At 38.9% G+C, this 126999-nt stretch overlaps 1 protein-coding gene and 1 long non-coding RNA gene across 3 annotated transcripts; one reads left to right on the forward strand and one right to left on the reverse strand.

Annotated features, from left to right (window-relative positions):
• Window positions 1-7135: 7135 nt before the first annotated feature.
• Window positions 7136-76590, reverse strand: gli2a (GLI family zinc finger 2a). 2 transcript variants are annotated; one of them, XM_077728403.1, is made up of 14 exons: window positions 76179-76590; window positions 55638-55767; window positions 38666-38771; window positions 32703-32908; window positions 32176-32388; window positions 23766-23967; window positions 22020-22218; window positions 20056-20166; window positions 18696-18836; window positions 16004-16153; window positions 15561-15725; window positions 15043-15324; window positions 12233-12599; window positions 7136-12148 (listed from the first exon to the last, which is right to left on the reverse strand). In XM_077728403.1, exons 2-14 carry the CDS (start codon window positions 55744-55746, stop codon window positions 9885-9887), a joined length of 4515 nt encoding a protein of 1504 aa, XP_077584529.1. In that variant the 5' UTR covers window positions 55747-55767; window positions 76179-76590; the 3' UTR covers window positions 7136-9884. The 2 variants fall into 2 exon arrangements, with proteins under 2 accessions (XP_077584529.1, XP_077584530.1); XM_077728404.1 differs by lacking the exons at window positions 55638-55767; window positions 76179-76590 and adding an exon at window positions 44762-44798.
• Window positions 14241-27556, forward strand: LOC144204414 (uncharacterized). Its single transcript, XR_013327884.1, has 3 exons — window positions 14241-14382; window positions 15079-15236; window positions 27465-27556. It is a non-coding gene; the product is annotated as an uncharacterized LOC144204414 (long non-coding RNA).
• Window positions 76591-126999: the final 50409 nt, after the last annotated feature.

Here is a 126999-nt window from a genome sequence, read left to right on the forward strand (position 1 = left end):
GATTGCTAAAAGGTTGCTAAAGGTTGGCCAACATTGTAGTCCGGGCAGGCAGCGTCGCATGGGTTACGTGAGGATTTGGAAGGAATTGTTGATGCCAAGCCTAACATACACTAGCAGCTAGCATAACATACGCTAGCGGATAACATAACATATGCTAGCGACTGTGCCTTATCACATGGTGCATTTTATAGGTGTGAAAATATGGTATACATATATATTTTTCTTCTTCAATGCTGAGTCCTAGTAGCAAAAGTAGCTGCCGATTATGAGTTTCAGTGTAGATTTTCACATTTATGAACTTTAATTTTTTTGTTTTTTTTAAATAATTAATAGAAAAAAACGCAAAGTAGTGAATTCACAATGATTGAAGATACGATAATTGAGGGATTACTGTACGTAGGTTCAATTACTATTCAGTGAGAGCGAAAATGGTTGTCCTCCAAATGACTGGTGGCCAGTTGAGGGTGTAGCCTGCTTTTCCCTCCATTGTAAACCCGTAATTTAAAAACCAATTGGATACATGTTGCTCTTGGTCCATAAATCTAAATATTTTATTAAACAATAAGGAGTGTCACAGGAATAAAATTATACAAATGTGTAACTACTCTGTGGCCCATTTGGCTCAGATTGCAGGATGTAGGAATGTTGAGAAAATTAGGGAGAGGTTATTTGTCCATTGTAATGTTTTTTTTTTTAAAAGTGTACACTGATGGGATGAAAATTGCAATATTGCAAAGAAAACAAATAGTAGCACTTCCTTGCTTGTAATAACCGAGTACCACTCACAAAATAAAAGCATCAGATATTTTACTGATGGGTCAAATGTATTTTGCAGGTCTCCTAACTCCCAGACGTAGGTTCAAATTTAAGCCTTTCTATGGCCTGCAAGTATTGCTAATTGCCAAACATAATCGAATTAAGTCACTTTTAGGTCAAAGTAGCTCAGGGCATAGGTAAATACTGAGTTATCACACATTTTTTCATCCACTCCACAGTAATAACTTCATGCAAAATCTATTATCTCATCTCATTTTCTGAACCGCTTTATCCTCATTAGGGTTGTAGAGGGTGCTGGAGCCTATCCCAGCTGACTCCGGGCCAGAGGCGGGGGACACCCTGAATCGGTGGCCAGCCGATCGCAGGGCACAAGGAGACAAACCTAGGGGCAATTTTGAGTGTCCAACCAGCCTACCATGCATGTTTTTGGAATGTGGGAGAAAACCGGAGTACCTGGGGGAAAACCACGCAGGCAAACTTCACACAGGTGGACCAACCTCGATTTGAACCCGGGACCCTAGAACCATGAAGTCGACACGCTAACCACTTGTACCACTGGGCCGCCATCCCTCCAAAAAAACGTTCAAATGTTCATAGTACCCAGTAAGATTGACCCTTTTAACGAAGCAGTCTAAAAACATTGTTCATGCATTCAATGCTGTGAGAAGATGGGATGAGTGTTTGTCAATTCTTCATGTTAGTTACAACAGGAAAAGGAAAAAATATATAAAAAATCTGAAGTAGAAGTTGCCCAAGAACCAAAACAAGGTCATAGACTCCCACCATTCCCCTTTAACACTTAAGCTTTAAATCAAAATGTCCCCTGACTTCAATGAAATGGCAGCATTCCATCTCATGACAGGGTGTTCAGTTCAGACCGCTGCCAATGTGGTTGCCAATAGAGGAAAATCCTACTCCCGGTCACGACCCGGGTTTGGGTCTGACCCTGCACTCTTACCAAGAAGGACCACAATGCTAGCTTTCATGGCCAACATCTCATAGTCAGGATGACCAATGAGACACAGGCACTCATCAAATGCTGTAACACCGCCTTCATATCAGGGGACAAGATGAAATATAGAGCTGCCAGAGCAGAGCTGAAAAGAGACATTAAAAAGGCCAAGGCAGCATATACTAAGAAAATTGAGGATCACTTCAAAGAAAATAACCAAAAGAAGATGTGGCAGAGAATACGACATATTACCAACTACAATAACAATAATATGTCTGTTAACGCAGATGCCTCACTAGCGGAGGAACTAAACCATTTATTTGCCCGCTTTGAGACTGACAAATCAGACCCAGTCTCAACACCTCCACCACCACCTTGCAGCAATACACTGAAGTTCCGGTAACAGCAAGTGAGACTGGTCTGTGAACACCAGAAAGGCTGCTGGCCCAGATGGACTACCTGGGAAGGTCCTCAACCCCTGTGCTGACCAGTTGGCGGGAGTCTTCACAAAAAAAATCAATTGTTCCCTGCAACAATCCATCATAACATGCTGCCTGAAATCTGCCAACATTATTCCTGTCCCCAAAAAGCCAACCATTGACAGCATGAACGACTATAGGCCTGTTGCACTCACGCCTGTGATCATGCAATGCTTTGAAAAGTTGGTAGCCTGCCATATCAGGAATACAATCCCTCCCTCAGTTGACCCTCACCAGTTTGCTTATAGAGCAAACAGGTCCACTGAGGATGCTATTGCCATTGCTCTACATACAGCACTTAGCTACCTGTAACACTGTGGGAATTACGTGAAGATGCTTTTCATTTACTATAGCTCAGCCTTTAACACCATAAAACCAGACATTCTGACTGACACTCTCCCACCTTGGACTATCCTCTTCCATATGCTGCTGGGTAAAGAACTTCTTGACCAACAGACCACAAACTGTTAGACTTGGTCCCCACCTGTCTTTCTCCGTTACACTGAGTCAAGGCTTTGTACAGAGTCCTCTTCTGTACTCCCTGTACACATACAACTGTACACCAATCCACCAGTCTCTAACCATCATTACATTTGTGATAAACACTGCCCAGAGTATCGTTGGCTGCTTTTTGCCCTCACTCGAAGACATTGCCAGCCCTCATTACCTCAGCAGAGCCAGGAACATCATATGGGACCCATACCACCCTGGTCACAATCTGTTCCAGCTGCTGCCCTCTGGCAGACGCTATAGGTCCCACAAAGCAAATAGGCTTAAGGACAGTTTTTTTCCCCCCACATCCATCAGAACTCTAGATTTGTGGTAACACAACACACATTCCCTTCTGAGGTCATATGAATAGATGTTTGGGTGGCGATCTGCCTCCTATTGGCTGACTGGAGGTAAGTGAAAGACAGTGAGAGGTAAGTGACTTGCTCGCGGGGTTGGGTGGGGGTTTATGTGACGCGAAGATTTTGAATGCTAAATTACGAGTCTGTAACTATCACTTATTTAGGTCTTTTGCCGAGTAAACGCACCTAATGGGGAAGCACTACCAATTTCGTCATGCGCAGTTTCTGGGTGTAATGACAAGTAGGCTTTTGTTGTTGATGATGACGACAGGGTCTATGACTGATTATTATTATTATTATTATAATCCTTCTCTCATAGTATGAGCTGTTCCTCTGCAACAGAATGGCCCAAAAGTTAATGGGAGATTTAGAGAAGCCTACACTGGCCCACTTCCCTCTCATTTTAACAGGCATAAAGCTCAGTGCAGGAAGTCTTTGATGAGAAAAAATGGAAGGCCTCAGGAGAAAGTAACAAAAACCTCTATGTCTGATTCTCTTCATTTTGATGACCTGCACTCTTAGGTCAAAGATCAAGACATGACACACTCCATTCTTTTTGGACGGTACAAAGTGGATCTGTGTCTGGAACTTAATCAGGGGTTTCAAGCTGGTCCCCAAAGTGCCACAGTGGAAGCAGGTTTTCTTTCCAACTGCACAAGATGACACCTTTTCACCAGTCTGGGGTCTTACGAGCGTAATTGCAGTCATGTGCTGCTTGTTTCAGCAGGAAGCTTATGGGTTAAGCTTTCTTTGCTGAATCAGTTAGATAAAGATCAGGACCCAATGCAGCTGCTTGGGGAATCAGTTTCAGAACCCTGATCTTAACTGTCCATATGTAAATCCTGCTACGCTGGAGTAATGAAATAACTTGCATCCACACATTTTCAAAAACGCTTATGCTTTGTTAGGGTTAACAGGGTTCAGAAGTCTTTCCTAGATGACCCCATACAAATGGCGGACAACACACACTCACCAACAGAACGATTTGCACTTGCAATCACACCGCCATTGAATGGGAATTGAACCTATTCACCTTCTCTCCAAAGTCAGGTGAATGCACCAACCACTACACCATTGGTTTCCGAACTATTCCACACAGGGCCGCAGTGGATGCAGGTTTTCATTCCAACCCAGAAAGAGGACATCTTTTCACCAATCTGGTGCCCTTCAAGTGCAATCAGTGGATTGCATTCAGCTGCTTCTTGTCTTCTGTAGAAATCTCATTGGTACACTTTGACCAAAGTGCTGGATTGGTTGGAACAAAAGACCTGCACCTACAACGATCATCTTGAATATTACTGCCCCATTATTGAGAAGATTCAGTAGCCAATCAACATTTCATTAGCAAAAATCTAAGGAACTCTCTGGCTAACTTCAAAATAAAAGCTTAATGAATCACGGGTAACATGAAGCAGTACTTAGTCCGATTTTTCCTTTCATTTTTTTCCCCCTTCTATAGTGACCATTTGCTCCCTGTGATTTGCTAGTAATAGAATAAAGGTCTTGCAATGTTTAAAACTCACACACACACACACACACACACACAGCCCTCACATACATTTTTGCTCTCCAAGAAATTTGTAATTTGCACACAGTGGTACCTCTACTTACAAATGGGCTTTTATTTGTGATTTACTGTTCCAATAAATAAAAACAAGATCCAAGTTATGAAATCTCCAAAAATGTCAATACATATCATGTATCTGTTATACATATTCTGAAATTGTCGCGGCTCCGTTGTGTCCTGCTTGACAATTTCCCTACACTCCACTGGCCTCCCAACAACAGCTTTCCATTTTTTTCTTAGCTTTAGTTTTTTTGGGCATTGTAATGTAACTTTGTCCTTTATTTAAAATTGGTCTGAATGAAATGAAGAAGCAGGTGGCCCGGCGGCTTAAGGGTTGGCGCATCAGCCTCGCAGTTATGGAGTCCTGGGTTCAAATCCACGTCGGTCCACCTGTGTGGAGTTTGCATGTACTCCCTGGGCCTGCGTGGGTTTCCCCCAGGTACTCTGGCTTCCTTCCACATCCAAAAAAATGCATGGTTGGCTGATTGAACACTCTAAATTGTCACTAGGTGAAGCTCAGGAGTTATGTATGCTGAAGACACACCTCATGCCGCACGACCCAAAATAGTGTAGGCATGTAGTAATCATGCTCAGACTTGCTATGGCGCTGTTTCCCAGCTCAGGTCCAACATATATATATATAAATTTTTGTTCCTGATTCAAATCTTATTGTCATACGATCTACCAATCGTACCTTAGTGATCGACCGGTAGCTCACGTTCCACGTATTGAGCAGCCCTGCCTTACATTATATTCATACATTCATTTCCTATCCCTAAAAGGGTTGCTGTACTCTAACCAAGCTGTCTTTGGGCAAAAGACAGATTACACTTTAGACCGGTCGCCAGTCAGTCGTAGGGTACACAGAGACAAACAACTATTCGCACTCACAACCATACCGCCACAAACCTGTAAAGTAAATCTCTACATCACGAGGCAGCCCTTACCTTATACAGTTGTGGTCAAAAGCAGCATCAGGGCTTCGGAGGTCATCTGTCCAGTTTGAACAGATGTGACCTCTGTCCATGGTGCTGACTGACCAGTAAAACAATGATTTAGGGAAGCAATAATTCAGTCTATTTCTTATGTAATGCTCATTAATGAATGTTGTTTACCGTCGGCTTTTCTCCAATGAACGTAGTTTCCTATTCAAAAAACAATGAATGAACAAACTAATGGTGATAAATACATGGCCTTCATGTTGTAGTAGCACCTCTGGTCAGTTTGCTGTGCTGTCCATTAAAGAATCTGCCAGTATTGAATAGACAAAATTCCACAGAAAAGCTTAGACAAGTCAGTGTGTGAGTTTAACTCGTATTCTGCCATTGAAGGCAATAGGCATCCAATCCATTTTCATTAGGCAATTGGCAGTTAAAGAGCCCATTCATTCACTGCGCTTGTCAACAGTACATTTCAACCAGATGTTCCACTTTACATGACAAATGTCCGTTCGACAAAACGTCCCGGGACGAAGTGTCCGTCGACGAAACTTCCGGTCACGTTTCACAGCCATTGCCTGATGGACGAGTGTTTTAACGCATCGGTGCCACAGTTCTGATATCCCAGGTAGAATCCTCAGTGTAGAGTTTGTATGTTCACCCTGGGATTGCATTGGTTTTCTGCGGGCACTCCAAAGTCCCACAAACATGCAAAGTAGTCTGGTTCAACACTTTAAATTGTCCCCAGAGTAAGTGTATGCCATGACTGCTTGTCCGTCTCCTTCTGCCCTGAGATTGATTGGCCACTGATTTAGGATTTTCCCCGCCTAGTGCCCGGAGTTAGCTGGGATAGGCTCCAGCACCCCCCGTGATTCTAGTGAGGGTAAAAAAAAGAATGCTCTATTAAGATAAAAGTGATGAAACAAGTTCTGGGACCAATGAATTAAGTAGCGGTACTACTGCATTTTTATTCCTTGAGCAACCATCGTTAACAAGAATGTTATTTATACAGTAATCCTTCGAATATTGCGGCTTCACTACATCACACATTTATGGGGGGGGGGACGATTTTTTAAAACTTTTTTTGTAAGTTCAAAAAAATGTGAAATTCTATGTTGAAACTCGCAAGAGGAAGCCACTCTCCTGTCCTCCACATGCTACTAGGCCCGTTAAAAAATAGGGGTGACGCTTCTCTGCGTTTTTTCGTTTATCGCGGCCATGCCTGGTATACATTAACTGCAATAATTGAGGGATAGGCCCTTTTCCCGATTACAATGTTTGAAAATGTTTTGACATTTTATTGGCACAGTACTCTCTTTTAGTCATTTTATTATACTGTCTCATTTTTCCACTGTTTCTCCAAATGTTTGTCGATTTCTGCTTTCAAATGTTGTATTTATTAATAATTTAACCCTCAATATCTTGTGTATCAAATGTTCGCTATTAATGACGCTACGTTGCCATGGCCGAAGTGTAATGTGAGTGACGATGTGCCCTGTAGCCATTGTGCGACCCCACTTGGGAAACTATGTGAATGGATAAATCAAAGGAATTTGAAACACAGAAAAAAGGGACATGGTTTATTTGAAATGTACAAATGCTATATACACTGTCACACAAAGCCAAACAAACATGTAAAAGTATACACCGTTGTTGCAAATAATCACACTTAAAAACTACTAAGAAATACAGAGTATCTAACAAAATTGAAATTTTGCTGGGTGATGTCAGAACAGGATTTTGAATATCAAAGTCTGTCCCTTCTACAGTTCATCCAATGTCTAGGGAGAGAAGTGGGCTGTAGCAAAAAGGTGGTGGGGGTGATGTTATGAATGTGTTAATTAGAGTTGGATCCCATTAGGAACACACAGAGGTACTTGTATATTCTTTTAGAGAATGTTCTTCCTCACACATAGGGGTCCAAATTCCTTGATAGACCAAAGCACGGCCTTGTCCATTTCAATCATTTACCCTTGTGGATTTGACACCCCCGAGAGTTCATGCCTGTGATCCAAAGGGGCATCCTCAAAAGTTCAGACCATGATCAAAAAGCAAGTTTGTGGACCCATATGTAAATGTAAAACATTTCACCATGATTCAGTAACTCAAGTCAGTCATTATGTCAAATGGTTGGCAGACATACTGGTTATCTTTGTGGCATCATGAATGCATGTAGAACTTTTTTTCAAATTACAATGACATCTATGGCATGCAACACATGAAGATTTTCCAGGGGGAAAGATTGGAAGGCGCGACACCTTCCAGATCCATTTGTTTCAAGCTGCATTGACTTGTGTAAATGATATTGTCAATAGTTTGTTACTGGTCAAAAGTATTTGTTAACAACAAAGGTTTAGCTCACATAGCCAATAATTGGTTGTAATGCTGAACAATGTATTGCTTATAAATTGAAATTGAGATTTGTAAACAGGATGTTGAAAACTGCCAAAGCCATAATATTTTCCATTTGCACCTGAGTGACCCAGAATTACAACCCGTATGTTTATTTCATTCATACAGTACATCAAATACCTAACTACAGTAAATCATAACTTATTAGGTCAAAAAATTTACTGGGTCTGTCCTACATGAGTTTGCCCTGAATGTGGCCCACGAACAAAAATGAGTTTGACAACAATGCTTCACAAGAACCTGCTGGGTGATTAGGGAAATGAGTGAGACAGCAATTAAAGTAATTGTTTTGAGATAAGTCTTTGTTTCTGCTGAGCCATTCAAATTTAATCTGCAAAATCCTGAAAGGCGATGCGACACAACAAAAGTGCAGCCAGGACTGAGTTATACAGCGATTATTGATGAGAAATAAGTTTCCTTACTTGCTGTTTAAATACATACACATATTAATAGATGGGTAGGTATGACAAAGTGTATTTATTATTTAAGTATATTTGAATGTTTGATTTGAAAACATTTAACAGTGAACCATCTTTAGCAAAAGGAAGATGAAAACTCAACATTCATTGTTATTGTCATTTCTATGCGTTAGCCTGGCAACAAGAAAGTGGTACCCGGATGTTTCGTCGGCGGACACATGGTCGACGGACACTTCGTCCCCAGACCTTTCGTCGAACGGACGTTTGGTTGCCAGACAGTTCGTCAAACAGACATTTGGTCGCCGGACATTTCATCGACTGACAATTTGTCTCCGGATTTCCTCGCTTTCAAAATTATAATCATGAGAGAGAGAGTTTACTGTTGAAAGCGATCAACCAGGTAATCTCTTGCTCTCAAAATTATAATCATGCGACAGATGGAGTTTGTCATTGCATTGACGATGTCAGAGCATTAATATCTAAATATCTAATATCAAAATTATCAATAAATTGCGTATTATTGGCATGTGTGTACATGTTTTTCAACGTGTTTTCCTGGGTAACAGGAACGAAACGTCCTGTTCTCGTGTGTATATTCAAACTTGCCTCGCCTGTGCCCATCCCACATTATATACTATTATTGTCATGTTGGATCAGAACTTCCAAGTAAGCCTCTGATACACTGAATTAGATTATTTTTAACCGTTATAGAGCACTCATTTTACCCATCGGCTCCCATTGTTGGCAATTGTCAAACTCGATGTCTCTCATGATTATAATTTTCAGAGTGAGATTACCTGGTTGATCGCTTTCAAGAGTAAACTCTCTCTCATGATTATAATTTTGAGAGCGACCGAATCCGGCGACGAATTGCCCGTCGATGAAATGTCCGGGTACAAAATGTCTGTTCAACGAACTGTCCAGCGACCAAATGCCCGTTCGACGAAACGTCCGAGGACGAAGTGTCCCTCGACCAAGTGTCCGTCGTCCAAGTGTCCATCGACGAAACATCCGGTCACGCAAGAAAGTAGCTCGCCTCCCAAAACAGACATGTGCATGCATAGTCCATTGCAAAAGCCATGATTTTAAGGAAGTACCATTTGTTAAATACAAAAAATGTGGACTCCATTGAAAAATATAGCGCAATGGATACAAAACATTCCTTTTTCTAGAGCTGCATTAGATTCTTCTAATCAGTTATCCTTAGGAAGACAATTTGAAATGTCAGTGCAACACTATACAGTACTATACAATGTGTGTGTGTGTTTGTGTGTGTGTGTATGTGTCTCAGAACGCGTGAGCATGAATGACTTTTCTACTATCTACTTAATTCTTGAGGTAATATATAGTCTGGTACAAATATAATATACTGATATAGACAGTGTCAACAAAACATAAAATGGCCGCTCCTTTCTCATTAAATCAGTGCTTTACCTAGTTCCTGATGCGTGAATTATTGTGTTAAAATCTCTTACATCTGTCTTCGTCTCTAACTAATCATGCTGAGGAACTTACTCTCTTCAGCCAGTGCTGTCAGCATTGAGCTCATATCACCAATGGCCATATTGCCAATTCCTGCTGGTACTGATGCAAGTGTAACAGAATTGCGAGGAGTAGTGAGGCGAGATGAATTCTGGGAAAGGCTCTGCAAAAGGCCAGGACTCAAGGTGCCTGACATCAGGCTAGAATGATCCCCATCATCTAACATGGACTCAAAATCTATTTGGGTGTGTTCGGCACCACCGTTCCCATTTGTGGAGGAATCCACCGTACTGCTGGAGACCTGGTTGACTCCTGGTGAGGCCATGCTACCCGCAGCAATGTTGTTAGTGGCAACGGTCTGGCTCCCACTCGGAGACATTGGGGAATCAAAGTTGGCAGGAGTTGGTTCAATCATATGAATCTCACCTGCATAAAACATTGGAGGGTGGGGATTCTCAGAGTTGTTTTGTTGGGCTGTTGACCCATTGGTCCTTTTTGGACTTGCCTCTGATGTATTATTACACAAGCCGGGACTCATGTCATTTAATTTGGGTAATCGGTTTAATTGCATCACGCCGGTCCCAGGATGCTGCCTGCTACCTGGCTTGGGCTCTACTGGAGGTCTTGGTGGAAACATTCCACTCATACCATTACGTACATTGTTGTGTTGGGGTGAAATATTGTGCTGCTGTTGGTAAAGCATGTGAGTCACATGAGAATAATCATCAGGTTGTGGTTTTTCTCTGTAATTTTGCAGTCCTTGATCTGTCACTACATTCCGTGTTGGTCTCATATTGTTATTTTGAGAAATAAAACTTTGAATTGTGTCTTGGCTAAACCCTCGCAATGAATTTTGATCACTGAATTTCAAATTTCCGCTAAGTCGTTGCCGATGGTGAGGGTTGATCAACTTCTTATTGTTGTTTGCGTAGCCCTGCTTACAAATGTTTGGATTTGTAAGTAAGACCTGCTGGTTGCTGCCAATGCTTTGACCTTGTGCCTGAAAGGACCCAAAATTGCTTCGCTGTGGAACAACAGCTAGGTTATCCCTAAGAGAATTTTGCTGTTTGGGGTTCTTTGTTACAGTGTCCACAGTTCCTGAACTCACCTCATTCCACTGCACTGGCATATTGTTCTTATTTAAGTGTGGCGAAGCTGGAAAGTGGTGTTGCGCGTCACTATGATCCATATTCTGACCAGATTGTATTATGCCGGCATCAACCACGGCTAATCTTCTTTGGGAATAAAGTGAGGCTCGTGGGGCGATGCTTGTTTGATAACCTTGAGACTGGTTATTCAACTGGTTGTTCCCATGTCCAAAATTGTGACCTTGGGTGCTACTGTTTTGGGACCTCAGGTATTGCACCATGTCATCTGGAAGAACTAAATCATCCACTGCACCTTGGTCACCCCCATTTCCCATTCCATCTATTGCCATGTTCTCCATAACTACATTCTCTGAAATGCTTGGTGGTCTGGGGTTAAACGGGTAGCGTTGCAGGTTACCATCAGAACGAGTGTACCCATGCATTGCCAATGCTTGTTGGTATTCTGCTGAACTATTCATACTGTTCATACTGTTGTAGCGCTGAACTGCTGAAAGGGCCAGGTGGTCAAGGCTGGGTCGACGCACTGGGTCACTGGCTCGGCGTGGAAGGTTGGTGGGTGCCTCATGGGGCATCATGCTGCGATTGCTGTATCCAATATCACTACATCGCCTGGCCACTGTTCCTGAGGGTGGCTCGTGGTACTGGTGTGATGAACATTCCTGAGAGTCACTATAGAGGGCCATTCGGGTTCTTAGGCTCATTCTTTCCAGGTTAGGTAGGGGGGTAGGTGGGGCTCCACCAATGGCAGCTGCATACTTTGCTTTAAGACGATAATGCTGAGCTGGAGTCAAACTGAGGAGGCTCGGGAGATTTCCCCCACCTGCTACGCCGACAGGGCCACCTCCACATTGGCTAGCCTCACTGGAGCGTCGGGATAAATCAGTAGAGATTGGGTCATAAGAATCAGCTGAACTGATATTGTTGTGACGATTAACCCCAAATTGCGATGCTTCACTGGAGCGTCGGCTGGAATAGCAAGGTGAGATGCCGGAGGAGCGCCGACTCGTGGTGTATGTTGAACTGATCGTGCTGGTTGTGCTATTACGTCGATCATTTAGCTGGTTGAGCAGAGTCACTTCACAAAAAGGCTGGTCTCCAAAACGCTGGCCATTGTGCATATTGTTAAGATTATTGATTAAATTTGAATTCTCCAGCAGTGAACCTGTAGATGGAGTAGACAAGATAAATGTTTTTCATAATTTTGTCTTGAATCTATCTTACTCAAGATGTCATAAATCATACTTACCAATTGCAGGTATCGGGGGCAGTTTTGTGTTGCAGCATTGGCCATGCGGGGGCTGTGGTGCTGAATTAACCCATGGGCAGGGATTTCTAACTGTCATCAGTCTTTCTTTCTTGATATTCTCAATTTTGATGGTATCTGTCCCACAATGACCCACTGCTTTCCTCAGGTGGACACCCAACCCTACCTGATGGCCCCCGGCAGAAACGGTAGAGTCAACCATGGGGCACTCATCCTGTGCACTCAGGTCCCCGAAGCTGCCCCCACTGTGCATGGCCATTTCTACCCCACTGTCGTTGTTGTTGGTGCTGCTGAGAGGTGATGGTTGACTGCTACATGACGAGTGACCACCAGGACTGGACTGATACATCTAGTGAGGGAAAGCAAGAAAGAAATGAATGCAAGGAAACTATATGAACCATAATTTAACGACTACAGGAAAAGCAATGTGACTTGTTGGTCAAAATTAACTGGGAACAACATTGTCCTTAGATCAATGGTACATAACAAGCACGGCATGTCATGAAGTGTAGTCTATTTGTTACAATCCAGCCAAATCATAGTTGGTAGATAGATGTCGTGGCTTTCCTACTATATCAAAGTTGTGTATGAGTACCAATAACAACGTAAAACCACATTTAATTTTTAAGTGATGCTCCTAGAACATTTAAATACAAACATCGCCATTGCCGAAGAATTGTAACTGTAAATTCTTCATGCATGTGAACAGGAATTTGACACGCACGCACACGCATACACATAGACATATACATGTTTAAAAATAGGCAATTGATGAATGAAGGGGCAATTAACTCTTGCAAACTATATCACAAGACAAAAAAACGGGTGTAGTGCTCACCTCATTGAAGACTATCCATGACGATGGTTTTGAAGGAAAGAGAAAATCGTTCAAGCCAAAATGTGACGTAATGATGCAAACAATTGTCACTTAAACATTTAAGTGTCATGTTAGTAAAATGGAAAATAAAATTCGAAGAATTGTAAGAACCCTGGTAATGTTCTGGTGTTTACTTGAGTTGCGCTTGTGAGTGAACACAATGACCCTACCCTGTTCAGCAGATCAGGACAACTTTTCCAAAATGTATTGCCTCTCAACCTGGTAACAACTCAGGATCATTCACGGGTTGCATAGTGTCTAAAAGATGGAGATAATTCTATACTTTGGAGCGTGGAGCTTGATGACTAAGCTATAATGTGACTATAGCGCGCTGCATTACTTTACTCATTTTACCATAATATTAAATAATATCCTATATACATACAATGGTATCGTGGAAATAATGTATTACTCCATACCTTACATTGTAAACTAGATCTAAGAACTTTGAGAACAAAGATTGGCCTTAGGGTTTCGGAAGAGACGCTTAACTTTTGGGCCTACATGTGGGCTGAAGAAAGGGGTTAACCTTTGATTAATTTTGGTGTCTTCTTTTATATTTTTATGTAAATTCTGTGATTGACAATGTGCCATTGTTTAATCGATGTCTCAAAGTAGCTGTAAAACTTCAACATTTTTGTGTGATGTGACTCCTGTTCAAATCAACATAACCTCTGAGTAAATTTTTCAGTCAGTATTCTGTCGCCCTGCACACATTAGCTCCCCGCTGCTGCACCATATTGATAACCCCGCCACTGCCATGTAGTTAGTGCTTTGCTGGCACTTGCTTGACCAACAAAGAGTTGGTTGCTAAGTCCTTGTTTCCAGCCCTCGAACCTAGTCCTTGCTTGGTCAAAAGAAAAGAACCGGTGCTAATCTAAGTACAAGCATGGAATGAGCACAAGCCAAGTGAAAATTGGTATGACCTGGATCAATTGTGTATGCTGACACTTCTGTTATAGTGAGGTCATTCAATGAGATTTACAAACTAACTCAGGCATGGGCAAACTACGGCCCGCGTTAGGCTTTTTAATCCGGCCCGCTGACGTTGTCCAAATAATGTTTTTTTTAAATTTCTTTAAAAAACAATTCCCAAGATGGCGCCATCACGTGTAAGCCAGTGGCAGTAGCTCTGTCCACTCTTATTTGTTTGTCGTGTTTTACAACCCCTCTATCTTTTTTTAAATTACATTTTAATATTTCCTAATACATTCCTTTTTACGTTACTTTGTACTTTATACTTTTTACTTTAATGGTGAGTGACAAGTATGTTAATACTTTAGTCCTTTTTTTTCTGTTTATGTTTCATATGTGCTGTCACCGGATGTAATTCTTCATATGTATCGTATCTTGTTCTGAGCCGGCCCATCTGTCAAATTTTTAAAGTCAATGTGGACCCCGGGCCGAAAGGTTTGCCCAACCCTGAGCTAACCTCTCCACATCCCTGGTTTCCAATTCGGCGGGGTGTATGTTTCTGAGGGCTAACAGACCCTTTCAAAACCTTAAAATTGAAGAACAATTGTGATTCTAGTTTGGTATCTCTAAATATTTTTGCATACTGTTTGTCAAATGTTGCTATTCTTTCTTGGTGAAAAAGAATGACAAAATTACAATCTTTAAGCGCAGAGGCGCTGTAGTCACATGATAGCTATAGCATCAACCACTGTGTTCTAAAGCCCTACATTACCAACTCTAAGAAGGCATAACACACCACAAATTATCCGGAATTGTGAGTACCTCCCCATGGGACGAGTTTCTGGGTTTCAGTCAAAAGAACTGGTGTAGTCACATTCAAGTTGAACCAGCTAAAATCGTTCCATTATTGAACTTCACATCATGTCTCAAAGGGCTCATAGAAACAATTCCACTTAAATTATAAGAGTAATGACAAATGTAAGTAAGTAATCCAACTCACAATGGAATTCTCAGTCTTGATTGATTTGACTTGTAGACAGTCATCCATGGTTCGAGTGGTGCCTTTGGCATCAGTCCTCTCATCTGCACTTCCTGTGCCATTCTTGGAAAGGAAGTCATTCTCTCCATTGTCTTTGGGTGGCTGCAGTCCTCGAGGAGCATCACTCCGCTGTTTCTTCGTCACATGAGCTTCAGGTCCGTGAACAGTTTTAACATGCTTCCTTAGCGAGCTGGGGTCCGTGTAACGTTTGGTGCAACCAGCGATTTTACATACGTAAGGTTTCTGTAAAGATATTTAACATATTTTGTTTTAGTAGACCTGTGATTGGCAGGCTACCAATCCAGGGTGTCTGCTGCCTGGTGCCCACGGCTGGCTGGGATAGGCTCTAGCACACCCCTTTTGAGGTTAAGTGGTATGGAAAATAAATAAATGAATGTTTTAGTAAAATTGCAATTCTGTATAACACAGGCAGGTAAAGGTATTTGGATAATAAAATACATTAATGCTGATTGACATACCTCATTAGAATGTGTGCGGTTCTGGTGCTTGGCACGGTCTGAAGCATTTGAGAAAGCCTTGTTGCAACCTTCATGCTCACAAACATATGGCTTTTCCCCTGTGTGGGACCGAAGGTGGGTCTTAAGATTCTCTAAACGGGAGTAAGCTTTTGCGCAGCCCTCAAACTGAAAGTAGAGAAAAAAATCAAGAATATAACACACTTTGTTGTGACACCTTATTCAGGTCAAATTACTTAACAATAAATAATTAATAATTGTAGCAAGGCTTTTCAGAGTTAGGGTACGACAGCAGTACAGGGTATTGTCATCAGTAAGTATAACAGATTGCAGCTTTCAATAATATGACAGTAATATGAATGTATATCATAATAATATTTTTTAGGAATACAGAAAACCCTTAGTTGGCTCATGTATCCCTGTGTGTGGTGCTCCTTTCTACTTACGGTGCATTTATGTGGCTTCTCGCCTGTGTGTCTCCTCATGTGCACCACCAGCATATATTGGGCCTTGAAGGGTTTTTGCTCCCGTGAACACTCCATCCACCGACACACAAATTCCTTCTTTTCGCCATGGATATGGTCATTGTTAATGTGCTGAAAATACAATACATGTTACAATGAAGCGCAGTTGTACAATAGGGTTTCAGTCCCATTGCTTGATGACAAAAAATGAGTCAGCAAATTCTTGGGTTTTACAAGTACTCACACACAATAATTAGACACATTGTGATTGACACTGCCATAAATAATCTCTGGCAGTCATTGTGCCTTTGTCAACAGTAGTTAAAAAAACAACAACTACAAAAACAGCATATGTTTGTTCAGGCTGTCTGCAAGCTTGTGTTCGTAAAGAACTGGGGAGTCCCTTGAAAAAGGATTTGCTGCTAATTTGGATCTTTTCTCCTTGTATCCTACTCAAATTTATTAGGCTCTTAAACAAAGATGGAGTTTATTGAATTTATGTAACTTGAATAGTTTTGTTCAAAGTGACAAGGGACACTTAAAAACGCCCATGCACTGCATATAAACAGTATCTACATCCATTTACAAAGGAAACACCCAAAGTGCTCCCCATTTCATTGCTTTTTCACAAGCTAAAACCATTTAGTTGCACAGAATTCAGCTGAAATCTATTTTGAGTGAAGGAAAAGGAATGGAAACAAATGTGTGGATCAGCACAGACTACTATTTTCAGGTTGCGTACACCACAGATCTTTTATTTGTGGCAGTTTGAGAAAAGGTTATTTCGCTTAATCAGAAGCCAAAATTCACAGCTGCAAAAAACACCAACGTGAGTTACTGTCAGGACTTCCTGTGCGGATAGAAAAAAAACCCACACACACACCATCAAACTTCACCTCACCCAGTTTGCAATCTCTCACAGATTGTGTCAGGAGTTGGGCCAATGGTTTTTAAAAGTAACATTGATCTTGGCTTGTCAATTGAAAAATAAGATCCCTTCCCACTCACCCAATCTCAATCATATAACTGACCAAGTTCTGAGGCATAGTCAGTCAGTCATGAAGTAGAAAGCACACATTTTCGAAACCCCAGAACTGCTGGCATGGAGTTGGATTTATGAGTTGGCCGCTGGGCTTCAGGAGTAGGGGGTGTTACTAAGAAAGAGGTTGGGGGTTTCGGCCCAAGGGGCTGTGGCTCAGTGGCGGAAACCCGCAAGGTGGAATTTGGCGAGAGCAGGAAGCCTCATGAACGTGAATGTGTGTCAACTCAAAAACGCATTCATTCATTCGTATCACTTATCCTCAAAAGGGTTGCGGGGGGTGTTGGAACCTAACTCAGCCAACTATTATGGGCACCAGGCGCGGTTGCAAGGCACAAGGAGATGGACAACCATTCACAGTCCTATTCATACATAGGAGCAATTTACAATGTTGAACAAGCCCACTGTGCATGGTTTTGGGAGAATCTGGAGAAAACCCACACAAACCCAGGGTCAACATGAGAATTCCACGGCGCACGGTCTACATGCTGAAAGACATTTAGCCGACTGGCATCTAGCCCCCAGCCAACTCGCCGAAAGACCATCTGGCCGAACGTAGAATTAGCCGAACGACTATTTGGCCGACCGACTATCTAGCCGAAGAACATTTAGCCGATGCGCTCGCCCCGCCCCCGGTTGTGTGTGTGTACAAGTTTTTCAACCTCGGTCCGCGAGCCATATACAGCCCGTTACTGATCACAACATTCATTTAGAATAACAAGTTACGGATAACAACAAAGGAGTTATAACAGCAGATACTGTAATTTACACCATAATAGAAGACATTGAGATTAATCTTGAATTAAGGTTCTCAGCAAATCATTTTGAATATATATTTCCTAAAATATTGGGAAGTTATTTAAAATTAAAATATATTTAACAGTTATATATTTCTGCGTATCTCGAACTCCAAAGAGTTATCGATTAAACAACTACTACAAGTTCAAATATGGTGCTGCTGCTTAATAAAAATATTCCTGAATACTCTTCCCATGACAAGAGTATTCAGGAATATTTTGTATATTTATTATGTGCTAAAATCATGCGGAAAATGACATTTAAAGATTAAATACAGATACTGATTTTTGGAAGTTTAAACCGAGTCCAAGGTAGTGATTTCCCTAGTAAAAGACAGCCATGGACGTCAATGGCGAAAACGCCCAAAATGCACAATAATGACTTTGAATACAGCCGAAAACAGCATTGAATTAATAAATACGAATACCGAAGCATAAATAAAAGTACTGGTGATTTTTAGAGACTATAACCGAGCCCAAGGTGCTTGATTTCCCGGTAAAAAGTGCACCTTTAACCCGTTACCGGACCCAATTGCAGTACAATGATTTGAGAAATGATTCTATGAGTGTACATGGTTTTCCATTTCCTCGTGCCCTGCGATTGGCTGGCCACTGTTTCAGGGTGACCCCCACCTATGGCCTGGAGTCAGCTGGGAAAGGCTCCAGCACCCCCGCGACCCTAATGAAGATAAAGCGGTTCAGTAAATGAAATGAGAACTTAAGTTCCTAATGCTATACACTGATGAGGCTAATGGAATTGGTTTAGATGAATAAGGAAAAGAAAACTGATTGTCTAGATATGAAGTAATGACTGGTAGGTCTTTTATCAGGTACTTACGTGTACAAGTTGTTCTTGGGTATCATACTCCTTGCTACAACCCTCCCAGTGGCAGTTGGTCTCATATACGGCTTCAGGCTCCTGTTTGCATTCATCTTTATCAAGCTCTTCACTCAGGTCTAATATCCCTTCACTGTGGTCCTATAGAAAAGAGAAATATATTTTTTCATCCAATTCCATTGCAACCATTCATATTAGACAATTTATAACCAACTACAGAGCATCCACAACCACTACAGTTCGTACACTTTGTTTGGCTTTTGTTGTTCCTGGGGAGTTCGTTGTCGTCAGTTCTGCTAGTTCAAAAAGTAAAATACAAAGCCAACTTACATTTCCAAGCCTGTAAACTGACCAAAAGCAATTAAATCAATTTAAAATGAGCACGCATTACGGGTTCTTAAGTTTTAAGACCGCTTTAGATGATAGCCAATTCCAATACACTAATACCTTGAGATACGGGCTTAATGCATTCCTGGACCGAGCTTTTTTTCAACATTTTCTCTGCAGATGAATTAATGAATACTTTAGGAAAACCAAACAGTTGTGGGCTCGGGTTTTCGTTCCAAGTGATTCAGGAAAGACAGTTTAACCAATGAGGTTTCCGCCAAAACAAGCATCACCCGGGTGCTATCGACTGGCCGCACTTGTAAAACTTTAGATAGGTGAAAATGTGCTGCTTAAGTGTAATGGTGATCTTTTAAACAGCTCACTATATATTTATTTGTTACTGCTATCATTATTGAACATTCATTCATTCATTTTTGTAATTGCTTTTCCTCACTGTCATGTTCTACTGCCAAGATGACGTGTCTTTTCAGCAGCTTAATACAACGAGACGGGCGGGTATGTAATAACTCTGATTGTTGGAGTGTTGCGTTCTTTGTCCTTGCTTACCGTCATGCCTGCCCAACATTTTGTTGTGATTTTCCCCATGATTTTGACGTTTGTATTTTGTACTTTGAAAACCTTAGCTTCTTTACCTACTCGCCCGTGCTGTTTTGTTGTACTTTTGATCTTTAGGCCAGCCAATCGCAGGGCACAAGAGACAGACAACCATGCACACACATCCACACCTAGGGATAATTTAGAGTATCCAATCAGCTTACAATGCATGTTTTTGGAATGTGTGAGTAAACCGGAGTACCCAGGGCAAACCCACACAGGCCCAGGGAGAACATGCAAACTCCACACAGATGGACATGACCCTGATTTGAACACAGGACCCAGAGCTGTGATGCTGACGTGCTGACCACTGGCTTCACTGGGCCGCCCCCCCAATGGATAATGCTATCAAATAAATATTTTTTTTGTATATTGATATTGTTGAAAAATATTTAGAATGTATAGTGGCTTCCCTCACCAGAGAAGAGGGTGAGATGGGCAGAAGTCCTTCTACTTCCATCTTAACCTTTGTCCTTTTGGAGTTTAGTGGGTTGACAGTGCTGCTCACTGCGGGGTCTCCACTAGCATTCTGAAGGAGAGATATGACAGACACTTTCAAACAGTCATCGACATTGTTCAATCTATTTCAAGAGGAAGTCATGAATCAGACTAGGGCTGGCTGTGGAGACTAAACAATTTAGAGTGGTTTATGATAGTCCAAGCCATTGGAAAATATGAAAGCAGTGGCGTTATTAGCCTTGTTAGCAAGGGCAATGGTGGGTTTGTTATACTACCGTATTTTCATGACTATAAGGCAAACTGAAAAGTCTTAAATTTTCTCCAAAATAGACAGGGCGCCTTATAATCCAATGCGCTTTATATATGGACCATTACTAAAATGGTTATCACGATAAAATAAATCAGTCGATAGGGTACACCATAGCCCCAGACTCTACTATTTTCCCCGTACAAAAAGTGCTGTGCAGTGACTGCTGGGATATATGGTTCTTTTGTCAATACACCCAGTAAGACGGCGAGCACACTAATTTGGTGCTCTGGCTGCGTCTTTAAAACTGGTGCGTCCTGTGTGTGGGTGTGTGTGAAATACAGAAATAGCACTCGTTACTGACACTGCGCCTTTAAATGCGATGCGCCATATCAGAATTCAAAATCACGCTTTCGGAAATGATAAAGCAGACGCTGAACTTTCAATATGTGTAATGCGAAATCATTCACTACGTCAATGTTTACAGAAGGAGTTACAGTAATCCATCGAATATCACGGTTATTGTAGCCACGACAAACGAAAAACAGCAGAGTAAGATTACCCCATTCTAAATACCACAATACATGTTTTCACGCCCATAGAGAAATACAATTACACCAGTACAATTATCAAAGTGTATATTTATTGAATATTATAGCTATAAGCATGTCAAAAGACTGTAATGCATTAATATCTAAATATAATATATATTCAAAAATGTAATTACTTTATATACTGTACTCAGTGAAAATAGTTCCTCTCCGCTTCATTTAAATAAAAAAACAAAACCCAAAAAACAGGTAAATTAAAATTTTATTACCAAGTCCTTTGTCTTCTTGGACCATGGTTTCATTGTCCGCAATATTTGGGGGATTATTGTACTCGCCTGACTAAACATGTTAGGCTACAAAACACCATTGTGTGTTATAAAAAAATCTTGGCTTTGTTGTTATTTTTTAAACCAAGAGGACGGTCGAGCTTGTGGATCCAGGCTGTTTTTTCCATGAAACCAGCCGGAAATATCCCCACACATATGATGCGTGTGAAGCCAGGCATTTTCAGTTCGTTATTTAAAATAGAAATGTCCGGCATCCTCTTACAAATAACGTATCGCTGCCTGTTCCGGGGCAAACCTCGCCGCAGGCATGGGTAGTCGAATCGTCGACTCATTGGCCAGAAAATTAAACTTCCACTGTAGTGTCCACTGTAATATCGCATTTCTAAAAAAAAAAAATCTCACTTCGCTGACGCTCTCTGCCATCCAATTCAAGGAGCAAGTTTTATTTTCAAATAAGCACCATGGCAAAAGGATACTCAGAGCTCGCATTTCTGATAAAAATCTACCCGCACAGCAGCTACCGGCCGCTAAGAATGCTCTGTTTTTTTTATAAAAATGTCCTCTGCCTTCCCCCATTTTCCTAGTGGCAAATGGGTGAGGGGGGAGTGGCTTCCGCTTGTGAGTTTCAGCGTGGCTTTTCACATTTATAAACTTTTTTTCCAGAAAAAAAATCTGCGAAGTAGTGAATCCGCGAAAGTTGAAGCTGCAATATTCGACACCCTCTGTGTTCTATGATACACCGGCATTATCAATCAAAAATTGAACTATTTCACAAACAGTGCTGCTTCATCAATATCATAAATCGTAGATTTAGTTTCATTTGTGAATCTAATCTCACCTGATTAGCTTCTGAGTTGGTGCTGTTATGGGAGGTAGACATAGGCGAAGTGGCCAGGGACTGTTGGCGAGCAGAGAATGAGGACGGTGGTGGTTGAATCAGAGGGGGAGTGTGGCCAAAGGCATTCAGACCCCTCTGCTGAGACAACAACTGTTGATATGCCACCGGGTTAATGGGATGAGGGAAGCTGAATGAAGGGCTGGGTAGAGAGCAGAAGAAATGTTATTACTTCACAGGAAAAGAGAAACACAATTTGGTGCTTACACAACATTTTAATTGCCAAAATTAAGGATGTTCTTGGTACATGAGCATCACTGTCCATGATCCAAAATTGTTTGCGTACATTTTGGGGCTTCTGTGATTTGGGCTACCTCACAGATCAATTTCAGTGTTCCTTTTAGTCTACACCAACACATTCTTCATATTGTACAGGCACTCGAGGTAATATTGGTATGATGTGGCAAAGTGATGCTACTATTAACCCCTAACACTGGGGCATGATTGTAAATAGCAGTGCATGAAGTTACCTTTGCTGTATTGCCAAATTAGAGTGTGTCAAAAATGAGCCATGAGACTGTAAGGAAAAAAACAACTTAATTTTGGCTCAATGCTTCCAAGTCCAAATTAGTATTTTGTTTGGAAATGTCTCAAAGTCTAGGTAAAGTAAGAGATGAAGTAAAAGGCTGAGAATTTACAGTATGCTGCATTACGCTGAAAGTAATCTGTCCACAGTAAGTGATAATTTACATGGCATCTGTTTTCTGAAGTCCAGATGCATTTGACTACCAAGCATAGCACTTCCCTCAGTCAAAGCTGAATGGGGCTGCGGAATATTTTTTCCAGTAGGACGTGATACTTATCCACAATTCTAAAGTTACCCAAAAATAGTTCAGTGACCATGGCGTGACTGTGCTTTATTGGTCAGCAAATTTGCCTGGCCAGCACCCCAAAGAAAATTTGTGTGTTATTGTCGTGGAGAGGATGAGAGAAATCAGAGCCAACAATGGCGATCGCTTCAGGGATTTTTTTTAAAAGCAACCTGATCTACCATTACGCTTTCGCAGGGCCACAGGTTGATCACAACCATGTCAATGTACAATGATGCAGCAATTCATCCAAAAGTAGGCCCGAGAAATTATTGAAAGCATACAATTAACGTCATTATTATTAATCCTTAGCTCTTAGAAAAAAGATTAAAGAATATGAATCTGTGTAATTAATTTTCAAGATTAACAGTTTCCTATTCTGAAACTACCCACAAATTTAAAAAATGTGAAAAATGGTTATATTACTCTTTTTTTTTATAGATATGGCTGTTCATGATACCGAGCTGTCAACCACTCTGGAATTTCAGGAGTTTACCCGAAAATGCAAGGCAAACTCCGGGACTCCGGACAACCTCCCTAAACTCTGTAAATCCCCAAAAATTGTCACTTAAATGTTTTTGGAAGCAACCATTTCAGAAAAGTACTAAATTTCCAATCTAAATGCCTCAATATTCACACCATTGCTATGGCTTCAGCCATCTTGATTCAACTGCACTGTAAACCAGAAGAATTGGGTAACAAGAGCGCATTGTCAATCATCCGAGTTATAAGTTCTGAGGAATGATTCGTCTTCAGCGCATATCGATTTTGCATGAATCGCATTCACTCCGGACAAATTACAGAAATGGGACAAGGGTACTCTTGAAATGGGGTCGACGGAGGTTGACAGTTCTGATGATATATAATTGCTCATTTCTACCTGATTCCTCCAACTGAAAGATGCCCATATGAGCTGCTGGCAGCTGAACTAGAACGGGAGTTGTTGATGTAGGCAACCAGGGAGTTGGGCGAGGTACGGATCATGGTCTGCAGGTCAATGCTGGCATCTGATAGTGGAGAGATGGATAGCGCTCTCTTCCTGCTCATTCTGGGTGTCATTCGAGGACTGGAGAAACGTGAAACTGCATGTAAAACAGAAAAGGCAAAACATTACGAGATTTTCATTGTTACATGCATGCTTGTAGATAAGATGCAGTCCAAGGCGATCGAAATTTTCAATGAAAATATTAGCACAGTTCCATATACTAATTCTTGTTTTAAACTAAAGATTGTAGAACCCAACGTTTACCTTGGATGAAAAAAATCCTTAGACACTCTCATGGAGGTCACATCAATGCTAGACTACACTATCGCTGGGATCTCTTACTTGCACAAACAGCTCTTCTGTTTAACATTTGCCTTCTTTTATGCATAATGAGCACCCACTAATCATTTCCAGTAATTACCATGATAACAATCTCTAAAGTTACATGGAGACAATTTAAACAAATTGATCTCAGAATACCATTATAAAGTGCAAGCCTGACTCAGAAAGATTATTTACGTATGTAAAGTAGTAAACTGGTTGTATGCAACTAGAATCTCAAAAATGGGACAGAAAAAGTTTGGTTTTCTCCCGTATAGTAATCCCTCGATTATCGCGGTTAAAGTAGACTAGACATGGCCACAATAAACTAAAAACTGCAAAGAAGGGTCACCCCTATTTAAAAAAAAAATATATATATTTTTTTTTTACTTCAGTCCTGAGTCCGGGTAGCAAGCTACAGACGGGGAGTGGCTTCTGCTTGCGAGTTTCACCTTAGATTTTACTTTGAAAAATTATTCTTCTTTTTATAATTCAGTGCTGATTTCTAATAGCAAGCAGAGGACAGGGGAATGGCTTTTTCGCATGCGAGTTTCAGCGTGGATTTTGACATTTTTATGAACTTAAAAAAATAAAAATACTTTACTAAAAATCCTCGATGTAGTGAAGCCACAATATTCGAGGGATTACTGTACATATTAAGAGTATATCACCTTTGCTAATCTATGCAGTTTACATGATCAATACCTGCCAACCAACCCCTTTCTTCTAGACAAGTCCCTAGTTTGGATCAACAGCTGTACATTCATAGTGTGAGAGGATAGAAAGCAGAACTAGTTGTTTGCAAGCACATGTAATTAGGTCTTGCAGCACATTATTAGAGGTGCGAGAGGAGGAAGTTCTTAATGGGCATATCACAACTCACCTAAGCGTATGCGGTGACCTGACAAACACAGTTTCCACACCTCAACTCCTGTCAATATATACCAATGACTGAGAGTAGCCGGTGGCTCTCACAGCACTTTCAGCCAAATGAATTCTGGCACCATAATTACTATGCCAGACCCTTGGCCATAAACCTGGGTCTTACTCCCAAAACTATTATGTTTGGATGTGGTTGTCATAAACTAAAGACATATGTACGATGTTTTAAAGGCCTGTGGAATACAAAAGCAGATTTGAGGATAAATGCTAAAATGTCAACGTTAAATATGGCTAGTAGAGCCTATCCTTCTTACAAGTAGTGTTTCTTTCTAATGCCAAGTATTATAGCATTGCCAAGAATTTTAATGGTTACATATGTGTATTACAGTTTTACATACCTGCTGAAACACTAAATCCCATTCTGTAAACTAAATTAATTAAAACACTCTTTTGGCCAAAACTTTAACACTATTCAGGTGCTTTCAATCAAATTGCAAACCTAATTACTCATTTCATTTTTTTGTAAGACCCTAAACACATTTTTATTCCCAGTTATGTAGCACACTGTAATGAACGTGTGATTAAAATATTACGGATACTCCAAAAAATTGGGCAATTCTGTCTCCATGATGCCATATAGAGTAACATTTGTTTATGGGGAAAATAATGATTTTGATGCAAAAAAATCACAATGTACTATTAAGAAGCAACAATTTCACCATAAAGACCAAATTCAAAGTTCATACAAGGCTGTTTTCTAACGAGGAAGTTGGGAACATTAAAATTAAGTGAAGGTCTCTAAAAAAATGTTGTTTTGAAACAATCAAGGCAGCACAATTCACTTTACTGAGCGAGTATACATATATCATTTTGTTACTGTATAACTATCACACAGTGGCGGGCTGTCGGGGGCTTCAAGGTTTTCTTTGCTGGCCCAAGAAATATCTGAATAATATATTATATTTTGTCCATCAATACTTATTAAATAATTCCAAATTGTCTGTTAGCTTCCTTTCATTGCTTTTCCCCCTTGTTGCACTGCTTCCAGATGTGTGTTTTCATATTGATACATTTAACCAATTACATTTCAGCCATTATTTGTTGCCAGGATCAGAAATCTGCCTCAAGGCCTTCACAATCCGTTCTGTGGGCTCTGTTGTGCTGCATTAAACAAGCGTTGATAAGACTGTTGCTTTAACCAATCAGATTTCGAGTTGGCAACACCACAATGCCTTGTTGCAAGCGTAGGGATACGTCAGTGCCTTTTCGCTGGCGTAGGAATACGTCATCGCTTTGAGCAACTTTGATTGGCTGGTGATAGAGTAGACGGGCCAAAGCTACCAAACTGTATCTGGAGCAAGCTGCACAAGCAAATATATTGTTGTGTTGATTTAAAGCCATTTTAAAGACGGACTTTTCAAGACAAAAAAGCTGGACATCTTTAAGAAATGTCGGACAACTCTAAAGCAAGCAAATCTGTCAGAACCGGCAACAAAACATTTTCAGCACTCAATCAAATAAAAACGTACGCCAAAAATACAACAGGACAGGCTCGACTTTCCGCATTAACTTCGATGGCGATAGAAAAGAAGGAAGAAAGAAAGGAGGATGGATATTGTGTACAGTTAAAAAGGATTTTTGGTGAGTACAATATGGTGGCTTTATTCCTAAATAATATTTTAATTGTTTGAGGTTATTATTGATTATTTTTTTCTGTGTCGCAGCTGTAGATGCAGTAGAGATTTTATAGCCATAAAATAGTTTGAGGGTTGGATTGAAGGCGTCGCCAGAAAATGCACAGACCTCCGCTGCTATCTACATCTTTTTTGCCTCAAATTTCAAACTTCTGTGAATTAGTGACTAAATTACTCTCTTTGTTGTTCAATTATGGAATGAACTTTGTGACCCTACTTTATAAGAAAAGAGAATATAAAATATGATGATTTGAAAAAGTTTTTTTTCTCACAAATTTGCCTTCAAATCAAAAGTTGCTGTGCAATATGAAATAATCAATCGAAGACATCATCACCATTGGCAAGCAGACTATTTTCAACTTCACAAAAAGAAATGATGTAACTTTACCTCACATGGCCATTTAAAAAAATGTATTTCAGAAAGTTGCATGAATTTAATCCATTTTAACGCAACCTAACAAGTTTTAGAATTTTGCAATGCTTTCCATAACATTTGCATAAAATGGCAAAACTCAGGTGGTATAATTGCAACTTAAATATATAGAAAATGTATTAAAAGTTTTTATTATTATTATTGTTGACAAAACTTCTTTGACTAAAATTAACATTATTGTTTTATTATCCAGGTCTAGGTGCAAGTTTCATGAAATGTGTCTTAGCAATTTGAAAAAAAATGGTCATAATTTTTATCACGCAGGAAATGGGTTTTGCAGTCTAGTGAACGGAGTACCTGGCGCCTGCCTCGCCCCTTTGGGCCCTTGCCTATATCAAAGCAATCTTCTCCATCTTCTAACAATTTCTTCAAACTATGCCCCAACCCTTCTGGGGGCTTTCTGGCTCTAGCAATCAAGCCACATGCTATTCTTTACGCTGAATAAATGAAGATTAGTTTCCAACTGAGGTGTTGTGCCATCGGATGTTATTGTTCAAAACTAACATGGAATAAATTGTCACTCTTTAGGAATGAGTGTTTTAGAAGTGGTGACTATACTTGAAAGGGTGAATGGGTTCCGGCATGGAGTGGGAAAACAGATGTGCAGGCCATGTTTGTTAAGATATGTGGACTCATACTAAATTGCGTTTCGCGTGTGTGTCTTTGTGCGTGCGCGCACGTGTGTGTGCGTGCGTGTGTGTGTGTGTGTGTGTGTGTGTGTGTGTGTGTGTGTGTGTGTGTGTGTGTGTGTGTGTGTGTGTGTGACAATCCACCGTCTGGTGGAGATACTGATCCCAAATTTACAGCGAGTGCTCACTTGTGTGCACTGATTCATTCAAGAAAAACAAAAGTCGTAGATATGCCAATACGGTTAGTTTATCAGAAACAAGGAATTAAAAAAGAATAGCCATATTACATTGAGCATAGAAGTAACTTAACGATAAATATTTCTACAGGTAAGTGGATCAAAAACCTTTACTGTAAAATCTGTAAAATTGGTGTTTTAAGTCGACTTGCTCAAGTTAAGTCTGAGAAAATGTTTTGCTGTTCCATCATCAAATTTCACATTAGGTACAACAATTAAATGAGACAATATGATTTAGAGTTACTTAGAAACAAAATAAATTTAAAAACATAAAAATAATTACAAATAAACAGCACATTAAAATTTTCATCTTGCGTTTTAAATCAAGTAGTTAGCAAATGTACTTTTTTTTAAATCAAGTACAGTAATACCTCGACATACGAGGAATTTGGAATAAGGGTAAAATTCCAAGCAAATATTTACCTTAAGATATGAGACACATTTTGAGATACGAGCATTTGAGACAGCTAGTTGGCCAGGCCGCGAGAGGCTGCTTTATGATTTCACCGCATTGTCTCTCTTGCCGCATTTCTCTCGTACAAAGATCTCTACGAGCATTGGGCGGAACATTGCATTTTTTCCGTTTCCTTGAGTGTAAGCATGAATTGTTATCATCTCCTTGTACCCTGCAATTAGTAGGCCACCAATCCAGAGTGTCTCGAGCACGTAGTTGGTTTGGATAGGCTCCAGCTCACCCCAAGACCCTTGTGAGGCTAACCAGTACGGAAAATGAATAAATGATTACGTGAAAATGACAAACAAACTTCTATGCTCATAATAATATCCTACCCCATTTTAGGTGATCCAAATAGTGTTTTATGACTGAAATGTAGGATTAATGATTCTTTTACAATATAGTGGTCAAGATTGTTCTTTGCTGCAGAGCTGGTAAGTATTTGGCCTTAAACAGTGCGTAGTCTTTGGCTTGTCCCCCTTGACCTTGACATAAATAAATAAAACCTCATCACACTCCCCCTCTGGGGTGAACAGAACCTGCTCTACATTAGAGCAACACCCCTCCCAGACTTCTTGAATTGATGCCAGCAGGACTCAAGGCCTCCACATCTACCACCAGCCAACCCCCAGAGAGAGGAAAATACATGTTTTCTTTCTTAAATTTTACTAATACTAACACTGTGATTTTCTAATAGAAAAGGAACTTGTATCAGGTCCTATATGAGCCTATATAAAAAGCTGTTGTTGTGATTAACATTTTACGCATAAACTCACACTCATGCATATAGTCAAGTGTTTGTGTATATGTAGTCTTAAGTAAAAGTCCCACCTCTCAATCATCTCACCACCACTTGGTTACACACAACTATCTTGCTCACCCGAACTGATGCATCAACAGAGAAATCCCTCTTTCCGACATTTACCTTGGCAGCTGCTTTTGTCCTGGGAACCTCAACACTTTTCAAAATGCCAACCTGATATTTTTCTGCCCAACCTTCTCCTTACAGCCGCTTATTAGAACTTTGATTCTGAATGTCTCTCATTGTAGAATAAGTGGAGTAATCCCTCGATTATCGCGGTTAATGTAGACCAGACATGGCCGCAGTAAACGAAAAACCACAAATTAGGGTCACCCCTAATTAAGAAAAAAAAAAAAAATATATATATATATATATATATATATATATATATATATATATACATACATACATATATATATATATATATATATATATATATATATATATATATATATATATATATATATATATATATATATATATATCTATCTATCTATATCTATATATATATATATATATATATATATATATATATATATATATATATATATATATATATATATATATATATATATATATATATATATATATATATATATATATATATATATATATATATATATATATATACACACACACACACACACACACACACACAACTTTATGAACTTTGAATTTAAAAAAGAAATTACCCAGAAAAAAAACGCAATGTAGTGAAACCGCGATAGTTGAAGCCGCGGTATTCGAGGGATTACAGTAAATATCCTTGTATTTGTTTTGTTTTGGCTATGGCTGCATTTGTATTATAGTTTCTGTACCTGTTTAATCCATTGCTACTCACCACGAGATGTTGGCAAATTAACATTTACTATTTGTTGGTTATTATGTACCACTGAGGCTAAACAATATGGTGAACTGAAACTCTAGCTAAATCAGTGTACAAAAAAATGACTATTGAAATGATGGCTTGCATATAATCAGTGTTAAGGTTTTATATTGGTAAAATTGGGTATGACTGACATCGGTCGGAAAACCAATTTGGAATACTAACATAAAACTGTATTGTCATTTAAACTACCGTATTTTCTCGCATATAAGCCGTAATTGTCACAAAAAAAACTGATGACTGAATCAAGGTTTGCTACATTCACCAGTAGGTGTAGGCAAATTAACATTTAATATTTTTTGGTTATTTTCTGTTTTGCAGTAAGAAAATAATCATTACTGGATGAAAATAGTTTTTTCTTCTATATGTAGCCAGATTTGTGTTTTGTACCTGTAATTTTGCTCTGAAAATCCACATTTGAATGAATATATTGCTTTTCCATGTTCCTTTTTGATAATAACTTCCTTTTTGAATTTGTCAATTTGCAGGCAACATCCTTTTGGAATTTGCAATCCAGCAGACAATCCTTTGGATTCATACATCATCTCAGAAATTCCATGTGCGATGATTTTTCTTAACATTTTCCTTTCAAAGTAACACATTTGTACTCCCTGTTAAATCCATGAATATCAAGGTGTAAATTGTGAATCAGGGAGCGGCTTATATGCGAGAAATTGTCAAATTCAACGTTTTTAAGGCAATTTTAAGGGGATGGTATGTACGTGAGGGCAGTTTTATGCGAGAAAATACAGTATATCTGACCCCACTAATGATGATCACTTGGAGAGAAATACTGGCTTTAATGTATATTTTATTACACCTAAAAAGATAATAAAATGTAATAATTCTGTATTTATCAAATGAGATTATTTTTGTTGGGATGCGCATGATAAGGGTGTTGTCTTTTTTCAATGAAATTGTAAACAGGTTTTCATTTATGCATTTTTTCAACAGAGAATGAAAAAAGACATTTAAAAGCAGCATTTTTCTCACACTACATATTCTATACTATATATCCAAGCGAGCATCCTTCTATATCTTTTAGGATAAAGAGATCAGATGGATGGCTGCATTATAATATATTCAATGGAGTAAAAAAGTCTATAGCCAGCCTGTTTGTTTGTAAAAGTCCAATCAAAGGTCTTGAAATTCACTCTTTTAACAGTGTGAATAGAAACAGTTTGATAAGCCAATTTTGGGGTCACTGAGGCCTCCTACCTTGTGCAGTGGGTCTACCAAATGTAACTGTCTATATGAAGTAATTTCTTTGCTGTGGTTTAATCTAGGTTGCCATCCAAAGCAAGCAAACTAAGTGATGAAGCACATATTTACCACCTTAGCCACTACTCGTCTTCTCTTACACCAGCAGTAAAATAAGGTCTTTGATTCAGGCTAAGGCTGCCAGCACAGGCCGTTAGATGGCTGCCTGGGTCTATGTGGGCCCTGTGTACTGTCAAGGCTGCAACGCACGCACTTTCATGCAAGTACAAGGCCAAATATTGACCACATTGTGAACACAAAATACAAGTTGCTGGGTTGGTGACAGTCAGAATATAGTGGGGTAAGGGGTGTTCAATTTAATAGTTTTTCAAAAGAATTACACTGTTGTGGTTGATTGAACACTTTTTTGTGCTCTTTGTTTTAACAATCAATTGATGGTCTGTGTGCATCAATGTTTGTTCATTGGAGCTCGCACAAAAACGTTGCATTTACCATGAACTATTGGCAGTTTAATTGACAGAATTATTTTGTTAAAGAAAAGAAAATTGGAAAATCATAGATGGTTTACTGTCAAATTGCCAGCAAGCTCCTATAAAAGAAAAACTAAATTTTAAATGTTGTCGTTTTACCGTCGGGTAGCCCTACCTCACAGTTCCGAGATCGAGGTTCCAACTTTACTGTGTGGAATTTGTATGCTATATCTGTGCTTACATTGGTTTTAGTAGTAGTGTGTTGACTTGTTCTTACCATCCACTGGATTGATGTAATCTGGTAAATGAGCCGCTGCCGCCGCTGCTGCTGCTGCGGCAGCTGCAACACCACCCTGCATTAAAAGGTCGCCATAAGGGTTCCGCTGGCTGGCACTGGCCATCAAATGGTAGTATTCTGTGGGGTTCGCCCCTGGTGGTGGTGGTGGAAGAGTGAAGAGACCTCGTTCTTTTAAGTGTTCATGGGTAACAACTAAAGAAATAGGAAACAGAAAATCAATATAAGGGCTGCTGGATTGGGTTTGAGTTTGGGATAGATAGTTAATGTTATAAATCTACAGTTCAAAATCGTGATAACACTGTTGCTTCATAATGTAACTAAGAACGTACAACATCAAAAATTGTGCTTCCCATTGTAATTATGTGTGACATAAGATGTCCTGCGAATGTGCAATGGGGTCCTACTGAAGGCAGAGTGAGTGTTGGTTTTGATTTAAATCAATTTCTGCAAAATATTTTTGTAATATTATATTACAGAAATATCAAAGAGGAATCAACTTATCTCACCTTCGGCAGGGCTCAGTCCTCGTGCTGCAGAGATCATGGAGAGTGTGGGGCTTCCATGCACTGATCTCAGGTAATGTTCCATGTGGGGGCTGACGTAGGGATGTGGAGGACTGAAAGGAGACTCACCCGGCCCAGTCTGTGCATGAGGTGATAGACGAATCAAGGAGATATCTGAGATTACTGGACTGCCACTAAGGCCTGGAGCCCTGTGGGGAGATGAATCACACAGCCTATTTTGGTTACGATTTTCACAGCTTTTTAACTTTAGTTTTTGCATTTCAACAGCTTTTTTTTCCTACGCTCTGCCATAAAAACAAATTTAGTTCTCATTAAAAGTTATCAACAATAGGAATAAAAGGGTTCAAACTGAGATTTTATGCAGTCTTACAGTAACAGTAACGAATGATTTTCATCATTAAGCACCGTAGAAAGAGGAGCCTGACTTGGTACGCTACATTGATTGTTCTATATTGGTGCAACGAGTATATTACTTACAGTTGTGGTCAAAGGTTTACATACACTTGTGAAGAACATAATGTCATGGCTCTCTTGAGTTTCCAGTTATTTCTACAACTCAGATGTTTCTCTGATAGAATGATTGGAACATATGCTTTGTCACAAAAAAAGACATTCATGAAGCTTGGTTCTTTTATGACTTTATTATTGGTGAACAGAAAAAAAGCGATCAGATCTGCTGGGTCAAAAATATACATACAGCAGCGCTAATATTTGGTAGCATGTCCTTTAGCCATTTTCACTTCAATTAGATGCTTTTGGTAGCCATCCTCAAACTTCTGTTTGAATCTTTGACCACTCCTCTTGACAGAATTGGTGCACTTCAGTTAAATTTGATAGCTTTCTGATGGCCATTCGAAAACCTTAATTCTAGCCTGATTTAGCCATTCCATTGCCTTTTTTAGTGTCATTGTCCTGTTGGAACACCGAACTGCGCCCAAGACCCAATCTTCGGGCTAATGACTTTAGGTTATCTTGAAGAATTTGAAGGTAATCCTCCTTCATTATCCCATTTACTCTCTGTAAAGCAGTTCCATTGACAGCAGAAACAGCCCCACAGCCTAATACTACCACCACCGGTTGACTGTAGGCATGGTGTACTTGGGGTTAAAGGCCTCACATTTTCTCCTTCAAATATATTGCTGGGCATTGTGGCCAAACAGCTCAAATTTTTGTTTCGTCTTACCACAAAACTTTCCTCCAGAAGGTCTTATCATTAGTCATGTGATCAGCAGCAAACTTCAGTCGAGCCTTAAGGTTCTGCTTTTGGAGCAAGGGCTTCCTTCTTGAACGGCGGAGATGCAAAACACGCTTGACTCTAGACACTGACACCTGCAGCTTATAATTCTTACGAGATCTGCTTTTTTGTGATTCTCGGTTGAATCTTCACCCCCCAGACCAATTTTCTCTCAGCAGCTGATGATAGCTTGCATTTTCTTTCTGATTGTGGCAGTGACAATAGTGTCATGCACTTTATACTTACAAACAATTGTTTGCACAGTTGCTCTTGGGAACTGCGGCTGCTTTCAAATGGCTCCAAGTGACTATCCTGACTTGTTTAGGTCAAGGATTCGCTTTTTCAGATCCATGTCTATACACAGCACCAACGTCCTGAATCTCTTCAGGAATTGGAGCTTGGTATATCTACATTTTTTCTTGAAATACATATATGGCTTTTGGACATTGGCTTTTCTTTCTCATCGTAGCCATTGTTAAAACATGCGCATCAAGGGAGAGGAAAAAATGTGAAAATGCTGTATACCAAGCAAAAATGCTTTGGAAATTAGATTGTAAAAAAAAAAGAAAAGTACAATTACAGTAAAATACTGGATCCTAAATGTGCTATAATCTTAAAAAGAATATAGAAGGCAAAACCGTAAAATACAAGTGAAAATAGCCACCATGTTTTTGATTCCAACTGAGTGGCAGTGTAATTGTGAGTGCAAATTGTTGTGTGTTCCCATGCATTTCCTTTGACTGAGTAGTAACCACTCTAGGGCAGTGTATCCCAACCTTTTTTGAGCCGAGGCACACTTTTTGCATTGAAAAAAATCTCAAGGGACACCACCATCTGAAAATCTTTGTCGCCTATATTTAAAATAGTTATTCTCATCGAAGTTTTATCAGCAGAAATCGCATCCAAAATTATTCCAAAATCAAATTTTTCACAATGACCTAATGTCACGGAAATTTGGCCTGTGGACCCTGAACAACTTCCGGTTTGAGTGATGCAAATAACCAAGTAAAGTTATTGATCGCATCATTTTATGATTTTTCTCTAAATATTACTTAAATCTCCTAATATTCCGCCAAAAAAAAATTGTTCTCACACAGACTTTACGTCGGCAAAAGTTGATGTCCTAGAAACCAGACAACTTCCGTTTCGACTTAGAGAAAGAGCAAACAAATTACTGTTTGACAACTTGAATCAAATAATAGTATAATCTACAATTTAACGTCCATTATATTTTGATTTGATTCTTGTAATAGTTGCTTTATAATCTCCTTATATTCATATAAATTTTTCTCTCTCAATATCACATTGTATGACTTCTTGCAATTTCCCACGGCACACCTGACCATTGCTCACGGCACACCAGTGTGCCGCGGCACAGTGGTTGGGAAACACTGCTCTAGGGTATAGTCCAACTTTTGACAAAAGTCAGCTCCAGCACAGGGAGAGTAAGTGGGGTTAAAGATGAATGAATAAACACGTGAAAAAGGTTGTTAACTGTAGATTTTATGGTATATATTTGTAGATTTTTTCTTTAAATCATGGTAGTATAAATTTAATGCAGATGTTTTTTTTATCCTGTATTGAAGATGTGAGCTTTCTCAATGTTGGTAACATTATGTCTCAAGTCTGGATTACAACTCATAATGTTATCTCAGCAGTCAAACATTATAACCAATCTACAAACCTAACCCTACCCCAGACCAGTTGGTAGAAGCACTGTATTTTTAGGTTAGAAAAACGTGATTTCCTGAGAGGTTAAAAATGCATTGACAGCTGAAGCTAGACTGTGGTGTTTGCACAGCAATCAGCACACCTGACTCCCATAGTGACAACGTGGGTTCATTCTCTAGTATTAAAAAAGTGGGAACGCACAAAAGGTGGCACTGTGACGTCACTACCAATAAACGTAATTATTCTCTCCAAGTCACTCAACTCAGCTGCTGTACTCAGACTCTCATTGACCCATCCCTGGTCAGACACCAACCAGCATCAACAAAGCCCTCCCCACTTCAGGCTGAGCAATGAACCAAGAGTCTTGGCTCTTGTTCCATTTCCTGTAAACGTCTGCAGACTGCCGGCCTTGTCTAAGAGCCAACTTTCTGCCATCGGTCCCAGTCTTCCACTACAAACAACTATAAGGAGCCTTCTGTCTTGAATGAGAGGGTAGAGGTGAGAAGAAACTTTCACCCCATAAACAAAAACACACGTCCTTTGGTCCAAATCAAAGCTGTATATATATGCTGAAATTTCGACACGAGCTTGGTTGTTTCACTTAAGCGTTAAAGACTTTCTGTTTCAAGGCAATGTTTTATAATACCTAGTCAGCCGTAAGGCACACAGAGATAGACAACGATTCGCGCTTACAATCATACCACCACTAAGTGGGAATCGATCTCATACTTGCCAGCACCGAATTCAGATGAGTGAACGACTAAACAATCAGGTGGCCTTAGCAATACATGATAAATGTATCTTTCTATGAACAATGTTATTCTATGACATGGTCAAGTAAGGGCCACTGACACCGAGATCTGAGAGCGACAATGTTGTACTAGTCCACACAGCAAAGCAATGTTGCTTCTTAAACAAAAGCATCCTCCAAATTTGGAAACAACTTTCCTGAACCAAACTTGAGTTTATCACTCATAAGACATAAATTGAGTAGTAGACATTTACAACTGCCTGTTAGAGGGTTTTAAATAATAGTCCTGTCTGGTATGAGCCATTATTGAAGCTTTGTTGATCCACCCTTCCTGACAAGATGTTACTTGAAGACTGTGAAAATTCCTGAGGCTTCCTGTGAATGAATGGGCAGCAGTTTGAGGAACTCAGAGGCCTAGCAAAGCAGGATTCTCTAAATCAGTAGCTGCCATTTTTAGGAACATCCACCATACCGCCAAACAATTACACACACAAACACACACACACACACACACATACATACATACATACACACACAAATAACTTAACAATGGACACGAATATGCCATTTAAAATTCTAAATTGTGAGGGAAGCATCTGACAGTGAGAGAGTCCATCACCGCGAGTGAGAGTCATCTTGTTTGTCATGCTTTGGACACGATAATTGCTATTGGTCTTTGACATTCATTTAATCCCATGCTCAGGTGTTCCATTGTTAAAATTTAACTGAGTAAAATTTCATTTGGACATGGCACAGCTTGTTGGGCCAATAAATAATGAGTAAGAGCATACCAGTATGCATTCCTGGGGAGTTTGATTCGGTGGCATTTGTTGCAGGCAGGCGCGGGCTGGATTTCCGATGGTGGTGGTATGATTAGGAGAGCGGGTTGTCATTTGTCTCTCTGTGTGCCCTATGGCTGACTGGCGACCAGTCTAGGGTAGTCAACTGGGTTAGGCTCCAGCAAGCCCTGCAACCCTTTCGAGTATGCGCAGTATGGAAGATGAATGAATGGAATGAGTTTACTCGTAAATCTCCTCATTTTGCTTGTTATACCCAATCCTTATTCATCTATATTATAGGATAGTTTACGTCTACTACTGAATGCCTTCACTGTGATGTGGATATGGGTATTCATGAAAAATCTAATAATTAGTCAGATGTTTCTGAATTTAAGTTCAAAGCTGTGAAATTTGAAAGGATACAAAGTGTTGGAGAGGAAATCTGGCTTTAGGAGGAATGTTGAAATATTTAGTCCCTACATGATGGCCTCAAATCTGTGTTTAGCCAAGCGGCAACTTCGGTAACAAAACAGCGGGTAACGGAGTCATCTTGCTTAACCACAACTCGGAAACAGTCGCCTAAGGCCCTCATTATGATGGATGCCAATGTAATGTTTTTGATGTCTGATAGGAACAAGAACCTATTAACCTCAAAGCAGCCGACAGCTGTTGAAGTCTATGACCAAGAGCCATGCACCTCTTGCCCTTTTTAGCACGTTATAGTCATATTTGACACTTAGAAGAACAGCTGGATTAAGGTGATAATAGGGTGTTTTCTGTATAAAAGGCATTACATTGGCAAAACAAAATAAGGACATTTAGTTTTGTTTTAATGCATAACGTAAGAAGGCCCAAACAATAGAAGGGCTCAGAAAATAACTATAGACTCAATTTAGATGATACAAAAGACTTGAGTTAAAAATTGCTAAGCATCAGTGACAGGGAGTTTAGCATAAATATTATTCTTACAATATACCACAAAGTTTGACATTAGCCTGCGGAATCGGAAAAGTTAATACATTTTACCTCCTGATTTAAAGACAAGAAATTCATTTGAATAAACAGTCCACAAAATTCCCCAAAATAAATGTACAATAATTTCATTACTGGTTTAGTGACTGCTGGAACATCAGATTTGTTTAAATTGCATTTGCATATTTTGATTTTATATAAAGATCTGGCCACATGGAGAAACACAGAAAAAAACTGTCAAATGTTATCTCAAAGAGGGGTTTAAACAATGAGTTAAGTTGTCATCATTACATATTCAATTGGCTGTCCATGAATTAATTAATTGTTATACTTCTCGTAAAAAAACCCCCAAAACAGACAGGCAGATGCTCTGTTTTTAAAACGGCTTCCCAACCCACCTTTTCAGGTCTATCTATTCTGCTTCAGGAACAGTTTTACTATAAAACGCTGCAATTCTCCGGTTTTACTACTTCCTATTGCATATAGAATATAGCTTTCACATCTAATAGGGAATATTGATACTGTTGAATAAACTTACCCATGCATAGCGTGCAACGGGTGAGGCTCATAATGGTACCGTCCCTCATGGTGTCTCATGTCGATTGGGATGGGTGTGTGAAATGTCGGGAAGATATGGTGAACACCTGTGAATTAACACAAAATACATCAATATGAAAGAAAAAAAAACATCGCTAATAGCAAACTGTAATAAGATCCTCATAATTTTAGCAAGAGTTCCAAGGGAATGAGTTCACCACAGTATGAGATCTGACTACTGTTTTACGGTTCCTGTAACTGGTAAGTAATGTGTACCCTCAGACCTCTGGTGCCTTAGGCCTGAAAAACTCTAGTTAATTAATGCCTTTTTGTATCCAATAATACCAACACATATTTTACACAGCAATGAAAGTGTTTTTATGCGTGAGACAACAACTGCACAAACACCATTTCCTGCTATAAAATGATCTGTTGGATTATGGGAATGCTCATTACAACAGCACACAGCTGACGCTCATTAATGCGCATTATAACAGCTGCAGCGAAATAAATTCTATTCTTTAAACTTCACTTGAAATAGATAGCTAGTAAAAAAACATACATTGAAATAATTTTATGTTTTTCTTTTCTTATCTTGTGTACATAGTACAACCATCCTTTTAATATGAAGAATGTATCAGTCATAAAAGAAGCATTTTATACCATAAGGCAAAACTAAAAGATACAATTTTCTGTGCGATTCTGTGTTTTCGTGGCTATACAAAAATACAAGTACACAAGCACAATTCTCATGAAGTGTATTTATCAAATACTACTGTTATAGGCAGCTCCTGCCACACACCGCATCGCAAATCCATGGCCATGGGAACCTAGGTAAGATTTCTTAGCACTTTAGATTGGCCATACGGTGTGTGGCTGGGGTGGCATGCATTGATGTTGAAATTTCTCAAAAAAGAGCCTGCTTTTGGCATTTAAAGGGCACAAGCATGGGACCCTGCAAAGCTTGTTTAGAACCAAAAGACAATTTACAAACAAAAATCTCTTTTAAAAAATGGGTGTTTAAAAAATAAAAGGTCGAGTTTACACACTTAGGGAATGTGAAGATATACCTCATCTATTAGGATCCCACAGCCGTTTCTGGTCACCATTATAAATTTCAACTCTCTACATTGCACGGTTTTGGACAAACGTAGCGAGAGAATCTTAACATACACACACACACCCATCCATAAATCACGCTTTATAAGGATTATAGACAACAGCAGATTGATTGTCAGCTCACTCACAAAGGTTAGTGTTTTGAATGGGACACACTCTTGTCTGTCATTATTCAGAAAAAAAGAGAAAAAGTTGTTTGAGGCTACAGAGGTTGACCCATTGGCTAGAGATAGAGCCAAGCGGCCACGCCCTATTATCCGGGGTCATTTTTTTGTGTTTAGAAACTGGGTAGATGAAGCCAGAGACCGCAGGGGACAGAGGTTCAATTGTAACAAACAGTGTTTCGTTATTTCAAGTCGTTGCGTGCCAAGTCCAAGCGGTTGTGACCTCCAATCGTGCAAGGAGGCAACGAACTACAAAGCAACGACTACGCCTATTAATAAACGTGACATTGTGACCTATGAGAACAGGGTCCGGTGGAGTGGCCCTAACACATGACATGCAGTTTTATGAGAAGCGGACAAAATAATTTATGGGAATAATAATGCATAACTGAACTAGATAAGCAGAGGAGTAAAGTGTTAAATTAATAAGTTTTACTGACTGATTAAAAGAGCACTAAACTGTGTTGGTAGAGAGAGTGAGAGAGGTTCTTATTGTTTGAAGGTGAGGAATAAGATAGAGAAAAGAGAAAGTTGCTAATTCTTTGAAGGCCAAGAGTGAGTGTGTGATATAGAGAAAATAGAAAGTCGCTGTTTGTTTGAAGAGAAAGTATGAGTGAGAAAGGACGTTAAAACTGAGTTTGTTTTTGTCAGTGGAGTTGAACGCTGTCTGCGCCGAGCAAAGTAAATATCATGAAGTATTTTGCAAAATAAAAAGGACAAATATCAGTGTCTTCATCAAAATGCTGGAAGACACCATCCAGCTGTCCCACCCGCCCAGATTGCTCTATTTTCAGATAAGAGTGACATTTTCCACACTTAGAGGAAAATGCAGCTTGCACTCTGCTCCTCCGCGACGTCCTGCCATCTTATCCAACCAGAGTGCTCTATTTTCAGTGACGGCATCTCGGCAGTGCCCATCATTTTTCTTCTTCGGCGCTGAGTTGAGTGGCGGCCCCTTGTCTTCTGCGTGTCAGTGTGAATTTTGACATTTTTAAAAACATTTTTGATTTAGATACTTAACATAAAATAATACACTGAAGCTGCGGAATGGTGAAGGGTGAAATAAAACTATGATTGCTATGGTACATCTATCGCTTCTAAGTGGTTTGCCTTACATATGCGGAAGCTCCGCGTTGTCTTTATTACTTGTCAAAGTTTATTTTCCAGCTCCTTTTTGTTTTCCATGTTCTTCCGCGCAGCAGATCACAGTTTGAACTGTGTCTCATAAGCTAATGTCTTTGCAGGTGCCATTTTTGGGGGTCAAACTAATATTGTTTTCCAAAATGCATCTCGAAATACGTTCCTATTGGTACATGCTCTTTTCTTGCATCTTTCATGTCAGGTCTTTTCCTTTTTATACAAGTAGCTTCTCGGCAAGAAATACACCCAGACAATAAGCGATTAGGGTCATATAGTGACATCTACAGAATTTTTAATTTAGTGCATAGACAGGTCCACTGTAGAAAATCTCAGACTTTTAAGTGCGCCTATAAGCGTGAAAATACGGTACATGAAAATATTGACCAGTCAGCTGGCCTTTGTATCTCTGAATGTTTGCAAATCGGATTATTGTGAATTGGGGACCTATGTATATGAAATCAATTTTAAGATTTTAATGAATGTGCGCCACTCGTGTGCCTTATAGTGTATGGACACTAAACTCCAGTAATTACTGAGATTTCGACATTATTATATGTGCTTAAAGTGTAAAACATCACCTTATGTGTATATACCCTGAACTTACATTTCACACCCTCAATCACACATGAAGAATTTGGATTGTCCAATCAGCCTATGGTTGTCTTTTCCCTATAAATTATTGTTTATAATAGGTTTACACTTCAATTAAATAAAACAAAAACCTCGTAATGTAAATCCCCTCTCTTACACTTGGTTTTGGGCTCATAACGTCAAAGACCCTGTGTTTCTATCTTTGATCTTTCTCACTAGATGACAGCCAGAGGTTCTTGTATGTGAGACACTCAACCAATGCCGAGTCAACAAGTGTACAGAGCCAAGAGAGGCAACCAATAAATGAATGCATGCAAATAGGAGCAAAGAAAAGGGGAGTGAGCTTAGTTTGGGACCAGACGTTTGGACACTCTGAACAACAGTGCATAATTTGCATGGTCTGTCACATCTTTAGTGGAGAGTGTATGACAAGAGGTTACACTATTTCAACACACTTGAAGTCGTATGGGACGTACTAGAGCTGACTTTGTATTCGACAATAAGTGTAGTTGGTGTAGTTTTTATAGTTACTACTTCAATTACACTAGGAAATGAAATTAGGCCAATGAGAATGGGAGACTCAGTGGCAAATCGTGAGTGAATGTATGAGACTGCACATTTACAAGAAACCACAAGGTCTACAACCGGGTTTTAGACCTTGCGGCCTCGATACGCAACGCTGTACCGCGTACAGTTGTTGATGGGTCGCCTAGACTATTTGTGGGCAGCCTGCCTGGGAGCTTAGCTAAGCGGTTACAGCACATGGATGTAGGATCCACCCTCAACTATTGGTGCAGGCTAGCAATAAAATTGTTAGCCAGTAGTAACACAGATGAAGTCTATGACTTTGTATTGCCTTACATCCAACACTGGTTAAGACGTACTATGTTTTTTTGTTTTTACATTAATATAACACAATCGTTTTGTGAAAAAAAACATTATACTTTGTATTATACTTATGTTGGTCTTGTCAGAAAAAACTACTGTAGTATTATTCCACCTTAATGGTTGGTGTATTTTCACATACTTGATGTTCCTCCACCCACCACCCACTGCATGTAGTTTATAATATAAATACAACACAACGTGACCAAAATTTTCAGGATACACAAGACATGGTGGCAATTTGCGTGGTCAAAATGAGGTGCTCTATGTGGGCATGTCATAGCAGCAGCAGAATTCGCGGAGGTTTCTGTTTAAACGGCTGTGGTATAAACCCCGCAATAGAATCCTACTTTAGATCCAGCAGTTGAAAGAAGGACTTTTACTTTCCGATCTGACTGTGGTTGTCAAAACATGAGTCTTATTCGCAACACAATCGTTGTGGATTGGTTTTGTAGCATCTTCTATGGAATTTTTTCTCCAAACAAAGTTGGTGAACAGGATTTTTCTGAGGCAAAGCATGGAGTCTGCTCATGTATTTAAGGACATTCTTAACAATAATAATAATTTACCTCAGGGAGAAAGCCAGGGGGGAAAAAGTCTTTGTTATGCCATAAAAGAAAGGGGGAGCGAGAGAAAGACTACAAGAGGCCTTGAGAGAAAAAGAAGCAAACAGTAAAAGAGATGTGAAGAGCAGAAGAGTAGCTCTAGAGGTGGGGGTGCTCCATTCAGACAGGAAATTCCATCAGAAAATGTTGGCTAGGTTCCTAACTACAAAGCAGAGTGCCAATGGCCATACACAAATTCTCATAAGCGTCCATGCCCCTGCACGTACATGCATGCCAGCACACACAAACATTTGTTCTAATTAGTTCTACAGTTCAATCTTAGTAGACAGTCCAAAGGCACAAATGCAGGTATCTAACTTAAATGAAATCAGACGTGGAGATCTGAAAACACATGCTGTTCCCAACAACAATACAAACTTATGTTAGCCTATTACATGCTGCAAAACTTTGTGAATCCTGTTGATTTAGTTTGCCAAGACATTGCTTCCTCCAGGGCAGCACATGCAGGTGAGTAATGGCGACACAGGGATTAAGGGGTTTATAGCAGTGCATGTAGCAACTACTATCCAAGCAGAAATCTTAACAGAAAAACCCTAGACTTTTAAAAGCCTCGGAGCAAGTAAAACGATATGTTTTTTATTGATAGAAGGATAAGGATAGAAGATAAGTGGATTACTTCAATTGTCTCCACAAAGGTTTGAACGGAAATTCATTTGTCCCCTGGGAACATTCCTCGAGTTCTTATGTAAACATGAAATACTCAGTGCCAGGGATAACCTACTAGCCATTGTATTCTACAATAAAATGGCCGGTATTAACTAATGCATCAGGAAAGTATTTAAAAATACGTGTGTATTTTGTTTTTTTACTTGATATGTAATTTCTAACCATTCTAAACTACAACTAATGATAAAGTCCCACAATGCCTTGTTTACAATGTGATATTATCGGAGATGCCACAGGAAATAATCCATATTCATTCAGTTAGAGAATGATTATTCATAATTTACAAATAGAATTAGTTATCTAAGTGATGGGCTGAACAATAAAATGTTCACAGATGATAGATGTTGGAGGATAAAAAGCTGCTGGAATTCAAAAAATAGTTTTTTGCATATAGATTGCATTAGCTTTATGTGAATTTAAAATGCAATGACATTTCATACAAACTAAAAGAGATAACCTTATCATTTTCTGATAGTATTCACACTTTATTTGATGGTGTGCTGGTAAGATTTGTCTTTTCAATGGGTGCCTTGGCAAGAAAAAAAAATCACCAGTTATCATAGACTCAATTAATTATGGTCACCAATTATGTTCTCTGGTCATGCATGGATCAATGCGAAATTGTCACTGTATTCTTGGGACATTTGAAAGGAATAAAAGGATAAAGTTTATTGGCTCCGTAAGGAATCAGCATATTTATACCAATGGTGCTGGAAACCACAGCTACAAATGAGGGAGATTACTAATACCCATAATTGTTATATTTGCAGAGTGTGAAGTGTGGTAGGACCCAAATGCAGGCAAGTAGGCAGAGACAGGGAGTGAGGGTGCACTAACAAAACTTCAATAACTGAGGAAGGTTCTCAAAAATAACAAAGGCACGAAAATCAAAGAACAAAACCCCACCTTGCGGTGAAACGAGGCGGACCGAACATTGTGAGAGCACGTGAATACAAAACAATCCAACGACGGACAAATACACAAGGTTTAAATAGACAGACATAGGTTGACGAGACAATCAGAAACACCTGGATCACGCAAGAAGCAGCAAGCAGGAGATAGACCAGGGGTGGAGAAATGACAGGTGAACTCAATGGGCGTCCTTCTGCTTAAGGATAGTGGAAATGGTTGACGTATTCCTCTCGTATTGCCTAGCGAGCTCAGTAACACGTACCCCACTCATATTTTTCAATTATTTCGCCTTTCGTGTCCATTGTCCATTGTTCTTTGCATAACTCTGCCAATCCATAGTAAAATTGTTCACCTGTAAATGTCCCAACGCAGGCGAAAAAGCGGGCGGGTGGGGAAATGCAAAGTCCGCCCAGTGGTAGTAGAAATATTTTATACACGAACAAGATGCAAAAAAGACAGTGCCATGGCCACCTGGCTTGGTCAAATCACGAAACTTTGATCGTATCTCGGGCGAATTATTCGATCGAAATTTTCGTCGTAAGACAAGAATGTCGTATGGCAGAGCAGTCGTTTCACAAGGTTCGACTGTATATATATCTAAATATCTATCTATATATGTATATCTATATAATATATATATATATATATATATATATATATATATATATATATATATATATATATATATATATATATATATATATATATATATATATATATATATATATATATATATATATATATATATATATATATATATATATATATATATTATTTAATGTGTGGTAACTACTTACAAAATATATTTACGGATGAGCTTTAATAAATACTGCCTGTTCTAACATCCTTTGTATAAAATAAAAGAAAAACACAAAAAAAGAGAAAAAAATAGAATCAAAGACGTTTTTCCAAGGCCTACGTTGCTAAGCTGAGCTGTACGAAAATGCGTGAACGCAATAAAAACATAGCATGCTTCTTCTTTTCACCTTCTTGAGGGTTATTATCCCAGGCAAAGAATAAAGATGCATTAAGACTGGAAAGGGGGCTTTTGGTTGGTCACCGTCATAGTCATAGTCTATCTGTCGTTTTCGAGTGGAGCTTCATTGAAATGCAACCCCTCTGCGCTTTACAACTTTTACAAATTTCTTTTGTTTCAAGAGACAAAAAGTTTTCGTTGAGGGATTTTGTAACCTGAATCCTTAGAACATAGAAATATTTGTTAGTAGAGTCAGCACTATGTTCGTATAAAAAAAATCCTGAATGTTTATGGCTAAACCATTACTCAAGCCAACTCACTTCAAATGGCGGGAACTCAGGGGCCAGAGTTTTTCGATCTTCCATGAGCCTTTTAACCTCAAAGACACAGCTGACTGAGAAGCTGCCAGTTCACACAATGAGTGTCCTCATTGCCTTATGGCGACATTCTTGGTGCAAGCTTGGCACACCCCTCCCCCTTGCCTCGTAAATAAGGCATTTTTTTAAAATGGAAAGATAGAGAGAAAGCAGGGGAAATACCCAAAAGAGAATACAATGTGTGTGAAAAGCAGGCAGAGCACATCAATCTGGATTGTCTCAGACGGGGGTCACTCTGAGGTGAGGGAAACTGTTCTCCAACCCGGGGTGGGAGTCTAGGAAGTATACACTAGATCTGGTCTGGGCTTCATCAAACTGCTACATGAAGTTTGTTCCTGAAGAACGGTTATATCCTTTGTTGGCTGTTTATTTTAAATGACAACTATATTGTGGTGGCTTGAAAAGGGAACATCTTTGGAAGTGGGCTCTGAGGTGGAACCTTTGCTACCTACATGTTGACAGGCACTATAAACATAGCAAAGCATTTTGTTTCCTGGCACTTCAGAGTCAGCAGATTAATTTGAAAAAATGTTAAAAAATACTAAGTTCATTTGAAGTGACATAATTCAAATTGAAGAAAATAGTTAATAATATTTTATATATTTGGACAATAGAGCAACACTTTTGGGAAGAAAACCATAGTTAAGACTACTTTATCAGACTTTAGGCAGTTTTCAGAGTAGATCAGATGCAATTTTAAGACATGAGTGCATCTTATGTTATGGGATAATGGACACACAAAGATATTTCCACATGAGAGTTGGGTCATATGAATTCTTTTTTTCCAGTCTTCAGGACAAATTTCAATATGAAAAGCAAGTCATTAAGGGAATTTGTTGTTTGGAACTGGCAAGAAACAGCTGCAAAACAGGTCAGCTTTTCTCAGAACTACATTTAAAAGTGTTGATGAGCAGAAAGGGAAGGCCATTACCTGAAGAACTAAGACAACAACCTGTAACTTGCTCTTCCACGTATTCCAGTTTTAGATAAGGATAATAATTATCACATTAACCTTTCAACACAATATAAGGTTAGAAAAGTAAATGCCAGAGCATATTATTGCGACAGGCTAACAAATAAAAAATAAAAACGGTATTTTCACAACTATAGAGCACACTTAAAAGTAGAACATTTTCTCTAAAATGGGCTGTGCCCAATCAGTCGCTGTGTGCCTTGTGTTTCCACTAAATTAAAAATGTTGTATGACCCTGACTGCTTAACTTTCATTTCTTGCCGATACACTACTTACTGGGGTCAACCTAGGAGATGTTCATGGTCTCGGGGTCAAATGAGCTGACCCCAAAAATAACCAGCCCGCGTACTCCAAGTATTACGGTAAATCCTTTCAAAACATCTGAAATGAGTGGTGGGGCAGTTGACTTCCGTGTGCTCATAGCACTGTCATTTGAGCTTTCATCAAAGCTATAATCACTGTTATGAAACCCCCGGAGACAATTCTAACCCCAGAGCTGCCAACTACTCTGGAATTTCAGGAGTTTAGCCGGAAATGCAACGCAAACTCCCGGACTCCCGACAATCTCCCTAAACTCCGTAAATCCCCGAAAATTATCACTTAAATGTTTTTTGAAGCAACCATTTCACAAAAGTACCAAATTTCCGATTCAAATGCCTCGAAATTTATACCACTGCTAAGGCTTCCATCATCTTGATCCAACCTCACTGTAAACCGGAAGAATTCGGTAACAAGAGTGCATTGTTAATCATCCAAGTAACAAGTTCTGACGAACAATTCGTCTTGTGTGACTTCAGCGTATTTCGATTTAGGGAGAATGGCATTCACTCCTGATAAACTGCGGAAATTGGACAAGGGTTCTCCTGAAATGGGGTCGATGGAGGTTGGCCCTTACAGTGAGATGGAACCCAGTATGATGTGCGGCATGTTCCCATAGCTCCATTAGCTGCATAAACTAAGGTAAAAGTACATGCATATATCTTGTGCACTTGCACTAGAACTCTCTATACTTGTAATATTACGAGCATGTATACAAGAACGTGTATGTGTAGTTGTGAGAAGTACTTGTGCTCCAAATACAGTCATACCTCTACTTACGAATGCCTCTAGGTATGAAAGTTTCAGGTTACGATTTTATTTATCTGAAAATTATATAAGTATATTGAAGGTTTATATAGGTGCATTTGTATATTTAAGGCTTGTATACGTAACCAGCATTGGTTTTGTACTGAAAAAAAAAACATTTAACAAAATGGAGAGAATACATACAGTACTGTATACATACATTAGAGAGATGGAGAGAGAGATTTACTAGAATTTACTAAATCTAATGACGATTGCACAGTTTTCTTCTCTTTTTTTCTCATCAAAAATCATGAGGTAGCACTGCATGGCATCATTCAATTGATTTGTGCAACTTTCGATATTTGGGTCCTGCTGCTCGATCTTTCTGTTTATAAATGGTACTGACGGTCGAACAATTCAAGTTGTATTCCCGTGCAACGCTCACCACTTCCTCACGCGCATAAAGCTTTTTTATTATTGCCACTTTCGTTTCAAATGAAATGGCTTGCCTCTTCATTGCATCTCCCTCACTACAAGCCTTTTGCTTTTCACCAACCCTATTGAATAATGGATGCACGAGATATTTGATGATAGAAATGAAAAATGTTCTTTGCGCACTGAAGTTTCGTCATGCACTTCCCCACTGCAATGAACTGGGCAGAAGAGGGTGGATGCTGGGTGAGCTGAGTTCTCACAGCGACAGGCGTCTGTATTAGCGGCGGAAAGAAGCTCTACTCAGAAAAAGGCGCGCAATACAAAATCGAACTTACGAACATTTTTCGACATAAACGCAATTTGCAGACATGTTCGTATGTACCGTTGTTTGTGAGTTGAATGTTCGTAAGTGGGGGAGCGTCTGTAATTACATTTTCAAAAGTGCTCTGCTAAGATTATGCATAACATCCTAAATATCAGATCAAGATCAAATACTAAAAAATATTTCCTCACCTTGGCCATAGTGATTGACATAGCAACAGCTGAAGGTAGCACAAACTTTTTCTTTCTTTTAAAAGAGTTAGGTAGCCTACATTACTTTTCGGAATATAGGTCACACAATGAAAAGGACTAAACAATTTTTGTCAGGGTATTTTTTTTGTTTGATCAGAAACCAAGAACAAACAAACGTTGAAGCAACAATAGTCAAATACAGAACAACAAGCTAAATAGGAATATATTAACATAATATTTTTCCGATAACAAGAGTCTAAATAAAAACAAGATAAGTCGGACTTTATTATTAGTCACAGGCCCAGCCAAACTGTGAAAAAAGTGTGACTCTATTCCGACAAAGTAAAAATACAGTAATTACATTTTTAACATTTTCAACTTCAGTCTGCTCATAAACGATCTCTGAGTAAGATCACACTTGCAAGTCTAAGCATGTAAGTAAGATCCTTTGCAGAGTTCGGCACTGTGGTTTATTCTTTTCCCCAGCAATGTTTTTATAAGAGTGAACCATAGATGTGTCTTCAGGTGAGTGTGGGTTGGAAGGGTTTAGAGCCTGACCAAATACTGTCCGTCTCTAGATCAGCTAACTCCTGCAGTCAGTTTACACAAGCAACTCCGGCCCGTGTTTAGAGTTAGTACACATTTTTGTTTTACTATGTCTAAGCTATTTCAATGTTTATTTTGTCTCTCTCATACTGTGAGGTTTACAAGACCTAATCAAATTATCCCACACCAAAGGTTAGGCTGGTTCAGAGGCAAGCACATGACACAAGTTCACATGAAATAACTTTCACATGTTTGCGTCAAATACTTTGATGACCTGAGGCGACACCTCGAGAGAGGAGGAAAAAGCTGAGTACCTTATTGCACCAATTCCTAACAGTTCTCCGAGAAAGAGTATGTATGAGCATCTGGTGCATATATTTTGATTTGAGAACATTTTCCAATAGCATTATTAAAAACCAACAAGGTGGAAAAAGGAATTGTGACAATTTTTTTAAGCTCGGTAACATAAATTTGAGGAGGCAAACATCAAATAGAAACAATCTGAATCTTCTTTGCACTAGATCAACATAAAATATTATCAACCCGGAGGACAAAAACTATAATTATTATTAAATATTAATATTGTATGCGCTAATACCAGATTTTTTCTTAGGCTTGTAAATACACATAGGTAAAAATCATAACAGGTGTGGTGACATCTGATGCCAAATTGTTAATGTACAGACATTGTGTTGTTAAAAATGAACTTTTTCAGTGGTCTTAGCCAAAAACAACTCGCTCACTCAAACGTTGTGAAAATTAAATGTCTTTGATTATTCCCCCCACTGAGAAGAGGAATTTGCTGATTCTTTCAACTAAGGTGGAGGGCCAAGAAGTTAAAACCAAAGGGGGCAAAAGGATCTGGCATGCATGCGGTCATCTCTGGATAATGCTGACCTCTGTGCCCCCACCTCATTCCTCTACCTCTCACCCAGTCTGTGAAAACCACAGCAGCATAAGAGCCTCATTTAGGGACACAGAAAGAAAGGCAGAATTCCCTTTCTCAGGAAGATTAGTGGCTGTCCCTTTGGAGTAGGCCTTTGGATAGAGCAAAAAGTGGGGAGGAGTGCGTTTTTTGTTGTTGTTTTTTTTCCTTTTTTTTAATTCACCAGGACATTTTTCTCTGCCAAAGGGGCCATGACCTGCTCCAGAGCGCCCTCCAGAGAGACACAGTTAAGCGCCTGACCTGCATCTGAAATTGAGCCACGATAGCCATGATTAACACCCCAATTTTTTTTATCTTGATAGCCACATTCTACTTTGAACAGTGGTCGTTATTCAAGTTGTTATTTACGGAGCAACGTAGGCACAGGGTTCTCTACTTATGAAAAATGTTTAGAGTGAGACTGTATGCATTGTGTTTTTATTTATTTATTTATTTTAATTCATTTAAAAAAGATTTTATCTATTCAATCATTCATCTTCCATATCACGAACCCTCGGAAGGGTTGCGGAGGTTGCTGGAGCCTAACCCAGCTCACTTTGAGCCAAAGGCAGACTAGACCCTAGACTGGTCGCCAGTCAGGCGTAGGGCACACAGAGAGACAATCGACCATACACACTCACAATCAGACCGCCACCATTGGGAATAGAGCCCTTGCCTGCCCGGATCAAGTTAGGCGAGTGAACCACTACACCATGAGGTGGCATGCGACAGAAATATAATCATTATAAAAATCACACAAAAAAATTGAGGGAAGAAAGGGTTTAAAAAACAACCTTATTATTAGTTTGGTTGAGCCATATGTCAGTAAACAGCTATTAGCCGTAGCAGACTACCCTCATCTTTGTCTTCTGAGAGAAATATTTCCATAAACTCATTGGAAAAACGCAATAATCAAATATATGATAGTGTGTAGGAATTAACAGCATATTGCTCTCAGCAGTTTACTCAAGTTCGTAATACTGGCCAAATAAACTTTGCTACGTAATGTTAGTTGGTCATCAATATATTGTAAAGGTCTTTTTAACTTCCACGGCGTGCAAATGAAAATGGCCAAGGATTTATACGTTGTCATTAAACAACACTATAGTCAATAGTGTTTTCTTTGTAAATTACAGATTATTCAATTTTTAACTGAATTTGGAATGTCTTGGTTCATTAAAAAGGTAAGAGATGCAGCAATTTTATTGCTATTTGAAAATTCTTTAATACATTTTATCAAAATGTTAGCATTCGAAAACATTTTTTTTTGGGAGGGGGGGGCTTGTGCACTGTCAAATGTCATATTAATTTGCTGGCTTGTCGTGGAAAATCAATAAAATAACTAAAAGCATATCCACTTTGCTAGTGATAATCAACAGGGTCAGTGATTTTCAGACGCGTAACCAACTTATGTTATCTTATTTGAAGGATTATTTTTGTGTGACCATAATGCCGTAAACAACGGGCGGCACTACTTTTAATAACCCAATCACTACTTGAGTAGGAAGCATGGGATCAGTTTCTTCCAGGAGGCCTTGAACAAACTGAGAATACTTTTAATAAGCTTGTAAAGCAAGTTGTAGCAGTTCCAATTAAAACGACCTAAAGAGTTGCAAACACAAAAGACAAGAACATATGCAGTATGTTGTCAAAAATGGAAGTGAGGGCATGTTTTTCATAGTTTTTCTTTAAGAAAGGGTTTGATGTTTTACTGCTTTGGAAGCAGGCACCTTACCTGAACACGTTACACTGACATAATTAAGGCTCAGGTTAATGTAGGCTCGTAAATCCTGGGAAAATGGAGTCCGGTTGCAAAGACAAGCTTGTGGAAGCATGAGAAAGATGCAGGTTGTCTCACTAAAGGCGGGTGTCCATTTAGAACCATTAACTAGAAAGCAGTTTGATCCTTATCTTACATAGACTTTAGAAAACCTGCACTTCTTTTACACACATCTCAAATGTTTTGTTCTTCCTCCAAGATGTCTTCACACTCCAAAACCGAACAGCTCAAAAAAGTAGGCATACCTCCATTAAAACAAACTTCTTGATTATAAATAAAGAACCCAAACACATTTTAGTGTGTTTCTAAGTTGTTGTCTTTTTTTAACCTTGTAAAGTTATTGAGGTTCCTGGTTGTGATCTGAAATTCTTAAATACAACCCAGCCAAATGAATAATGCCCCTTTAGAATTATGTTCACCAAACTAAAAAGGGATTTAAACCTTGATGTACTATATACACATTTGCTCTATTTTTTTTTTGCACATGTATGCTTAAAAACTGGATCACCGAATGAATAAAGGAAATGACAACAAAAGCAGAGCAAATGTCAACAGACAACCAAATGTTCTACTTTTGCATTCCTCCTAAGTGTTTTAATCAGTTTTATGGTGGTATTAATGATTTGATCCTGCAGTTGCCCTAAGATAATGCCTTTGTGTCTTTCTAAAGGGCTTCAAAGTCTTCAAGCTGGGTCCACCACCAGCATTAAGTAATTTATAATGTCGGTGCCTTAGAGGCATGAACAGGGTCCCGCGACCTCATTAAACCCCATTTTCATCACATTTTCGCAAATTAAAACAAAAGCTCTAATTTAATGGTTATTTTTGTTTTGTGACTTTGACCCAGGTTGAACTCTCAAATGTTATATTACTTATATCGCCCCAGATCAGTGAGAATTATTTTTGTCAATGAGAAAAGGTAATTAATTGTCAAGCCTTATTGATTGACATGACATGTAATGGCCATAACTATAAATAATTCATCTCCAAGCTAGTTAGATATTTCCTTTGCTGACTTGAAAATACTTGCAGACCCTTTGTGGAGATGCCAGGGAGGGTGCGCTGAAACGTCCTAGTTTCAACCCCGCATCCCTAAACAATTAATGCTCACGGCTCATCTTATGGCAGGCCACCAAGATCATTATTACGAAGAAAAAAAATCAGAGACACCACAATATCGTATGACATCTTGTTTGCATTTCAAAGGACAGCCTTTATCCGAGGCCTCTGATTCACCATGTCGTCCACTCCTATGGCAGGCTTTTTCTTTTTTTAAGTAATTCATGAAATTTACACGCGGGAGGTGAGAACAAGGTCTTTTGACCTCATTATAGCATTTTTTTTATCAGCTCTCTGACACCCCCAAATGATGTAGCCCCTATCTGTGTTTTCATGTTGCTTTGACAGATCGTGTTGTACAATATTTTCATACCAATCTTGAAGATTGTCCAAAAGGAAATACAAACTACACTAATCCCTCAAATTGTGTCATTATAGACCAGATATGGCCACGATATTACAAAAAACACAAAGTAGGATCACCCTTATTATTACTACCATACTATTAGTACACAAGTACAATTATCAAGAAGTGTATTTATTAAATTTCACAGCTATAGCCATATGAGAAGACTACAAAGTAGTATCTAAATATAATCCATTTATTAATACAATTGTCAATAATTTCAGTACTGTACTCACAGTGAAAATACTTCCTCTCCGCTTGATTTAAATGAAAAAAACTGGTGATTAGGAGCTTTAGTCCAAGTCCTCTGAGAGGCATTGGATCATCGATGGAATCTTTAGGAGGCGCGCACAAGGAACATAGTGATGGGGAATTGTGACCGCTGCTGACATGACACTGTCAAGACGACTGCCATATTCAATAGATATGACCAACTTGTCATCAATTTCTGGCACAGTTTGTTTCAAAGTCTGAGCCAGATTTAAACGTTCTCAAAGTACTAAGACCACGTTTTTTGTTTTTATTGCAGCCTTTGTTTGGGGGGGAAATTAAACTGCCACTTCACTTGCTTGCACATTCAAACATTTCTGGGAAATTCCACCATCATCTTTGCTAGCCGAGGCTCTGGGTCGTCCTGTCCACTCATAGATTTCTATTTTTTGGATAAGGGAGATAGAGTCTACTGTAAGATCACCCGTGGCTTGCATTTCTGAAAAAAAATCCACCTTCACAAAGGCTCCCGGCCATCCAGGCCGCTGAGAGATCTTTATTTACAGATAAAAGCAACGGATTCTGCCTGGTCCCTGCCGTTTTTCTTTTTTGGACCTGAGTTGAGTGTCTTCTGCCATTTTTCTGTGTTTGAGCGTAAATTTTGACATTTTTATGAACATTTCTGATTTGAATACTTTCTATAAAAAAACTACCATGTACTGAAGCCACAAATGTTGTATTCGGTCGGTATTTGCATTAAGGAATACAGTCGTTCATCTAATTAAAAATATATTTCGTAAGAAAACAACCATTACTGGATGAAAATACCTTATGATGTTGACCCTAATAATGTGCTTTTGATTCATACAGTCTCTCAGAAATACCATGTTTGATGTTTTTTCTTAAGATTTTCCCTTCAGAGTAACACTCCCTATCAAAACCATGAATATTGAAGTGAAATTTGTAAATCAGGGGGCGGCTTACACGCAAGAAATTGTAAAATTCAACGATTTTAAGGCAATTTTAAGGGTGTGGCTTATACACGGGGCACCGCATATGCAAGTAAATACGGTATACAAAACCGCATGAGTATGTGGAGAGCCATCTGAGCATAGAAAAATGGCAACCGCTACTAGCAGTACAGCTACAACTAGAGAAAAAAATATTTATTTCGTTACAGTCGTCCACCATACACTGCATATTAAAATGTCATCGACATGGGGTAAAAAAGAATACAACAGTAGAATCCAGATTTTATTTACTCTAAAGAAGTCCTCATCTCCCGCTATAATGAAATTTTCAATAACTTAGTAGTATTGTAACAGCTAAATTAGAATGTCACAATACTGTAATGGAAGAGTTCAGGCCTGCTTTGAATGTAAATTTAAAGAATTGGAACAGCTTTGAAAAGATTTAGTTACTCTGATTTTGTATAAACGACGTTCACAATCAATTAGAACACATGAATAGAGATTGTGTCCTTTCAGATTTTAATTTAGCGACATACACCAAATGATATTAGCTCTTTTCTTTCCCTTCCAACCACAACATTCAATAATCAGATGAGACATTTAACATGAATAAAGTAATGGAAAAATGTTCTACCTCTGGAGGTGGGAGATGGCTTCTTTGGAACTTCTGAAAAGCTGCTTCCATCCATACTCGGAACCTTGCATTCCTTTTTCTCATTCGGAGTTGGAGCTGAGGTCTCCATACTCTTGGAGTGTCCGTCAACCTGGAAAGAAACATGGACAATAGTAAGGTTTGGTTGTTAACATACGAGGAATCGTACAATTCATTTTCCTTTCATGCAGATACCACGTTATACTTCATATTCTTTTAGTTCTTTTTTTCCCACGCAAATCACATGATTTCTAATTCAACATTTATAAAAAATAAAAAACATATAGGTCCATTTAAAAAAAAAATCAAAACAATCCATTTTTTTACCAAAACTTGCCAAAGAAATTATACTGATCCAACCAAATACCTGGTTCACTTGCATTAAAATGTATACACTTTATTTGAAATAAGATTAAAAAACATTTTTACCCCAAAAAAGTGACTATCAGCATATTAGCATTTCCATCTCCATTTTCGAGAAGGTACAATTTAGTAAAGTGAGTAACATTGTTATGTAGTAAAGGCGTCTTGATGTTTGTTTAGTCAGTAGAATTAATTCTTGGTTTGTTGTCCTTTTTCTGCTAAATTAGTAAGTGTTTAAGGTTTGGAGTTTTTCCAGAAAAGGTAAGAGCAAATATAATTCAATATTTACATGGTTATTTCATTATGGTTGTCGACATATTTATTCTGTCAGTGTAAATAATGTCAGGTCAAACCCTAAACACACATGGGTTTTTCTCAGTTTGATGTAATGAGTTCACAGTGCTCACTCTGTTCCAATTGTAAATGTGAGAGGCTCTTAGTGGTGAGGTTTTAGTCACACACTGTGTCAATACACCCTCGTGTGTTTGAATGGATTGGTGACGTGGCAACGTGCCACTTGTTTGACTTGAGCGGATGATTCTCTTCTGCTAACAAACATGATTTGGTCAAGTTTTGTGAGTAAAACATTCCACGTTCTCATGCAAGTTGGTTTTCATTCATTTTCAGACTTTTGTGAGAAAATGTCTACAGACGTTTACATAATGTTGTGAGGAAAGGGAACACTTTAATGTGAATAAATAGAGTCATTCACCCAAAGTCAACTGGAGTAAGCTACATAAACCCGCGCGGGACCCTGATGAGTAAAAGCAGCATGTATGATTGTTAGGTCAAGGGTTCAATATGCTGATCTTTTAGTAATATTACTAGTATGTAGTGGCTGGCCTTGAATTTCAATCCGACGCCTTCATTGCTATGCCTGAATCAATCCAACCCTCAAATTCTATTTTATGGCTATAAAACGTTTACTGAGGTACAGCTGCGACACGTAAAAAAGCATCAATAATAACCTCATAAAATTGAAAGTTGAGCAAATCGAGCCTGTCCTGACATATTCCTGGCACAGGTTTTTATTTAGGACTGAAAATGTTCGTTCCCGGTTGAGACAGGTTTGCTTGCTTCGGAGTTGTCCGACCTTTCCTAATCATGTCCAGCTTTTCTTGAAAAGTCCGTCTTGACAATGGCTTTGACAGTAAGTCTGCAAACAAATCAATTTCTTCTCCTAGCAGAAAACTGCTATTATATCAACACAACAATATGTTTGCTTGCACAGCTCGCTCCAGTTTGGTAGCTCTGGCTAGTCCACCCTATCACTAGCCAATCATAGTTGGTGAAAGAGATGTCGTATGCCTAAGCCTGTGAGAAGGCCTTGGTGTCGCCAACTCGAAATTTGATTGGTTAAAGCAACAGTTTTATCGACGCTTGTTTTATGCAGCACAGCAAAACTACAGATTCTCATCACAAAAAAAAAGTTGATATGTCGTAAACAATTTTTGGAACCAACATCCATTTCAGCAATGCAATGGTAGTTTAAGAAAAGCTAATTATTGAGATTATGTTGAATATACATTGATATGGACCAACCTGGAATTGAACCCAGGACCCCAGAGATGTGAGGTCAACATGCGAATCACTCACCCGCCATCGCCACAAAAAGCATTACTTAATTAATTTCGTGTAGCACATCCACCCAAAAAAAATTCTACAACAAAATAATAAATTTCCAAGATTACTATCTGCACAAATAAAATTGCCAACAGTTTTTCTTTTATATATTTATTTATTTTAACCATGCTTGGCTAAGGAGGCCCTTTTCTTTTTCATACGGATCAGGTTGAAACAAAAACAGGCTTCAGGTTAGAAAGTAAAATGCAGCTTCAGAATTTGATTGAATGTGTGATGAGCTGCTGACGGTTTCATGTGGCGGTGCAAACATGTCATCTTCTATTATGACATGAATGTGAACAAGCAAACATGTCTGTGAGTCTTCAGAGGTGCCAGCCGCCTGTCACGGAGCCAATGTAAGCCAATTAGACGTGAACAACAAACAGGGTTTTCCTGCACCTGTTTCTTTTTTTTTCCCCGCTGGAACTATCAGCAAGCTAATTTGTCTCAACTCAGGTACATCATATTTTTTTTGTTCATTATTCAGTTTCCTGTCACACTTTGAATTGATTAGATTGGGGAAATACAGAATCTTCAATTAAGAATATTCAAATATCTTCTTATGAAGACTCACTTGCAAACAATGTTCCTATGAGATTTGTGCCAGAAATACAACGGGTATCTTCATATCCATAACAAATTGGGGTAGATTTGCCTAATGGAACTTGTGCACACTGCTGATTTGGTCCAAGTCTACAGTACATATTATATGACAAAATTGTATGTGGGGTTCTCCAAACTCTGTGAAGCACTATACATAGTTCCCATATTCACTATGCCCCTCAACAGGCTCGTGCCATGACACTACCGGTGATTGGATAGCCCCCCTCTGATGGCCTAGCATGCAGTCGTCAGAAAGCAACTGGCAGAGGACGAAAGAGAATAAAAGGGTCCACTTTTTCCCATTTTCTGGTTGACTAGCCAACCCAGAGCAACATGAACAAGATTTACATGAGAAAGTTCATTCATTCATTTTCTGTACCGCTCATTCTTGCAAGGGTGGCTGGAGCCTATCCCAGCGGACTTCGGGCAAAAGGTAGACTACACTCTAGACCAGGAGTCGGCAACGCGAAATGTTGAACGAGCCATATTGGATTAAAAAAACACAAAACAAATATAATAGTATATTTAAAAGACATTTGGATATAGTACTTTTTCTCCCACTTAATACATTTCCTGGGTATCGGTTCGGGAACTCGGTATCAGCAAATTCTGCAAACCGATCACTCAGAGTCACATGCTAAAATATATGATTGGGACAGCCCTAATTTGTAAAGGCTCTTTTATAGGTACCCTAGACTTAGACATAGATATAAAAAAGTCAGGCTCACTGTCATGGATGTGCGATTACAGAAAGTACATTTTAACAATTAGAGAGCCTCCCTTTTTCCCTCTCGATACTTTGTCTTCTCTTTATCTTCTACCCCCTTTCCCTGAGACGTGCAGATTTGTGTTCAAACATGCAGTGTTTTTCTTACAGCCTTGTTCAGTTTCAAGTGTTCCTCTCCTCTACTACCAATCAACAGCTCCCCTTTCACCAACACTGAAAGGAATGAAAACACAGATCAAACAAGACCATTTCATTTTGAAGATACCCAGGCTTCTAACTTTCTTCCTGCCTATCTTTCTGTCAATGTGATCCGCATGCTGGTAGCCTCACGTTCCACAAAGGATATTGTGCACATACTTGCTAACTACTGCGACTGACTCCGTCCGATTCACAGATACTGGAGATGAGTAGCTAAGGTCTGGCACCTGTAGACCTTCAAACTCAGGTTTCTGAAGGTGACAAGTATGCAGGTTATCAAAACAACATCTAAAAGCCAAAATACAGCTTTGTTTGACATATTTTTGTGTCCTTATCATATTGGATTCTTTCCGACCTGGAGAAAAACAGTCGTTATCTGTTGGGCTCTAGATACTTCAATGTTTTTATTTTTATTTGAAGGAATTAGTAATTGATATTTTACAAGCTAATTAATTTGGAGTAATAATAATTAAAATAATTGACTGCTTTCTAAAACAGCCCAATGAATATCCAAGCCTTTTTAGACGCGCCAAACATTCCAAACTCCCTAGCAGCCTTTTGGAAAGAATTAGTCACGACAACCATTATAATTTACCTTTAAAGAAGATTCACCACATCCAAGGTTAAAATTTGATTAACCTTCTGCTTGGTTAAGGACAGATTTGGTCATGGACCAAAGAGCCCAATGACAACCGTCGGTATGTGACAACCCCTGAAATGGATGACAGAATGGTCTTTTTTCAGACTGTGCTCTTCACAGGGGGGTTGCTAAAAGCGAATAACTGTTTTGGACAGCTTTTAAATAGTCCTTTCACTTGTGGTAAACTTTACGGCCTATGGACACAGGTTTCCGGATTACGCTGAAATGTGAAAAAATTAAAAGGAATGCCTGTGCCAACTCACCAAATTTACAGGTCGACAGGTGTCATGACTATAAATAAGAGGCATGAATAATTGTATTTTTCGAGATCCAGTTCCGAACAGATGCTTTGCCATTCAATACTGTGTCCACCAGGAACTTGACCCATCTTAGAAAAGATCCACTCTCTACAAAAAAATCATCAAGATTTTAGTAGTTCCTTAGGGGATAAGCTGAAATGTCACTCTTCTTAGTAATGCCAGAACCCTGCAACCCTAAATGGGATAAAAGGTGTTGAAAATCTATGGCTAGACAAAACCAACCAAATTCATTAAATAGTCTGTAAATACTACTGCAAACATCCACTCAAGTATTCCTATTGGTAAGAAAAATTACTATTACTCAGTTACTTTAAGCTGCATTTATCTTGCTATATCAATATAATTGCAGTAGCAGTACTTGTGACATTAATACGATCCGTTATCTGGACGTCTTACATATTTGCATTAAATTATTGTCTGTCTCTTTTTCCGTTGAGAAAATACAGTATTTACTAAAGAAGTTCTTTCAAGGTCCTATTTTCAAAATTAGGCAATTGGAATAAAAAACTGTACAGTGTTCCCCCGCTACTTCGCGGTTCAGCTATTGCGGACTCAGAGCTTTGCGGATTTTTTTTGGAAAAAAAATACAAATATTACATTGAAACAACATATTTTACAGTTTTTTTGTTATAACATGAATTTCACTCTAACCGTATTCTATATGGTGTACTGTATACAGGGGGGTATTTTTTTTAATAAAAAATTATATATATATATATATATATATATATATATATATATATATATAGATTTTTGGAATTAAATTCTAATTAAGAATTTTTGAAGGGGAATCCCTACTTCGCGGAAATTCACTTATCGCGGGTGGTCCCGGTTCCCATTAACCGCGATAAGTGAGGGAACACTGTACGACATTTTACAATTCTAACATTTAACATTATGAATTGTTGACTTCTGCATGGGGTTTGATCGCTGGGAGAATAATCAACAAATTCTCATATTCTTATTCAAATGTACTGTGTCTCAATCCAAAATGCTCCAAAAATAATTCTGACAAAAAACAGCTATAAATGAAAATGAACTCAAATTACCAAACTCTGACCAGCACATGAGACGTGCCCTAGATTTGTGAAGCAATTTAATTAGAGCCCTTTAATTTACACTTCTATTTGTTCTCCCTAATGTGAGCTCTCCTCTCTAACCAAACACTTCCTTCTTTAGCTCATATTTAGTCCTTCCATTGGCGGTTTCAAGCAGGCAACTAATTTGAAAACCACAGTCTAAAACTTTGTTGTATGGTTTACCACATTGTAAACTGTATTTCTACCACCAACAAGATGATTTAACAGCAACTATTTTGAGCTGGAATTAGTTATCCAAGCAGTTAGTAATTTGGTGTCTCTGTCGTGCGAGCCCTTCATTACGCCCATTGTCCTTCTCAGTATTTCACGGAAAGTGTATTATAATAAACAAGTATATCGATAGATGTAAAGTTAAAAAAAATAATTTAAAAAATTCTAAAACAGGACGGAATACTCCCTAAGGATGAATGCTTACCCCACTTCTAAGTCTAACCCTTCTTACAAAGCAATATCCTGTAGTTGATCTGTCTCCTTGAACCAATTGAAAACACATGTGAAGCTGATGGTATGCAACCTCAAAAGAAAAGAATGAAAGAAAAGATGCATGTTTGAGTTTTTATTTGGGAACCTTTGATGCTAAGTGATGCAGATGTAGTACTGTATTTTCTCGCACATTGACCGCCTCCACGTATAAGCCACACCCTTAAAATTGACTTAAAATCGTTGAATTCTTTGTTGTCTCTTAAATAAGACACCCCCGATTTACAATTTTCACCTCCATATTCATGGTTTTAATGGGGAGTACAAATGTGTTACTTTAAGGGGAAAAGTCATCGTTTGCGGTATTTCTGAAATACAGTATTGATCGAAAGGATCGTCTATTGGATTTCCGAAAGGGTGTTTCCTGCATGCGTACAAATTAAAAAAGGCAGTCACATGAGCAGTACAACCAGGAAGTGTGTCTGTAGCGGTCTAGGCTTTTCACGTCTGGCCAGTCAGAGCACGTTTAACTACCGGCAAAAGGTAAGATGGCAGCGCCCAGAGCGAGCAATGCCAGGCACAAGTAATTTTCTTCCACGTTTTATGCAAGATACATTTTTCTTCTTGAATTTAATTCAAAGATGTCTAAATAATTGTTTAGCCTTTTATCTGTTTATCTTTTCTCTGTTTTGAAATAAATGACCATTTCGGCCGCATTGTCTTGCGTTATGACATTTTGTCTTTGCATTTTTGTGCATGTCAAATCTAATTTGTGTACATTTAGCCATACCGCTTATATTCGAGAAAATACTGTAATTGATTCTAAAAGAATTGACAGTCTAACAAAGAGGTGGGAATATTGCAGTTTCTACATACGTATATCACATACTCTCTGCTGACCTCATTGGACTACTTATTCATTCATTTCTTATTTATTGATTATTTATTTGTCTGTTTGTTGTTATTTGTTTATTTATTACTTGAGTAATGACAATAAAAGCATTCAATATAATTCAATTTAATTCCCCCCCCAAAAAATTTAAAGGTACGCATAAGAAGTTCATATGATAAGAGTGTGGATTTGTTTTGACTTGTACATAATTCAAATATTTAGGCCATAAACCATCAGAAAGAAGAACACTATCACGTTGTTGATGATTCTGTACGGAAAGGGGCATTGATTTATTAACTTCTGTTCATTCTCAGAGTTTGTAAAAGGTCTTGAAAAACTAAATGCTTGACAGTACCATTACATAACGACTGCATGACTAAGACTCCTCTCATACATAAAAAAACAACTGCAAATCACAGCAAGTATGAATTTCTTCAACACCAAAATGTTACAATAATAACTTTATGGGCAGTTCTGTGGGGACGAAGAATTAGGGGAAAAAATGGGTTTCCCAAAACTGTTCCCACAAATTTGAAACCATATAATTGTCTAAACTTAATTCGTAATAGGAACCCAGATGAGGGAATAACTCTATTTCACATTAGCATAGAGGAATAAAGATTTAATATGAAATGCGAATGTCACTTAAAACAGTCAAATCGATCAGCCAGGCCTTTAATGAATTAACAATTTATTAGATGAATATCTTAAAATGCATTGAGGACTTCGGGATGTGGAACAAAGTCAACGTGTAACGGAATGTAACAGCTGACTTAACACTTAAATAACCCTTTGGCTGTGTGTTAAAAGATACATCTGTCATTGGTACCAAATTGCACATTGCTGAGTCAAGCTGGCAGAAACATTTGGCTCTGGTCATTAGACCTAAATGTGTTGTCAACTCTCAATCTTCTTTCCTCTCACCTGTTAAAAGCAACAGCAAAATCTTCTTTGTGTTTGAGTATGCTCTAAATGACTGGTATCAAAGTGGCGGCCCGAGAGCCAAATCTGGCCCGCCACATCATTTTGTGCGGCTCAAGAAAGTAAATCTTGAGTCCGGACTTTCTCTTTTAGGATCAAATTAAAAATAAAGAATGTGTATTATATTTCCTGATTTTCCCTTTTTAAATCAATAATTGCAATTTTTGAATCCAAGTTCAAAAAAACATTTAATCTAAAAATAAATATCTAAAAACATTTTATGTTTTCTACTTAAATATTGAACATAACTTTAAAAAAAGACGTTTTCCCCATTTAAGGAAAAAAAACCTCAAATATCAAATATTTTTTTCTAGATCTATGAAAAAACTGAAGATTTAGGGTTTTTGATCCAGTTCTTTTAATCCGATTAAAAAAAAATATTATATCTAAAATGGTCTGGCCCACATGAAATCGAGTTGAGTTTAATGCGGCCTACAAACCAACCCGAGTTTGACACCCTTGCTCTAAAATAGTAGAAAGCTAACTTGTGATTGGTGGATATGCCAATTTTTTTCGTCACATTTGACTTTAGTACATATTGTTCCAATAAATTTACCACACTATTTCAAATCCCAATGAGCACTGTGGCTTAACTATTTCAAATTCCAATAAAGATCTAAGACTTTCACAAACAAGAGATGCCCTGAAGTTCATGATGTGATTGTGTGCATCTGTGGCAGTGAGGACACCAGGTGACTGCTACAGCACGCCCTGTATCTCATTTTAACAAGGTTCGGACTGGGATGGTTTCACTAAAGAGTTCAGATGGAGTGCCTACTTTCAACAAAAATTAATAGAATAAAAAGTATAACAAATAATTCCATTGCAAAAATGTGTAATGTTTGTATTATGACTGTTTGTAAGGAATCCATGGCAGACAGTCAATCTTATCTAACTTAATGTAATCTTGATTGTCAGTGCAAAGATGAGTAAATACCGTATTTTCTGGACTATAAATTGCATTTTTTATGTAGTTCCTTCTATATAGTTTAGCAACCGATGCAAAATTATTCACACATTATTGTATCATTTCATATTAGAGCCCAGTAGAGGGTAGCAATGTTCTAAAGGGAGAATCAATGCATTCGCGACAATATTTTCAAAATAATATAACGGATAAGGAAATGCATTTACTTTTGGGGGGATATCCTAACTTGGATCTTTTTCGTACCTCGAGTCACTCATTTGCATGTAAAAAATTCGTAACCAGAAAATTTTGTACCTAGAGGCATTTGTAACTAGAGGCTTTCGTAACTAGAGGCATTCGTAACTAGAGGCATTCGTAACTAGAGGCATTCATAACTAGAGGTATGATTGTACTAAGACTATATGAACTAAATTATCATGATTAAGCTCATTTATACAATGGGCCATGTTTTTGTCAGAAACTACATTACCGTAATGTGCTTGTGCATTGCAATTAGGGGTAAAGGATCTTAATGGAGACCAGGCCACCAGCTAGGGGGTGCTAATGATTCCTGGGATTGACAGTGGTTACAGGTAGAGGGAGGTGACAGAGTTTCTCATACTTGTCATTTCTACCATACAATCTTACATATGAAACATCTGAAATGTTTCTGTTCACAACACTGATCTGAGTACCAGTGAAAATTCTAAACAAACATGAGCAAATCTCATTTGCTTTGAGCTGGGGTGAGAGGGTTAAAGTCTATCATGTATTTAGAGTGGAAGAGAAGTAGCGGGAACTTGAGTCATAAAGACAACCACATTTCTACTGTACCGTATATCTGAGTGAGACCATGGCTCTCATCTCATGTCTGAAGTGTTTATACCAGAGGAGTCTGTGGCCTGGCACTTCATCAGTACAAATTAGAATATAGTCTCTTCCAACCTATAGATATACTGGGGGAAAACATCTGCACAGCTTTTGGATTCTGGCAATTTACGTGTTAAGGCCTCAATATACGATAAATCATGACATACATATGGTTGCAGTTGGTTGTTAAGCATTTACATTGGATTAGGCGTGTATTAAAGATTGGACGCAGCATACCATTCTTGTAGCCTGGGAAGACAGCCTGACTTTCACCATGTACACAATCCATTGCAAGTCAGTCTACTATTCTGTGGTTTCAATTGGATTTCAACTCCAGTCTAATATTGACTAACGAATCAGCCTTGCGATGCATAACTAAGGTGGCGAAAGCAAATCTAATTTACAGTCTTGGAAGGCATTGTGCATTCTCATCTTTTTTCCTGTGTATCCGATCATGAGGCTACTCAGGCGAATCAATAGGACTTTTTTCAGTTTCGTTCAACTGGTTGTACAAGGTTAAATCTTGCTTGAAACGCGAGAAAACTCCAATTTTTGGTACTCTTTCAACCCTTCCGCCAAAAAAATCCCTGTACAACAGTACATCATGTACATTTTTTACACAAAAATGGCAGTTATCGTGCTTAAGAACTACGAATTGACTACAACCGACAGTGCAATTCATACTTTCACAGCAGCGCGTCTGAGATTGTTTTTTAGATTCACTCTGCGCTCATTAGCACTGACTGAAGTCAGGGTGGCATATCAGGCTACACACACACATACATTTTTTACCCAATTTGTAAATTGTAGGTTGATTGAACACTATATTTTTTATACGTGTGATTGTGAATGACAGGTTGTTAAGGTTGTCAAACCAAATCCACAAAAGTGGAAGAGGTTACTGGATTTTATTCCAACCAATACACGGCAGACATTCACCAATGAATTTTCTGCTGAAACAAGCAGCAGCACCTGACTGAAATCAAGTCCATTTGGTGAAAAGGTGTCCTCTCTAATAGTTGTAAGGAAAGTTTACATCCACTTGACTTATGGAATTGATTTAAAAATGGTCGTTTCTTTGAACACTGATTCACTGCCAACCAGTTTAGGATGTCCCCTGCAAAGCTATGTTGGATATGCTTTAGCACAGTGGTCTCAAACCGTTTTCACAAAGGGCCGCAGTGGGTCCTGGTTTTTGTTCCAACCGATCCAGTGCCGACATTTTAACCAATCAGGTGTCTTTAAAATAAGTAGCACCTGACTCTAATTAACTGATTGCACTTGCAAAAGGTATCCTTATTGAGTTGGAATGAAAACCTGCACCCACTGCGGCCCTTTGAGGATCGGTTTGAGACCACTGCTTTAGCACATCCATGACTTTCATGAGGATGATCAATACTGAAGATGAATGAAGGAATTTACTATATGTAGAGTTTTGAAACTCTCCTTTATGGACCTTTGTAGTATGTGCAACTATCCTACAATGTGCCCTTCCAAAACTGTTACCAGTAATTTGAAAGTATATACGAAATGTAATGGTTTGATGAATAATTGAATGAATAATGAGTCTGGTTAAATGTTAAATTGCATGCAATTATGTTTTCCATTTAGTATTTAGTAGACCCCCATATTTGTTTAGTTTTGCATTTGAAAATTTACTTTTTTACCCTAGTGGTCTCCAAACTATTCAAAAAGGCCACAGTGGGTGCCGGATTTCATTCCAACAGAGCAAGAAAACACCTTTTCACCAATCTGGTTGCATTTGATTGCAGTCAGGTGGTGCTTGTTTTAGCAGAAACATCTTTGGTTAAACTGCTTGTCCTGGATTGATTGAAACAAATCCAGGACCCACCATGGCTTTGGGAAACGGTTTGAGGACCACTGTTTTTAAAGGTAACCTTCTACATTTTTGACTGAAACAGGTTCAAAAACATTTTTTAAATGTATTTTTTAATGTCTTTTAAAATTTGAACATCCTAAGCTAGCCACAGAAAGTACTTTCATGCATTTTCTTAGGATTAATTAGTAAGGGAGTGTTCATAGCAACACTCAAAGAGAGAACAGATAATAACAGATTTATTCATTCATTTCCTGAACTGCTTTATCCTCATCAGGGTCGCATGGGGTGCTGGAGCCTATCCCAGCTGACTTTAGGGCACGAGGCAGGGGACACCCTGAATCAGTGGCCAACCAATCACAAGACACAAGGAGACAGACAACCATTCATGCTCACACTCATACATAGGGGCAATTTAGAGTGTCCAACCAGCCTACCATTCATGCCTTTGGAATGTAGGAGGAAACCGGAGTACTCAAAGAAAACCCAAGCAAGCCCAGGGAGAACATGCAGACTCCACAGAGGAAGACCGACCTGGGATCGAACTCACGACCCTGGAACTATGAGGCCGACACGCTAACAACTCACCTGCCGGCCCGCCCACTAAGATAGGCATCATTTTATAAACCATCTACTATTTTAACACTTTTTTTTAAATTTGAGAAACACAAAATCTTTGAAAGTTTTTGTTCTACTGATTTTTAAATAACAAAAAAGGATGGAAACATACATTACAGAGTATTCTTTCATTTGAATGTCAGTGTGCCAAATGTACGTATTGTGGACCTTGAAAGATCAGTTATTGTTATTCACAGATTATAAATACTGTAAACTGAAAAAGAGCTAAAGCAACGCACTATACAGAGAATGTGAGATAAACAAAACCAACAATTGGTTTTAATAGTTATGATTCTGCACTCTACAATACTGCAATGGTTTTAAGTGTGTAATGTTAAGTAATTTGGGACCATAGTTTGTGGTAGATTAGAGCATACATTCTACTATAAACCATTATAATTACTCTTAAGGGAGTGTTATTTTTGTGGTAATTACCTATTTGTGGTTAGGCTTAGTCAAAATTTCCTACAATTGGTGAAGCTGCACTGTAATCCAAATCCAGAAAATCTACAGTCTAAAAATAATGCATTAAATATGAACTGTCAGTGAAATTCAAAATCTATGTACAGCATATGCTCCTAGTTCAATATCAACATTAGCTAAATGGTGCCACATTGACCAACCAATGAGAATGTCTGAACAACGCTAAAAAAGATATGTAACTTCGCAGAAGATCATGACCAACGATTTCACCTAATAAGTAGATGCAAAAATATCAATTCACATCCATTTTTTTATCACTGTCTGAACAACAGAAGTCAACACATTGTGATCTTATGTAAAAGGATTGGATAACTCTATTCATCCCGTTATCAGGAAATTCCTATGTTATATGGACTGTAAATTGCTTGTTTCTTTCTTTTGGGTAAAAGCTTCTTTTTGGTTATTGTAGGGATTTTTTGAAATGCAGCATAAATGATACTAAAATGACTGCAGGAGGAAAAAAGATTTTCGACATGTTAAAAAAGTCCTTTCAAAAGCTTTAGATTTACCACCAATTTTTAAAGAGGAGTGAGAAAGAAGAATCTGACTCTTCCATTGTCTATTGTCAAGAGAGTTAATCTTGTGTTGAGATAATGAAATGTGTCTTGCCATCCCCCTTTTACAAACTTTCTAACCTCCCATGACCTGGGCTGGGTTTCCCCAAAAGACTTTTGAATTGCATCATCATTGTTCCTTTGTAAGTCAATAGACAAAGATAATATTACTCATGAAATGGATTTCTTTGAGATACAAGTTCATGAAAAGTGTGGTCATCTTTATTTTACTTTTGATATCCATATAGATCAAAAACATTTCCTGAAATGAATGACTATGCTTTACATTTTTTTCTGAATTAACCTAGTCACTGTGAAAACTCGACAAAAAATAATCTAGGTGTCATATTTTATCATAGAAACGGAAATCTGCTACATCACTATTATTTATGAAGATTTGTTTGTGTGAGCTGAACATATATAAAAGATTCAAGTGAAGTATTTATATTCATGTCAATCCAGAGAGTTGATGGTCTAAAATAGAATGACTTTAATATTCTCAAGGACTTCTAACTTTAAATAGAAATGATAGTTTTGCTCTTACTGTTTTGAATGCCAACTATTTAAATTACGACTGTAAGGCTATATTTTTTCTCAGTGGTATTATACTGTAAAATTATCCTGCTTACTTGGTACTAGCAGGATAACGACAAAAGATGAGTGGTGATCTATAATTAGGTGGTGATCTTTAGTGGTTAGTAGCCCCTTATGTTTAACCTAACCACCATGTTTGCTGTAAATTACAGTTACCAGTGAATTCGAACTTGTTAGGGCGTTATACCTGACGGCACCATGTTCTTTAGTAAGGTACCGTATTTTCTCACATATAAGCAGTCTCCGCGTATAAGCCGTACCCTTAAAATCACCTTAAAATCGTTGAATTTTACAATTTCTCTCGTATGAGACGCCCCATGATTCACAATTTTCACCTACATATTAATCGTTTTAATAGGAAGTACAAATGTGTTACTTTGAAGGAAAAATCTTAAGACAAAACATCGCACGTTACATTTCTGAAATACTAAGGATATCGAAAGGATCGTCTGCTGGATTACATTATTTGGGTCAATATCATAAGGAAGTTAATATGATTTTGACATAAATTACAATTTTCTTACCAGAAGTTTAAGTTGTTATGGGGGCCATATTACTTCTAATGCGGAAATATCTCGATTCTTTCGGTGGTTCGTATTAGTGCAATAGTTGTCACTTTTGAACAAGTTTAAAAAGAAAAAAAATCTAAGAAGAATTTTGTTCTTTTTCTTTGTTGCAAAAATGTGTTGTCTGCACTTAGACAAAAACATTCTAAAAGGAAGTTGTGTGAGCAGTACAGCCAGGAAGTGTGTTCGTAGTGGTCTAGTGTTCACCAAGCCTGTGCCAGCCCATAGCATGAGATACACATTATACAGGTATTAAAGCTAGTATTTTAATGATCGACCGCAAGACCTTGGATCAGCCTTAATAACTATTGGAATTTTCTCACTACGAATATACGTGGCAAGGCTACTCGCGTCGGGCCACTCAGAGCTTGTTTAACTACGATAAGATGGCGGCGCCATGAGCAAGCAATAGCAGGCACAAGTACGAACACATGTATCAAGGCTACTCGCGTCTGGCCAGTCAGAGCACGTTTAACTATGGTAAGATGGCGGTGAGTTTTTTCACATTATGTGCAATATACAGTTTTTTTCTTTTTGAATTTCATTCATTTATCTGTTTATCTTTTCTCTATTGTGAAATCAATGACAGTATCAGCTGCATTGTCTAGCGTTATGGCGTTTGATCTTTGAAGTTTCGTGCGTGGCAAGTCGAATTGGTGCTCATATAAGCCATACCTTGGATTCAGTCATTTTTTGCGACAAATACGGCTTATATGCGAGAAAATATGGTACATTTTATCTACTACGTAGTGTAGTTATTCATTCAGACATGATGTTTAGTGACTGCAATTTTTGTTGATGTTTCCTATTGTTAAGTTTAAAAACTGCTGCACTGTGAAACTGTAAATGGGTAAACTCTTGTTGTCTTTCAGACTGACAGGGATTTGCTTAAACGGCAGAATGCTATTACCCGCAAGTAACCCAAGCAGATGTAGATAAATGAGGAGCGTACTGTCTCAGGTTTCAAAGGTTGAGGGTTTGAACCCCAGCTCAGTTAACCCTGTGTGTAGTTTGACTCTTTCGAACATTATGTCAAACTGAATATCTTTGGCTGTAAAAGATAAATATGAACATTGCACCAATATGTGACTTGCAGTAGAAAAATGGTTGCAAGTTGCAGATTAATTCTGAGAAAAAAGGCATCACAATCTCAGTCAAAATATTCTACATTAACATTTCCTCATTTAACATTCAATAAACAGCTTTTATCGACTTCAAAGTTCCACTATCATTCTTCTGTGCCAAGTCACATACATGAAGGTGTAGGTATATCATATCTGTTTTAAAAAACATGATGGAAATACTTTTTTAATTTACTTTTTTATTTTAGACACTCAAACAATTATCTTCATCTAATTATTACTTGATCGGTAATGTTAAGGATAATGTTTATAGAAAAACTATTTTGTGGTAAATGTCATCCTGTTTTCCTGGCAGAAGCACAAAAGCTGTATGATCTCATAGTTTCTCTTCAGGGGATTGAGTGCTCTCTCATTCCTGCTCTTGTATAAAGAGGTGGTAGTAAGAGAGGGTTAAATGTGCTCACCCTGATTTCCTTCACCTCATTCTTCCCTTCCAGGATATGATGGGTGTCTATTTAACTTCACACTTGAAGAAGAATTAGTAGGATTTTCAAGTGGTGTGAAACAATGCGCCTTGAAACAAGCAAGGCTTGCTGCTGTCCTCATGCCAAAAGCAAAGAGGACAGAATTCATTGAAGTGCCCTACAAATGAATGTAAGCAACCATCTCCGGCTCACTCTTTCACTACACCCTCTATTTTAAGCCCAGACTCAAGATTGTAATGGATTCTTTACATCACCCTCACCATTGCCATTCCAGTTTCATTAATTCACTTCTTCAAAAGTGTACATACAGTAAATTATGTGCTACTCTCCTTGTGCATACTGTATATTAAACTGGTGTACACAAAAGGAGACTATTACTACTACCGTATTTTCACGACTATAAGGCGCACCCTCAACGAATGACATTTTTCCACATATAAGGCGCACTGTATTATAAGGTGCACTGTCTAGTTTGGAGAATATTTAAGACTTTTAAGTGTGCCTTATAGTCGCGAAAATACGGTAATTGCTATTGACTTCCAGGTGTGAAGCACTCACTACACAGTCACCTCTGGAGCCAGCCATTGTTTATGTTTTGGATTTTTTTGTATAAAATCTTGCAGTGGGGGATGAGCTATATGATGGAAGATTTTGTAAACTAAGATGGCATCTGCATATTTAACAGTATTGTTTCAGTTCAGGCGTTTGTGTTTTTTTAATATCCGACAGTGGTGGTTTTTCGTTTTTGGTTTTCTGTTTTTTCTATATATAAGGCGCACTGGATTAAAAGGCACACTGCCTAATTTGGAGAAAATGTAAGACTTTTAAGTGCGCCTTATAGTCGTGAAAATATGTTCTATATTTTCCAGTACTTGTGTAATGCATATTTTTTTGATTGATAAACCATATCATCACTTTTTATAGTGGCGATACATATGCACATGCAGAATTCTGAGGTTACTTATTCTGGAGTCTGGATTGATCGCTGACTCTTCAGTTACTAAATACCTTGCCCTACCTGCAGCACAGAAAAAATGGAGGAACTCATTGCATAATATGTGACCACTCATTATTTAAATTAATGTTTTAATATTCATATTGTTACTTTTCTTTGTTCATTTTTTTAACAGTCTAAGCATAATTCACTGTTTCTAAGTCTAAATTGTACTTGATTTTTTAGAACATTTTATGCTAGCAAGCTAGAAGTGCTGGGCTGGGGGACTACTATACACTAAAGCAACGGTTGGGAACCAATGGCTCGGGAGCCACATGTGGGGCTCTTTTGGTGGGTGCATGAGGCTCTCCGCTAACCCCTGAGCTAAAATATGGAAACAGCTGAGTCCCAAACCAACCAATATCTAGCGTCTTTTTAGTCATATTTTTAAAAATTACTTCTCCATGCAAATTGTCGTTGATACTAATTGATTAGCAATGGCATAACAATGTTGTCAAAAGGATTCAAAGGATTTTTGTACTTAAAAAGTGGTGAAATGAGAAAACAAAATTCACACATTTTCATGTATATTTTGACTTTTAAAGTATGACTCTCAAGGAAGAACATTTAAAAATATGAATTTTTTTATGGATCTCCCTGTCAAAAAGGTTCCTGACCCCTGCACTATGGCGTATTATGCTAATTATGTTTTGTCTTTTTGTCATGTTAATGATGTTGAAATATTTGCAAGGAATGTTTCATGTGTAATACAGAATGTATATATTATGTATGTAAATATATTTCAACCAAACCACATAGGCCTCAATAACCCTGCACAAGCTGTATTTTCTTACAGTGGCTCCTAAATGGCTTCATTGGAACAGCACAGTAACTTAGCTGAATGAAGCAAGTGCTGGCTAGGCATGGGTTTGGTTTGAGCGCCTTCTCCTTCCTTCTCTTTTGAGGTCACTCAGCAGGAGTGGGTGGTTGTAGTAAAAGAGGGTACTCCTCCCCCACCTTGGAGTCACTGTGTTCACCCGCTCCTCTAACACTCCTTTCTGTCCCTGTACGCTAGACTTCATCGGTATTTGCTTTCAAAAAAGCTGTTCCGCCTCCTCTCACTTGCTGTCTTCTCGGGCTCTCCAACACACACACACACACACATACACACACACAACACACACACACTGACACATACACACAACCCAAGCAACCCACTATAGTTTTCTCCAGAAATATAGACAAAAAGGATCGGATCAATAAAGCAGGATATGTGTGGAGCAGCGATGTGTGAAAATAGGGGCTACAACAGAATACAGTACATACACATTGACCCCCTTGCCCCATTACACACACACACACACACACACACACACACACACACACCGGGTTGCAAAGATGAAAGTGACATGACCACTATAGGTCTCTGAACGCTGCAGAGCGAAGCCCCCGAATTGAGACTGAATGAGTTGAATAGGCTCAGCCTTTCTTTACTCCTTTCACTCTCTATAGGCTTTAACTGTTGGAACTCTTCATTTCTGACAATGGACAAATGCACTAAAACTCTTTTTTTCCCCAACCATGCAAATCAGCTCAACTCTGGCTAAGGTTGTTAACTTGTGGAGAGAAATACATACACTCTAAATAAAAATTGTTTAGCAAATATGAGATGTTATACGTTTGGTTAACCTTTTTGAAATTTATTATTTTGGGTCTAACCTTTATTTAACCAGATAAAACCCGTTGAGATCTCTTTTGCAAGCGTGCCCTGGCCACGTCCACGCTCACACTCAGACCTAGGGGCAATTTAGAGTAATCAAACAGCGTAATATGCATGTTTTTTTTTTGGAAAGTGGGAGGCAGCCGGAGTGCCCAGAGAAAACCCACGCAAACCCATGCAAACTCCATACAGGAGGACTGACCTGGATTCGAACCCAAGACCCCAAAAGTGTGAGTCCGATGTGCTAAACTTATTCTTTTCCTTAAATTATTTGTTTGTATTAAGTGAAAAGGTTGTGAACACATTGCATTTCTTGAGCTTAATTGAATTTTAGTTTTCAGCTTTGTTCACAATAGTAGGACACCAAACTTTTTGGGATAATTAAGAAATAAAATCTATCCACTAGATAGTTATTAGTTACTTTGTTTGTAAACGACGAATTAGAACAAATAAAAGCATGTTTTTCCATTCCAATATTCTGTTTTTTGGTGTTTTTTAAATTAAAAAATGCATTTCACAAAAATAAAATATATATAAAAATAAACTATATAAATATATATATATATATATATATATATATATATATATATATATATATATATATATATATATATATATATATATATATATATATATATATATATATATTTTTTTTTTTAATATTTTTTTTTTTGTGAAATGCATTTTTTTTATTACCCAAAAAAGTTTGGCTTCCTGCTATTGAGAACAAAGCTGTTGTGTAAAATGCATTGGGAACACAAAAGTATTCCCAGAACGTTGCAGTTGTGAAAGTAAAGCTGCTCCATATGGCAAGTGCATTTCCATAACTTGTGTTTAATTAACTTGACATTTACACAAGATGAAGTGAAACGCATAAGTCCAAAGATGAGTTTGAAGATCATTAGCAGTGTCTAAGAGATAATAGTGAAAGCTAACAGCAAATATCGCTGCTAAAGGGGCTCACAAAGACGACATCAAGTGTTTGTTGACTGCTCAGGCTGAAGAGCAAACACAAAACTTTGAATCTTTCAACAATAATTACACTCATCCCATAGCTCTGCGATGCTGTATCTGTTCTCGCAGCTACTGCATTCCCCACACGCTGATGTTTATTTATTTGTGGCTTAGTGGTATTAGGAAACCAGGAGATGGGCTTGTGTTACTGTATTTACTCACATCCAAGCAGACAACTAAAATAAATAGATAAATAAATAAAATAAAATAAAGGGCAGCCCGGTGCAGCGAGTGGTTAGCCCGTCGGCCTCACAGCTCTCGGGTCCTGGGTTCAAATCCAGTTTGGTCCACCTGTGTGGAGTTTGCATATTCTCTCCGGGCCTGCGTGGGTTTCCTCCGGGTATTCCGGCTTCCTCCCAAATTCCAAAAACATGCATTTTAGGCTGATTGGATAGTCTATATTGCATCTGGGTATGAGTGGGAGTGTGAAATGGTTGTTTGTCTCCTTGTACCATGCGATTGGCTGGCCACAGATTCAATGTGTCCCCCACCTCTGGCCCAGAGTCAGCTGGGATAGGCTCCAGCACCCCCTGTGACCCCAATGAGGATAAAGTGGTTCAGAAAATGAGAGTGGAAAATAAAATAACAAGGAGTTTGTATTACACGTATTATCACGTTATCATACAGTTTAAATTTAAAATTGTATGACTTAACAGAGAACGCAAAGAGAGAGAAAAACAAGTCATGAAGATTTTTTTGCCATTCGAGTTTCACGGGCAAATGAGCTTAGTTTTTTTCGCATAATGGATCAAGTTGCAAAAGGAAAAAATGTTTGGATTCCGATGTCGGATAAGTTCAAAGATCAAATATGAGGAGAACTGTCTTGTCCACGCGATGCAAAACCAAGTGGAGGAGGATGGCAGTAAAACACTTCCAGCGGGTTTGAATTTGGAATAGAAATGCGTGAAAGACGTATAAAACCGTGACAAAAGAAAAGTAAAGGAATGTGAAAGTCACTTTAGTTGATGTCAACATCACCACAAACTTCTTACCTCTTTTCACTGTGTCGCTGCTGCTTTCCCCACTCTTCTTTTTGTCCAATTTTAACTTTGACTCTCCGATTCCTCCGGGAATGCCGAAGCACAATTGGTGAAAAAAAAGAACACGGCTTTAACTCGCGTCTCCGAAAGTAACGCAAAACACCATGTACGAAGTTCACCAAAGTTTTTCAAACAAGGCAAAGTTTTTCAACACTCCTCAAAAGGGAGCCGAAAAAGTCACGTCCGACTTTTTCAGCCAGCCCATCGTCTCCCCACGCAGAAAAGGTGCGCTCCGTGGTTCTCACTTTGTGCGCCTTTCTTTCAGCCACCAGTCGTGAGAGTTTGGGTCAAAGTTAGCAGGAGCAAAATGTGTTTAGAATCGGATTGGCGGACAGTTGCTGAGAAGACATGCGGTGGTGTTGAGATCATCAGGGCTGCTGATCTGTTTTCAATCCGACCCCCGTCTCCCCCTCTTCCTCCTTCACCTCCTCCTCCTCCTCCTCCTCCTCCTCCTCCTCCTCCTCTTCTCTCCCTCCCCATGCTCCCTGGTGAGTTGGGACATTTGCTGCACCAGATGGGCCGGGCTAACTCAATCCAGAAGTTTTAGGCCTGTCATTGACTTAGATAATGTTACATTTATTTTTCAGTTGTTGTGGTACTTAATGGTAGTGTCTTACTTACTTAGTTGACTTATAAGGAATAAGACAGTAAAAGGTCAAACCTACCATAGACATTAAACATGCGTTTTCAGTGAATTCCATTCCGATGACCACATCGCAAAACATCCCACTGAGATGGGTGTAGTTCATGTTCTACAAAAATAGTTACAGTTTTGGATGGAAAAGTGTATTACTTAATAAACTACTTGCCTGGAAAGTTACCGTATTTTCACACCTATAAAATGCACCGTCTAATAGGACGCAGTCTCAGTTGCGGGCATATTTTCTGTTTTTTTTTTTTCTATACATTGGGCGCTTCCTCTGAAAAGGTGCTAGCATGACACTAGGCTAACGTTTGTTATGCTAGCCGCTAGTTTATGTTATGCTAGCCTCTAGCATGTGTTATGCTATCTGATAGCATATGTTATGCTATCTGATAGCATATGTTATGCTATCTGATAGCATATGTTATGCTCTCTGATAGCATATGTTATGCTATCTGCTAGCATATGTTATCCTATCTGCTAGCATATGTTATGCTATCTGCTAGCATATGTTATCCAATCTGCTAGCATATGTTATGCTGGCTGCTAGCGTATGTTAGGCTTCCTGCTAGTTTTTTTAGACGGCACGTTCAGAACTAAGTTTGAAAATGCTTCATTGAGGTAAAGCTCTAATTAGCTGTTTCTTTGAGTATTGAGAGTGTTTTTGTGGGTTAAAAGCGCTGCGCGCATGCGGAAGTCAAATGCCTTGCCTCACCCCTGAGATGTTTTGAGTGGATTTACCGTAATGCTTGGAATGCACATTGAGGTTAGTTTTGGGATAAACGTCCACTGGGTTACTCGCAATAAGTAGCGTGTCGGCAAGAAATAAAACCAGTTACTAAAGTGGTCAGGGCCATACAAAAATGTAATTTAGTGCACAGACAAGGCGACCGATTGGGCACAATGACCATTTTAGAGAAAATGTAGACTTTTAAGTGAGCCTTATAAGTGTGAAAATACGGCATCTCATGGTAGAGATAAGATCGAGCTGAAATAGTCCAGAGTCGGGACGAGGAGGGGAGTTTTATGATAAATTAAAGCCTGTCTTTTGTAACAAAATCAAAGTTAAACTAGACTCAATTAACATTTATATATTTATAAATGAATAATTTGAGATACGGGTAAAATTCCAAGTTGGCGCCGTTCACACGGCAGCCAGTGGCAGTAGCTCTGTCCACTCTAATGTTTTTCGTGTTTTACAGCCCTTCTATCTTTTTTTAAATTACATTAATATTTCGTAATACATTCATTTTTACCTTACTTTGTACTTTATACTTTTTATTTAATGTTTTTACAACTTTCTTTCTTATGTTAGCATGTTTTGCTACTTCTTTTTTTGGAACCATTCAGCCATGCCTACACTGTCATACACATGAGACTAGCTTTTACAATACGCAGCAGAATGAGCAACACCACAATGTCGCTGGAAAATCTGAGCTGGACAAAAGTGCCGGGAGAAGAAGAGACGCTTCAGACCAACCATTCCATCATGGGATAACATAGAAGAGCTGTCGGCGCTTACCAGACCGGAAACAGAGTCGAGGAGTTCTACTCTGGTACTGTTGTCTTCAGCTCCAGACTATTGAGGAACTGTGCGGATAAGCTTGGAAGAGTGACTCTGCATATTCTCTACCTCAGTCACAGTCTGCAGAAGTTCCATATCTTGTGGAAGACTTCCTGTGCGTTGTTCCAGTTTTTGTCCAACTTTACAAGGCCTTTTTGAGCCTGTATCCATTTTAGCTACCACAACCAAGATGGTGCCGTTCAGTGGCAGCCGGTGGCGGTAGCTCCGTCCACTCTTGCTCGTTTTGTGTTTTTGCTGCTTTTCTGTCTTAATGATTTGGTGATTCTTAATGATCCCATTTACTTTTATTTGCTTTGTACTTTGTGCTTTTGTTTTGTTGTTCTGTCTACTCACCCTCTTGCTACTGTCACAATGACATTTCCTGATTACGGGATGAATAAAGTTATCCAATCCAATACAATACGAGAAAGTCAGGTGGCCGAGACGGGAGAGGCCGCTTATGATTTCAGACGCTTATGATTTCTCACCGCAACTCCCTCGTTTAAAGATCTCTATGAGCACTGGGCGGAGCATTGCATCCCCCCCCCCCCCCCCCCCCATTAGTCCGTAAAGAATTAAGGGAAAACAATGGGTCCGAACCAAGCAGGTGTATTGAAGAGTTGTGCAAAGAAAAGGTGTATGATGAGAGTAATCATTAAGCATGAAATAATGAAAAAATATGAGTGTTGTACGCGTGATGGGGCTTGCTCGCCAGTACGAGAGGAGTACTTCCCGGACAAGTTGGCAAGTGGTCGTGTGTTATCCTATTGTGAGGACATTTGTGTGCGTCATTTTCTGAATATTCTGAAGGGAAGACAAAAGCAAACAACACTAGATAGGTTCCTTTTAAAAATTCCAGCTGAAAGTAAGGGTGGAGGCGGGGCAAAAACAGCTCACCAGGATATATAAAATTTTTAAAAAATTAGAATGAACTTTAGTGTAAGGTTAGATTACATTTCTTTTGAGTGTGTCTGTATCATAATCCAAGTTCATTTAAATTAGTTTATGTTATGTTACGAGCGCATTGCTGTGCAAAAAGTCTCTCTCTCTCTCTCTCTCTCTCTCTCTCTCTCTCTCTCTCTCTCTCTCTCTCTCTCTCTCTCTCTCTCTTTTCCTCTCTCCCCCCCTCCAGTAGGAGTCATTGTAGTGAATAAAGTCTCTTTTTAATATTCCTATCCACTAGATAGTTATTAGTTACTTTGTTTGTAAATGGCGAATTAGAACAAATAAAAGCATGTTTTTCCATTCCAATATCCTGCTTTTTGGTGTTTGTTTCAGAAGGTAAGAACAAATTAATTTGTATTTAGTTTATTTCTATGAGTAAAGTTGATTTGAAATATGAGTAAATCGACATACGAGCTCGGTCCCGGAATGTATTAAGCTGGTATCTCTCAAGGTCTTACTGTATAAATATTTGACAAGCACTGTGAGGAGTTTGCATGTTCTCCTTGTGCTTGCGTGGGTTTTCTCCGGGTACTCCAGTTTCCAACCATGTAACAAAAAAACATGCAGGGTAGGCTGGTTGAACACTCTAAATTTCCCCAAGGTATGAGTGTGAGAGAGAATGGTTATCCGTCTCCTTGTACCCTGCCATTGGCTGGCTACTGATTCAGGGTGTCTCCTGTCTTGTGCCCGAAGTCAGCTGGGGTAGGCTTTGAACCCCCTGCGACCTTATTGAAGATAAAGCGGTTCAGAAAATGAAATGAGATGATATACATATGTGAAGCAGCACCACCCAATTGTGTAAACAATATACAAAAAAAAACAGGAATGCAAAGGCAACAAGATGAATGAAGAATGCTTAATATGTATATAAAGATACCAAATGAGGTACACCCTAAACCAAAATAATGTAGAAATAATATCTGTCAGAGAAATATCACATTTCAATCATTTATTTGGCCATTTCTTGATTGACAATTAAGAAATAAATCATCAGTCGTAAAATGTGTCATTCTTAATGTCAAGTTGTTGCCCCCACGAGTATAGTTTATTTAATAAGAGGCAGTACATAATAATGAACATATTCATGTTAATGAACATGTATATGTATATATCTAAGATTGTAGTGAAGTGTTAATTTCCATCTTTAGTCCCTTGTGTAGCTTGAAGATACTATATATATTCCACGGTCTGGCAGAATAAGCATGTCACCACAATGATCTCAGAAACAAGATGGCCAAATGTCAAAATAAGAGCCGAATAAATCATTCATTACATCAAAGAAATGCTTAAAACAGCATATAATTTGAAGTTGGTCCATGAGTGGAGTTGTGCTGCTACTCCCTCCCTACTACTTGCTAGGACCTGTTGCACAAGTGCTCTCTGTGTTTTAAAAAAGAAAACAATGTGACTCGGCGGCCCGGTGGAACAAGTGGTTAGTGAGTCGGCCTCAAAGCTCTGGGGTCCTGGGTTCAAATCCAAGTCACATTCACCTGTGTGGAGTTTGCATGTTTTGGGGTCTGCGTGGCTTTCCTCCGGACCAGTTTCCTCCCATATTCCAAAAACATGCATGGTAGGCTGATTCAACACTCCAAATTGCCCTTAGGTATGCCACCGATACAAGGTGCCCCCTGCCTCTGGCCCAGAGTCAGCTGGGATAGGCTCCAGCACCCCCACGACCCCAATGAGGATTAAGCGGTTCAGAAAATGAGATGAAACAATGTGACTTATTGGATGACTCCTACTTTCGAGATAGCCGGTGCACACCTCGACAATCGTGGTTTGGATTACTCATGGGTTTTGTATCGATTGGGGATCTTGCCATAGATACACACTTACCTCTTGGATCTACGAATGGATATCTGGTAAAATTGTTTTTATCTTTTCAGCGCTAATAAAAGTTATATACATTCTGTATGCAGGAGAGTGGTGGAGTGTGTAGAGTTTGGGTGTTCTCCTCAGCCTTGTGTGGGTTTTCTCCAGGTATTCCAGTTTCCTTCCACATTTCAAATCAAGCATGGTCGGCTAGTTGAACACTCTAAATTGTTCTTACCTAAGCGGAGTGTAGGTGTAAATGGTTGTTTGTTTCATTGTGCCCATCAATTGGTTGGCAACCAAGTGAGGGTGCCTCCACCTTTTGCCTGTAGTTGGCTGGGATGGGTTCCAGCACCCTCCGTGACTCATTTGAGGATAAACGGATGGGAAATGAATTCATGAATACATATGCACACACACAGGCAAACACACCCCAATATAACATTCAGCGGTCCCAATATAAGGCACAAAATAAAAGGATTTTAGGCATTTAAACATGCGGCTGCTGTTCAAAGCGAGCACCTAAATTTGGAAGAAAGGTGATTCACACATAACCATCCATGGGGTTTACTGAAAATTGTCCAAAAAAGAGAAAACACTGTTGTTAGTGGCAGTTCTGTGTCCAGAAATGCCTTGTTGATTCAAAAAATCAGAGGAGGTGGGCCAGACTGGTTAGAGCTGACAGGATTGCTACCTGGTGTTGTCTTATGGTGCTCTGGCCACTTTCATCAAGGTTTGACGTGGATTTTGTTCATTGATGACTTTCTCGATGACTCCATTGGAATGAGCGGTTACTCCACTTACTGCTACTGACTAATACCATAGTCAAACTACCTATCAATTGAAATCATTGAAGTTTGAAATATTGTGTTGCCAAACTTTGGATTCAAAAGCAGACTTCACAATGAATGAGCAATAAAACTGAATTAAAATATCAATGTGCACGCACAATGTTAAAACATGAAGAAATATTGAAATGAAAGACAATGATTACAGGTGGCAAATGAGAAGATATATTGTTTTTCGCATAATGTTGGGAGATTAAAATAATATGGAGAATACAATCAGTCGTAATGTTACGAAATTTAAGTTGTTTTCTTGTTTTTACGAACCCAACAACATTGCTTTTCACGTAATATTAGAAGATTTAAGCAATATTGGACGGGAACGGATAACTTTATTCATCTTGTATTCGGGAAATTTCATTGTGACAGTAGCAAGAAGAAAAAAAAGAAGAAAAAATACATAGTTACAAGTTAGACAGTACGGACACAGAGGCCACAGAATGCATGACGGCGCCATCTTGGAGCAAAAGTAAAACAATTATGATATCTAAAACGTTACGTCACTTAGTTCTGTGTCACTCAAACTGAAAGTTGTTTGGGGTCAGCAGACATTAACTTTTGGTTGAATTGGGTCTTTGTGAAACATTAGATTTTGGAATAATTTGTGGAGTTTATTTGATTCCTGGTGATAAAACCTTGATGAGAATGAATTTATATTTTAAATATTGAGCTAATAGTGTGCTTTGAGATTTTTTCAAAACCTGGTTTTCGTCTTTCTTTCCCGAACATAAAATAAGTAAAAACCTACAAAATCATGTTCTATTTGGTCCCCTTTGCTCATCATGTAAAGAGATAACACTGTAGATAAGCAGTGTTTAAAATTGATGGGTGTTATTTTTGTTCGATTTTCTTGGGATGATATTTGATCAAATAAAAATGGCTGCCTCGTGGTGTAGAGTTTCACTCACCTGATTTCAGTGTGGGCAGGCGTGGGCTCAATTCCTGCTGGGGCAATATGATTGTGAGTTCAGATTAACGTTTGTCCCTCTGTGTGCCATATGGCTGGGTGGCGACCAGTCTAGAAAAAAAAAAATTAAATTCATAATTTGAATATACTGAGAGACCCCTTTATATTAATAACTTTCAGTTTTTTTGGCGATACCATATTTTTTTGGAATATATTTAGGTTGCACCAGCCAAAAAATGCACAATGTTGAGGCAAAGAATATATATAATTCATACTGGAGTATGAATCGCTTTTTGTCTGAAGGAAATTTTTATTTATTTAGAAGCCAAGGACAAATATACGTCGAAGTAACAATAATAAAATAGAGAACAACAGGCCAAATAGGCATGTGTTAAAATAACAGTTTTTCAAAAAACTATAAATTGAAAGGTTGAGTAAGAAATAAAAACACTCACAAAAATATGCATGTCGCATTTGAGATTTTAAGTGACTGGACAAGCCAACCTAAGAAAAAAAGTCAGATTCATAGTCTGGAAAATATGGTAATAACATCAAACAACCGTTTCCCTGTAATCCAGGTTTGCACAACCATAAGGATACATTTTGTATGCTTCCTCTTTAAAAACGGTTGCACCTTAGCAAAATTCCTGGTTAAAAAAACACAGTCAACTGTTTAAAGTATACAAGGACCTTCCATTATTGGCAATTTTCTGTCATATTGAAGGAGTCACTTAACTTTCAACATGACCTTCATAGTCTAAAGATGACCAAAACTAAAGAGATGATTAGTGGGTCTTGTCAGTGAGTCACAGACAGGACAATTCATTGATAATTTCCAATTTGTCTCCAATACTTAGGTTATGGCACTTCTTTTTTTCATCTCTTTAGTTTGGTTGAAAAAGTGAAGTGGTTGGAAAATAACTATATCTCTATTTGTAAAACCAGCTAAGAATTAACGAATGCATGTTACAGATGTTGCTGTGTCTGGATGTTACGTTGTGTCCTATTAAAGAGAATTGGCATCAGATGTGTGTTTGTCGAGAACAAAAAGCGGAATAGTATTGAATAGTTTGGGTGCTAGACAAAATGATCTCAAGTTTGCATTCGTATAAAGTATTACATTATACTGAATGTCTCATCTCTCTCTTTCATTTTCTGAACCGCTTTATCCTCATGAGGGTCGCAGGGGGTGCTGGAGCCTATACCAGCAGGCCAGGGACGGGGGATACCCTGAATCGGTGGCCAGCCAACCGCTTGGCACAAGGAGATGGACAACCATACACACCACCCATACCTAGGAGCAATTTAGAGTGTCCAATCAGCCTACCATGCATGTTTTTGGAATGTGGGAGGACCGGGGAGAACATGCAAACTCTACACAGGTGGACGTGAGCTGGATTTGAACCCAAGACCTCAGAGCTGTGAGCTGAAATATGCCATTAAATTATGCCTTTTGCCATTAAATATGGCATCAACCCCTGTTTGTCTACTTAAATCCTTTCTCAGCATTTGCCCTTGCCGGATCGTCTTTTTATTCCCTGTTTATGTCCTCTTGATGTGCTGGTCTATCACACATTCAGGTATGTATGTTCATTAGGTTTTCACTTTAATACAATACGTTGTGGTCGAGGGTTCGATCCCCGATCGATCTGTGTGAAGTTTGCATGTTCTCCCTGGGCTTGAGTGGGTTTTCTCTGGTTTTCCCCACATCCCTAAGACATGGAAGGTAGGCTCGAAATTACCTCTAGGTTTGAGTGTGTATGAATGGTTATCTGTCTCCTTGTGCCCTGCAATTGGCTGACCACCAATTCAGGGTGTCCCCTGCCTCTGGCCCGAAGTCAGCTAGCAGCTCGTGTGAGGATAAGCGGTTCCGGTAATGAATGAATGAATTGCACTTTGGAATTTTCCCTGAGTTTTGTCTTAAGGTTTAGTTTGGAGAACTGCTTAGGTTGATTAAAGTACTTGTCACATACCAACTCTTTTCTTGAACCTGGCTTCCTTGTTCCACTACCACAGACTTAAACTTAACAGTTAGCATTCCTTTCCACACAAACATGCAAGGCTTTGCCACTCTGTGTAAACATTCGGGAAATGGAAAGGGGTAATAGAATGTTACGGCAATTAGTAACACCACCATATTGATGACCGTGTAACTGGAACAGTTAAAATGGCAAAGCAGCTCATTGGAAGACCAATGGATGTTGACACAGCTTCGTCATGGAATTCTGGATTTCTATAGTTGGGACATTACCACAGCTGATGCCTTTTGATGAATCCAAGTGTTTTATTACATATTACACCAATTGCAACTAACAATAATCCTCTTTTAAACATTAAGTAATCGTTTTAACCAAGGTAACTGTCTCATTTAATTAGATAAGGTTATGTACTATGCAGTTATTCGTTCGGAGAAAGGTAAGTGACAGTGTTGTATTAAAACAGGTGTTCAGTATTGATCAAGTAGAAAAATTTTGACCACCTGACCCCAAATAAACTGATTAAATTTTTACAACACCAATTTGGGAAAAATATTTTCTCTACATCTGTTAGAATGAAAACCTAGACGCAATGCCGCCCTTTAGGAACAGGTTGAACATTGATGCGTTAAAAGGTTTCAAGTGACAACAATTCTAAATGAAGTTGTGCTACTTTTGCAGGCTGTGAATTCCTTTCAAAGAATGGAATAGAGGCTCCTATTATTTAGACAAGGCCACTAAAAATCACTACATTTTGTTGAAAGCCTTTATTTATTGGGTATTTCAATTTGTTACATTATTATTCATTTGCAAAATTGATTCATTTGAGACATTTTTTTCCATTTGTCAAATTTCATGTACACTGTATCTGATTAAGACAGTCTTTTCAAACCACAACCCTGTGGTCCTGGGTTCAAATCCAGGTCGGTCCACCTGTGGGGAGTTTGCATGTTCTCCTCGGGCCTGCGTGGGTTTCCTCCGAGTACTCCGATTTCCTCCCACATTCCAAAAACATGCATGGTAGGCTGATTGGACACTCTAAATTGCCCATCGGTATGGGTGTGAGTGTCCATGATTGCCCATCTCTTTGTGCCCTGAGTTTCAGGGTGTTGTCCCCCGCCTCTGGCCCGGAGACAGCTGGGATAGACTCCAGCACCCCCTGCGACCAATGTTCCCTCTAAGCTGTGCGCAATTGCGCACTACTCTCGTCTTCTTTGCACAGCAGCAATCATATGGCGCCGCAGTAAATAAAATCCAAACTTTTTTTTAACCTTTTCCCAATGATGGCGCTGTTTACGCGGCAGACCGTGGCAGTAGTTCTGTCCACTCTTATGTTTTTTTGTGTTTTACAGCATGTTTTACATGAAAAATTAGAGGGAACATTGACATGCACCTGCTTATGGCCTGCTTATGATATTGCTAACATTGGTACTCAATGCTCTCAGGGAGGTTGTCTTTCTGCCCAGACCAACCAAAAATTAGAGGGAACATTGCCTCCGACCCTAATGGAGATAAAGCGGTTCAGAAAATGAGATGAGATACATATGCAGCACTTTCCCACCCATTTGTGTAAACAATATACAGCTGAAAACAGGAATGCGGGTAAAATGAGAGGATAGCTACGCCGCCCCTACTAGTCCTTATTGAAGTGAAAGCGCTTGAAAGTGTTTTAAGTACACGTACACTCGGTATTGACAAAAAAGTGGAGAAAAATGAAGAGTCTACATGGGGACTCGCAACACTGGTTGGTGTCAGGACGAGAGGTGCTGCCACCTATTGTCTCTCAACTTGGTTGCATCATGCTTGAGTGCACATTTTCAAAACAAGCTTGTGCACATGAATGGCCTCCATTGCCCCCTATGTCTATGTGCATGTGCATGTCCTCAAAAGAGGGTGAATGGCAGTGTCAGCCCCACTGGCCCTCTCACCCATGCTACCACACACTCACGAGAAGGAATTTTAATGAGTTTGTGGGAGCATTCTGATTTAAAAAAGAGAGGTTTTTTTTATGTGAAATTATACAACAGAGGAATTTTGGATAAAATCAAATGTAGTTACTTTATATGACAGGTTGTCGTCTGTTTGGCCCTTGTTAGGTATTTATTATGCCCCTCTTAAGTGGCATGAGTAGGATTTAGTCAAGGAGTTACAGAGCTCTGTACACTTTGTCTTTTTCTCATTATTTGGTCTTGGTGGTGCTTGTAAAATGTCATCAATGTGCTGTTCAGTCCCCGGATGTCGTTCTCATCCCATCCTCGTCATCGAGTCTGCTTCAAAGCAGATTCCTTTGTGACAAAACATGCAAGCATTAGGCAAGTGACTAACAAGCATGCGTGCTTGCGTTCTTACTAAGTCTGTACATTTAGTGTTTTACACAATTCCCCAAAATATGAGCACATATACTTGTGTCCTTGACGATTGAGAAAGAGCCCCCTTGTCACCTCGTAGCCATTCTCCTAGTCTTTCCTATGAAACTTTTTTTTTCCTCAATTTTTTTTCTCTATGTTTTTCAAACTTATTGGTTTTGACTATTTGTTAAAAATGATGTGTATATATATATATATATATATATATATATATATATATATATATATATATATATATATATATATATATATATATATATATATATATATATATATATATATATATATATATATATATATATATATATATATATATATATATATATATATATATATATATATATATATATATATATATATATATATATATATATATATATATATATATATATATATATATATATATATATATATATATATATATATATATATATATATATATATATATATATATATATATATATATATATATATATATATATATATATATATATATATATATATATATTTGTATAATATGAGATTTAAAGCTTAAGGAACTCAATATCAATTACCATACATGAACTCCAATAAAAAACATTCAATTCAATGAGGCATGACCAGAGAAGGTGGTTTGGCTAAATGCACTCACTGAACCAGCTTTTGATGATCTGATGGATATTTCTTTTACAATTTCTTTAAATTTTGGTGATGGAATATTTTGTTAACAAAGATGTCATCAGCATTTTTAACAGTATTGTCCCAGTTCAGGCGTTTGTGTGTGTGTGTTTTGTAATATCTGACAGTAATGGTACGTTTTCTTTTTTTAATTTTTAGTAGTACATGTACTTGTAGAACAATGAATACAGTCATTCGTAGTGCAAGTAACAGTGTTTGAGTACAATTAAGTGTATGTTCGTGACGTTTGAGTAATCCTACCTGTAGTACAAGTGCACACCGTGCTATATGCGTATATGTACATATTTTATTTCTGCAAATTTAATTTACTAGTTCATGCAACCTGGACAAAGACAAATAACTGGCTGATTGGTCCGAGTAGGAGATCCGTTGTGAACACAATCAAAAGGCTAACAATTTTCTAGGCTCTCAGTTGAATCTTAAAATGAGGATATCATAGTTTAACAATGTAACAGTTTTAGAAGTATTTCCTTAAAATGTGTTCCTTTAATGCCCATTGAAATATTTTGTGCTGTGGTTGTTGGTCCTGCATAGTCTAGTCCAGACATGGGCTAACTACGGCTTGCGAGCCACATCCAGCCCGCTAGGCCTTTTAATCCAGCCCACCGACGTTGTCCAAATAATGTTTTTCTTTACTTTTTTTCCCCAAGATGGCGCCGTCACGCAGAAGCCAGTGGCAGTGGATCTGTTCACTCTTACATGTATTTTGTGTATTACAACCCCTTTATCTTTTTTAAAATTATATTTTAATATTTCTTAATACATTCCATTTTACTTTACTGTGTACTTTATACTTACTTTAATGATGAGTGATGAGTATGTTAATACTTAAGTCCTTTTTTTCTGTTTATGTTTCTGTATCTACTATTAACAGATGCAGTTTTTTATATGTATCGTATCTTGTGCTGACCCGAGGCATCTGTCAAATTTTTAAAGTCAATGTGGCCCCCGTGCCGAAAAGTTTTCCCACCCCTGGTCTGGTCTGGTTTTGTGAGGCTGAAACCAAAAATTGAATTGAGCTCAGGAAATGCAATATGTGCACAACATTTTCCCTTAATACAAACAACGTCAGTCCTCGTTTGTGGAGTTTGCATTGGTTTGCGTGGGTTTTCTCTGGGCACTCCGGCTACCTCCCACTTTCCAAAAAAAACATGCATGGTAGGCTGTTTGATTATTCTAAATTGCCCCCAAATCTGAGTGTGAGCGTGAACGTGGCCAGGGCACGCTTGCAAAAGAGATCTCAGATAAAAGTTAAACAAAAAAGAATACATTTCTAAAAGGTTAACCAAACGTATAACATCACATATTTGCTAAACAATTTCTATTTAGAGTGTATGTATTTTTCTCCACAAATTAACTACTAAAAGTATACTGATTAGCACAACAAAGCCTTCCATGCAATTTTTCCAGAAACTGCAATTTCTGTTTGAAATAGCACAACTTGATTCTTCAAAGTGTTGCACTTAACAGGTAACCCAAAACAGGGGTTGTTTGCTTCAATATTTGCATCCTGATTGGAGTGCCATTTGGGGCTAAAAATCTTACAAATCGCGCCTTTAAATCAGTTTTCTTCCTCATTTAGGTGCTCAGTTTTAACAATAGAAGCGCCTTCGGCCATGTCTATCAACTTTTGTGTATTGCTTGGAGAATGCTGCCCTCTAACGAGTAATCAAGATATTGCAATTTGTCTCGAGGCACGAATCTAGTGGACTCCAAATTTGCAAACGTTTTCCCCCACTATACATACACACGTGATGAAAATATAAAGAATTGTTTTCATTTGCTCATCTCTCCCAAAATCAGCTGAGAAAGAATCCAGAAAAAGTAATAAATTCTATATTAGCCTGTAATTGAATGTTTTATTCATATGAAACAGATGACATTCTGTTTTAATGTCATTGACAATTTATTTTTTCAATTTAAATACCATGTTGACCTGGGTAGGCGCAATGTACTTTTTTTAAAATGCTTTAAATCCGTGGTCCTCAACCACTGGTTCGTGGACCAATACCGGTCCATGAGTCACTTGGTGCCGGTCCGTCGGAGAAATAATTATTAACGCTTTCAATCTCGCACTTCTAATTGAAATGATAAAAGTTGTTGTAATAATAATAATAAACAAAATGCTATTATGTTTGGGACTTGTTTTTTTGTTTTGACATCCTGAACGTAATTCGTGCACCGCGCACAATTTTGTCTTAAGTTGCCACCCTTCCCATTGGTCGGTCTGTGAGAAAATAGAAATAGATTTACAAGTTTAAATGGTTTAAATGAGGCCCGGCAGATGAGTGGTTATCGTGTCGGCCTCACAATGGGGGTCCTGGGTTTGAATCCAGATCGGTCCACCAGTGTGGAGTTTTCATGTTCTCCCCGGGCCTGCGTTGGTTTTCTCCGGGTACTTCAGTTTCCTCACACATTCCAAAGACATGGTCGGTTGATTGGACACTCTAAGTTGTCCCTAGGTATGAGTGTGGGTGTGGATGGTTGTCTATCTCCTTGTGCCCTGTGATTGGTTGGCCACCAATTCAGGGTGTCTGATGCAGCTAGGTTAGCCTCCAGCACCACCCGCGACCCTAGGGAGGATGAAGTGGTTCTGAAAATGAAATGAAATGTTTTAAATGGTTGGTAATGAAGCATTGCCTCCACAAGTGGGAATCATAGGGCAACTCAGTCAAGTGGAGGCTTTGTTTAAATGGCGTTTGCAGGTGAGAAATTTCTCATGTTTTTGGATAGGGGTCAAAATGCAATATACTCACTTGTAAAACACAGCAATAAAGTCACCAAGTTGGCAGTAGCCGGTACTTGCTTTTAGAAGATCCAATGTACAGAAATTGTGTTCAATTTGGTCATACTAAAGAATTAAAATGTGTGTACACATTAACACTTAAACAACAGATTAGAATAGATAGAAGTCTCACTGAAGATTATAAGAATCATTACAATGCAGTGACAGTCTCCAAAAGTTATGTAACGAGGTTATTGAAAGGAAGGACAAGTTTAGTTTAGCTTCGTTCATAAGTATGTTTATAAAAAAAATTCAAAAATAATGTTTGTTTTTAATTATGTTCAGATTTATTAATGCTTGTGCACAGTCGAGTTATGTCTTGCACCACTGTGGGCTTGTCGTTCATTGGCAAAGGGGGTTTCAACCATTTTAAGCACTTGCAGAGAAGCAATGTACCTTCAAATTAATTTTAAAACGCTTTTTTAGATCAAAGATTGTCTACATATGACCTTTGTTTAATGTGTATCAATCATACTTTAGTGTATTTTAATGTTTTATAGTCCAAATATTCTTATTTTTTTCTTTCCCTGTGTACCAAAAGTTTCTGACCATGTCTGTTTTAACAATTTACTCTTGGAATCCATTATTCCAGCCTTTTCAAAGTAGCTTGCACAATGGAGTCGTACACCCGGAGGTCGAAAGCGACAAAACAACCCTATAAAATGAGTAGAACTGCCTTTGTGGCCATTTCCTTGCCTTGGGTGATAAATCACGGTGTTTGTAGCAGCGCGGTTTATGTTGTTTGGGCACAATCTGCCACCACTTCAAAGCCATTTGGGGGGAGCAGAGGGGGAGGGATAGTGCTGTCCTCATTCAGGGTCTTGGGATCCACCTCAAAGGACCCTGCCCACAACATCCGGTCGAAGCATTTGGCAGAAGTCATCAGGAAATGATCATGTTCGGCTTGTTTAACAATCCGACAGGTGGTTTCAACACAGTTAAGTAGATTAGATTTTTACTCCCTTAGTGTGACCCATGAGAAATCTGAGTAGATATGACTTATTCCGGAATCTTCCCTCAGTAGTCTATAACAACATAAACTCTGGCCAAACAAAAGCCCAGACTTGTAACCAACATCCTGACATCGCATCAGCCAGACAACTCAGTTTTCAAAACCTAACCACTGCAGTTGCAGCAAGCTTTTTCAACCTTCGAGCATGGCACACAACCAGGTAATCTGGTCAGACATTAGACTCAACACATAAACCTCTCAAGGTTGGAATGCTTCTATGATGTCCTAAAACTATCTTGTAGAAGTACAGCTAGCTGTTGTGTTAAAGAAGGCTCAATATCATAAATGAGAGACAGTTTTACGGCTGCAATCAATGTTTTTCATTCATCTCATCTCATTTTCTGAACCGCGTTATTCTCATTAGGGTCGCAGGGGTGCTGGAGCCAAATCTCAGCTGTCTTCGGGCCAGACATCGGGTACACCCTGAATTGGTAGCCGGCACAAGGAGACGGACAACCATGCACACTCGCACCCATAGCTAGGGGCTATTTAGAGTGTCCAATCAGCTTACCATGCAGGTTTTTGGGCTGTGAGGCCGACATCCTAACCACAGTTTTGTTTTTTTAAATATGTTAAAGCCAGGCAGCCCGACGGCTTGAGTGGTTAGCACGTCTCTCACAGCTCTGGGATCCTGTATTCAAATCCATGTCAGTCCACCTGTGTAGAGTTTGCATGTTCTCACCGGATCTACGTGGGTTTTCTGTGGGTACTCCTGTTTCCTCCCACATTTCAAAGACATACATGGTAGGCTGATTGGACACTTTAGATTGCCCTTAGGTGTGGGTGTGAGTGTGAATGGTTGTCCGTCTGATTGGTTGGCCACCCGCCTCTGGCCCAAAAGTCAGCTGCGATAGGCTCCAGCACCCCCTGTGACCCTAGTGAGGATAAAGCAGTTCAGAAAGTGAGTGAATGAATGTTAGAGCCAATATTTTTTTCTTTGCACAGATGGCTAAATCTTAGTGTTGCTTTCTCTGTATGCCGTAGCCGCTTTTTCTTTTACAAACACTGGGGGGCACAAGTGATCTACTACTCTGTCTATTTGAAGGCTAGACTACCATTCAGGTTTTGTTTTACCTTTTAAGAACTGTGCTGGAGGCCCGGTGGAACTGGTGTTTAGTGTGTTAGGCTCACAGGTATGGGGTCCTGGGTTCAAGTCTAAGTCGGTCCACCTGTGTGGAGTTTGCATGATCTACTGCGTGGATTTCCTCTGGGTACTCCAGTTTCCTCCCACATTCCAAAAACATGCATGGGAGGCTGATTGGACACTCTACATTGCCCCTAGGTATTTGTGTGAGTGTGAACGGTTGTCCATCTTCGGACAACCATCTGCGATTGGCTGGCCATCGGTTCAGGGTGTACCCGGCATCCGGCCTGGAAAAAGATGGGATTGACTCTAGCGACGCCTGCGACCCGCAAAGCGGTTCAGAAAAGGAGATGAGTGCTTAAAGTTTAGTAATAAAATCCTGAAACAAATATGGCATGAAATAAAATAGCCTAAGTCATAAAACTCCTGGAACGCATACAGATCGGGTTTAAATTTAACATGCATTTTTTTCCTATGCTGGATTTAGAAGTTTTATATATTGATGGTAACTGTTAATGATAAGTGGAAAATAATTTTACACAAAATATGTTTTTACAGGTCAAACACCTCTGCCCTAAATTTCTAGAAGGGTTCTAGTGCGTAAAACCATCTAATTTTCTGAACCACTTTATCCTCATTAGAGTATGGGGGCTGCTGAGCCTATCCCAGCTGACATTGGGTCAGAGGCGGAGGACAAACTGAATTGGTGGCCAGCCAATCACAGGGCACAAAGAGACAAACAACCTTTCACATTCACACTCATACCTAGGGACAATTCAGTGTGTCCAATCAGCGAAACCCACACAGTTGGACCGACCTTGATTCGAACCCATGTCCCCCACTGTGAGGCCGACACGCTAACCACTCATCACCAGGCCGCCCTGCGTTAAACCAATCTATGCAAAATGTATCCATTCATGTTCTGTACAACATGAATCCGTACCCGGCCAATTGCAGGGCACAAGGAGATGGAGAGCCATTCAGGCCTCCCTAGGGGGAATTTAATGCGTTCAACCAGCTTAACATGCAAATCTTTTGAATGTGGGAGGAAACTGGAGTCCTGGGGAAAACCCACGCAGGCCTAAGAGAACACGTAAACTTCACAAATTAACCCATGGGAGATTGAACCCTCGATTTCAGAACTGTGAAATAGACGTGCTAACCACTTGCCCACCAAATTTCGTCCATTTAGGCTGCCAAAATTAATCGAAATGGAATTAATTAATTGATTGTGGAGCGATCATTTTTAGACACTAAAAATAGTACAAATCTTGTTTTTGAGTCTCTTAATAGCAAGTATTCTTGTTGTGCATTTTTCCCCAAATATATTTTTTTAAATATTAAGAAAAGAGGGCAGACATTTAATTTATCATGTTTTAACCTTTAGTTTTTCAAAAAGGGAAAAAAGTACATTTTTACAAATATTTTTATTTATAGTGAAAAACAAAAGGGGAAAGAGGAAACAATTTAGATATATTTAGATGTTTTTTAAAAAAAAAATCAGATTAAAAGATCTGGATCAAAAGCCTTAAATATTCAATTTGTAATAGATCTAAAAGAGATTTTAAAAGTGTTTTTTGAACCAAAAAACAACACAAAGAAAACAAATACAATTTGGGATTTAAAAAATTGCAATTGTCAATTTAAAAAAGGGGAACAACGGGAAACAGTCCCTATACATCTATAATTTTCATTTAAATTTTATCATAAAACAGAAAGTCGGCACTCATCATTTACTTTCTTAGGACGAAAAAAAATGATGCAGTGGACCAAATTTGGCCCCCAGGCCACCAATTTGACACTTGTGGTCTAGTGGTGGTGAGCTCCTTAAATAGGTAGATTTGACAGGCTAAAGTGTGTAAGTTATTAATGATAGAGTGTGACAGGCTAAAGTGTTTAAGTTATTAATGATTGCATGTGTGATGTAAAACTAGTTTTGGATTGGATGGTTACCAGTGTTCGATTATTGATGCCTTCATCCAAGTAGCAAGAGTAATATGTTAAAGTATGTATCGGTATTCGATTAATAATGTCTGGGTGCACATAGGTTGAGGCACGGGAGACCTTTAGTCATTGCATTAAAAGTTGGTTCAAGACAACAACAACTGACCACTGTATGATTATTTCTCCCTGTGTTTCAAGAAATAAGAAAATGCAGGGTGCAACATAGGGAATCCACTCTTTGAACAATTATATATGGTACCTATTACGAGCTGTTGATCAAGTAACACCTGCTCTGAAGTCACTCACTCACTCAGCCACACAAACACAAAAATGGTTAAGAAGCAACAAAAGCCACAACGAACCCACAAGGTCATAACAATGATAACAGACCAAAAAACACAACATTAAATTCATATTCAAATTCAGATTCAGGGTAAGAAAGGGGCTTTTAGATCACAATTACTATAAATTTGAGCATACTGTACATAACTAGAATTTGGAAAAAAACACATTTAGAAAATTTAATATCATTTCCTGGGCGTTGGCATTATCTACATCCTCCAGTAATTGATTGATTGATCCAAGATGGCGGCGTGAGCGGGTGCAGCACAGTTTGGTGCTTTGTTTCTTACAGTAGCCAGGATTTAGTTACTTTCGGTCCGAGATGCGATATAACCAGACTATGCAATAACTTTGGGGTGTGCAATAAAATGTGGAATATCTTAGGTTGTGCAATTTTTTTTTAGAATTACCTTGCCCGGACATGACTTTCTAAATGACTTATTTATGTTTTTACTGGGAAACACGCAATTTGTGGAGTAGCACCACACTTTTCGTTATACGCAGTTGTTGTATAATGCCACTAAAGGCTTTTTATTTTATTTGATAAACTTGCTCTAACAAATATCTACATGCCGAATAGTGTATGCATTCTTCTATGTTGTTTTTGGATTGATTTGTCATTTTCTTGTGACTCCTTGGATCGATCGGGAATGTATTAGCAGGATCGGGGATGGGTAAGCAGGATAGGGAGAGGCAATTGGCTTCAAAGCAACATCTTTAATAACTCAGAAGGGATCTTACAAAACAACGAGGACTTGTGAAACGGATGTGATACCAAACCAGAAACAGGAGAACGAGAGGTATCAGGGAGAAAGGTAGCATGGCTGCATGGCTATTGAATCCATGCAGTGACATCCAGGAACATGCAGGAATTGTGCAGGATCTTGCAGGAACGATCCGATAATGAACTAATTGGTGTTTAAATACAAACTTAGGAGGTAATCACAGATTGATTGCAGCTGCTCTGCCTTTACGGCAGGCCAGGAGGGACAAACAAGCCGATCCTGACACTGTCCCTGAGGTCTGTTTCTCTTGGCTGTTATGGACCTCTAGTGCCTGCAAGAAGCATCAGGTAGAAGAGGTGGAAGCCGGAATGTGTTTTTATGATGTTCTTTGACCTTCATAGGAATGAGGATCTGTAGCTGGTGGACAGGGGAGGTAGGGGACAGTTGATGATCTTTTGGGCTGTGTTGATCACCCTGAAGTATTTTCCTGTCTGCTTCTGTGCAGATTGATTTCCACAGAATACTCTCAATGGTTGACCAGTAGAATGTCACTAGGAGGTTGGTGATGAGTTGCTCCTTCCTGATTATCTATCAGGAAATGTAGCCTCTGCTGCGCCTCCTTGACGAGTGCTGTGGTTTTTGCTACCCAAGTGAGGTCAGCAGAAATATAGACCCCCAGATATTTGAAAGTCTCCGCTCACGCTACACATTGATATACAGGGGGGGCAGAATCGTCCTTGTTACATCAGAAGTCCAAGATGAGTTATCTGGTCTTGTGCCAAGTTTAGACAATGCCCCACTTGCTGAGTCTAAGGACCTCATTTCAGTAGGCTGTCTCATCTGTGGGTCATCTGAAATTTTGTTCTCAAGTGTATGGGTCTGCAGTCCTGTGTGTAGAGAGGGTAAAATAGTGGACTCAGCACACAACTTTGAGGCGAGCTGGTGCTGAGCGTCCGGGCGGAAGCGAGGTGGCGACCCAGCTTCAGGTGCTTGGGTAGGTTGACCAGAAAGTTGTTAATCCAGGAACAACTTGTGAAAAGACACACAAAAACATGTAGGAAGAGGTTGAACCCATTGCATATTCATGCTCTGCCATCTTGGGGGAAGAAAAGTAAATCTAGTCTCCTACATTATTAAAGGACAGAAAATGTAACGTGTGCACAATAAACCTAACAGTCTCATTAGGTGCTTACTTAAAAAACATGATAGATGATAAAAATCACAGAGAAATTAAGGGTATTAACAAAGAAAGGCCCGATTTAGGCCAGGCTTTGACCTAAAGACTGAAAATTTTTTTGAACACTCTTGAAAGACTGTCAGCTCAGAACTTACAGCCCCGCCTCTCTAAATCTCTCTCAAATATTGCAACATAATTGCAAAACAAAACGGAACATTGCAAAATCACATGTAGTCTAGCTAGGTAAATCTGATTGAAATTAGAGAAACTGCAATTCCAATGTAGATTCATCATGTGATTGACTCATTCAAGGATTTCTTCAAGAATTACCAATTAAAAAGCTAGAGCATCAAGCATGGACTCGGGTAACATAGCAGGAATTAACAATCCACCAACCAATGAACCATTTGCCAAAAACATTTTGTGTCTGGGATTGCTTTTGCAGAAATTTGAAACGATGGGCACGCGCAAAGTTGTATTCCCAGGTGCTGATGTCAAGATAAAATTCAGCAACTCTGTGCGTCAGTCCCTTGTCATAGCTTTTGAATACTATCAGCTCGCTTTCAAGCTTGCCCAAACACAGACAGGCAGTTTGAGGAACCCCAGGGAGGGATCATTTCAAAATATGCAGGCCCGTTCTAGATACAGATCATGGGTCTGAACCGCACAGAATAAAGGGCAGAAGATGAGGGGACAGGGATAAACTCTTCCTTATCTCTTCATCTCTCTCCCTCTTCCTCACATTGCTCACTAGCAGTCCTTTATTTTGCCAGTGACTTTGAAATTTCATTTCTTTCAAATGCCTACTTTGATGCTCTGACCTGTCAAAGAGTATTGTTTCTTTAATTTAAAAGATTGAATGGGAGTCAATGGTTAAGTTAAACAAGCATTTCAGGGTGGATCAATACCTTATCTAGACGGTCTTTGGCATTGAAACGTTGGTTTGAGTTTGAACACAAGAATGTGAGTGAATTAATTTCCTCTTTAGGGATTATAATGAATATAAATGCAATAAAATCTGTCCATTATCAATTTAAATTGCCCCTAGGTATTGCAGCCTGGGTGAATGTGAATGGTTGTCCTTTTCTTTGTGCTCTGCGATTGGCTGGCCATCAATTCAAAGTGTCCTCTGCCTGGTGCCTGAAGTCAGCTGGGATAGGCTCCAGCAGTGGTAAAGAAAATGAATGAATGAATGAATGAATGAATGATGAAAGGCAATTTAAAACTTAAAAAAAAATTCTGCCCAGCAACCAAAGAAGCGTTATATCACTCAAGTTGCCATCAATGCCTAAGCACAATCTACGCTCAGTTTTTGCAACCAGCAAGACAAGTGTTTTTTTTAAAATTTTGTTTATTTATTTATTTGCACGGATGCTGCTGTGCCTTTGGGGCTATCATTTCTGATCAAACATATTTGATCTTTTCAGCGTTCAGGCCCAATAGCGCTTAATGCGTTGAGATGAGACCAACAGCGTACTCTCCCTATAAGAGCATAGATAATGGCGATGCCTTTCTGTGCACTATGGGTACCTTTTAGAAACTAGGATTGATTGGTTGATTCATGGCAAGCTTACGCATGCCTGTACAATGTTAGAAAATACTTTACGATGAGATCAAGGCCATTTTTGTCCACATGATGTAATTTGAGTGAAACTTTGATATCCTACAATGAACCCTCTATGGTTGACTGACTCAATGTTTACTCCACACTTATAATACTCAGTTGTTTTTCATATGGATGATCCCTAGTGAGATCATTTTGTTTTGTTTTCCTCACACATCTTTCCGCAATATCGGATATGATCTGTCAAAGATCCAAGGAAAGTGAATGACGGAATTGAGTAGAGAAGCTCCTGGCAGGCAGTTTTTATTTGATTTTATTCACGCAATCAGTAAAGCCAATGAAGAAGTAAAGGAGAACAATGGTTATCAGACAATGGAATGGGGGTGTTGATCTCATTGAATGTCTCACAGAGATCTTGGGTGAAGTCTTCTCAGTGGTTTGACACAGCCGTTCCATTTCTGTTAAATCTTCTAAACGCTGGCTGAATCATTCCGTGCGTGGTGTGTCTGTGTGGCAAGGCATCTGTGAGTGCCACATCTGAGGGCGTTGTTCAGGGGTCATTGAATTTCTTAATGAATGCTTTTTGTTGTCTTTTGGTTGAGATTTGGCAGTAACAGTTATTTAATATACAGTATGTACACTTAAACAGGTCTGATTTCTGACAAGTGAATGACAATTTTATGTAATATATATTATACTCTCTATAAATATTTCTATATTAAATCTGTGTGCAACCTCTTTTGTGTGATGTTTTTTCTCCTCAAGCAAGCAAGCTATTTCAGTGACTAATATAGCGGAGTGCTGTCATTTGTGACCTAGTTGACTTTTTACAGGAATATTTCTACATAAATGATTGTTTCAGGGTTCTTCATATTTATTTCACTATCCAAAATATTTGTCCATCATTCAGAAAGCCCTGGTCGATTACCACCTTGCCCTGAATATAAGACGACCACCCTCTTTTTCAAGACTCAAATTAGAAAAGACTTTCGGAACCCCAAATTCAATTTTTCTAGACAAAATAATTAGAGTACATTTGAAACAAATGATAACATCGATATTTTCAAGAGAAAAGGCGTGTTATTTTGCCTCATTCAAATCATGCAAAAACTGTTTTTCGCATTTTAATACCTGAATTTAATTTAAATATGTAAACTAAAGTACAATCACATTTGTAAATGAATGGCTTCTGGTTTTTGAAATGTAAATTAACCAATCTAATATGATAAAACAACAAAATTGCCATAATGGCATCAATCATCAGTGCTTGGCTAAAGATATCTGTCGCCATCTAGGGTTGCGAATGGGTATAATGTCTTATATATTCAGGCTAATACGGTTTTATCATATTTTTTTGCCTTTTTTAAAGTATTGTATTTTTTTAAGTATAAAAAAACTGCCGAAAAGTAGGAAAGAATCACCATTGTACTATAATGTCTCTGGATGAAAAAAATATTGTTTATAAAGGTGTAAGTTCATATATAATGTTTACAAATAGTAATAGAAATATGACTACTATACGGATTAATTATCTAAACATTTTCTTGCCACGGTGGAATACATAGTAATCAAAAAGTGCTGTTTCATTTGTTCATTTTCTGAACCGGTTATCCTCACAAGGATCACGGTGGGTGCTGGAACCTCTCCCAGGTAACTACTGGTGGGGGAACCTGAATGCTAAAAAAATTAGAACCAAGATCATATATATTGCCCCACTCGGTCGCCTGTAAGGAAAAATTGTAATGACATGCAACCTACTGTTAGGCATTGATTAGGTCTGGTTTTGTTTTGTTTTTTCCCGTTTGACTTGTCCTCATGAATACCCATTGAGTTCATCTGTTGTTCCCCCGCCCATGGTGTATCTCCTGCTTGCTGCCTCTCTTGTGACCCAGATGTTTCTTATTGTCTTGTCCACCCATGTCTGTCTATTAAAACCCAGTGTATATGTCGTCTTGTGTTCTTCTCATGTCCAATGCTCATCTTTTCTCCGCATCTTCCCTGTAATGTTTGGTTTTGCTCTTTGGTTTTTAAGTGTTGTTTTTGAGAACCGTCACAAGTTACTAAAGTTATGTTAGTGCACCCTCACTCGTGTGTCCGCCATGTTCTTATAAAATAATTTAAGCATGTTCAAAGGAAAAAGTAGATAATTATTATTCACTGATCAGTCTGTAGTGAAAGATTCCTTTTCTGTTGATATATAAAGGATGTAGCAACGACCCTAGTACCAATTCCGTTATAGGCAGCTGTGTATGATGACAATAAAGGCTTTTGATTTAGTATCACATTCAGGTGTCGTATTCCTTAAGCTACATTTTGATGTGTGTATTATGAGGACGACGCGTGATAAAGCAAATACCTTTAAAACTAAAATATGACATCTAAGCCAAATATTTTCTTTGAGTTAAACCAGTCTGGTGTACATGATAACATGACATTGCTTGGCCAATCAGTGTTGCGAGGAATTTATATATCTTGAAATTTTTTTTAAATCACATTTTATTTTAGACTAAAATGAAATTGGTGGGGTTCAGTGAATGCACATATGAAACTGGTGGGTTTTGGCAGCTCCGACAAGGTTAACAACCGCTAGTCTCGCTCTTATTCCCCAAAGTGACTGTCTTGCAAATTGTATTGCACATTCAATGGAAATGCCTGAAAGCATTAAAAAGCAATTTCTTTGCATATTTCACTTCTTTAAGAGTACAGATATGCCTCAACATACAATATATTTAGGTTATAAATGGGTATATATGTCAATGTTCTAAGTCTTGGCGCGAATTTAGGAACATGTTTTTTGCAATGTAATTAGATATCTTTATTCTTTCCGTATTCGGGAAATTTCACTGTCACATCAGCAAGAAGGTGAGAATACAGATAGAGGAATTTTAGACATAAATAAACAGGTAATAAATAAGTTAATAAATAAATAAATAAATAAATAAATAAATAAATAAATAAATAAGTGTGTTGCTGAATAAGACTGAAAAAGTGTTGGTTGCCCTAAAATCAGCCTTTAGACATTTTTTACCCATTCACAAGAATAGATAGCACCAGATTCCTTTAAAGCAGATGCTGAACACTTTGATTGTTAATCGACTTGAATGCCTTCATTGCCATTATACAAGTATAATGGAGGCATGAAGTGCACACATACATAATCAATAAATAAGTAAAACATAAATTATTAGTCAATGTTAGATAAGTAGTCAACATGAATAAGTGGGCACATAAGTAGTCAGGTAGAATATTTGACTTTAATGGTGAGCAGCCAATGAAGTTTTAGTGCAAGTAGAAGATAAGAAATTAGTCTATTTTAGGTCCTCCAAATTGGAGTTGATGCAGTTATTGTAATTTTTTTGTTTTAATCTCAGTAGATTTGTTCATTTACATTTCAAAAACCAGAAGCCATTAATTTACAAATGTGATTGCACTTTAGTATAAATAAGTAACTGTTCAGATATTATAAATATGTGATAGACAGTTTTTGTATGATTTGAATGAGGCAAAATAACATCCTTTTTCCAATCACCTGTCTATCCCATATTACAATTACAAGTTCTGTATAATCGAGATAATCTGGTAGAATCCCATTAGAAGCCTACCTGAGTCTAGACAGTGTGATCTGTGCCTTGTACTAAATTTTACTTCATAAAATAACATTGCCGCCCATGATGAAAATGAAAAATGAAAATGAAAAAAAAAAAAATCAGACATAGGCATTGTCGTCATCATTGACTGACAAAAAAGCCTAGTAGTCATCGTACCCTCAGCAGCGTATGACGAAATTGTATAGTGCTTCTCCACAAGTTCGTCTTCCCAGGCAAGACACATTTATGACATTTCTTTATGGCATATTCATACTTGTTAGCTCTCCGCCTTGCACGCCATCAATCCGGCGACTGCAAGTTGCCTCACCGATGCCAACAAGAATAAGATGGATCACTTACCTCTCTCAGTCTTTATACTTACCCTCCCTCAGTCAGCCTGTGGAAGGCAGATCCACACCAAACGAACTTCCTGTTACTTCATTTGTGTTGTCGTCACGTCACGTGTTGCTGCAGGTTCAGAGTCCTGATGGCTGTTGGGAAAAAGCTGTCCTTGAGCCTGTTTGTCTGTGCTTTGTAGGACCTATAGCGTCTGCCAGATGGAAGCAACTGGAACAGGCCGTGTCCAGGATAGTATGGGTCCCCAACAATGGACCCGGCTCTTCTGAGGTACCGGGGATGTAGAGGTTCACTTGCCTAACTTCGGTGTGGGCAGGAGTGGGCTTGATTCCTGCTGGTGGCGGTATGATTGGGAGGAAGGAGAGTCTGCCTCTCCGTGTGGCCTACCACTGACTGGCAAACAGTCTAGGGCAGGGGTGGCCAACCAGTCAGAGACCAAGAGCCACATTTTTTACTGTGGTACCGCAAAGAGCCACATTTTTTACTGTGTTACCGCAAAGAGCCACATCATACACATACCTTTGCTCAGCCAGATTTATTGTAAATGTCACACACCAGCATAGTAATGACATAAATTGACTCCTACAGCACTAACAGCACAGGCCAGTCATTATCAACAATGAACATTGTGTGCACTGTCTCACACAGACAAACTCTCAGTTCAACCAAGTCCACAAACAAAAATATAATAATTTACAATAGCGTTTTTCTTTTGCTATGCATGTTACTTAGTGGGACTTCTGGCATAAAATTAGAGCCTATTTTTGCGCAACATTCGCTCCTTGAGAGCTCTCATTTATTATGAATGGCTTTTAAGTAGCGCGCCCACCACGTGGTGTACGCCTCACTCTCCTATTGGCTGCTCCCGGCTGAGCACTCTCGCCTTGGTCTGCCTCGCAGGGGGTGTGGCTTTTTCAGCCGAGGCTCGATCTTTGGGATACTTTGTGTGTGCGCGACGCTGTTCATTGTCGCTTCTGGTTCACGGGAGCTCTCCCACTCTGTTAAAAACGTTTACTTAAATGACCTTGCTCCTACTGGGAAACTTTGAGGTATTTTCATCCCGAGCACATGCGCATTGGACGAAAATACCGTATTGAACTCAAGCGAAGCGCACACGCAAATAAAAATAAAACACAAATACAAACTTTGATATGGACGTAAGAGCCGCATGAAACCGGGCAAAGAGCCGCATGCGGCTCGCGAGCCGCGGGTTGGCCACCCCTGGTCTAGGGCAAGGGTGTCAGACTCAGGTTGGTTCGCGGGCCGCGTTAACGTCAACTCGATTTCACGTGGGCCGGACCATTTTAAATATAAGATTTAGATATTTTTAATAAATGGATTAAAAGAACTGGATTAAAAGCCCTGAATATTCAGTTTTTTATAGATCTAAAACAATGCTTTATTTGAGCTTTTTTCTATATTTTTAGATTTTACAAAATGATTTTTGAACTAAAAACACAGAAAAATGGATTCAAAAATCACAATTACTGATTTAAAGGGGAAAATCGGGAAATGTATTATACCTCTATACTCTTCATTTTAATTTGATCCTAAAACAGAAAGTCGGCACTCATGATTTACTTTCCCGGGCCGCACAAAATGATGCGAGGGGCCAGATTTTGGCCCCGGGGTCGCCACTTTTGACTTTAGTTTAGGGTATAGTCTGCCTTTTGCCCGAAGACCGCTAGGTTAGTAACCCCCGCAATCTTTTCGAGAATGTGCGGTATGGAAAATGGATGAATGAATGAAAATAAAATAACATTGCTACATTTACTTCCTCCTGCGAATGCACCAAAGAATGCAATCGGCTGAAGCTTCCATGCTGGCACTCACACACACCCATGTATACACACAAGTACACGTGCACTTGGTGCTAACCGTCATCCAATAATCCACCTAAATCAAACCAAAGAATAACTATTAGAGAGAGCAGAGGATTTACTGTCTTTCTAAAAATACACTACACAAGCAATGCATGGAATCCTCCTCGCTAAGCCGTATTATAAATTTGTGCATTGCATATTTACCGACAATGTTTTTTATTGTGTGCAGTTTTGACCGCGTGTGTCCTCAACAAAGCAGGATGATTCTGCTTATAAGTCTGCATTATGAGACATGTTCCAGATCAACATGTGGATTAGAGACCACAAGAACAGACTGTAACCTGAAGACAGACAGATCAAATGGATATACTCCAGATAGCTGAAGTTAAAACCTCCCCATGTGAACTTAGGCTTACATTATAGCTTTTCAGATGATGTTTTCGGCCTATATCAAAGGATGGGGTAAAATACAATGACACAAATGACACAACAGTTTCCCCCTGATATTAATAAAGAATATTTGATCCATGAAGGACAGTTAAACAAAAGGGGAAAAAACGGTAGTTATTTTGTTTTGCACACTTATGAAGCGTGGAGGAATGTCACAAAATCAACTAGAAGACATCATCATGAGTCATTTATGATCCAGAATTGCTCCAAAATCTATTCTTTTAAGTCATCGCAACCAACTTAGTGAGAGGAATCATCAACTATCAATCATATATATATATATATATATATATATATATATATATATATATATATATATATATATATATATATATATATATATATATATATATATATATATATATATATATATATATATATATATATATATATATATATATATATATATATATATATATATATATATATATATATATATATATATATATATATATATATATATATATATATATATATATATATATATATATATATATATATATATATATATATATATATATATATTCCATGTGCCCTGCGATTGGCTGGCCACCAATTCAGGGTGTCCCCCGCCTCTGGCCCGGATTCAGCTGGGCTAGGCTCCAGGACCCCCCGCGACCCTTGAGGATAAATTATGCCTTCTTTTATGTTGAGCAGGACTAAGATAATGTCTCTTTCTTCTGAGTTGTCATTTGGAGTTGAATTTTTGTATTTTCTATTCGTTTCTTTTTCAATCGAGGCTTCAAGCTGCATTGAAGTTCTATTTGGTTTGTTTTCCATCTTGTGGGGTTTAATTTTGTTGGTTGAATGGACTCTCACAATGATATACATAACACTGAATATAGGACCATTCTTTGTAATATAGGTTGTCTACTTGTTGATTGCGGCATGGTCTTCCTACAAGAGAGACTCAACTGTGCCACAACGGGGTGTTCCTTTAAGGTTTTTTGTTATTCCCCCCAGACAAGGCTATGAATTTTTCCTTGCCCAATTAGGGAATGTTACCATTTTTTTTGGCAACTGTGGGTTTGTAGAAGAATTAATTAGGCTTATATAGTAGGGCTTTAAAATGGATAATAAATAATAAGTTAATACCTAGAATCATGTGATGAATATTGTTACCTTGGACCTTGCGGAAGTTAGAAAAAAAATCACCATCAACCCTTCAAACTGCAAAGACTACATTTTCTGTGATGCTCCAATCTGGCCACAATGCGATCATGCATCAGATGCAGTTTAATCGCATTTCCCAAATGAAACATTCCCAAAAGAAAACACTTTGTACAAACCAAATAGCATGGACACATCAATTATTTATGCAATAGCTCTTGATTAACTTTTCCAATGAGATATCCATCAGGGGCACTGGGTTTCTGACACAAACCAAATGGGATAGTATACAAAGTCTGACTGAATTGTGTCATTGTGAGCCTGATAATGACGGCCTTCTTTACACATTAAATGCAAGTCCGAGGGGCCCTTGCCTTGGCGCCCTGTTTTTGCACGAGGTAAAATGCCTCCCATTGAATGGGGCAAAGGCACAACTGTTAAACATTTATGGAGGTTGTTTAAACAGCCGTTTACTGCAGATTAAATGAGATCTTTGCCTCTGGCTCCGAAGAATCTGCTGTTCAGATCCCTCCCTACGGAAACACACAAATGCCTTCAGACTTGCACAAGGCAACATGCTCATATTCACATATGCACATAGGCAAATTTAAAACGCAAATACTGCAATAGGCTTGCAACTGCTTTAGGATTTACCCCGCCTTCTGCCCATAGTTAAATGGGATAGACTCCGGCTCCATCGAGACATTTTACGGGGATAAAAAGCTTGGAAGATGTATGAATGACTGGCTAGTACACAAATAGTGCATAAGAGCATTGTTCATACAGTGAAAAATGGAGTTTTAGTACATGACTTTTTCCTTCTGGATTGTCCATGAAGAAGTACAGACACATTTTTGGATTTGATATTTTACCTGTCAGGTTCTAGTTTGAGGAACATAATGCAAAATGTAAGACCAAAAACATATGAAGGCCAGAAGGATGGGTAAAGAAAAATATTTGGGATGCTCAGGCAAATGATGGTCTGAATGGTTCAAGACAATGCACAGACCGCAATCAAAGAACTACGTATACCATAATTTTGCGGCGGATGGTCTCACTATTTATTGTTGAACCATTCAAGGCACTTTGCTCAAGGAAAATCAACCTCGGAAAGTTGTTTTGAAGAAACCTTTTCTACACATCACTCTGTGCAGGGGCCCACTGCAAATATCTGACACCCCAGACTCTTCCATACTCATTTAGGGGTTTCAGATGTGGAGGCTCTCAAGTGCCTGGTTAATCCTCTCTCAAATTTAACATCTCATACAACTGAAGGTCTGGGGTTGGGGAATATTAAGGACAGGTACATGGCAATCACCTGCCTCACCTCTTCCGCATCCCTTTTAACGCATCACATTCATTATAACACACAGGTTGACTGGTAACAGCTCTCTTCCACGAAGAGCCTTTGGGAAAAAATGCACTCGGATGGTTCTTGCTATTGGCAGGTCGGTGCTGGGATAGTGCTCTGAGCATCTTTGAGACATCGAACATAACAAAAAATTGCAGTGAAACGATGGGATGGGCTAGCACCAGGGCCAAGGCGAAACCTAAAGCAGAGTCGGACGAGCAGAATGGTGACGCATTGGATTTGAGGCCTTTAAGAGGGGCTACTCTACGTTTGTAATTGCAGCTGAATCTCAGGTTGGTGAACTTTAGAAAACCCTGGAGCTGCTTCCTGTCAGAAGAGCAAAGCATCTTCAGAACCACCACAGCTTTTTCCATGTCCATGCATAGTTCACTATTTCCTATGATGCGTCAAGAATGTACTTATTGGAGCCGCAATCGACTAGAAGTGTCTCGCTATTAGACCTGAGATTTTTGAGACGTCGGTGGGATTAGTTGTTGTCGTCTCGGTGGAGCAAGTGGTTAACACATCGGCCTCATAGTCGGGGGTTCAAATCCATGATGGTCTCCCTGGGCCTGCTTGGGTTTTCTCCTGGTACTCCAGTTTCCTCCCACATTCCAAAGATATGCATGGTAGGCCCATTGCCACTAGGTATGAGTGTGAGTGTAAGTGGTTGTTTTTCTCCTTGTGCCTTGTGATTGGGTGGCCACCAATTCAGGGTGTCCCCCGCCTCTGGCCCGAAGTCAGCTGGGATAGGCTCCAGCACCCCCGTGACCCTAATGAGAATAAAGCGGTTCAGAAAATGAGATGAGAGAAGGGATTAGTTAGGGATAATTGAATGTGTTTTTCCATGAATTGGTAAATACATTTCACATTAGTCTGATTTGATTAGAAAAAAATACAATAACAAACAACAAAATACTAAGTCGCACATTTGATTGTGTTCATTGTGGGGGTTTTGGTAAAGTGTGCATTTCATGTGAAATGAGGAAAGGTACAATAAGAGAATGAAAAAAATGTCGTGCTTTGTTGTTTGGTCTCTAATCCAGCAGTGGCCAACTCCGGTCCTCGAGAGCCTCTATCCGGTCTGAATTCCTTATTTCCCTCCACCAACACACCTGAATCAAATAATCGGTATAGGTACCAAGGTTCTGGACAGCTTGCTGATGAGTTGATCATTTGATTCAGGTGTGGTAGACCAGGCAGGTATAGAAAACAAACCAGACAGCGGCTCTCGAGGACGGGAGTTGGCCACCCCTGGTAATCTATTTTATTCAATTGATTTTCCATTCACGGAGAGACTTCCTGTTGTCCTGGGAGTTTGCATGCATATCTTAAAATTGTGGATATCTTTTGGGAAATGTGTGACTATAGCCTGTGGTGGGGTGACTAAAATAAAGTTATCAACTACTCTAAAATAAGGACTTTACATGGATTTTTAGATAACCATCCAATTCTTATAAATAAAAGTTAATAATTCTGTTTCATGGTTCTCATTTCTCTCACTTTTGTTTTGATACAGTTTGTTAGTCTTTTTTATGTTTGCACACAAAACTTGATTATTCCGGGTTTTTTTTACTACATATTTTTCTGTATTGTCTATTTAAGACCTGTCTTTGTTCTCTTCCTGGCATTTTAGCAATCTGCACATCTGAATTCTTTTTTTTTTTTTTTTAAATCTCATTCATTTCATCTGGTCTCAGTCATGCTCTATTATATCAGACAATTACTTCCTTTCTTTCAATTGACTCTTGACTCCAAGCTATTTCAAATTGAGACTATGTTTACCATCCCCAAATGTGCTTACTTCCTTCTTGTTAACCTAGTTTGGGCATTGGCAACTTTAGGATCTGGAGCCACATGCGGCTCAATAACGCTGCACTAGTGGCTCCCTGGAGCTTTTTAAAAAAAAATGAAAATGTAAATTGGAGGAAAGAAATATTTTTTTTTGTTTAAAAATTCAAAAGTTTTAAATTTCAACATTTCCCTCAACAAAGATTTGCGTCATGGCTTCCGACACACATTTGTCTATCAGCAGAACAGGATCCTGGGCGGGTGGCTCTTGGAAACAAAATGATGGCTGCGTGGAAGGACATGCATCCCAAGGGGTATAGAGAGAAATAACTGAGGAAAAAGGTGGATTCAACATTTCTTGGACCGAATCATTTGGATTCAAGGCCAAGGTGTAAGAATTGCCTGAAGCTTTGTAGCAAGAAGTTGTCAAATAACATAAAAAGTATCGTGGAAAGACATTTCCTAATAAGGCATGCTACATTTGTATCTGAGTGCCAACTTGGGAAAGAGAGAAAAAAGTGCATTACTTCTGGAGAAATTAAAGGAGCGCAAAAATACATTTAGGAAGTGGATTGCGTCTCCAAATTTCACGACTCTGGCAAGTTTTGTGGGAATTTGGAAGATAACACATAAGGCACAAAGTGAGACAGCACACCACACATGTGGCCTAGATGCCTGAGAGGTCCCAGTCCGGTCCCACTGCGAAGGTTTAAGAAAATGCTCTGAGGAATTGGGACCACCCAATGCCTTGCTGAACATAGAAAGTCTTTCTCCATTAAGTTAATAAAAAGAATTGTTGACATTCCATGAGCAAGGTTTGGACTTCCTTTGGCCGCCAACCACCTTGTTGTTCTTACTTTATTAAGTAAGTGTGAAACTTAACTAAAGTAAACAAGTTGGTTTTATAATGAGTATTCTTTCATTTTCTGAACAGCTTATCCTCATAAAGGTTCGCAGAGGTGCCACAGCCTATCCCAGCTAACTATGGGCACCAACCTGAGAACACCCTGAATTGCTCTCTTCTACTTGCGAGTTTCAGTGTGCATTTTGACATTTCCTGAACTTTTTTTATACTTAATATTAAAAAAACATGATGTACTGAAGCCGCAAAGTGGTGAAGGATCACAATAATATTCCATTGTGATTAAAAATCTGTATATGAATTTGAAACATACCACTGGGGCTATCACCAACAGACAACTGTATCCAGCCCATCAATGGGAGCATGATTTAATTATGTATGGCCGTTCGTCACAACTAACCTGACCTGTATGAGTATGAGTGGGACCGTCCAACAGAAAACACAATTTCCCAGGCACTTCTTTATCTTTTTCTGCAACCATTGCGTTCATCAATTTTAACATGTTTTTTTTTAGTAAGTTATGGTGCGAGTGAAAAGAAGCGTGCTGTTATCAAAGTGTTCAAGAGTCTTGACGGGGTATGCCTTGCGCATTTTAGAAATTTTTTAATAGACAACTGTCTTTGGATCCATATCTCACAAAAACGTAACATCATTTTCAATTATGTGTTTACGTCCGTGTGTATATATGTTTACTCAGTTGTGATTGTGGGCGGAGGACCCTGAAGCAGGTAAGAGTAGCAACTCTGACAGTGGCGATATATATTTATTCCACGTTGGTGAGCCTGGTTGAAGCTGACAAAGACGTGGATAAGACAAGTTTGTGCACATGGCAAGAGCAATGAGGTTCATAGGAAAATACGAGGTGAGGGTACATGGGGTATGGGCGTAGATGTGCTCCTAAGGCAAAAACAAGAAGTTGGAGATCAAGTGAGAAGAACAGGAATGCGAGAAGGCACAGACAGTAAACTGAAAAAGAAGATCCGGCGTGGTCAAGTTCTGGGTGACGTAAGTAGGTCCGTGATAATGATGAGTCACACCAAGTGTTGGTCGACCCATCTGGTGCTAAACCTGAAAAGGACTTAATGGCTTAGTAAATAAATTTTGTATATATTTTCCCTCTTTTGTGTTCGGCACAATGGTCAGGGTGTGAAAACAGGAAGCAATGGATGGCCTAACTGCAGCCACAGCTATACATTAATCGAGTCAACTACAGACATTTACTCATTACATAGACAAGACAAATTTAGAGTTTACAACCATTTAGACAGGAGAAAAACAAGCATCTATGAAATTTGGTTCATTGGAGATGCAGTGAAGAGAAAGTCAAGAGAGTTTGAGAGTTTTGCTTAAGATTAATCTCGCGTAAACCTGGCCTTTGGCTCTAGCATTAGAGGTTTTATTTTTTACAAATAACTTCAAGAGTTGTGTTTCATTGTGTCATTTTGTAGCGGTGACTTTATTTTAGGGACATATTTGCTCTCGGCTAAAAGGTTGTTAACGAGACCAATTCATAGAAAATGTCCTTGGTAGTACAGTGGAATTTTGATGACCACACACATTATCCTAACAGTTCTGAGATCAAGCATTTAACCCCAGGTTACCGCCTTCCTGTGGGTTGTCAGCATGTTTTTTTTCATGCTGTGTATTCTTTCATAGGTAATCCAGATATTTCACCCAAAAAATTATTGTAGTTAAATTGAACACAGTGAATAGTGCATAAAATGTGAACATGAGGATGAATGTTTTTTTTTTTTTTTTAATCTTGTGCAATGACGTTGGCTGGCAACCAGTAAAGGGTATACACCACTTTCTGCCTAAAGTCAGGAGTGATAGGATAACATTATCTCCCCCTCTGCTGCGTGTGGTTGTCTGGGATAGGCTCCAGCACCCCCAGGATCATTGTGAGGATAAGCAGTACGGGAGATAAATGGATGAATGGTTGGCAATTTGCTTTAAGAGTAAAACTAAGAAATTAGCATGATTAGATGTGTCTAAGACAGTGTTTGGACCTAATTAGGATACCTATGCTACATCGGTACAACATTTCCCAAGCAGATGTTTTAATCATGATATAAAGTTGAAATTTGATTTGGAGCTGAGTATTGCATGCTTTCGCTTTCTAATATTGAGGAAACGTCCTTAAGCGGCCCTGTCATTTGCAGCGGACGCAGGTTGTGAGGTGTTCTATACTGTGACTGTCTGCTCAGTCTTACTGATTCAATGATAATTTGACATGCTTAATTTGTTAACAGGGTTTAGCGGAGATAAACAAGCTAGCACGCAAAACATCCCTTAGAAATCTAGAAAAAATATAAAAGCCATGTACTGCTATTTCATTGTTATGTGTCTTCTTTAAAATGAAGAAAAAGACCTCAAGAATAACAACAGATATATTTTTGTCATGTTGCTTTTGCATTTAGATGCGCTCTTTCACACGTTAAGAAAAAGATAATCTGTTAATATTTCCCTTTGGGGAAAGATATGGTGATAAATCCGGTTGCAAAGATGACTTGGCAGGATACACAGTTGGCTGCTTGTTGTTTTGGTGTGAGCTGAGGCCAGGGTGCCTGCCAAAGCGCTGGTGTGGACAGCTGGCCCGTCTGATCCCTCTGGTCTGCCCTTAAATTGGTTTTAGCGGCAGCACTAATGAAGCTGATTATCTGTGTGGCTCAAGGCCCAACTAACCCTGTGACATTCTTCACAGCTGGTGGGACCAAGAGCTCGAAAGCCATCCAACAACAAAAACAAATTCATATTTATATTTATTGATCCAATTGGTTACTAAAAAACACATCAGTATTTCTTAAAATGACAGTTAACAGATAATAATATCATGTCAGCTTTTCGTTGACAACCACTAGTAATATTCATACTTTTGTCTTATTTCGTGAGCCATTCGACTGATGGTATTTCACTCTTTTCTTTACAACATTCTCCTCTATGGAAGCCAATTTCTTTCTTCACTACATCCATGTACCTCCTCCTTGGTCGACTTCTACCCTTCTTACCGGGAAATTCCACCTTAACATCATGAATTCTTGACATGCCCAAACAATCGAAGTCTGGTCTCTCTAAACCTTGTCTCTAAAATGCATACATTTCACTGACCCTGTTATCGTCTCATTTCTAATCCTATCCCACCTGGTCTCATCTAAGAAGAACCTCAGTGTGTTAGGATTAGCTTGTTATTGTTTTTTCCATTACTTTCTCCCTGTGTTCTGATGTTCGTTTCCCTACTCCAGTTTGTTTATGTAAACCCCACTGATTATTATGTAATTTGTCAGATCATCTGTCTTATTTCCCTTGCCATGTGTCTCCGTAACCTCGTTCCTCGATTCCCCGTGTTTTCCCTAGTCACGTTCGGTTTTGTGATTTGATTTTTAAGTCTTTGTTATTTTCTGAGATCCTGCCTTAGTTTTTAAAGTTTTGGTATGAGCACTACTTTCCTCGTCCTCACCTGCTCCCCTGCAATTGCGTCCTAATTCCTCGTTACCTAGCCGCGGGCATCTTGCCAAAGACGTAACGTCTTCATCTCCAGTTCTTTTCTGCCTGATGTCTTTTCCTCAGAGCTATTGTCTACAAGCCGTACATCAAACATACTTCCTCTCTTCTAGAACTTCTCTCCTACCTGCTCCTTGGTCTCACTCTAGATCGTAATGTTATCTGCAAAATCATATTCCAAGAAGCTCTCTGTCTTTTTCCATTTGTCAGACTATCCATCACCAGAGGAAACAAAAAATGGCCTCAGGACAATGGGGGCAATCCCACCCCAACACCAAACTCTTCATGTAACTCCTATTGCACACCACACTGCTGCAGTAAAACAACAATACAATGTCCTGAACTATTCTTTCATACAGTCTGCTACGCCAGACCCCCTCATGCCGTACTACAGTTCCTCTCGAGGTACGTATCCTGTCATATGCTTTCTCGAGATCTACAAAGTCACAATACATCTTTTTCTGACATTATCTGTGATTTTCCATTGACAGTCTCAACGCAAACCCTTGCCTTTGTGGTACTTTTCTTTGGCATAAAGCAGTGGTTCTTAACCTGTGTTCGATCGAACCCTAAGGGTTAGGTGAGTTGGACTCAGGGGTTCGGTGGAGCCTCTGCCGCAGACATTGACTCATCATGTCTACTCATGATAAGATGCCCCAATTGACAACAATTGGCTGATGATGATCATGTGGCAATGCTTGGCAGGTACCCGGAAGTTTGGTCGACGGGCGTTTGGTCGACGGACACTTGGTCCCCAGAAGTTTCGTCGAACGGACGTTTGGTTGACCGACAGTTCTCTCTCTCTCATGATTATAATTTTGAGAGCGAGAGATTACCTGGTTGATCGCCTTCAACACTAAACTCTCTCTCTCTTTCACGATTATAATTTTGAGAGCGAGCGAATCCGGTGACCAAACGTCCGTTCGACAAAACGTCCGGGGACCAGGTTTCTGTCGACCAAATGGCCGGCGACCAAACGTCCGTTCGATGAAACGTCCGGGGATATTTTAAACAAATTTAAAAACTCTAATTCAGGGGTGGCCAACCCGCGGCTCCCGAGCCGCATGCGGCTCTTTGCCCGGTTTCATGCGGCTCTTACGTCCATATCAAAGTTTGTATTTGTGTTTTATTTTTATTTTCGTGTGCGCTTCGCTTGAGTTAAATACGGTATTTTCGTCCAATGCGCATGTGCTTGGGATGAAAATACGTACCTCAAAGTTTCCCAGTAGGAGCAAGGTCATTTGAGTAAACGTTTTTAACAGAGTGGGAGAGCTCCCGTGAACCAGAAGCGACAATGAACGGCGTCGCGCACACAAAAAGTATCCCAAAGATCGAGCGTCGGCTGAAAAAGCCACACCCCCTGCGAGGCAGACCAAGGCGAGAGTGCTCAGCCGGGAGCAGCCAATAGGAGAGCGAGGTGTACACCCACGTGGTGGGCGCGCTAGTTAAAAGCCATTCATAATAAATGACAGCTCACAAGGAGCGAATGTTGCGCAAAAATAGGCTCCGATTTTATGACAGAAGTCCCACTAAGTAACATGCATAGTAAAAGAAAAACGCTATTGTAAATTATTATATTTTTGTTTGTGGACTTGGTTGAACTGAGAGTTTGTCTGCGTGAGACAGTGCACACAATGTTCATTGTTGATAATGACTGGCCTGTGCTGTTAGTACTGTAGGAGTCAATTTATTCATTACTATGGGTGTGTGACATTTACAATAAATCTGGCTGAGCAAAGGTGTGTGTGATGTGGCTCTTTGCGGTAACACAGTAAAAAATGTGGCTCTTTGTGGTAACACAGTAAAAAATGTGGCTCTTGGTCTCTGACTGGTTGGCCACCCCTGCTCTAATTCATCATCATAATATTTAATTTTTTTCAAAGTCCTATTCATCATCATTCGACCAATCAATTGATTCCATTCTTCTTGAGTTATTTTTTAAGTGTGAGCACCTGCCAATAGACGGGGCTCTTGCGCCCCATCTGGCGAAAAAAGACGGGTTGTATGTCTCACATTATAACGGCTGCCATGGGGACTTTTTCATCATCATTTTTACCGGGATTTGTGTATATTGGTACACTATTTTGTGCGTAATACTCAAATAGATATGGTGTGAGGATTCACTAGCATGACTTTGGTGCGAGCAAGCGTCTGATCTATTCCCGCTCGGTTGTGGTGTGATTGTGTGTGCCCTATTGGTGACCAGTTTCCAGTGTCGTCTGCCTTTTGCCCGGAGCCAGATATGATCGGCTACAGCACCCTGAAACCTCGACCAGGATTACCGGGATTGAAAATGAATGAATCAACGAACGAACGAACAAACGAATGAACTATAACAACAACTTGAAATTTGGAAATTGCAACAGTTACGAATAGTGTTAGGCACTGGGCAAATATTTCCTCATTCAATTTGATTTGAATGGGAAATTGGTTCCAGAAGTTAATGTTTCGCAATTGTCCTGGAACAGATTATGCCTTCAGGATCCCGGTCTCATAGGTATTGTCTTGGCAATTGGGTGGGGTGCAGGAAATACTTGTGGGAATAATGTTCCATCTGGTATGTGAATGTTTTAAGATCCCCCAGGAAGCTGGTGGAGTTAGCTTGCATTGGGGACATCTGGGATGTTTTACACTGTCTACAACCCTTGTGGCTTCAGCAGTGAAGGGATGCTTGTTTTATGTCCCCGTATTAAGCCTTTTTTCCTTCCAATGTACTAAAAGACCTGTAGAAGACTTTCATACTTTTGATTAATGATATGAAAAAAAGCATTTTCATGCCTGTGAGTTTTAACATCCATCCATTTTAAACACACAGTATCTATATCAATGTTTCCCACCCACTTTTGAGCGGCGGCATACTTTTTTCATCGCAAAAAACGACCACCACCAGTTGAAAATCTTCTGCTAAAACTCTGTCACCTATATTTACAATATGAAGTTATCATCAATGTTCTGTCAACAGGAATCAAAGAAAGAAAAAAAGTATTTCAATTTCTGATTTTTCTCGCCGACATTAAAGTAACTAAAAGTCGAAGTCCGACACCAAACAACTTCCGTTTCACGTGATAGACAAATAAGTCGGTTAACGATTTTCCTTCATTCATTCATTTTGTGAAACACTTATCCTCACAATGGGGGGTGCTGGAGCCTACCCTAGCGGAGTTTGGGCACCAGGCATGGGACACCCTTAATTGGTGACCAGCCAATCACAGGGCACAAGGAGACCGACGAAAATTCAAGCTTACACACACTTAGGGGCAATTTAGAGTGTTTAGCCTGCCAGCCATGAATGATTTTGGAAAGTGGGAGGCACACAAGCATGGGGAGTGACATGCGAACTCTACACAGTGAGTTGATGCCCATGAAACCCGACAACTCCCAATTCACGTTACATTAAAATAAGCTTATAATTTAATCTTGTAATATAAAAATTTTAGTCATGTAATGTTACAATATGGATTTATGTTTTGTCACCGTATTTTCTCGCATATGAGCCGCATCCTTAAAATCATAAAATTTTAAAATTTCTTGCGTGTAAGCTCCCCCCCTAAATTTCACCTCCATATTAATGGTTTTTATAGAAAATACAAATGTGTTACTTTGAAGGGAAGATCTTAAGAAAATCATTGCACGTGTAATTTCTGGAATATTGTATTACTAATCAAAAGCACATAATCAGGGTCAATATCATAAGAGAGTTAGTAAATCAGTTATTTTCTAACTGAAAAACAGAAAATAACCAAAATATAGTAAATGTTAATTTACCGAGATTTACTGGTGAAAAAGGGTATAGCTATGTTGTATACAAATACGGCTTATATGCAAGAAAATACAGTATTTCAATTTTAATCTCATAATATTAAAATTTTATCTCGGAATATTAATTTTTGGTAGGTAATTTCCCGCAGCACACCTGACCGTAGCTCACGGCACACTAGTGTGCTGCACCGCAGTGGTCTGGTAACACTGATCTATATCACCGTTGCTGGAGTCTATCCCAAGAGATTTAGAGTAGAAGGCGTACAATACCCGCAACTTGCTATTAGTCAGCTGCAGCTGCAAAACAACCGGGAAGCCTGGATCATGAAAGTCTTCACAAACTATTTAATCGTGAATGGAAGCTGTACCTCGCTCAAAGGGGGGTTCCCCTAATCGACTTGATATATATATTACATTACATAATGTTTAGATATGCTTATTGCTGTAATAATTAATAAATATACACAATAATTGTACTTGTGCACTTGTATTTCCGAACACATGTAAAATGGTAGTAATAATAGGGGTGATCCTACTTGGTGGTTTTTCGATTATTGTGGCCATGTCTGGTCTACATAAATAAAAAAAATAGCGGGATTAATTTACTCACACTTTGTACAAACATATGTATCTGACTCATTCAACAATTATTGTTAAGGTCTCATAAGGAACTAAGTGTGGTGCGGACAACCTTGGCTAATATATACAACCTCTCATGGCTGCTTGCAGAAGGTTTCCTTTTATGTTGAACAGATTCATTTCGGTGCCTTTTGCTGATAATCAGATGCATCTGAGCTGCCCTCCCTCCAACCACTGTGCCGATACACCCCGGGAGGTTGACTGCTTGAACATGGTAGATCGCGGTTGGTTGGCAACTTGAAAAGTAGATCTTGAAGCAAAAAAGTGTAAGCACCCCTGCCCTATAACATCCCTATCTGAGTGCCCCCCAAACACATACAGTCCTCTCTGATAAGAATAGCCATTAAGGGATAGTACCGCCACTAACATGAGGTAGCGTGAGTTTTAATTATTTTTTGTTGTTATAGTTTCGTTCTTCTGTTTGCCTTTGTTCCTCCTTTCCAACTACCCCCTCAAAGCCCCTTTGTCTGCTGCTTTCTCTGAATAAACAACACCATACAGTGAAATCTCGTTACTATGCCACCTTGTTACTATGCCACTCTCGCTATTATGCCGCTTTTGCTCAGTTCCAACAAAATTCAATACAAAATAAATTTACTATGCCACCTCCTAATCTCGCTACTATGCCAGTATTGTGTGTGTTGTATTTCAGAATTTGTTTATTTTGAAATTTATCCCACAATGTCAGCTCAGAAACGCAAGAGAATTGACTTTACTCCGCAGGAGAAGAAGATAATCGATGTTGCGAAGAAGGAGTCAAATCAGTCCAACCTAGCCAGGGAGAAAAGCAAAAAATTAGGCATCAAATTGAAGAGAACCACTTTGAAAGATCCAATTATAGTCAGGTATTTATTCCAATCAGCCCAATTCACAGATTTGGTGTTAAAAACATCATACTTAATCTGCATAGGAGTCCACAGTCAGCACTACATTTTTGTATGGACTGACCTAGCACAACCTGCAGCAGTGATCTGGTGTCAAGCCTAGGTCGAATGATATATATAGAATTAAATATTGATTAAATATTGCTCACTTTCTGTCATACAGTACATTCCATTCCTCTTTTTCCTTTTTGTGATCCCATTGTGGGTGAGTGAAATCAATTTGGTATGAGCTGATGGATAGCGTGAGAAATGCTTTTTTTTTCCAATAAAAACTTTTTAAAAAGTTTTTAAAAACTTTCGCTACTTTGTCACTTTTGCTCGGAGATTTGATTGTATCCCAATTCACATGTGGCACATTAACTTTGGCTTCCAAAAAAAAAAATGGCATTTTAGTACTATCATATATGAAGATTCTATTTTCTGTGTTTACATAATTTTTGGATGTTGTGGAGACCTTTTCCAATCCAAATGTATATTTTGTTTATTTAAACTTTTAAAAGCTGAAAAAAGGTCCAGTAATCCAGTCATCTTTTGTTTACATTTCGGAGGATGATTATTTCTTCAAGCTTGCGAGAGATGGCAGCACCTAACGAATTTATTATTTATTATTTCTACAATGTACAGTGAGCATGGCACTAACTGTGACCATGTGTAGACCATGTGCGAAAGATATTATTTTTAATTTTTATTTTTTATTCTCACACAAACAAGGGCACAAAGTCACACTATCACAGATTTTATTTTTTTTTTTTTTAACAATTTAATCTTTTCAAGACACAGACCCTATCTATTGAATTCATTAAAGTACCTCCTACACATTGACTTCAAAAACCAATGTTGTATTTCCCACAAGAAAGCTATCTTACAATTGGCTAGTGCAGGTTGGGCATTCAGTTGAGGGTGTGTGGTTACTGCTTGATGACAACAACACGATGCATGCAGTTCTTTTATCTGTCTCTTTTGTGGTGCACTAATTTGATATCTCTGCTACCAAAAAGAAACACAACATTGGTTAGAGGCGATGTACCACACTACAAATCTTTTATTTAAGATTTTGAACATTCATTATTCATCATTCTATTTCCAATCAATGAACCTCGGGGGCGTGTTATCAGCTTTGTCCATAGGCAATCAATATGATAGGTTCACTGAAGCAGTATCTCCTTCACAAGCATTATGGAGATGGAGTGCGTACATCAAAAATACGCAACAGATGTCACATAATAAGGACAGGAAAGTGCACAATGCCTATGCAATGTATTTCTTATTGGCTCAGCACCACAATGACATATAATCAATGGTAACAATGGTGAATCCCAATAATCTAAGGACTGTGTGACCAGAGTTCATAGCTATTGATCCTCAAATGATTGGTTAGGCAGCATAAGAAAGGCACACATTTCAAATGCTCAAGAACAGACTTAGAACAGGGGTAGGAAAACTTTTCAGCCCGTGGACTACATTGACTTTCAAAGTTTGACAAATGGGCCGGGTCAGCACAAGATACGATGCATACAAAAAAACTGCATTTGTTACCCGTACATATGAAAAATAAACAGAAAAAAAGCATTAAACTATTGACCTACCTTTTAATGAGAACAATGTTGTTGATCACCTATTTTAGCCAGTGCATCAAAGTCTGGTTGTAATCCTGTTGCGGGATCTGTGGGGTGCTTTGTTAATTTTCATCACACTAATAGCCTGTTCACACTAATATGTATTGCCAAATAACACCAGAATCCCCTGTACCATCATGTCGATGTTTGGCAAAGAAATTGGGCAAAGTTCACCTTTCTGTGATTAAAAAATAGTTTAAGGGTGTTCCTCAACACACAAAATTGATCGCCTTCAATTTTTAGCATCTTATTGGTCATCCTCATCAATGGTTCATGTTCAATTTTGATCCAGGACACTTTTGCAAGAAGCTTTAAACCTGACATCACTTAGATTTATTGGGAATTGACTGAAGTCTAGTGATTTAAAATTGGAATTCATGCCATAATTGGGCTAATTTGTCTTATTCAGCAGCACTTAAAATCACAGATGTGAAGTGTATGGGTAAGTGTACCAGCTCATAATTATTTCGGGATGAAACTTTTCAATGGTGACCTAAAGGATAGTATTTTACCTGGTCAGTGCATGAAAATTGTTTATCTTAAGATGGCCAGGAGGAGATACCAAAACACTTTGTTCCAATGCCAGAGAGAAAAAAAAGAGGCTTTAAGCTGGATTTAAGCAGGCAAAAGACTCCAATTATGGAAGCTGTCAGGCATTGGTAACGCCCCTTGCACAATAAGCTGAATAACATGCTGTGATAAAACCTGCATATTTAGGCTGCTTAGGACATATTTTCTTCTTCTTTTGTGCATATGGGCCACTTTTGCTCACTGCAAGCTGTGACCCGTCTTGCTATTGATCATCTTAGGCCAGGGGTGGCCAAACTAGTGCACGAGGCCCACTTTGAATGCAGGTTTTCGTTCCAATCGATCCAGCACAGGCACCTTGACCAATGAGATTTCTCCAGAAAACAAGAAGCACCTGGCTGAAATCGACTGATTGCACTTGTAGGACACCAAATCGATGAAAAGGTGTCCTCTTGATGGGTTGGATTGAAAACCTGCACCCACTGTGGCCCTTTTTGAAATAGTTAGGACATCCCTGTCTTAGGCCATTATGAACTATTGAGTACAACAGTGTTCTGAGGAGTGTCATATACTCAAAATATATCCTCACCAGCCTATAACCCTTCTGATATTACTCAAAGTAATCATGTATTCTGAAAATGTGAATTGTTTATGGCTCTTTTCGTCAAAAAGGTTCCCAACCCATGGTCTAACAGTTCTGAGATCGGGAGTTCGTTTCCAGGTCAGGAACTTCTTGGGGAGAAACTGGGAAGCCCGCACTAAACCTGGGGTGAACATGCAAAATCCACACAGGAAGGTAGGAAACCCAAGGATTGAATCCTTGATCTCATAACTATGTGGTGCAATTGCTAACAATTGGAACAAAATCTCTGTAATGAAGATATACATAGCGGCGTGGTTAGTGCATTGGCCTCACACCTCTGGGGTCCTGAGTTCAAATCCAGGTCATGTCCACCTGTGAAGAGTTTGCATGGTTTCCCTTGGGTTCCCTCCGTTACTCCATTTAAAAAAATAATAAAGAAATGCCTGCGGCATCTGTGTTTAGAAGAGCCAAACGTAAAGCTTGCCCTACCCTGTCATAGTTTCCCTTATAGTCTTCCTTTGGCCTAAGTTAGCCAATCAATAATGTCTCCTGAGAAGTCCTATTTTCATTTTAGAAAGATAATTAAAAGCCATGTGGACAGATGCATTAAAAATTGGTACCTGCAGGCTTGCAGTGATTGGACGATGAAATGGGATAATGCTGCTGAGGTTCAATAAACCGTGTTAGCTCTCAGTGTGCATTGCGCGCATTCATAAGTATGGATAAAGTACATGATAGGGAGACTTAATTTGGATCTTTTAGTTTGTAGGCTCATTATTGCCATGTATCTCATAATCACTCATCTTGGAATGTGTAATATTACTTTCGCTTTCATGGTCGCTCTGCGCAGCTCTAACGCTATCCCTGCTAAACGATTAGCTTTACCCCGCCATCTTCTTTTCCTGAACTTTGGTTGGTGGCGTTCACTGCCATTGTTATTTTCACCGAACGTTTTCATTTTTTCTGTTGACAAAAATTATTTGACGATAACTACTGTTATTGTTTTATCGATTAGGCACTGGCCGGCTTCAACTGTACTTAATGCCCTGAAACTACTATCATCACCAGTTGTTGAGAGAGTATGTCTCTGCAACTCCAGATGTGAGTAGCTGTACATTTTTTTTCTTCTACTACAGTGCCTGGCATCTTAAACCTGTGTAATCAGAATCAACAAACAGGTAAGCAAAAATAATACATCCCTGTTAAGTTCAGTAAAGACGCTATTGTAATAAATAGTTAATAGTAAACAGTGAATTTCCTGAGTACGGGATGAATAAAGGGTAATCTAATCTAATAAACCCTGGCAACGAGAGAGTTGAAGTGCACTCTTACTTCCCAGATTGTCTTTCTAACAATTTGTACCTTTCTATCATTATCGTATATATGAATTATCTGCCCAATAACTTTTTTTTTATTGTTATCTCCATAAAAGAAATGCTACCTTGCAAATATCTCCACTGGTTTTGATTTTTTTTTGTATTAACACACCATTAATTCCTTATTTGATGAGTCATGGATCAACAGTACATATATTTTAAAAAGCATTCAATCAATTTTGAGCAGTCCCTTTATTCAAACATTCAACTTCATGGTTTGTCTCTCTTTGCAGAGAAATCCATGGGGGTTATAAAAATCCCACCTGCAGAGAAAATAATATCCTAAATCCATATTAGCGCTCTTCCCAAAAGCTTTGGTTAACAGATGGTTTACCCAAATCTCTTGGACCTCCCTTCCCAAAACCCCACCCCCACTCCATTTGTGTTGTGTGGGATAGCCCATAACAAAGGAGTTCCTTTCATCCTTCTAAAAGTGTTTTGTTATATTATTTTATTGACATCTCCATTTGAAACATAGAGGTTAATAATATTTTTTATGTACTATGCAGTATTTCCAGACATCGCATTAATAATGTTTGATGTTGAAAAGACGTTAAATGTAAACAAATTGTGAAGCTTTTTACTCATGCGTGGCTCTGTCAGAATATACAGCAATCCGAATAATTGACACTTTACCGCTGATATTTTTCAGTTGACTATGAGATCAACAGTGAGCATTGCAATGCCAGAACCAATTAGGAATAAACCGGCACTGCTCAGGAAGTGTCCCCAACTGCTGGCTTTTGCAGTGCTTGGTCATTAAGCCTCAACAGGAGTGGCCAGTTAAGTGTATAATCCCAGGGCACTGGAAAAATAGCCACACTGCAGTGAATGCATTCTGGGTTTAACTACTTTTGCGTCAAGTAGCATTGTCACTCTTTTCTTTGTGTTGGTCAAGTCTGAAAACCAATCAATCGCTCACTATTCATGGGTTCAAGGAAGACATGGAAAAGCATGACACACAATAATTAATATAGTACTGTGGTGTTTTTGTAGCATAATATTTGATTCAAAGTTTCAACTGTGTGCCATCATATGAAAGCTGAAAACACAATTATATATCATCATCACGTTTAATAATTTTGCTCACTGTTGATCTCACACTATTCTCGGGAACGCCCCCCCCCCCCCTTCTACAGTAGCAGGACAGCTTTTTGTTAAAACTTGAATAAAGAATGTTTTTTGCTGATACCATTCATTTGATACCATTCATTGGGTTCTATTTGTATGTTCCAAGAAGGAATGCCAGGAATTAAGGCATAGTCACATGCTGATTGAGGTTCTTTGTTTTATTGTAGGTCAAACCTAAATAGTACAGATGATTATAATGATTTTTCACACTGTTGCTGAACTGATTTGCATTGGATTTCTCATGTTGCAACAATAAAATTGATGATGCAAATCTTGTCCTTTTCCATTACAATTTCAGTCATGATGTTAACAAGAATTCTAGTTCTATACAAACCATCTAAACAGATTTGTATATAATGTATGGTGTAGTTTTTAAGAAACATGATATATGTCTTCAATAACTGTAGTAATTTGTTGTTGGTGGCAGTTATGATTGTTTGAATCCATTGTGTATTGAACTGTATGGTAGATTTTATTTTGCCACCTTTTTGATGTAATGTATAATCCAGTATGCAAGAGATGCAGACTTGTGATATGTATATGACTTGGACTGGACCCATACTGGAGACCTAGATCTGATCACTTTAGACTGAACTTGGAATTGAAATACAATAACTCGTGACTCCATTTTGACACAAGACCTATGATTTGAAGAGACTTGCTTCTTTGACTAAAATGGGTAGATTCAATTGTAGTATGTTGTAGTAATTATCGTTCTAACTTGTTTCTCCCTCTGTGTCTGTGGTTACACACTGGCATAGAGTCTAGCCTTAGCCAACCTAGATACATGTTCTGGTCTAAAAGGATTCTATCATAATGGCCAGAGAGCCTGGTAAGCGAACTAAAGCCCCGGTTTGCAAAAAAATATCCGAAAAGTATACATATTTATGAGGTAGACAACAAAAAATGAAATGCGGTGTGTAAAACATGCAGGTCGAAGATCACAGACAGAGATGCAACATTGGTAAGTAATGTAATGCCCAGTTATAGCGGCAGCTTATCAGCTAAGTAACTTTGTTAGAAGCCTATTTAATGAGGCTGTAAACTCTCTGTTCAATGTAGCATAGCAAACACGGTAATCTGTTGCATCCACAGCAGGTTCACTCCCCGACTCCTACTTTGATGGTCACCTGAAATAAGTTGACAAAAGGCATTGGTCCGTACACATGCATGCTCATTAGCACGCACACAGACAATATGAAATGAATAAATACCAGGCAGGTGAAGAACTGTTGTATTGCTTAAAGTGGTGGTTAAAGTAAATTATGTCGTGGAAATATATCACCCTTCTTTTGGCTACTAATTTCAGTTTCACTATATCATATTAGCTTACTCTCTTAAGAAATATTAATAAGTGTAATTGTGATCATTAATCAGGGGAACACTTAGCCGAGGTTGACAGGTATGTAAGAAAAAATCTGGAAACATGGATGGTGGTTGTTGTGAAAAAGCCAATGAGAGCCCAGTAGTGTGTAACGAGGTTCTAAACTATAAAGTGAGAATCAATGGAACCGCGAAAATATTTTCAAGGTAAAATAACAGATAAGGAAATGCATTTACTTTTTGGGCGATTTCCTAACCTGGATTTTTTTTGTATCTAGAGGCACTTGTTGCATAAAAAAAAATGTTCGGAACCTGAAAATTTCATAGCTAGAGGCATTCGTATGTAGAGGTATGACTGTACTTGCTTTTATGAATTGCCTTGATAAATAGAAAGCACACATTATCTGGGAATATCTCCACTCTATTGTTATAATTACTGGACACTCAGTGTCCGAATTGCGAACTGACTTGAAACTTAACCAGGATTTGAGGGCAAAGAATTAAGACTGGCAAAACAATGAAATCTTCTCGAGTCTGAGGTATACTGTATCTGTGTCCACAATATGACCACCTCCACTCTATTGTTATATTTACTGGACACTCAAAGTGTCCGAATTGCGAACTGACTTGAAACTTAACTCAGGATTTGAGGGCAAAGAATTAAGACTGGCAAAACAATGAAATCTTCTCGAGTCTGAGGTATACTGTATCTGTGTCCACAATATCACCACCTAGCAATGCATTCCACTTTGTTAATGGTTGGAATGGTGAATTGGATCTGTTTGATCTCTGAGGCAAGTTAACAGCATTGGCATTGTGCCACTCTTACTGTACTTGTCTGTGTAGTGTAATTCCGTAAAGGCTATGGGATCCAAGGTTTAAATGCTATATTGTGTCTGCCACTTTCAAGCTGCTGCCTGTACTTCTGACATTGCCTATCACACTGCGAAACATAGACACCATAGCTGTCCATACAAGCAAAACACATATATACAATAAGAGAAACATGAAACCAGGCAAAGAGCCACAGTTTATAGAAAATATGATAAGAAGCAAACAGACGCATTTATTTTGGCCGGGAGCCGCATGCGGTTTGAGAATCGCGTGTTTGCCACCCCTGATCTAAAGCAGGGGTCGGGAACTTATTTGATGGAGAGAGCCATAAACAATTCATATTTTCAAATGTTATTCCTTGAGAGCTATACTCAAAATTTAAAAGGAGAAATACACTAAAATGTGTTCTATTTGTCACCAGTTTTAAAGTACAAATGTTCTCTGAGATCTTTTGACAACATTGTCGCGCTGTTGCCAATCAGTGATAATCAACGAGAGTACATATTAAAAGAGCCACATATTGCTCCCGAGCCATGGGTTCCGTCCCCCTGGTCTAAAGGCTCTCTGACTTGACTTGCGAGACTGCAATTCATTATTTAGACTAAAAAACACAAGCAAAATTGTAATATTATTGTCCTATTTAACCATTTTCTGTGTATTCATTGCAGAAGATAGCTATGTTTGTGTGCCGTAATGAACAGCTATGCTTCTTCTTACAAAATTCTTTTATTCTCTCAAGTGGACAGAAGACCTTACAAACTTGATTCCAAGACAATAAAACATAATGAAAACAGAACAGAGAACAATACCATAAATTAAATCACACAGAGACAGAACATTTAGACAATACAGACCAGCCCGGGCCCCTCTCTGTCCACCCTTCAGTGTCTTCCAGGTTG

This window comes from Stigmatopora nigra, chromosome 11 (assembly GCF_051989575.1).
Source record: "Stigmatopora nigra isolate UIUO_SnigA chromosome 11, RoL_Snig_1.1, whole genome shotgun sequence".
In the NCBI taxonomy this organism is placed as follows: Eukaryota; Metazoa; Chordata; class Actinopteri; order Syngnathiformes; family Syngnathidae; genus Stigmatopora; species Stigmatopora nigra.

Excerpts from the sequence above, each read along its gene's own strand:
- gli2a (XM_077728403.1), bottom strand. The coding sequence starts at position 55,746 with ATGGAGACCTCAGCTCCAACTCCGAATGAGAAAAAGGAATGCAAGGTT. Across the intron at positions 18,837-20,055 it reads CCATCTCACCCTCTTCTCTG|GACCACAGTGAAGGGATATT; the intron begins GTGAGGGAAGCC and ends TCTTTTCTATAG. Across the intron at positions 12,149-12,232 it reads GCCCCCGATACCTGCAATTG|GTTCACTGCTGGAGAATTCA; the intron begins GTAAGTATGATT and ends CTCCATCTACAG.